Raw genomic sequence first — 144,179 nt, 5'->3', positions numbered from 1 at the left:
TGTGATCAATGGCAAAACTCATAAAGTTAAAGTTTAGGTTCACTTACTGCAAAGCTTTTCTCCACACTAGAGATGTCTGTAGGCTGCAAACTGGAGCAAAAGATCTGATTGCTTCAGTCTAGGGAGCTGTATTTGTTCATCATCTTCAGTTCTGAGTCATTGAAACAACTTTGCAACCTTGTTGTGACAATAACCTTTACTTAGCAGCTGGTATTTATAGTTTTCAGACTTGTTATGAACCATGAAGTCAATTGAACAACCCTTCTCAAGCGTTTTGCAATAATACTTAAAATATGTTAATACACCATGATCATTTATTACTGGTCGGAGCAGTGATTGAACCGAACAACCTTGAATTCCTATGACAGAGCAAGATCATGATTTAATGCAGAGGAAACATGATCAACATGAGGATCTCAGGAAGGAATTGTTTAACTTCCTGAGGACTCTTCTGCTCCAGAGCAGCAGAGGACTATTCTGCAACGTATCAAATCCTTTTCATGGTGATGCGTAAAGCTACATTTTAAATATATATTCAGCTTTGTTGGAAACAGTATACCTTTCACCCCCCCCTGTCTTTGCCCCTCCTTTCTCATAGCCATTATTTTTGAAAAGTATCTCTTAGCTGTTTGTCACACAGTCAATTATGGTAATTCAGATTCCATTCTCTTTTCTCCAGAGTTCTGCAGGAGAAAAGGAGGCATGAGACACAGAATTGAACTTTCCCAGGCTTTCTCCCCACTTTTTTATCTGCACACATATGGCAACTTTTTTAAAGCTGCTGTTAAGTTGCCCTTGATGTGTCTTATATGTGTACAGAATTCTTTGTCCTGTGGTGCTCCCCCCCCCGCCCGCCACCTTTTCCTTTCTCTGGGAGCTGATTTATTGGCCCCCGGGTAGAAACTACTCCCTTCCTCCACAGCTCTCCACATCTTTCCTCTTTATTATTTTTTTAAACAAGGGAAGAGTTGTAATGCTGTAGTGTCATTTTTCATACAATTGTATTGTGAAATTAAGATTGCAAATTCATAACCTTCCAAACTGTGCCCACAAATTACCTTGTTCCCATCTGACTGACTCTTTGGTGTTAGGAGAAGCCTTACAACAAACCACAAGCAACAAAGCATCCACCCCCCTAGGGGAGAGATGCACCGCTGTGATGTTCATGCATTCTACCCCATTAAGCAATGTCTATCCCATTCCCTGACGGCAAACCACATTCTCCACTGATCATTTCTTGGGTTTCCTTTCTTATTTTCTTTCTTTATAACTGAGGCTCATGATCACAGTCATTTGGAAAATGAGGGGGGCTTGTCTCAAGAATCAACCCTCCCCATCCCAGAATGTGGTCACGTGATGTGAGGAAGCCAATGAGAATGCTGGTTTTTTTGGGCAGCAATGGTTGAACACTTTGCTCTGGCAGAGAGGTAGCGTTTTGCACCAAGAAAACAATTCAAACCACACCAGAGCAATCACAAAGAACAGCAATGGCTGCCAGAAGAAGTAGAACAAGTGGAGAAAGCACTTTATAAGTTCCACCCAGTACTTGGCCACCAATTGCCACTCCAGAATTCTAAAAACAAATTGGTGGGCACTGGACTGTCCAATCAGTGAATACAGGGATAGGGAGAGAGGGAGGGGAATAGTGGACATGAAATTTTAAAAAAGTGATGTCAGCTAAAAAAGCAGATGCCAATTAGCTTCAGCGTCCTGCAGTACAGAATACCGGGACCCCAAGCTAATTCAGCACTGATCAGTGTGAATACACAGAAGCATCACTTTAAAGTGTGCCATGTGGAAAGGACATCAGTTGCAGGGATAGCCAAGGATTTTGGGAGCCCTAGGCAAATGACTTTGTGTCTCTTGTACCTCAGGAAAATTGCTGCCACCTTCCTCCCTGTTGTATTTTTACAGCTATTGTGTTGCTAAGAAAGTGGAAATATACTGACTGGGAGTTGGAAATATTGGCAAGGAAATTAAGGATGTTTCCTACCTTCAAAGTTAACGCAAAATACTATCAGACATGAAATTCCAAAATGAAGTTGCATATCCCCAGCAAATTAATTCTTTGCTTTAAAATGTGTATTTAAAATATTTCTATGCCCATCTTTTTTCTGGCCATAAGATATTTCATTTTCTCTGTCACCAAGGGTATGGATAGGGCTGCAACACAGACACAAAAGGAGGTAGAATTGTGAACTTCTGTGATATTGTTAAAATGGCAGCTGATTTTGTAGCTAATTGGGGTGTCTGAGGTTCTATGAGTATGAGTTCATGTTTTCCATAGTAAAGAACAGTATGTGCAATAAAATGCTTGATTAAAGAAAGATTTTTCCCTCAAATTATTAATTAGTTGGCTACAATAACGTGCTTTAGCACCCATCCATTTTGCTCACATTCTACTTGCCTGTCCTGAGCTGGTAGCTAATAATTTAGTAGGTAATTTGGAAACTTTGGATTACTTACAAGTACATCAATCCTGTTTTCTGGATTACTTTGCATATATATAGACAGCCATACACAGCACACATTAATGCTGCTACCAACGTTAAATGAGGAACATCAATCATGTACAGGTGGAGGACCCACAAAGATTGGAGGAGGGCTCTCGTTGCCCTTTCCCCACTAAGTCTTCTTTTTCTTCCCTGAAACCTCATATGGGGTCTTTCCTTTTCCTGCCCCATTCTCTCCTTTCCCCCTTCTCATTTTCTGTTTTCCTTCCTTTCTGACCCCTAGCACCCTCTGCCTGGGAAAACTATGGCCCTGTGGCGTGGTCATTGGGCCAAGCCCTGTTGCATAGTGTGGAACCTGCAAGGACTTGTGAGGGTGCCTCATTTCCCCCTGTATCACTTTCCCTAAACTCTTTCCTCTCTCCTTCCTTCCGGCAACCGCAATATCCTTACCCTTCTCTGCTTCCTTCTGTCTTTCCCACCCACTAATGAACCTACCTTTTATCTGCCACCCATCTTCAAACATTACTTCATTTATATCCCACCTTTGTTCACAACTGAGACGCAAAGCAGTTTACATCATTCTTTCCTCCACTTTATGCTCAAAACAACCCTATGATCAGGGGCAGACTGAAAAAGCCCCTCCTCCAGCCCACCCAGATCCAGCCCTCCAACAAAAGATGCACCGGAAAGAATAATTTGTGGAGACTGGGCAACAAGATTGGCAAGATTCCTGCTGGTACAGCATGTTACACCCTGCCAGCAACTGGGTCCAGCCCAACTGAATTGGTTATGGGATGTCGTTTCAGGGCATGCCTAGATCATGTTCTCTCTGACATTGCAGCCAAAGAAAGAACAGGAGCTGTTCTCTGCTTTGGCATCTAGGAATATGCACACCTTCTCTCCTTGGCTCGGAACTATGGAACCAGTTCACAGCAAGTTCCAGCTAAAATTGTGGAAGTCACAGGGCTTGTCTTGTACACAGAGCAGACTGCAGATGGACTGTTATGGAGACGTCTCATGGACCACCTGCATGACCACACTGTCACTCCTGTCTTCAGTTGAACTTCTAAAGAAATCAGCCCACAAACATCAGACTCAGAATTAATTGAAGGATGCCATCCTGATCCTGACCTTTTTCACACTACTTAACATCATGCAAAACTCATAGAACGAGGATGTCTTCGTGGTGCAATTTCTGATGTCATCACACCATAAAAACGGAATCATGACAAGGTGACATAAGAAATCGTGCCATGAAGACACCGGCCATCGTCACACGGGCTTCTATTTAGTGTGAAAATGGTGCAATTTCCCGGCAAACACCCACCTTATTCCAACGCTGATGCGATTTTCTCTCTTCTGCTTTGTGCTTGATTGTCGCAATATTTTGCGCCTCAGTGTGAATGCCTCACATCGATGTTTTTCGCCTCGCCACACCATAGGCCCACCCTTTTTTCCCCTCTCCTCAATCCTAGAATCCATTTCTCCCGTGACTCCCCCTTTTTTTTGGTAATAATGTCCTTATATCGCTATAACAACATCACACAATAAAAATTTTCTGCTGAAGAAAACAAGTAAAAATGACTGAATTGCCATTACAGAAATTTTTATTTTAACCCAAAACCACACCTCGCTAAAAATGGCCGTGTTCAGTCATTTTCCGGTTTTTTTTTAATTACGATGTTATAGCGATATAATGCCTTTATTTTTTTTTTGTGCGGGAAAATTTTAAACTCTGCAACCGTTCTATCCGACTTCCACTTTCAGTTTTGCGTTACCGAGAGGATCTTAGGCGCGGAAGACTGCAGCCTCATCCAGCTGACAACTACTTCAGTTGTGCACACGGATTTCAGATTATTCAGGAAACAGGAGTAGATTAGGAAGCTAATGTTATTCCGTTATAGCAGAATTAAACGCCAAATAAAATTTTTTAAAAAGGGGGGAGGAGCTGCTTCTGTGCCCATTAGAGAGAACGGAACAGAGCGCTTAGGTGTGGACAGCTGGGAGCACGAAGAAACGCGAGGTGACCCAAAGAAACGTTACTGTGCCGATATCAGCGATGAAGCTATATGTTGTAAATTTAACGGAACAGATGCCCGTGTGACGACGGCCACCCTCATTCCATGAATTTTGCACGATGTTAAGGAGTGTGAAAACGGCCACTTATGTGAGCACTGATGCCTTTTCATTGATTGGTTTTCATGGGTTTTATTGTGGTTCCAAATTTATATTTTAAATTTTGTATTTAATTGTCGTTGTGAGCTGCCCTGAGCCAGCGTGCGGGGAGGGTTGGATATAAATGTAATACATTCAACTCAACATTAAGGGCATCCATTTCTTAAAGCTGCAGAACTTCCTGACAGTTAGAGCAGTCCCTCAGTAGAACAGGCTTCCTTGGGAGGTGGTGGGCTCTCCTTCTTTGGAGGTTCTTATGCAGAGGCTAGATGGCCATCTGACAGCAATGCTTGTTCTGTGAACCTAGGGAGATCATGATAGGGAGGGCAGGAAGGGTTACATCAGTGGTCAGTTCTCGCGGCACACACGGTAGCCCTGTTCATAAATTTCAGGGAACACATGTACAATCCATGTACACTTGTTCTTTGTATGCACGTTCAGTAATTCTCATAGTACACTCAACATGTGTGATACAAACTGTACATTTATCCAGGTACTGGCCCTGGTTTCATTCATTAAGTGAATGTACATTGCCTCTTTCTCACATACAGATGTACGCATGTACAAACAGGATATACATGCGTTCACTGTAAGATATGAACAGGGCTATTGGCCCAGAGTCCCATGTGAGTTGTTGTTTTCCACCTCCCAGGCATCATTTAATTACCTGACCCAAGTGAGTCTGGAGTAGGGTTTCTAGAAAACTCTAGGTCTCACCTGGAGGATGGCAATTCTACTCTGGGAGAAAATGGATTTTATCTACTGTGTAGGTGCAAAAGCAGCCTCAAGGCAGAAGGAAATGAAACTTCACCATCAGAGTTATTGCACAGCTGCAAAGCAACTTTCAATTGCCTTTTAAAATAAACTTGTCACATAATATTCAATCCCAGTAAGGTTGCCTGCTTTAGCTTGGAAAATTCCTGGAGATTTGAGGATGGTGCCTGGGGAGAACAGAGTTTGGGGAGGAAAGGGAGCTCAGCAGGGGTGTGATGCCATAGAGCCTGCTTTTCAAAACTGCCATTTCCTACAGTCTGGAGATCAGTTGTAATTACAGAACTACATGAACCTCCTCTTCCCCCTTAAGGATAGTAACCCATTCATGCTTTCATAACCTCAGAGATCTACTGCTGGGATTTGCAGAATGTGGAGCTGCCCTCAAAACAGTTTGAAATCCTCAGATGATGAAGAAGACAAGGTGGGTCGACATAAAAACATCAGGGCTGAACGTAACATTCCATCACATGCTGTCGAATCAACAAAATAATTCTATCCATAGGTTCTTAGCATATCTTCAGCCCCGTTCCTGAGTTCCATGTATGTGGATATGACTGTGGATACCTAAACCCAGTTTACATACTACTATAGAGCCAAGGGGGTACTGTGGCGTCTTTCCACACTGTTCCTTTACAGATACCATGAGTATTGAATAATTAACACACTTTCTTATCATATGAACATTATCTAAAAGTCTCAGAGAAATAGGTCCCATGCTGTAGCAATGTGTGGACCTGGTTTAGAGAACCATAGCCTATACTCATAGATTTGGACTTAGAGGAAGCTGGTGTGAATTTTAGGCAACTCCTTTTAGAAGTAATCACTGAGCCTGTTGATGTATGGCAACTGTTTTACCATACATAAGACTCCTAAAATGTAAAATTCTACTTTGTACTTGGCAATATGATACTGCATCCGAGAAGAATTTGCATTGTGAGCCTAAGAACATTTTCCTAGGATTAAACCCCATTGAATAAACCTAAATAGGATCCTACCTGTTTAGGATTGTTCTCTTGGTTGTCAGCACAGGCTCACCTAACTTGGTTCATATCTTTTATCATAAGAATTGTGGAAAAATACTACAAATTGGCTATTTAGCATGAGCAGAGGTAACAAACTGCCCTTATCGCAAATTAAATTTTAAGATACCCTACTAAATGCTTTTCCAGTAAGTATCCTATTGAAACAAATGAGACTTGCACCAGAACAGTTCCAGTGGACTGCATTTTTTTCACAAGTTTAATAAAGATGCCTTTACTAGTTGGATATAAAATTCCACATAACTTATATTTGTCTCCTTTTTCATAATATAAAAGCATAAAACATATTGGTGTGTTGCCAGAGAAATAGTCATCTAATCACTACCATAAGTAGTTTTCAATGTGACGGGGGTATTTCTTAATTCTTTAGATTTGGGAATGTTAGGTATTTAGGAATGTTACACTGTAAGCTGTAACCTAAACTACTTGAACAAAATACAGTTTAATTCTTAACAAGCATTACTATAGATTCAAATTATGTTTTACTTGGTGGATTTCTTCTGAAAAGGGAAAAAATCCAAAATGTGTTCACAAGGAAAAAAAACCCGTTTTTATGTTTTCTGCTGTCATTTTGTTCTGCAAAACCCACATTAAGATGGTCACTTGACTGCTGATCAGTTCTTTATGAATACTTCAAACAAAATTGTAAATAAAATTGAGTTCATTAATGTTGTTTTCTTTTCTGAGTATTCTTTTAAAAATTAATGTGGTGAATGTTTTGAGGTAAAAAGAATTTAAAACTGGGTATTTAAGCACTGTGCAATCTAATTTCCCGTTACTAAGCATTTATACTTCTCATTGTTCAAATAAATTCAGAACAGAAATACCATGTGACAGTAGCCACATTTATAATAGTGAATACTTTAATATCAAATATTTGCTGTGAACATTTAAGTTTGCCCCTGAAGGAAGAGGCAACCACAACGAATAAAATTAGTTCAGTTTATTTTATTGGAATATGAATGAAAACTAATTTACTCAGGGCTCTTAAGTCTCTGATAAATAAATCATTTTAAATAATAACTTTCACTAATAGTTATCGGTATTAAAAAGCAGAGGCAAAGTACTCAACATCATTACTGATAAATATATAATTGTTGTGTGCATCTCCTTTCTCTTACCAGAACGGATAATATGCATATTCTGGATTAATTTTATAGGATTGAGGTTAGAGTTGCTGTTTGGAGAGAAATTCAATTGAAACTCTATTGGATATGTACAAATATTTTCCAAATACCTTAAGTGTTTAGACTGTAGCCACTACTTCTGATCTTACCTTTAGTCAATAGGAGGAACTGTTATTTTCCTTCTTGGTGGGATACATTTAAGCAACAGAAACTTGTATGTGTCCTTAACCTTTGCTTTCAGCTAAACTTGCACAGATTTTTCATCCCTGACCTCATACGATTTGCATCCGGTCTTTATACAGCCTATTTTAGATGTCTTCTGTTAACATAGTTTTTGTACTATGGTACGCAGAAAGAAAACTAATGATATAACTAAGTAAACAAACATTTAAGTTACAGAAAACTTACAGCTATAAAAATGGCAACTAAGTAATAAAGGTTCTGAAACAGTTCTGTAAAATTAAATGGTCTCCTTGACACAGCTGTGAGATGCATTATTGTTAAATGAAAAGTATTCTTGATTGGATGAGATCTTAGTCCAACACCCGTCTGCTTGTTACAGGATTATATCCATTTTCAGATAATTTATAGAAACCAGGGCATGATTCTGCAGGTTTGCTAAACATTTTTATGCAGGGCTTTTTTTCTGGGAAAAGAGGCGGTGGAACTCAGTGGTGGAACTTAGGACCACACAATGACATCACTTTGGGTCATCTGGAACAAGGAGGGAGTTTTTTAAAGTTTAAATTGCCCTCGGCGAAAATGGCCACATGGTCAGTGGCCCTGCCCCCTGATCTCCAGACAGAAGGCAATCTAAACTCCCCTCTGTCTGGCGATCAGGGGGCGGGGCCACCGGCCATGTGACCATTTTCAAGAGATGCCAGAACTCCGTTCCACCATTCCCGCTGAAAAAAAGCCCTGTTTTTATGTAATCTGGATTTTTTTGGTTTTGTAATGACCACAGCAGCATTTCTGTGACTTTATTCAAGTGCAGTGTCCATATTCCCAGACATTCATACTTCAGAAACTGCCAGGAAGTCTTGCTCTAACATATATTATAATAGCTTGTCAATTTTGAAAAATATTTCGGCAGTGTTATTCACATTAAGTGTTAACATCAAGATCAGTAGTTGCATCTTTGGATACGTTTTTCCATTGAATAAAGGAAAATTATGGCAGCAAGTATCTGGTCCAAAATCACTTTTAGATCTGTGCCATCATATACACCCCAAACTTTATCACAGTTTTTGAAATGCAACTTCTAGTAGCTGTTGTATTAATGGCTTTCCTCCAAAGGAGCTGATCAAACTGAGTATTTGTATAAATCCCTGATCAGTGGCGAGTGTTACAGTTGATAAAAGATGGTATTATTATTTGAGTTTATCATTATCTATCATCAGGGAAGAGGCATAGCTATGTGCAGATTTTCTCATGATTTATTGATAGTAATTTCCAATGACTTCTTAAGGAACATTTTGCATCAAAGCAGATTTCACAACTTTTAATTTGACTGAAATTCAGTCTGTGCGGTCTCAAGATGTGATCAAGCTGCCCAGAGGAGAACAGCCTACCCAATCAATGGCCTTCATGGGGGATTACACAGGCTGATCTAGGAAGCAGTGAATGCTCCCCTAAATAATGTGCTAGTGCCTTGAAGGACTTGATGAACCTAAATGATTTGAACTGTTGCCCAGTAGAAAATATCCCCTTTGGGTCAACATACTTCAGTGAGTTGCAGCTAAATAATCCCATGCTTTTTGGGATGATAGATTAACTGGACCCATTTCAATCCAGCTCCCAGCCTTTGTCAGCGTAACTGATGGTGTTTTCTAGAAGACACAGATAAGCGCAACCACGTTGATACTCCTGGACTGCTTAGCAGCTTTTGATATCATTGTTCATAATATCCTTCTGCAATATATCATGGACTACACTCTGATGGTTCCCATTCTTATTTTGCTAACCTATATCAGAAAGTGGTGGTGGGGCAGCTGCAAATTCCTGTGGCATTTGGTCCTGCAAGATGTACCCACACTATTTAACATCTTGTACCCATGGTATTTAACATCTACATGAAACCACTGGGAGAGATTACCCTAAGAGCTGAAATGAACTCTTTTCAGTATGTTGACAACACACAACTTTTCTTCTTCCATTCGGGTAAGCCAGACGAGACATTTTATGTCCTGAATAAGCATTTGGAGGTGGTAGTGGGCAGGATGACAGCTAATAAACTGAAACTCAGTCTAGAGAAGACTGGAATGTTGTTCAGAAATCTGCCTCTCTCCCACTGAAGGAGCAGATTCATATCTTGTTAGATGCTGTTGCATCTACTGTGAGAGGTTAAAATCTCATCAACAGTGCTTTTTTCTGGGGGGACACAGGGGTACGCGTACCACTAAACATTTTGTTATTCTAATGGGAGAAAGTAAAAATTTTAAAATATTGGAATTCCCGCTAAACCAACTCCAAACGTATTATGGATATTTATGTGATTTGTTAAGTTTTATGCAGCGTATGTTGGCAACAAAGATGTTTAGTTATATTTAAACTCACTAGGAGTGCTATTCGTCTTACAAAAAATGGAACGTCTGAGCATCGAACACGCCACCGAGATCGCTGGCATAATCGGTGATCGTTAGGGTGCAGACAAATACAAACAAGTCTTCTTTAAGCCACTTGGAGCTCTGGTAGTTGGAATCTAGCACGGTGATTGGTCAGTCTTGTTGCTACCCCCGATGGCGGTGACCAATTTGTGTATTTGTGTATGTTTTGCGCAATTTTTCCATTTTTCCAATTTGAACTATAAAATGGTGATATTCTTGAGTCAAACAGAGTACTCCTAAACATTTTTTAAAGAAAAAAAGCACTGCTCATCAGTAATATATAACAACTTCCACCAACTTTGGTATATTCATCGCCATGATCTTTCATGATCTGGCCACCATTATACATAGTTTTAACACATCTGGATTAGATTATCCCAATGTGCTCTACAATGTGCTCAATGGTTTACTTTTGAAGGCAGCTTGAAAGTTTCCGTTGATGCAAAATGTGTCTATAAGATGGCAAATATGATATAAGGCAGGGGTTTCCCAACCTTTTTCAGCCTGTAGACATCTTTGCACCGAGACATAGAGAAGTGGGTGCAACCACAAAAGAGACACAGAGACACAGAGAAGTGGGTGCTGCCACAAGAGGTGGAGCCAACCCAAAATGTCAGGGAGTGAGGTCATGTATAACTAGTAATACCTCTTCAACATATTAAAACAAATGTATTGTTTAAAAATACTTTCTTGAATACATCTTCAGTCATGGAATGAAGAGCCATGTGCTGTGGTGGCAGGAGCTGCTGAATCAGATTTTTAAAAATCTGCAAAGCCAATAGGATCTCCAGTGGCCAATCAGTGGGCAAAAGCCCCCTCCACTTTCTAAAAAGAGTTGATGGTACCCATGGGCATTATGCTGGGGACTCGCGCCATAAGAAATATATCATGCTAGTATTGAAAGACCTACACAGGCTGCCAATTTTTTTCCAGGCACAATTCTTTTTTTTTTTCACCTTGAAGACGTAACATAATTTATTCCTGCATGAGATTTCTTTTTTTTTTGTAATATTTTTTATTTTTCAATATCTAACATACAAAACTACTGCATACATACGTAACCTACAAAACAGTAACTACAAAAGACTACAATAGCACAAGGGATGGGAAGGAAGGGAGAAAAAAGAGAAAGGGAAGGGGGGGTGGGAAAAAAGGGGAAGGTAACCTACAAACACTAAACACTACATTTCAATGCTTTCCCTTCATACTGCCATAGTAAAAAATAGCTTAATAAAATAGTGACGGAGTGGTTGATCATACAAATTACAAATTACAGTTCAAATTAAATCTTTTTCCCTCCCCTGGGCCTCGGGCGCAATTCCCTCTGCGCAGCTACCGCCGGAGCGCTCATTGCCTCCCCCCTCCCTTCAGGCTTCGGATCCTCTTCTTTTTGCTTGGTGTCTGGTCCAAATTCTGAATTTTTATCCACAAAATCCCTTAGCTGATCTTCCGAATTAATCTTGTAAGCTTTATCTTTATAACTAAACCCGATTCCTTCCGGGAGTAGCCATTTGTACTTTATATCCCGTTCCCTCAAAAGAGCTGCCAACATCTTGTACTTAAATCTTTTCTTCCGCACTAAAAATGGAACGTCCTTCAATATCTTGACTTTATTTCCCAGAAAGTCCAATTCCGCATTGTATGAATTATATAGGATACTGTCCCGGACCCTCCTAGATGAAAACTCGATAACAATCTCGCGAGGCAGCTGCCGCTTTGTTGCATATTTTGAAGATGCCCGACGGACTCCCAAAATGGCGCTTTTCACTTCTTCTTTAGTTGTTTTCCAGGCACAATTCAAAGTGCTGGTAATTTTCTTTACAGCCATAATCTGTTAGCACTAGGTTATTTATAGGATTGCTTGTCCCATTTGATCTTGTCCAGCCATGAAGGCCTTCCTTATTATTTTTAAATTTTATTTATTGATTGGTTGGTTGGTTGATTGTCCACCTTTCTCACTGAGGCCCAAGGCAGATTACACATTGCAAGTGCAATACAATATAGTCAACAGCTAGGACATTCACTAAGCAAAATACAATTCAACAGTTAGGACATTCAACAAACAGATACAATTGGGTGTAATAGCAGAAAATTTGAAAAGAAGCTTAAAGCTGAGCACAGAGATGAAATCTTTCTGAAAACGAAAGCATAATTAACATGATAGAATAGGAGTGATGTGCATGCTCCATCTAGCTCCAGAAAGTAAACGAGCTACAGTACTCTGCACCAACTGGAGTCTCCAAGTGGACTTTGAGGGGAGACTTATGTAGAGTTGTCTAATCTTGATGTAAATGTGGCATGAATTCAGGTGCCTAGATTGGCCATGTCAGAATCGGGGGCCATCTTCCAGGTTAGTCTGAGTTAGGAGGGGGCCTTTTTTGCAACTGCATTTACTTGCTTCTCTAGCAGCAGTGCTGAGTCCAGAAAGGCAGGGTATAAATTTTGTAAAATAAATAAAATTTTAAAATTCCTCCCAGATGTCTCTCTGGGTGGGTAGCTCGCTACCAGAAACAGAGGGCCTTATCTGTTCCCGCTTCTGGAACTTCTATATAGCTGTCCACCCAGCAATGTCTGCTTGTTTTAGTCCCCAGATGAAAGCTTTTATTTTCTTTTTGGCTTTCTTTTGGTTATTTTCCCCCCTCTTCCATTCCTCAGCTAAAATGGCATTTTATTACTTTCTATTGGATTTGAAAAAATGTTTTAATGTTGTTTTTAAAATAACATTTTATTCTGTTTTTTGTCTTTATGATTGCTGATCGATTATTTTACCCGATTATTTTTTGTTTCGCATTTTTATTTTGTATTAATTCTATTATCAATTTGGAAGCTGCCTCAGGAACCTTTTTGTACTGGGAGATGAAGGGTATAAATGGCTGAAATAAGTAAACATTCAAGGATTTCTGTGAATGTGACAGTACAAAAATAATTTATACTGCATTTCCCCCCCAAGGTTAACTTTATAAACAGGTTCACTTACTGTACCTGGGGATTCTTAGATCTTTGTAAATGTTACTTCCTTATCTGAAATGGTATGTTTACTTGCTAGTGTTGAGCAGGCCATTACTTTTATTGCTAGTGTCTAAAACATCTAAGGACTTCTGTGCTCATCGCTCACATTAAAGGCTAGTGTTCATTCTGTTATTATCTATTATAACGCCTGAATCATTGTCCAAAGGGCTAGTACTTAGCTAGTTATATCTTTCATCTTATATTTGCACATTTGGTTACTTTTTCTGATATATAAAACTTCAGTCTTTAGTTGATAAGACTTCACAAATCTTCTGGTGTTTAATTTTGTTGCCATCTGCCTCAGATAACCATTTTATTGAATGTGTTAGCATAAGTGTTTGGAGTTGCTTCCTGTTGTGTGTAAATCTGTAAATTTGGTTAAGTTTTATTCATACTCTTCCTCAGTCTGTTAACACAAACTTTGAACAGCCCCAGGCCATGCTGCTGGAGTTTTCTGCCCAATCTCATTTTTTCAGCCATTAGTAGTTTTCTTGTGATGCTAGTGCATAGCGGGAGGGTCACATTTTGTCTTGAAGACAAGAGTCTTGAAATCACAAAACATGATTAAGATTATTTCAAAAGGTACATTGTCCTGATTGAAGAATAGTATGCTGGACTAGGGTCTCACTGAGCTTTTGTTCATACGATAGCTGCATCTATGGCTTGTTCAGCAGAGAAGTCAGAAGGTAATTCTGCTCTGCCTTCTGTCTCCATGGCTAATCCTATTGTAAAAGCAATTTAAGAAGAAGCTGCTATCCCAGGCAAACTATGTATTCATGTTTTACAAGGCTACAAATGGGTACTTGTTTATTTTAGTGCAAATCTTTCCTGAGAACTTTGCAACCAACAACAAATAACTATGGGGTGTGGGACATAGTTGCTTGTTTCAGATGGGTAGCCTTGTTGGTCTGTAGTAGAAGAACAAGAGTCAGGTCCAGCAGCACCTTAGAGGCCAAGCTGGTAATTTATTATTATTTCATATTTATATCCCGCCCTCCCCACAAGTGGGCTCAGGGCAGCTAACAACATTCAAAAACAATTTAAAACATGTAAGATGCTACTGGACCTTAAGCTTACTCTTATAGTAGCTTGTCCAGAATGCTACAGCTTGTTTACTCTCAGGAGCTAGACAAAGCATGCATATCACTCCCATTCTGCAGTTACTCCATTGGCTTCCCATCAGTTACTGGACTCAATTCAAGGTCATCATGATGACGATCACATTCAGAGCCTTTCATGGTCTGGACTCCTCATATCTGTGTGACCACCTCTCCCTCTATGCTCTGCCACTGCCGCTTCAGTCATCTGGACAGGGCCTTCTGCAGATACTACCCTGCAGATGGGTAAAATCGACAGCTGTCTCTGTGGTAGCTCTTGCCTTATGGAATGGTTTGCCTGAGGAGACCAGGAAAGCCCCCACTCTTTTGGCTTTCCACAAACTGTGCAAAACTGAATTATTCAGGAGAGCTTTCTACCCAGATTATAGGGCTATGTCATAAGAAGCAGCTCAGAGAGATGCATTGGTAGGGACAGGTACTATAGGCTATTCTGTTGGGTACTGTGTGCTCATGTAGACATGTGCCTACTAGGGAGTTTCCACATTGCTAAACAAGCTGTGTAAATTAGTTGTGCTTTAATTCAGAAAGATTTAATCTCTGTGCTTGGCTTCATGCTTGTTTTTTCAAGTTTTCTGCTACCTTACCCTATTGTAACTCTTTCACTGAATGTCCTGTTGTTTATTATTGGATTTTTCTCAGTGATTGTCCTAGCTATTGATTATATTGTGTTTTCATTTGCACTGTGTAATCTGCCTTGGATCTCAGTTGAGAAAGGAGGAACGCTGCTACTGCTGCTAATACTGTGGTCTTACTTTGTTCAGACAATTACTCTGTGGACAGCTTTTCAGGGAGACCCTAACAAATTCTGTAGACCAACTGCAAAGCTGATGAATTCTAGGAAGAGAGGTGGCATGTGCGTGAACAAGGGCCGGTGGCGAGAAAGATCAGGCAATGAGGAGCCAGAGGCTCAAGCTGCTCCCAAATGGCAGGGGCGGGGGTGGGGGAGATGCAGGCGCCCCTAGCTGCACGCGCGCGGACCCTGGGCCTTCGCCACCGGCTCCTGCGTCCCAGTCACGGAACAGCCTCCGAGTCACCGCTGAGCGATTCAAGTGCCACGTGATGCTCACTCCAGCCTCTGGTCGCCTTCCCGCGTCCCCAGCACCGCTGCAGCCGCACAGGTAGTCAGAGAGCAAGAGCTGCTGCATTTCCCGCCCGCTTTCCCTCGCCAGTCCGGCTCAAGGCTCTCTGCAGACAGCAGCGCCGCCGAGAAAGGCCGAAGAGTGCTGGGGGCGGGGGAGCCATGGTTGCACTGCCAGCCGGGTGACAACACGGGGATTTAAGGGAAAGGACGGGCCAGAGAGCAGCAGGAGGGGTCATTTCGCTCTCCCTCCCCTTTCCATCCCCACCACGAAAAGAGCAACCCGGATCCCAAGTGGCTACAACAGCAAAGGTACGTCTTCTCTTCTCCTCTGTTCCCTTCGGCCTGCAGGAGTGAGTTTCGACCGGTTGGCTCAGGTCTTTTTGGCAAAGGTTGGGCCGGGGAGCGGAAGCGTTCGGGGCTACCGGCCGACAGGCAGGAGCTTATGTTGGCTGGGGGGAGGGGGCGGCGGACTACTTTTAGCGAACTTTTTAGCTAACCGAAAGGATGATTCCGAGTGCGGGGAAAAAACAAACACCACCACCACAGCCCCCCGCTGAAGTTCTGCGCCTGCAGAGGCGCATGAATGGCGAAGAACTCGGGTTGGTCCGCGGTGGTTGATTGATAGGATGGTGTGTGAGAGAGGGAGTGTGAGCGTGCAGGAGCCAGCTAATTGCCTTCACCACAGAAAGAGAAAAACGTCCCTGTCCTCCTCATCAATCAAACGGAACGTGCTGCGGTTTAGGACACCCATCACGAAGAACTCGCTCCAAGGGCCGTTTGCGCTTGCAAGTAGAATCAAGGTAGCGCTTCCCTAAATTATGTTTTAAGTCTTTTCCGTGTGCATCTGCCAAGTTCCTTCTGTTGTTTTGAAGAGAGTGAAGACTTTTTCAGATTTTCACTAGCGCGGGCATCTGAAATCACTGTTTATATGGTGCCATCAAGTCGCAGCCGACGTATGGCAACCTCATGCTGGCTTTTCAAGGCAAGAGACATTCAGAGGTGGTTTGCCATTGCCTGCCTTTAAGTAGAGACTTTTTTTTGGTGGTCTTTCATCCAAGTACTAAGCAAGGTCGACCCAGCCTGGGCCATCTGAAGAGTCTACTTTTGTGAAAAGTTATGTTGGTAATGATTACAAAGTGGATGATGGATAAATAAATTGGAGAGTCTGTGGCAACCAACACTTGCAGGTGTCTTTCTTTTCCTAGTGTAGGGATATCATCAGGGGTGTAATCCATGGCCCTCATAAGGGTTATGATGAAATGTGGAATTTGTGGTATTTTTAACATATGAAGCTTGACTTCATTTATCATTTTTTGTATCTGTAATGCTGACAGAAGACCCCCCATAGGCTATTCACTTATCTGTTTGTCTGTTTCTGTCTTTCTAAATGCAACCACCCTTCATCTAAGGGGGACTATTAGGAAAGGTTTATACAGTTTAAAACGGTTTAAAAATTATGTCTGGGATGATGAAAGTGGATAGAGTTATTTTTATCCCGCTCCCATAATACTCGAACTCAGCACTCCCAGTGAAGTTGATGCACAGTAGATTCTGGACTGATGATAAATTAAATGGTGGAATTCATTGCCATAATGAATGGAGCATAGATGTCTTTAGACAGTTTTCTGGAACATAGGTCCATCATTAGCTACCTACTTAGTGGCAATTCTCTCTAGGAGATTGGTTGTTCAGTGTGTGAAACAGGATGCTGTACTAGATGGGTCACTGATCTGTTCCAGTAGGACTCTTCTTAAGATCCCTTGGTGCACCATAGGAGAAGCTGACCCAATTTTATCTTGAGGTCAATCTTGTTATAGTAGGTTGGTTGTAGAATGATTTGCCCAAGATTATCCTATGAGCTTCATGGCTGAATATGATTTGAACCCAAGATTTGTTCAACGAAGTCCACAACGTTCACTAAATACCACATTGTCTTTGATTAGCATACACAAAATCGCATGCAGACACAAAGTGCGAGTGAAAGATGTTGTATGTAACTTGTGTGTCAGTGCTCTTAAACCTCTTTCTCCTAATTGATCAAGTACTTAAACTCAAATGGTTTATGGCTTGTATGTTGAATTTTCTGTTTGCAGGTAAAATGTACCTCTGAATTTAAGGTTTCTCACAAGCTTCATTCATTGAATAGTTTTGAAAGAGAGATTTTATATGTCTTTATATATAACTCAAAACATTTCACTTGAGCTACTGTTTGGAAAGGGGTTTTGTTTGTCCTTTACTCCTATGCATTTTTCTAAACAACTCTCAGTCCCAGGTATAATAAATGGCCCTTCTTTTTTCCTCTGTGAGGTCTAAGAGGAACTAAAAGGTCTCCATTTCTGTGGGGAAAATGGTGTGTGAAGAAAGCTCCTCCCCCACACTTCTGCCTTGACCCAGATTAGGACCGTTGCTTCTTTTTAACCATAGCAAATACATTGTTAACATGCAGTTTGAACCTAACAGGCTTCTTGCTTATTTCTGCATGATTCACAAATCTATGTTTGTTTCCATCTCATTAGCTCTAACTGTGTTCAGATCATTTAATCAGTCCCGATGCAGAGATCAGCAGAATTAGCAGAAAGAATTAAACTTTGTATCTCTGTATCTAGTCACAGTTCTGGGATTACCTCCTTACAATGAAGAGACACAGCTAGATAAGTAAATCATGCAGAAATACAAGCGTATGGGCTCCCATGTGGTTGTGTAGTTCTTACTCATACATGCTCTACATTAGACTGATTGTAGGTAGCTATGTGGATTCATGGAGAAATTCCAAGAAACAATACCTGATCAATTAGGCTAAAGCGAATTAAGAGCAGATGACAAAGTTATGTAGTCTTTTTATTAGGACCAACTAAAGCAATCACAGAACTGTGACTAAGTGTTCAAGTTTACCAACAATCTTTAGAAGAAAACAATGTTTCAGGGCATGAGAAGGGAGGCTGTAGCCTGAAGTTGACAGAGTCTAAAAGCAAATCTTTCCATGTGTGAAAGTGAAGGCGCTTCTAGATTTACATCAGAAAAGGTGTGTGTGCCACTTATCATGAACAACTGTTGTATTTCTTAAAAGTACTGAATGTGTAGGACTTGTGTGACAAAGTTGTTATTAAGCATATTTTCTGTGCTGAATTAAAGTATTCAACAAAATTCATATTGACTTTCAAAGAAGTGTAGCAATTAGCTTTCCAGTTAGTTTTTCTCTAGTTCCTGATTGCCAGAATGAACAAGGATCAGTGTTTTACCTCAAAAATACTTTAATGTTTAAGAAATAATAAATTCAAAGTACTTTCATTTGCAGGAATAAGACATGCAAAAAGCTTCTTTGCTAAATGGGATCCGGGTCTATCTATTTCAGCCTCTAGGCAAAGGAATAGCAGTAGACCATTAGAGTGCTTGAGCTGGGTCTTACGGTGTGTGGAAGATATTTATCAATGAAATTATATATTTAAACCAATTGGAATTAGTCCCTGAAATAAGAGGAGAGGTAAAGGTGGGAGCCAGTTTGGTGTAGTGGTTAAGAGCGTGGGACTCTAATCTGGAGAACCAGGTTTGATTCCCCACTCCTCCACTTGAAGCTGGGTGACCTTGGGCTAGTCACAGCTCTCTGGAGCTCTCTCAGCCCCACCCACCTCACAGGGTGTTTTGTTGTGGGGATAATAATGACATACTTTGTAAACCTTTCTGAGTGGGCATTAAGTTGTCCTGAAGGGCAGTATATAAATCGAATGTAGTAGTAGTAGTAGTAGTAGTAGTAGTAGTAGTAATAAATAATAATAATAATTAATAATAAAGAAATATATATGAATTTGCATCCATGCCATGAGGATTCATGCAGAGGCATGCACACTGGCAATAGAGCTTCCACACATGAATTTTCTGGGCACTTTTTCCCTCTGTAAGCCCCTATTTCCCTATGTTTCCCCCTACTGTGTCACTTGAGGGCTTTAAAAACATTAGTAACTGCTATAGCTTCCCAAAATGAAGGAACCAAAACAGGTTTGGGGAATAGTTACTGAGGATAGCAGAAAAGACAGCTGGAACACCATTAGACCACAACATTGTATGGATGCTTTAAAAATAAGTGTTGGTGTTTTAGAAGCCAAAGCAGACAAAAACCTCTCTGTGGAAGCAGTCTAAGGCATTTATGTGAAGGATTTTCTTATCTATGTATTTTCCTACTTGTAATTTTGAAGATAGTTAACCCTGCTTCTGACATTAACTTTCCTTTTCTTGTAAAGATGCAACAACTTTTAATTTCAAAGTATTATAATTAAACAAAGATTTGGAAATGGAACTATTTAGGACAAGTGTTTTATTGGCATTTGCTTATTTCCAGAATAATAATGTTCAGCTTATTTTTAAACCATGTGGGATTTGCATACCATAGAACAGAGTTGGTTCTTTACATAGTAAACAAAATTTATTCTAAAGTGTTAGATGGTCTAAAAGTGACTGACAATATAATCCTAATCAGAAGGATGTAACACTGTTCAGGACTGTGCTGTGTGTCAAATAGTCTATGTAAATTGCACTTAAATTTGTGTATGTAATGTGAGGAAGAGTTTGTTTTTAAAGCCTGTCTATTTAAATATTACTTACAAAGCAATCCATGCTACATTTAAGTGGAAGAAAATTGAGAATATACTCTGAAAAATTACTCTAATTTTCATCTAAATATAGTTTACTTCATAGGTAAGCATTTGAATGTAAGACCTTTAAAAAGTAACAACCTGTATTGCTTCAGATTCAGAATGGCAGTGTAGCCAGATGAGGAAGTGTCTGTGGGGTGGTGGGGGAGGGGGGATGAGGTAGTGAAGGTCCTTTTGTTTAATCTCCATTCAGCCAAGGAAGATGCTTCTTAAAGAGTAAAAAAGCTTAATCAGGTTAAGCTTTTTCATACTTTGCATGCACCACAGACTTGTTCCCCTAAGATAACTGAAAAACTAAAATGTATGTGAGAATAGTCAGTGCTACCTTTTCAGTGTGGGGGATTTTATAAACCAATTTTTTCAAAGAATTTATCTTTCATAGACATTTCAGATTCTTCCAAGTATCTCTGAGTTCATGCGTGGCTTTCCCTATGTCACACTGAGGGTGGGATTTTTTTTTTTGGTATGCTGATTAACCACTCAGAAAATATTCTGTTTAAATGTGATACAGGATCAATTAGTCTGTTTTTATTGTCCTTGTTAAGGTGGTGTAATGATCAAAGAGATGTAAGTCATTCATTCCAAAATGATTTGAATAACCAAGGGGAAAAGGCCCATTAAAATAACTGATTTTAATCTGATTTCCCATTTTAAAATTCATATATTTTCTGAATATTAGTTGTGTGTTGCTGTAGAAATGGAAAGATATTGGTTTGAAACTAAACAGAACCTTTGTACAACCTACAACATAAATCCAAATCTTTAGTCATTGCAGATAAATGTATGCTTAAAGGCAATCCAATATCTGTTTCTTTATGTAAAAATACCCTAAATGAGGTTACTTACATGAAGTATTTAGAATTTGCTATAAACAAAGGATGTACATTTCTAGATGAAATAATGTTGTCAGTAACGGTTGTTTCATGTAGTCATGTTTTTCAGCCTGATTCCCTGTGGCCCCTGAGAGCAGCTTGCAAAGGCACAGGTGCCATTCTGGACAGAGAGAACTGGCGATCCAATTCACTGGACCACTTCATGATTTGCTGTTCAATAAAGTCTGGAGTGTTCTACAACTCTGTCCCTGTCTGTTTTATTCTGGATGACTCTAGTCAGGTCCAATTCTGAAATAGTCAGGCACTTAAGAAGCTCTGGATGTCTAGTTACCTTTCCTATATCAAAATCAAAAAGAGTCCAGTAGCACCTTTAAGACTAACCAATTTTATTATAGCATAAGCTTTCGAGAATCAAGTTCTCTTCGTCAGATGCCTGATCAAAACTGGGCAGATACAGAAGAGGAGGGGGAAAGAGAGAGAAAAAAGGGAGGGGGCATAAATCACAAGAAGGCAGAATGCAATTAGCATGGAGGCTATCAAAACATTCCTTTGCTTGGAAATGTAAACATTTCCTTTTGGTGTGCAGTCAGTTTGTAGCAGTGAAGGTATCCAATTCCTATGTAGTATAAGCCCTCGATGACCACAGCTCTCCCTGCCAGCTGCATCTGACAAAGAGAACTGTGGTCCCCGAAAGCCCACACCAGGCGTCACTGGGCTCCCCCAGATCACGCCTCTGTAAAGAGAATCTGTTACCTGTGGTAATGTGATAACCATTCATAGTCTCTATTCAGTCCCCGCTTGACAGAGTCAAATTTGCATATGAATTCCAATTCAGCAGCCTCCCGTTGGATTTTGTTTTTGAAAGGTTTCTGTTGAACCACAGCGACCTTTAAGTCTTTGGTGGAATGTCCTGGTAGATTGAAGTGTTCTCCCACTGGTTTCTGGACGTTTCCATTTCTAATGTCAGATTTGTGTCCATTTATTCTTTTGCGTAGAGGTTGGCTGGTTTGTCCAATGTACAGAGCAGAGGGACATTGTTGGCACATGAGGGCATATATCAGGTTGGAGGATGAGCAGCTGTAAGAGCCAGAGACAGTGTAGTTGATGCCATTGGGTCCTGTAATTGTATTCCCTGGGTAGATATAGGGGACTGAATAGAGACTATGAATGGTTATCACATTACCACAGGTAACAGATTCTCTTTACAGAGGCGTGATCTGGGGGAGCCCAGTGACGCCTGGTGTGGGCTTTCGGGGACCACAGTTCTCTTTGTCAGATGCAGCTGGCAGGGAGAGCTGTGGTCATCGAGGGCTTATACTACATAGGAATTGGATACCTTCACTGCTACAAACTGACTGCACACCAAAAGGAAATGTTTACATTTCCAAGCAAAGGAATGTTTTGATAGCCTCCATGCTAATTGCATTCTGCCTTCTTGTGATTTATGCCCCCTCCCTTTTTTCTCTCTCTTTCCCCCTCCTCTTCTGTATCTGCCCAGTTTTGATCAGGCATCTGACGAAGAGAACTTGATTCTCGAAAGCTTATGCTATAATAAAATTGGTTAGTCTTAAAGGTGCTACTGGACTCTTTTTGATTTTGCTACTACAGACTAACACGGCTAACTCCTCTGGATCTATTTCCTATATCAGATCATTTAACTCCTGGCAACGCTGTCTTAAGTTCATTGTGGGTATAATATCCAAGTGATACGGCTAGGGAATCTCTGCTTCCATTTTATTCTTTATTCTGCATATTTAACATTGACTGACTCATCAGAAAATTATACCATCAATTAATGCTACATAGATAATTAAAGGAAAGCAATTACATGGGCGCATAAAAGCATTTTACACAAATATAAGCAGGTCACAAGTAAGGTGCCACTTCTATGAAGAAGCCCCCAATCAATTCAGCTTCCCATATTTATACGTTTTAAAAATTATCTCTTAACAATAGCTAGCTGTCCCACTTGGTAAATGTTAACATTCTTGGCTATCTTCAACTTCAAACACCATACAAAGTTATCTGTTCTTTTGGTGTGGTTAAGAGTGGTAGGACTCTAATCTAGAAAACTGGGTTCAATTCCCCACACCTCCGCTTGAAACCAGCAGGGTGACCTTTCAGAACTCTCAGCCCCACTCACCTCACAGGGTGATTTTTCTGAGAATAATAACACACTTTGTGGGCTCTAAGTGGGTGTTAAGTTGTCCTGAAGGGTGGTATATAAATAAAATGTTCTTTTTCTTATTATTGTTATTATTAATATCATCTTAAAGTATATAAAAATGCTAGTTCATTCTTGTTATCTTTTATCTTAACAAAGACCATTTAAAAGTAGTGAATACAATTTTTCATACATATGAAAAGCTGTTGGTCATCAACCAGTACACCCCATCTTTGAACTATATCTTTGCTTTTGTGTATTTGGAAATACGTTCTTGCCATTCCTGTTTGGGGCCCAAATCAACCTGTTGTGAAGCACAGGAGCACTCTTGGGGCAGTGCAATGATGTCACTTCCCATTCCCCGCCTCCCCCCCTCACCAGCCAGGTAAGTGGTGGTGGGGTGAAAGGTGGGAGCAGTGGATCTCCTGCCCCTCACCAGGCCAATGGGATCTCTATGTTCCACACCCCTCCCTGTCCCACTTCCTCTTCCCCTATCTGTGACTTCCTCTTAGAACTGCCCCTTCACACAACTGGGGGGGGGGGCACTCTGGTTCAGTGGTGGTCATACTGGGATTGCTGCTGTTGGTCTTTCTGTGCCTTTGGACTTCTGATTTGTTCAGAACATAGCAGGGCTTCACTGGGAATTTTGAAGGCTCATTCCACATATTGCTTTTCACCCTCTTCCCACGTACACACACTGCTGGCTGCTGTGCGCTGCTTATATGGGAATGGACTGGTGGGTTGTTTGAGGTGTGTGTGGCCACTTTCACACAGGGTGTGGTCTCTGGGTCCCCCACTCCCCCACAGCACTGCTAGCATTTGCAGCTCAGTGGTGTGGGCACAGAGAACCTTGTTTGGATGTAAGAAGGCTGCTGCCATGGGTACAGCATTGGGGAGGGGGGATTATGGAGGGTCATCTGTGCCCAAACGATGGGTCTCCATGGAGGCCCATCAGCTAGACTGTCCTGTTCACCCTTTTGTGGGGCAAAACATCAGCTCTGAGGTTTTTGCCTGTCCCTTGCTTCTCCTCATGTAGAAATGAACCAGGAGCCCCTGCCATGCTACCCAGTGCTGTTCCACTGAGCCATGCCTTCAGTGATCTCTGCCTAGCTCTGTATTTATGGTGGTGAATATCAGGGCTGCATTGGAGTGTCTGCTGCCTGCTGGCATGCCTCCTTTGAACCTACTGTCTTGGCCCTCTAGTTAGGATGCTGGTCTTGAGTGTAGGGCTGTGGGTTCATGCCTGGCCTTTGTCCTTTCTTTTTTTACTTTTTCAGAGGAAGGTTGTGTGTGGAGAACACTTTGCTACCAGTAATCCCCTTTCTGGGAATGAAACGCGTGTCCTGTCTGCACATAGATAACCTTCCCCTATGGCTTAGGAGGTGCTTGAGCTATGTGCCATTGTTGGGGTTGGGCTGGTGCTGTGTACCTGCCCCCTGGCTTTCCAAAGGGGGAGTGGTGTCAAGGAGCTGTGATTGAACTGGTGGGCGGTGATTGGCTGTGCTGTGTGTAACACTCATAGGGGCATCATCAGCTGCCATTTACTGATTAGTTGGTCTTGCTGTGAATGCTATGGATTCTAGTGTGCTTGCTATGCTGTCTGTACCTTGATAAGGAGTGTTGTTTCCCCCTGCAGAATGTCTGTAGGGAACAGACCAGTGTTACTACTTTTGCATTGGCACCAGCTGCCTCCAGCTTGGTGACCCGCAGGATTGCACAGCTAGTGCCCAGACATTTTGCAGTTTACAGGCAATGGGTATGAATATGTGAACTCATCTTCCTATAAAATCCAAGTGATCCTTTTGCATATCCTAGTTATTTTTATTTGTTAAATGAAAACAATTGACTCTTTGTAAATGTGTGGTAATTATGCAATCTGATGCAAGTGAAACATCCAGGAAAATACGTGTGTCTACTCGTCTAAGTGGTGCATTCCCTTCATGTTTCAGTCATCTTTCAGAGATCAAAAAGCCGGGAATCCACCAGTTAACCAAATCTTACTATTAAATATAAGTGCAAAGTGCAGGTGCAAACAGTGTAAACAGTGTACAATAGCAATAAATGAATATAAATATGAATGCAATTTCAGTTCATCAAAGTCCGTATACAAAATCCATAAATAATCCACAATGGTGGTCCCGCCCTCTGATCTCCAGACAGAGGGGAATTTAGATTGCCCTCTGTGCAGCTGAGCAGCGCGGAGGGCAGTCTAAACTCGCCTCTGTCTGGAGATCAGGGGGTGGGGCCACCAGCCATGTGACCATTTTCTCCAAGGGCAACCCACTGAGTTCTACCACCTCTTTTCCCAGGAAAAAAGCCCTGACTAGAAGTGTGAGTTTGGATTGCTTTTTCACTCCCAGAAATAGTTTCTTAGTAGAAATCAATGTTACTTGTGATTATACTTGTCCTGTTTCATCCTAGTATTGAGAAAAGGAAACTGAAGTAATTAAAGATTTTACTTTTAAGTGGCTATGACAACAACCCTAGCCATGTTTACCTGTCAGCAAGCTCCATTGAACACCATGGGACTTGAAAATAAGTGCACACAGGTTTAAGTTGCATAACTGTTACGAGCAGAAGATTTGCTATTTTTGCAAGATCTTCCACTCATTCAGAACACTTCCTTGTAATATCGTGCTGCATATCAAAGGAAGGTTGAAAAACTGACAATGCTAACAGCATAATTCATGAAAGTTTGGAGTGACTCCCAGTTCCCAAAGAAATCAATGGGAGCTGCATGTAGTTACCACTTATGAAAATCAGGACACATATCTACTTTATCCATATGCATCACTGGCAGGATTTTATGCTTCAGAGCAATCTATTTAATATTCAAAAGCAGCTGTGGCATAATATTTATTTTTTAAAACAAAGTTTGTGTGCAAACGGAACTAAGTCCCCATTTCATTTTAACCAACAGCTGTTGATGTTTTTATTTCATAAGCTTTTAGTGGTGCTAAAAGACAAATAGAGGAGAACTAAGAGTTGATTCATTGAGAACTGGCTGTTGGAACAATTGTGGGATATGCTTCCCACTGCAGTCAGTTCTAGCATGGTGTTTAGAAAGCTATGCTAAGCATGTCTACTCAGAAGTAAACCCCAGTTTATTCAATGGACTTACTCCCAGGAAAGAGTTTTTAGGACTGTAGATTTAGGCTGCACTCCTAAAACTACTTTCTTGGGAGTAACCCTCATTGAATGAAATAGACATTTATTTATTTTGTACCCCACTTTCCCCCCCCACACACACATGGGTACCCCAAGTGACTTATATCATTCTCCTCTCCTCCATTTTATCCTCATGACAATGCTGTGAAGTAGGTTAGGCTGAGAGTAGGAGACTGGCCCAAAGTCACCCAGTGAGCCTCCATGGCAGAGTGGGGATTTGAACCTGAGTCTTCCAGACTCTAGTCCAACACTCTGACCATAACACCATACTTATTTAGGATTGCTCTTGTAGATTACTGCCTAAAGATCTACTTTAATACTTTTTTCTGAAGTAGTTCTGAAGTACAGTGTAACATTGCCACATCTCCTTGGTAGAAAGAGCTGAAAGGAGGGAGCTATGAATGGGGAGGTGGAAATAGGAGGTGAAACGCATAAGCACTTGACTTGCTCCTGTGTCCTCCAACTGTGGTTTAGCATTCTGAGTGAGTCAACCTACCTTCATACTTTCTTAAAATTACACACTTGATTTTATATTAAAGCAAACTTGAGACTGTTTTTAAGGCAATTCTGTTATCAGAATAAGCTGGAACTAAAAACTAATAAAAAAAGAAAGAAAAAGGGGTGGGAAGATCTTGATGATGATGAAAAATAGTATTTTTGAAATGCACAAAATGTTGCCTATATCATTTTCACCACCTGCAGCAGGTTTGGATAGGTGGCATACAGTTGTTTTAATCTAAATAAATGATCATCTTGCAGACCCTTCATTGTTTCACTGTAGCTGAAGAACCTGTTACCTGTTGCCTGGTTAGATCCACTGAGCTATAAAACAAGATCATTTTCAGTTTAGCTACAGGAGCAGTTTCATTACTTTTCTCTCTTTTCTTTCCTTTAATTTTTTCCCTTGTTGCTGTTAATACATTTAGGTCACACATAATATTCTATTCATCTTTCATAGAACCTGTATACGTATTATAGAAGATTCTGGGATGTGTTATAGGATGAACTGTCTGTCTTGTTATACTTTAATCCTGCCCTTCGTCCAAGGAGGCCAAGGACACCTTGCTTATACTGGGCTGTTGTAGTGTCTTTATTTGGATCCATATTGACAGAAATGCACATCTGGGATATACATGTTTATTGGCCACAAATGGCAACAGACTGGTTCTTCATATAGTAATTTTCTTTAACTTAAAAGTAGCTATGGGGTGAAAACAAGTATGTGGTTGGTTTGGAGAAGGCAGGAACAAGTACTTCGAGCTGCTGCTGAGCTGCCAGAGTGGTTTCTTGTCTGCTAATTTTCAGGTGCTCTGTCTTTGTTAAACGGCACAACAGTGTCTCAGACCATGGTATGATTATTTGGATGTGACAGCAAGACACAGTTTGATGGAACTGGCTTGTCAGCGTCTTTCAAACCAATAACGCTTGACCATATTGTGCTTTGAAAGCTATAGTCTTTACTTATGCCTGAACCGTGCCAACGTTGTCTACTTTTGTTACCCCAAATATTTTATTTCTGGCTAGAATTTTTGAAGGTGTCACAGGCAATGGAAACTTTTATGAAATCTCTTACTTTGTGTCCAGTCAGAATAAATATGTCATACAATATATGAAAAGACTTACAGCACTACTTTAGTATATTCTGGTGTTATGGCTGTTTCCCCAGGTCTTAAAAATAGTGCCCCACTCTGCACAATTTCTGATGTCATTGTTTCCAAAACAGATGCAGGCAGTTATGATTCCTTTTTTGTGGTGCCATGAAAACAGAATCATAACTGCCTGCATCCATTTTGGAAACGGAGATGTCAGAATTGAAATCACACAGAAAATCCACCAGCGTTCAGTGAGCATGGCGCTATTTTTAAGACATGGGGAAGTGGCCTGTCTTGTGCACCAAATCATATATGATGATTTAATATTGATGATTTAAGATTTTGTCAAAAATTTCAGTGTATAAGTGACAACTCTTAGTTTTAAGCAAATAAAGTAAAAAATGAAATTGCATGAAGGCTCTTGAACTATAATATCATTGACATAAAAAGTTCTCTTTTGTTTGTACAAAACTTAAGAGGAGGTCTCATCTACTGGATACAATAAATGTCTATTTTTGCTGCAACAGTAACCAGTTTCTTTTTCTTTGATTCTAGCATGAAATTATCCAAAATGGGGTATATCTGCTGTATCAATTTGAAGAGAGAGACTTTCCACTTGGTTGTATTACATTTATTGTTGTGCAGATTTTACAGTCTACTTTTTTCTTTCTTGCTGAATACCACAACATGAAGATATTCCTAATTTTGCACATGCCAGGTTTCCCGACAGCGTATTTGGGCATAGTTATGCATTGTGCCATCCAGAGTTCTAAGTGAAATTGTACACAATGTACTTGTTGATCAGTGTGATTAGGCCTATGCATATTTCACCTGCTTTCTTTTTCAAGTTGCCCAACATATCCTATAAAATGTGTTCAGTGAATCCATCCTCTTAAAGCAAAAAAGGAACTCTGACTGATTCAGTAATCAAATAGTGGTTTTTGTATTCAGGAAAAAAATTCAGAACACCCCCCACCCCCTTTGGCTTATGCCTTTGTTTCCTGTTGGATTCCTTGATGCTTTAAAATCTTTAGTAAGTCAGTGACAGCCATGATTGATGAAACTTCTGTGAAACTTCAGAGAACTAAGTCAAACTTGTTTTCTCTTTAAAAGTTTTATTATTTCAAGGAATCTTTCTGCAGTAGACAAGGCACATTATTATTATTTTTCAAGCATAACTGTAGCAAATATGCATATATATAAGGAATTTGAAGCTGGTTTTCCAAATTAAAATGTTGGACTTCATGATGCTGAGGCGGCATCATATTAACTCTAAATTTCTTTATAAATTAAGTTGTAGATTTCTAAGCCTGCTTACTTTAATTGGCTCAACCTGATTTTAAGACTGATCTCCTTCCCCCAGATTTGGAATCTGACCAGATCCATTTGCATTCACCATGGAAATGCTGCTGAGACTGGAATTAGAGTTGTGAATTCTAAACAAATATCATTTTAGCAATAGCTCTTATCATGTGGAAGGCTGCTGCCAACTGTGAATATCCCTGTTCTTACCCCCAACTGCCAGTGCCAGGGATAGGAAATAAGTATGAGGGTGCCTTCCACAAGATGAGGACACTAAATATTACAGTGGGATGAGTGGAGTGCTTTCGAAAATTACTGTTACTATCATTTTCCTGTGTAGAAACAGCATGACTTTAGAGTACCTTGATAAATAACAGAAACAAAAACCACAAAGTAAATAGGTGTCTGTTTGCCATATTAGATATGGGAGACCCATAATTTGATGGTTCATGCATCATTAAATAGCACAGGACAAGACTGAATTAGTCCCATAGCATAGTGGGAAGGTCTTTAATTCTTTTCATTTAAGTCCAAATCTCAATTGTGTTGCTTGCTAGTGCTATATGAATATCTCCTATGGTCTGGAATGCAGTTCAGAGGGGATCCCCTGCTCACCTTTCACCTCCCCCACTGCTTACCTGGCCAGCAGGTGAAAGGCAGTGAACAGGCTTCCCAGGTGCACTCCTGGGGCTGGCACAATGACATTGGTGATGTCATTTCACTGCCCTGATTGCGCTCCCACGCTTCAAAGTGAGCTGATTTGGGCTGAATTGGGCCTGTTTGGGGCCCAAATTGGCCTGCTGCGAAGCAAGTGTTCCTCAGCCTTGCACGATGATGTCATTTCCCGGAAGCAGGCTGATGTGCTGGATGATTCCCGCAGCACAGGGAAGGTAAGCGCTGGGTCACTGCCCTCCCATTGGGAGAGGAAGGGGGCTTAGCAATCCTAGATCAGTTACTGGGCTCAGTTCAAGGTTTTGGCTATCACCTACAAAGCCCTTTATGGCCTGAGTCCCTCATATCTGTGGGCTGACTGCCTGTTTCCCTATGCTCTGCCACATCAACTTCACTTATCTGAACAGGGCCTTCTGCAGGTGCCACCCTGCAAATGGATGAAATCAACAACTGCCCCTACACACACAAACTTATGGAATGTCTGATAAGGTTAGGATGGCTCCCACTCTCCCAGCTTTCCACAAACTGGGCAACACTTTTTTGCATAGGTAGGAGGGCTGTACTGTAATGGTTCAAAAGAGATGCATTGTTAAAGAGAGAGGAACTGTGGAGTATACTACTGTATAATGTCTGTTACTGAACAGCTTCCTTCCCTCTTCTAAGTGACAGCCTTTCAAATACTTAAAGAGAACAATCAGGTCTCCTCTCCATCCTCCTCCAAACTGAATATTCCCAAGTCCCTCAGTCTTTCCTTTTAGGGCTTGGTATCCAGGCCCCTGCTCGTCCTGGTTGCTGTCCTCTGCACCTGTTCCAATTTGTCCACATCCTTTTTAAAGTAAGGCCTCCAGAACTGCACACAATACTCCAGGTGAGGCTTGAACAATGCAGTATATAGAGGGAAAATGACATCCTGTGATTTGAATGTTAAATATTTGTTGATACACCCCAAGATTGCATTTGCCTTTTTTGATGCTGCTCAGATTTAGCTTCTCATCCACCTATATCCCAAGATGTTGTTCATACACACTGCTACCCAGAAGTGTATCCCTCATCCGGTATGTGTGCTTTGCATTTTTGTTACCCAGGTGGAGAACCTGGCACTTATTCATGTTAAATCACAACTTATTCAAATCTGCCCACTTTCTCAGTGTGTTCAGATCTTGTTGAATTCTATCCCTATCTTCAAGGGTCTTTGCTACTCCTCTCAGTTTGGTGTCATCTGCAGATTTAATGAGTAATACCGTCACACCCTGTCTAATACCATAGACTGGAAAGTATATTGAATTATGCATGTATACTTGAAAGACATTTAAATACATGATAGCCCATTAGGTGTACATAGTTTAAGCATTTGAGAGAGCAAACTAGATACTAAGGTACCATAAAAATTAATCCTATTGGGTCAGACCAAAGATTCATCTAGTATTGCATCCTGTTTTCAATAGCAGCCAGCCAGATGCTTCTGGGAAGTTCACAAATATGGCCTGAAGTTAATGGCCTTTCCTAGAATCCTCCTCCTCCCTGTAAAACTTCTGATATTTGGTGACATTCTGTCTCTCATCTGGAGATTTCATTTATCATGTCATATGCCTATTGAAATAGCACTCATTATAACTTGCCAGCTTCCCTCAAGTTTTGATGGGAAATGTAGGCAGCTTGGTGGAATGTTGAACAAGTGACAGTTGAAAAGTCCATTGGACAGAAGTCAGAGAGCCAAGCTGCGAGACCAGGATGCCTACATTTCCCATCAAAACTTGAGGGAAGCTGACTAGTGTCCAACCTGTGTCAGGCGTCACTTGTGGTCCCGCTCTAATATGCTTCTAAAGCTATCTAGCCAGTGGCCATCACCATATTTTATGAATCCTACAAAATTATACACTGTATATACAACACATAATTCATTGGTCCAGACTCTGGTGCCACTCGAGTTCTGGCATTATGGGAGAGGGAGAAGGAAATTCTCCCTATTTCCCTCACACTAATTATAATTGTACAGTTTTACGCTAAGTGTAATAAGCCAAACCACTGAATTACTTCTACAGGTCCAGGTGGCATGTTCTGCCAAAGAATTTCTGAAAGACTAAATTCATAATAAATTTTTCTTGTCAATCTAAGAAGCAAATGTTTACCATTTTATTATTATACAAAATCTGCCAAAATAGTAAAAATTTCAGAAATGTCAGTGTCCTATCCAGTTGTGAGATAATTTGCCAAGTAATACAGTTTTGTTTGCCAGACAAATAGATTTACCCATTGTTTGCTGCATGTTCAGTTAACATGAATCCTGCTTCATAAAAGGGAGCCACCATCTTTTGAAAGGGTATTAAACATATCCTATGAATCTTAGGGCAAATCCACACATCCCAGCATGTACCGGCGTTGCAGTAAACATTCGCTAAATTTCTGGAAGTATAGCGTCTTTCTAGCACGATTTCTGACTCATCGCACAACGCTGGAACGTGTGGATTCAGCCTTATGTTAGCCAAATTTACTAACTTCCTTGGAGGCATATTTTCTAGGACTGACGCATGTCATATTTTATTCTGTGATTATGACTTAGATTCTAAGCATCACCAGTGGAATTATGCTAGAGCAGGGGTGGACAGAAAGTCAGTTGGGAGTCACCTTTGTCTGGCTGGAGAAACAGGAGCACCAGCATCCTTTCCCATCTGCACCCTCCTCCTTCACACACCCTTGCTCTGGACAGGAGAGCGTTTTATTGACTGTTTCTCTGATGTCAAAACTGCTATCTGTCTCTTCCAAGAAAAACACAGAGGCAACTCTGCTCTCACCAATCTGGGGCTGTGGAGTAGAATGTGGACAGAAGGTACTTTTAAAGGTGATTTTTTAGTGACATGTCTGATGTGAGTCAGGGGTTTTTCCCAACCTGATTTGCATCTGATGTATTGTGTAATAATATCCTTAGTGAACCTTCAGGAACAGCATAGCAGGCAGGCTGCAGTGGGAAGTGGAAAAGCAGCAGCAATGAGCCTCCACTCCTCTATCAATGGAAATGCTTGTTTCGTTGGTGGAATAGCTGTTGGCAACTTAGGATCCAAGCTTGTGGTTTCCTAATCATGACAGTGAACAGAAGACAGTCCATAAGCTTCTGCTTGTGAGTGGGAAGCACAGCAACAGCTGCAAATACTACCTCTGAAATCCTTGTGGGTTTTTCTTATCTTAGTTTTTGAGCCTGTTGAAATGTTTGCATTTATTACACATTAATTAACGGTCCATACAACAGAAGAAAATGATACTGTGCATTTTATAATAGAGGCTGGAAGATATTCAGGTATAACAGGAACTGTATGTTACATTTAGTTCTCTCATATTTTTAAAATCAAAGTTGTTTTATTTTAAACCATGTAGTTACTGTGTATGAGATTTAAAAGAGAAGAATGGCATTGGGGAAATAGTTAATCCTCAGCCTTTTTATCTGTGGAAAGGTTTAAATAGCCCTTCGGCTACTCAGTATGCAACAGGCTTACCAACCCGTGAATCCTGACATAGAGTTCTTGCATACATTGTCACTTGCCTCAGTGGAAGGAGCAGATTTATGTTAGTGAAGTAACGTAGACACAGATCTATTCTATTAAAGTAAAGGAAGGGGGAATCCTAGTTTGGCACCAGAATTCTGAGTACATTTAAGCACCCATACCAATAAAAATTGCGGGCTATGTCAATTGGACATAAAATGTTAGCTGCACTTATATATGCTGTTCTATCATTATTGCTGGTCTTCTGAATTAACTTGTTAGAACTATTCCAGCAGTGCTGAGTAAAATATACACGTATCAAAAACACGGTCAAAATGCTTGTGAATACAAAATAGATTTGCTTATTTTTCAAGAGATGGGCGTGATTTTTAAGAGCTGTAATTTTTGTAAGGAAAATAATACATTCTGGAACTTTATTCATTTTCTGTACATGTCAATACTGTATCAGTTTTTGTCACTGTTTTTTGTTTCAGATCTGCTGTTCAGACCAAGATGAGCAGGCATAATATTTTGAATAGATTTCTACAGTTGAGTAAGTTATTTGTGATTCTTTAAAAATTGCAGATTAAATGTCAGGTAAATCTGAAAACTAAATAGGGTCCCCATTTTGGTGCAGTTTTTTGTTCTGTTTGATAGAATTTCACTGTACCTTTCAGAACTTAGCCTAAATTTTTAATGCCAGATTTAATTCATGTATTGATAGATTGGAGAACCGTGGCTGGAATCTAAGAATCTGAACCAAAGCTTAAGCCTATCTGGTAGAACTCAAGTTTTTTCCTTTGGGAAGCAGACCCTGATTCATATCACAAATGTTTTTTGAAATTCATCTTAGCTTCAAAATTTTTTTTTAATGCAGCACAGAGGTTAATAGCTGATAAACAAGTCTAAAACAGAACAAGTTGCATAATGCTTTGGATCCAGGCCTTGACATTCACAACATAATATGATTCGATTTAATTTGTTTTTTTACAGCTAACTTCTCTCACAAAATATGCATAACATAAACTACACAAGTTACCACACATGTTCAAGAACACACATGTTCAAGAACTACTTGCATAGGAAGGAGCAGGACCATGCTGCTGGCCCTAACCTGGATTTCTGGGGACTGAGATGAGCAAAGTGTTTTCCATGTGCTTTGGAACACTGCAAAAAACAGGGTGCTGATTGGACACAGAGACCATAGTAAAAGGACTGCTTAGCTGAATGTTCATACATGTACAAAGCAGTGCATGTCTACTGCATGAGTTTTTCAACATCTGCACAGCCTTCCTAAATTTGACATTTTTTAGTAAATGTCAATTGTCACTGTGTGTTTCTGACATTTACTATAACATAGATAATTCTCATAATGATAATATTCATTGGTTTAGGATATACATTCCTAGTTAAACAAAAATGTTGTAGGATGATGTTTGTCTTCAAGAACTGGACACTAAAGAAACCTCTATAAAAAGTAGCTGGTTTTTAGCACCAGAGTAGAAGATACCTTTATTGCATGGATTCTGAATACTCCATTTAACAAATACATGGATTCGCAGCTGCAATTGTTGTAAAATATTGCAAAACATTGTAAGAAGTTCAATACACAGAAAAATTGAATTATATATTCTACACATACTTATTAAAAATTCCAAAGTTTAAAATATTACTTCAAAAAAGCAAATGACGGTAATAGTTAAGATATAGCGGTGTGACCCACCCCCATAATTTTTGTATAACAATTGGTGAGATCCCATGATCTTGTCTCTGATATTTAAATGTATTGTTTTCAAATTAGACATTTGTGTGTGTATAAAACCAAGAGGAATTATCATTTAATACTATGAAATGGATACAGTGTGCTTGCATACATTTATACTGATTATTTATTTGCTGTGATTGGATGCTAACATTTTGTTCAGACAACAAGATCCACTGCATGGAATCACTTTCTGCTAATGAATCTTAAGCATAACTTGGCACTATTTCTGCCTTGTTAAAGATCAGTGAAATATTCAACCAGTAGATATTTTTAGGTGGAGACTGTAGACAAAGTTCTGTACATTTTTTCTTTCTCCTGAGTGGATATGAAATGAAATAGTTCCCTTTTGCATAAGAAGCTTAGGTTTACATTACTAGAGATTTATTATTCTGCATCTATTATACTTTTTTCCTTATGTAAGTCTTCACAAACTCTTGATGGCAAATTTTCTTACTACTATTTTAAAAGAACACCAGCTAAAAGCCCAATAAAACGCACCACAAGTTTTGTACTACAATTGTTCTTTTGAACCAGTGAATATCTTGGTACAGTCGTTGGTTGCTTCCTCACAGAGATTTTGTTCCAATTTGGCATCCAAATGGGTTTTCTTTTTTTGGAGAAGCCCCTACACAGTGCTGATGTGATCTTTTGGACTTAAAAAATGGAAACTGCTAGATCACTGCAGCATAACAACATTATAATGACCTATTGCACCAATCTACAAGCACCTCTAGCCATCAAAAAGAGCTAGAGACCTACACTATTTTTAAAAATGAAAACTTGGAATTCAGAGAAGCTAGTAGATGGTTATAACTTTATTGTACTACAGTAATGTAACAATTGCTGTTTTTTTTTTAAAAAAAGCCATCTGGTGGTGGTAGGATATGGAAGCTGGGGGCGGGGGGACTAAAGCAAGGAAAATGTGGGGGAAACTATCAAGTGGATGCTCTGTTGCCATTGCAAATGATTGCATCAACAGCAACAGCTACAGAGGTTTGGGTTTTGATTTTTCTAAAATCATTAATTTCATATAGGTATATTGATCTACCATTGTAATAATAGATATGCAGCAGGTTCTCTGAATCTCCAGCTTTTGTATGCCCTTCTGCTTATATCTCTGCAAAGGAAAGGGCTACAGGCTTACTTTTTTAAAAAATGAAAGCTGGATATTCAGCTTTTATTGATATGAAATTGATAATTTTTTTTAAAAATTGCAAAAGCCTGTGGCCCAGGGGAAGGGGGAGTGACCACTTCTGGCACCTGAAAAAGCCGTGCACTTTGAAAGTACATAGCTAGCAGCTCTGGGCTTCAACCCAACAGAGTTCAGTTTACCCTGTCAGTGCCAACTTCTGCCTCCTGGCTCCGGATCAGCCCAGGCAGGACTCTCTGGCCTGGCCCATGGTGGGGGGACATAGGTGCTGGTGACGGAGCTGCTCCCCTTTTAGGTTTCTCCATGCAAAGACTGGCAATGTGTTCATAATCTGTCATTTTAAAACATTGGCCCTTTTATTGATATAGCAATATAATATAACAATATAATATAACATTGATATAGCAATATTGATATAGAAATATAAGATGTGCAAAAAATAAAAAGGGAGGGTGCTGTGATGTCTCCAATAATGCCACTGATGATGATGGCACATTTGCTTGAAAATCCTGATTATTTAAGGCACATGAGGAGAAAATAAACCATTTACACAACTGTAAAAATACAAAGGAAAGGCAGATGTATGGAAGAACTGTTCCCAAGCTGATTCTAATGCTTGCAGATTGACCACTAAGACAATCAGAAATAAATCCAGCCTGTGGAAAAGCCCTAGGAGTGAGACACAAGATCCAAAGGCCTCAATAGAAGTATTTTAATGATTTTACATGTATACTTGGAAATGTTTGTTCAATAACCTTACCTGGAATTTGTTCTCTGGTAACAAATACTCTCTCCAAAATACTTTCCTTTTCTTTTTGTGCCTCCAGTTTTTCTTCAAGTGGTAATTTCCCATTGCATGGTATATCAGATTCCTCCACAAAACTTTCAATTACCTTGTGAGCCAACTGGGAAGAATTCTGGTTTTCCTTCGTCTGTTGGAACTGTAGAAAATGGCCTCAGCTCAAATGAGGAACATGGACCAATTACAGCAAATGCAACGTCACTGGCTGCTGAAGATCACTTCTTGTGCTGTGACTGGACTGATACATATGTTAACTGCTTTGTATACACTGCAGAGATGGAAACCAAGGCATTTCCTCAACTAATAGAAGGTATTGCAGAAGATATTTTCAAATAATCTCAGAATCATTCTGCAAAACATCTTAGCTAGAGAGATGGGGAGCATTGGAGCTAATTTGAGAAAGCTAGACACAACTGCTACTTGTTAGATGTTTGATATGAAGCCTGTGTAAAGTCAAGGTTGTCTCAATCAATAACAAAGAAATCTAGAAGTCTGAGTTTGGATACACAGTACTGTGAATGGAGCTCATTGAGAAGAACAGAATTTTCCAGTTTTCTCTTTTCCACTGCTGTCCTAGGGATGAGGGAATAATTCTGAAAATGATGTGGAGGATTACAAGGGGAATGGGAAATCAGTGAAAATAAACCCTCCTTCTCCATAGGTGAGAAGTAAGAACTCCCTTCTTCCAGCAGAAAAGGTTTGAATCCATCATAGCCTTATAATCCAGCTACGGTTGCCATCCACAGAAGTTAGAGCTGGAGTATAGTTTGGTTAAGTGAGTCATGGGAAACAAGAGGAGGACAGGAACAAAACTGTGTAAAGAGATTGTGTTTCAGTGATGGATGTAGTCCATTGATAAAAATTATGGGAAACATAGAGATTTAGAGAAGTGAACTGATCATAGCCAGTCAGGAGGTCAGAAAATATGAAATAGTTTGCCAAATAAGCTTTTGTTACAAGCCAGTCCATTCAAACAAAACTATTGATAAAAAAGGTTGAATGAGGGGGCAGAATGAGGGGTGTGGCAACAGAATACACAGCACAATGTTACCTGGAGTTAAAAGAGACCACAACTTTATTGGTTTACAGCTTGTGGAGCATTGGCAATGAATAGGGGTTGGATCCGAGCATTGGCTGACTCCCCTGCCAGCCAATGCCCCCTGCCAACCATGCCCCCTCATTGGCTGACTCCCCTGCCAACCATGTCCCCTCAGCCCACCTGTTGAGGGGGGAACCATGGGATGACAGTAAGAGGGATACCACTTGGATGTAAACCCCTGTTTGGATCCCCTGCTAACTGACAGTGAAGCCCCCCCAACTTGGCCCCCCTTATGAATCAGTCCAATTTGAATATTGCCCCCTCCTTCCCTTCCCTTTCTTCCCCCTTATGCACTATTAACAGGGGTGGATGCTAAGGGTGAGGACCACCATCTTGGGGATTGCAAGCTGTACATTTTATTGTGTGTTATGATTACCTGATTTTATTGTGAGCTTATATTGTATTTTATATCTAATGTAACTCGCCCTGAGTCTGTTCGTGGGGAGAGTGGGCTAAATATTGAATATAACAACAACAACAATAATAATAGATGGTGGCCGCCATGCCGCACTCCCCCACAGGCTGCAACCAAGCTGTCCAGGTAAGTCTGGGGGCCCGTGTTTGCAGGCCCAGTGCTGATGTATGTGGGAGTGAGGGGCGCGGTGACAGAATACAAAGCACAATGTTAACTGGAGTTAAAAGAGACTGCAACATTATTGGTTTAAAGTTTGGGGAGCATTGGCAATGCATAGGGGTTGGACTCAAGCATTGGCTCACCTGCCTGCCAACCGATGGCCCACCATGACATCCACAGCCACAATTTCTGACTGATGAAGTCCCACCTGGCTTTCTGGTTATTGGAGGCCCTCTTACGGAAGGCCTCATCATACTCCACAGCCACATTATCACCCACAAGGGCCTGTTCCTGCAGTACATTGCCCAGATGGTTGGTCAGGTGCCAGTACCTTTCTGGGCAGGTCACCTGTACCACCCCATGAAGATGGCATAAGCCTCCAGCCAGTTGCTAAAGGTGTGCTCCACCACTTCCTTTTTGGCCTCTTTCCTGTCCCTTTTAGAAGGGGGGGCACTCCCGTCTGCCTCCGGTTTTATTAGTGAGAAGACGTCCATGTAGTACCCATCTAAAATCCACTCCTGAGCTTTACGGGAGAGGTGGATCCCAGGTGGGTCCTCATCATCTGTGAAGGATCAAGCAGGCAAGGGGAGGTCCTCAGACTGTTCTGCTGCCTATGCATTCCAGGAGACTGTCCCCACTCCTCTGCCCCTGGCCATCCTCTGCAGCACCAGGCTGGAAGGTCAGGTACAAAGGCCACCAAGTCCCAATAATCGTCCCTGGGACCCGTGGCTTCATCAGTGTAAAAGGATTCACCTGTGGTTCCCTCACTGAGTCCTTGTCCTAACACCTGGATTGCTGCACCCTCCTGTGTGCATGGTGGGCCTTCTTGACACGATGTCTCCATTGCTATGGGCTGCTGGGGCTGCTGGAGCTGCTACTAGGTGAGCGTATGGGCAACCGTTCTCTAGCCAGCTTCCTGCCCCTGGCAGCCATACCAATCTCCTGGGAGTGGCCATCAACAGGCTCCAGAACAGCAGCAGCAGAACCAGACCTGGAGGTGCCAAGCTGCTCCACTCTTGTGAAAAGGAACTCCAAGGCTCAGGAAATTCCTTGAAGAGTGCACTTCCCTCTTGACTTCCTGGGTCCCATCAGGAGCTGGGAGACCCAGTGGAGCATCCACCTGGCTTTCCTGGCCCCTAGTCTGAGCAGGATGGAGTGCAGAGGTGGGGCCTGAGTTCACCCACAACTGGGGGGGGTGTCCCCTGCCCACTACCAGACCTAGTGGCCTTGCTGGGTGGTCTGGCTGCTGCCCTTGACTTGGAAGGCACAGCTTCAAATCCATCTTGAGTGGCATGGCTGCTCTGCCAACTCCCCTCCCCCCGCTTTAAATTATATTTTATGTTATTTTATTAATTAAAAAAATATTTTTCTGCTGTGGCGCATGCCTTAAAATGAGGCTCAGGGCTTTGTTGCCACACTGCCCTGCTCCTGGCTCTGTTACTGGGCTGCAGCCTAAGCTGCTGCTGAGCTGCTGCCACAGCGCTGCCAAACTGCTGCTTCACCGCTGCAACTGTTGCCAAGCTGCTGTCACGACTGCTACTGAGCTGCTGCTGAATTGCCACCACAGCTGAACTGCCACCAGATACTCATGCTGCTCCATGTTCTTTGCTGGCCATGAGCCAAATGAAGAGGGGCGTGTCTGGCCCCTTCTTAAATGGCGGCAGACCTGAGAGTGAACCATGCCTGTCAGGTCCATCGCATAACCCTCTCCCCAAGCAGCCTGGCCAGCAATCCCCGATTGCCCAGCTGGGCGTTTTGAATTGGGCAACACCAAGCACTCCTGCAGGGACTGCTGGAAGCATGAAGATGGTGGCCATCATGCAATGCACGCCCACCACCTCACAGGCTGCAACTGGGCCACCCAGGTAAGTCTGGGGGCCCATGTATCAACTTTTGATACCCATTTGCTATCGTAGAATTTGGGTAGTTGTGTTTTGGTACCAAAAATTGATCTGTGCTGAATTCACTGTGTGGCTTCACATGAATTGCTTTCCACAGGTTTGACTTATTTCTATCATTTGCTCATTAGATGACTTTGCTCATTGGATGACTTTTCTCCATCATTAGTTCAGTGCTTGTGTAATTTAGTTCTGAGATACCATGAGTGCTAATTCAAGACAGATGGTGTCACTATTGCCAACATTCTGTGATATAAAATGTGAGGCAGCTACATAAACTCATGTGTTCTGGTGGTTGGAAGCAGCCTGTGCCAGTTTTGTCAAACTTTAAAAGTACCAGGGTACTGAGAGACCAGAGGCAGGCAGAAGCCCCCATGAGCACAATCAAGGCAGGCAGGAATAACAAGCACTATTAGAGCTGTTGATCCCACAACAGCCAGAGCAGAACTGAGTTGATTTATAGGAGCTAGTGTCTGCAAATGTAACAGTGGCCCAAAATGTGCAAGTACTTACAGCAGGACCCTGCCCAGCATTCAGGAAGGCTCACAGTGGATCTGGTTCTTCTCATGCCTTGTGGGCAGAGTACAGGCCCAAGGTGGCCAGCCATGCACTCCACTATCTGAGATGAGCTTCTGCCTGTGCTTTCCAGCTTCTTTGTTCCTGGGGTATGGGGGCACTTGTGGCACCCCTGGCACTAGGTGGATCTCATGAGTGGGTTCCATAGCAGCTTCAGTCTCTGACTTTGGCTTCTGCTCATGGGCCATCTGAGCTTCTAGCTGGGCAGCCACCGTTGGCTGCTTGTCTTCTGATGGATCCTGGAAGTCAGAGGACCCTGGAACCACAGGGTGTGCCAGAGTTTCAGCTTTCATGGGGTTTGTCACCATGACAGCCTCATCCTCCAAGAAGGACTCATCAGACCCAATCCTGACAATTTCAGCCTAAAAATGTAAGTGGATTCTTTATTGATTTTATACTGCTGCTGAAATTAAATGATACATGGTGTAAGAGGTTAACTATTTATTTGGATATAAAATGTCTATTAGTTTATTTGAAATGCATTTTACTGTATTATTATTATTATCAGTAGTAGTAATTGTAGTAGTATTTCAGTGTTCTTGGTTTATGATCAGATTTTGAACAATATTTAACTTTCCTATTTAGATTCAGTATGGAATCTGCAATTTTGGACCACAGTAAGTTCAGAGGAATTGTTTTGTATTGTGGGATTATCTAGTAAGATATCTTCTCTGACCGAGGATTTTACAGTTAATCTCTTCTATACATTGTAAGTAAAATGTATATCAAATCTGAAACTTCCTGAAACAAATTGCTTCTGTTCTGTAACCTTTTGTCCTTCATGAAGCTGCACATTTCATTTTAGGGAGGTTGGAGATCTCTTCTGTCGTCATACTGTTTGTGCAACTCTTTAGTTATTTATTCATTATACAAAATTTATATCCTGCCTTTCTGCCTTCATAGGGCAGCTAGTAAATAAAAACAACATACATAATGAAATCACATTTTAAGATCATTAAAATAAACCAAAAGAGAAAAAAATCACCTCTAAATGTCAGCTTAGCCTGCCTCATCATATTGAGATCTGGCACTTAACATTCCTTCAGTTATTATTGGCATGTTTGAATTGGTACCCTTCATGCAGCTCCATTGGAGACATTTTAAATTTTTATTGCAGCTCCACGTCTTCTGAAGAGTACAATGTTTGTCTTTGTTAAATGCAAAATTCTGCAATAAAAGTTTGTTTGGTTAATTTTGATGACATCTTTGATTTCTGCACAATGCTTTTTGCTTGAATGGTACTCATCCCTTATGCACTTCTGAGGTATTTTGTTTTGCCACTTGAAAATGCTGAACTATTAACACATAAAAAACATGTACTTTCCATCTAGAACGTCTTCTGTTTCTTAGTCTAGCATCCTCTAGGATATAGTCATGCTGCAATAGTTGCCTTGCCATACTAGTGTAGGTTCTTAGCCCCAATTCATTTAAGGGAGAGAGTAAAAGTTGACCTTGTGCATGAATCTGTTATGTTGAAAGCATGACAAAGCAATAGAAGATGATTAGACATATTTCCCTCCCACCTCCCATAACCACACTAGTTGATCTGGGATGATTTCCTGCTTTGGAATAACACTGCCCATATAATAGATAACTTGTACAGCCTTGTGCTTTCAGTTTGAAAGAATGGATGATGATTTAGTAATTTCTTATCATCAAGGGCTACAGTCCCACATACACCTACATAAAAGTAAAATCCGTTAAACTCACTGGTACTTTACATCTGACAAATATGTAGTAGTCCTGATGTAGCACTTGTGGTCATTACAAATGAGTTTTATTTAAAAATATTTGAGGCTTTGGTTAGGTGTAGACATGCTTAGAACAAGGGAGAAAATATTCATTTGTTTATTTAAACATAACACTCTAATTCAGTGTTAAGCCAAAGGAACACAAAGAATTTTGATTGGGATTTGGGGATGGTATGAAGCTGCAGACCAGTTAAAGAGCTCTAGAGCCATTTAGTACTGACCACAACCTGCCAATAGTTGCATTGTTTGAATGTGACTCCAATCAGGCAAAGGTTTACATTCACTGTATTCCAGGAGCTCAGCAACTGTTTCCAATTTCTCCTATCTTCCCTCAAGCTGTCCAGAAGAAGCTGTAAATACCTAAGATGTGACGAAAGGTATTCCCAGCAACCAAATATGTGTCATCTTTTTTCTTAATCATTTATATTTTCCACATGGAACTAATTTTAAATATATATATATTACAAAATTCCTAAACAAAAAATTAAATAATAGTAACATGTTATAATTTTTTTTAAAAAATGGCCAACGAATACTACATCTGGTTTTTCTTATGAGGACAGAGGGGAAAGTGGCAATTGGAACAAAGTACTCTTTCTACTTGCCAGTAGAAGAGAGTTAGTTGAAGCCAAACTGCTGAATTAGATTTTTTAAAAATTCTGTTTATCCAAAATCTGATCCAAGGAAACATGGATTTTACAACTTTATTAAAGTTCAACAGTTTCATGCCTGATCCAGGATATAACCTTTGTCCTTGCAAAACAAAGTAAAGTGTATTTAACTGCTGTGGTAATGCCATTACCTGGACTTAGTTCTTCATATTATATATTACAAGTTGGGGACCTTCAAGGAATTGTGGGGTGCGTCCCATTTTCTTCTCCTCTCCTCTACTATTTCCTCTTTCCCTTCCCTGAAAGACCTATAGCCTCTTCCCTTTTTCTGCTCTCCTTCCCAGTCACCAGCCAAGCCATCTTTATCTGGCCCCTTGTATTCAGCTCTCTCTCCTTCCCTCCCCCTGGCACCCTCTACATGAGAAAACTATGGCCCAGTTGTGTGGTGCTGGCCAGGCTGGGCTCAGTTTGCATGATGGGAAATGCAAATATTTGAACAGCACCTCACTTTCCCCTACCTATTTCCTCTTTCTCTTCTCTAGGCATTCTCTCCCATTTTCCTACTTCCTTTTCTGCTTCTCACTGACCACCCATCCACCTGCCTTTTATCTGCTCCCATCGTCAGCTATATTTATTATTTATTTACTTCATTCATACCCCACTTTTCTCTGCCATGGGAACCCAAAGAAGCTTACATCATTCTTCTTTCCTCCTTTTTATTCTCATAACAACCTTGACCCAAGATCACCCAGTAGTAGGGTTGCCAGGTCCACGCTGGGAAATTCCTGGAGATTTTTGGGGGGGGGAGGGGAGCCTGGAGAGGGTAGGTTTGGGGAGGAGAGGGGCCAAAGCAGGGTATAATGCATTTGAGTCCACCCTCCAAAGCAGCCATTTTCTCCAGGGGAACTCATCTCTTTCACATGGAGATCAGCTGTAATTCTAGGAGATCTCCAGCCACCATCTGGAGGCTGGCAACCCTACCCAGTAGTGAGCTTCCATGACAGAGTGGAGAGTAGAGCCGGGGTATCCTGGATACTAGTCTGAAATGCTAACTATTATACAACACTGTCTTCTGCGGGGTGGCTGCTGTTGAATAATAGCAAGCAGCCAGGCCTGAGTGAGTCAATCAGATTGCATTAGGGTTTCCAGATCTCCTGAACCTCCTGGTGGGGAGGGGGGAACCTGGCACTTACCTTATTGATTCCCTTTAACGTGCACTCCCGGTGGGGCATGACGACATCACTTCCAGGAGTGACATCATTGTATAGGTCCCAAGAGCACTCCTACACTTCACACTGAGCTGATGGGGCCAAAATCAGGCCAGTGCGAAGCACAGGAACGCTCCTAGGGCCTGCATGATGATGTAACTCCTGGAACAAGACATCATTGCGCTGTGCTGTGAGCACACCTGGGAGGCCTGTTCCCCTGCTTTCCCCCCTTGCCAACCGGGTGAATGCTGGTGGAGGGTGGGAGTGGGAGACATGGCAGTCCTGTTACATGGTAGCAAGTTATCCCATTGTTGCTGCTGGGCCTGGCCCCAGTGAGTCCTCCCTCAAAGGCCAAAAGAGCCCTACCACCTCCTCTTGCATTTTCCTGACAGAAACTAATGCTTGAAGACTGGCAATACTGTTGAAGCAGTAGCATTTTCTATAGTGGCCACTGGGAATCTTCTTTCTTAAAGGTATAGTCTACTTCAATTATTTTGGAGGGTTTTAGCCAGCCAATGTTCATTTTTAGATTTCAGATTTTTCTGCAGCCCTGGGGCTTTTCTCAGATTTGTAGAACGAGCTGTCTTGTCAGTTCATGGCTCCTGTCTATGGATTTAAGTATCCACAGGTTTGGTCACATTATGTATATTGCTTTTGCATGGCAATTAAAATTTCAGTAATTACCGCAGAGTGAGTTTATGTTCATTTTCTCCAAATCACTCTTTGCTTTTATGGAACAAACACTCCTTTTGTGCTACAGAATATATAACAAAATTTCAGAAGTAATATTTAGCTTACAGCTCTGTTCAAGAACAGTTTGCAGTTTCAATAGAGCTGGAAAGAGGAGTCAGGGCTGTGACGCATGTTAAACTGGGAACAGGGTGGAGTGGGCAAGCCCGGGGCTGCTAATAGTTCTGGCACTTTGTGACTGCATCAGTGGTCAAGACAATCTGTAGTCGTTATATAGAAGAATTTTGGAAACAAATTTTAAACCAATTTTTTTTGTTAACTGGTTATAAAATACCAATGAAGCCTGAGCTGATATTTTTGGATCAATGGGATGATATAGATATCCCTCCAATTAGGAGAGACCTCATTAATATCTTTTTAATGGCAGCAAAAAATGTAATAGCACTAAAATGGAAAACACACACTGCACCAACTATTACTAGTTGGTATTCTAAAATCTGGGACCATTTCTTATTTGAAAAGGTCAATGGCAGAATTTACCAAGCTGAAAACTTCCCCCAAACAACAAATTTTATAGAAAAATTGTTTCTTTTTTTTAGTTTATTTTTATACCCATCAAACAAAATTTATCAAACAATTTTGAATATTTGAACTAAAGTATATCAGCTTAACTAACTTGAGGTTTTTTTCTTTGTTTCTTTTCTTTTTTTGTTCTCTTGACAATTTATAAGGCTCAGTAATGCAATCTATCTACTTACATTAATGTTTAAATAAGATTGTATCAATAGCATATCTTATATTGTAAATATATTTTGTTATCTATTTATAATTAAAATAAATATGAAAACTTAAAAGACAATCTGTAGCATAGGCCTTGCTAGTTCAGTTGTACATAGTACATACAATGTATGACTGAACACAGTACAACTGTTGGATGTGACTGGCACTCATCTCACTATCAGACTGCTACCACATGAAATCCTTATCCTTAGAGACTTGTTTATTCAAGAAAAGGCAGCTTGTTTCAATGATAAATCCAGCATTTAAGCCAAAAGAGAATGGAGAGAAGCCTGTCTTTTAAACTTTGCCTTTATAGATTTTTTTTCAGACAAGAAAAACTACATGCAGAAGCAAGTTTTGGGTTTCTCAAACTGAGGCATTGCTAGCTCTACAAGTAAAAAATGACCTTGAGAACACTCACGTATCAAACCAAATGGCTTGCATATGATCCTCTATTGCTGAAATACTTCAGCAATAACAAAGGTGTTTTGATTGATTCAACCACCCACATGTTTTTTTTTCTGTTCAGGGCTGCAGCACCATAGAACAACCAGCTTGAAAGTGGCTCATGCTGTGCTGTACAGAGCAGATATGAAAAGGAAGGGCCCTTAACCAGGACTTTGAATGTGTATGTAGGACAGGAATCCAACACTGATAAGAAGGAAACATGCCAAGATTTCTTAAAACAATTATGTGTCTCCCCCACCCCATTGAAGATTTTTCTTAGAATGGGTTTTTTAGAAATAGTTTTGCTAAATATAAAAATCTAACAATATTAAATACAAGCCTGTGGTCAGCATCCTATATTTGTTTAAAACTAATGAGATCCTTTGAATTATGGAAATGTATTAAAAGACAGAACAGTATTGAATTTTACTTCTGTTTCAATAACTTTATGCCTTATTACTTAACAAGGATTGTGCAAGTTCTTATCATACATTGGAAGGATGCAAGGTGCCCGTGGTGCAGAGTGGAAAGCTGCAGTACTGCAGCCCAAGCTCTGCTCACGACCTGAGTTCAATCTTGGCAGAAGCCAGGTTCAGGTAGCCAGCTAAAGGTTGACTCAGCCTTCCATCCTTCCGAGGTCAGTAAAATGAGTACCCAGTTTCCTGGGGGTAAAGTGTAGAGGACAATGGCAAACCACCCCATAAAAAGTCTGCGAAGAAAACGTCGTGATGTGATGTCCCACCATGGGTCAGTAATGACTCGGTACTTGCACAGGGGACTACTTTTACCAGATTGATATACCCTTATATTATTGTTTCTTTTTTGGTAGAAGATTTTAGTACACATTGGAACCTGCAAAGTAGTACAGTTTGTGCTTTCCATTTTGGATGGCAGAACATATTTCACAGAAATTTGTGTTTTGTTTCAAGGAGTAGTCAAGTATATGTAAAAGGCATAGACACATTTTTTTTTTAGAGCGCTCAGCCAAAGAAGGCCTTTTGGGTTTATTTCAGTTTGTAGAGGGAACAAATCAGAATACTAAATAACTAAAACCTGAATACTTTCCAGAGGGCAGTCTGATCATGCCATTGCTGCCTAGAATACAATTCTGCATTTTTCCTGCCCTGTTGGATGATCTGTTTTATGGAATTTGTACACAGTTCCTCCAGTTGTGAAATGAGAGAGAAGTTGCCATGAGTATGACTGCTGTAGGTGTCCATTGGCCAAGTCTACTGACATTATTGGCTGTGCTGCTCCCAATTTTCTAAGTAGTTTTGCAACTGTTTTTAAAAGCTTTTGACATTTTTATAGAATGAAAGATTAATGTTCCTCTTAAAAATTATAATTATGCAAGTGCCCCTTTGACCCTAGTACATTAAAAATGTTTTCAGTTTTTATGTCCATTTTCACTAAACATTGACATTATTTAAAAATGTTTCAAAGAAACAGATGGAACAAACCTTTTTATAAGGACTTTTTCTTTGCAGGAGGACCCCCCCCCCCTCAAAGCAAGGCTCCAATTTTATTAAATTTGTCTGATTATTCAGTTATCGGCTGCATCCGGCTGTAGCTGTATCAAAGGTGTGGAGCTGTGTGTTATAATGACATGGTTTCCAAGAGTAGCAGGAGCTGTATAGGTTTCGTATTACAGAGGAAATGTTGTGATGAGGTGTGTGTGTGTTCCCATGTAAGTGTCTGTCTATCCAATCCTCAACATAGCCGATCTACAGACACTTAAATTTGTAGATTGGAGCCATGTACAGACTACAAACATTTTTCTGCATTCCTCCCCCCCCCATTTGCAGAAAAATTGGAAACTGAGGAAAAAATAGAGGGGTGGTGGTGAAATTACTTGAAACAGAGGCATGCTTGCAGTTGCTTGCACAGTACACCTCTATTGGAGCCACTGTCACTGCTGCCTCCATCTCTCCCTTTCTCTGAGAGGGGAAATGCCATGCACCATGAGACCAATAGCCAAGCATTATTTGGCTCAAGCTCCCTCCTCTGCTTGTCCTGGCAGGACTGTCTCTGAGTGGTTTGTGGGTCAAGCTGAAGCTCTGCCATAATTGGCATGGGCAGTGATGGGGAGTGGGCAAGCAGGGATACCTGCTAGCATGGGGTCAGATTCAGCAGCAAGGAGAGGAGTGGGTAGGGAGGCAGGCAGAGTGGTGATGAGAAGAGTGGACCGAATGGTGAGAGGGCAGGGTGGACAGGTTGAGCAGAGAAGGGGGGGTGGGCAGGCGGAACAACAAGGAGGGAGTGGGTGGGCATACAGATGTGAAATTGATGGAAAATTTTGATGGAAATTGTCAAGCAACGGAAAAACATCCCTCACCATTTTTGTGACACCCCCCCCCCCAAATATTGGGGGAAATTGAAGTATATAGAATACCTACTGTCCTATGAAACCTAGACTACTTTTACTGCTTTGACAAAATGCATCATGTTTGTATAAACTGACTTAGCATATAAAATCAAAGTATTTGACATACTTAGGGAATTTGGAGTACCTTAGATTTCTACAAGCAAAGCTGCAAATATGCCCAGTATCTGAGAGAAAACTGCAAGTGGATGAACCCTATGCTACCTTAACCCATGTACTTAAATATTTGTTACTGAAAACTAGAAAAAATAGCAGTTAAACAGAAAAAACAAGTTTTGTGGTAAATAATGTAAAGTATATTATTTAGTCAGGCAAAAAGTCACATACAGAGCAATTCTTAGCAGATTTACTCCATTGACATCAATGGGCTTGGATTGGAGTAACTCTGTTTAGGATTGCACTGATACAATAAAACTAGTATCATATTTTGATATGTAGCTAAACTTTATAACATTAAAACATTGAACTATTCAGTAGTATATCATCTTGTTATCCAATCTATGGGTATATGTGTCACAGGGGTTTGAGGGAGAGGTAAAAAGGGAAGAGTCAGGTCAAAATTACAACTGAAGGCATACAACAGTTGAGAAGCAATGTAAGCCCTGCATGCTCTCCTCATGATCATAATCTTCTGACCCACTGCCTTGCTGATGTGGGGATTCATGGGACACCCCTGCAGTGGCTGAACTCCTTCCTTCACAATCTGGGACAGAGGGTGGCACTCGGGGAACAGATGCCCACTCACCATTCTTTGGTATGCAGCGTCCCTCAGAGGGCGATTCTTTCCCTGATGCTATTTTACATCTATATGCGCCCCCTCGCCCAGCTAGTTTGCAGCTTTGGGCTGGGTTGTCACCAGTATGTGGATGACACCCAGCTCTATCTGCTGATGGACGGCCAGTCTGATCTCACTCCGGATTCCTTGGCCAAGGGTCTTGAGGCTGTGATGGCATGGTTACATCAGAGTTGTCTGAAATTGAATCCCCTGAAGATGGAGTTTCGGTATTTGGGTCATGGGGCAATCGAACTGGGGACCTGGCTCCCAACCCTCGATGGGGTACAACTGAAACCTTTGTCGACGGTGAGGAGCCTGGGTGTGACCTTGGATGCCACACTTTCAATGGAGGCCCAGGTCGTGACCATTGTCAGGTCTGACTTTTTTCATCTTCGACAGGCCAGGTAAATGATGCCCTATCTTTCACCCCAGGAACTGGCTACAGTAATCCATGCAACGGTTACCACCAGGCTAGATCACTGCAACTCACTCTACACTGTGGTTGCCCTTGGGCCTGACCCGGAAGTTACAGCTGGTCCAGAACGCAGCAGCATGAGTCCTTACTGGAATGCCAATCCGAGCGCACATTCATCTTGTGCTGCGCTGGCTCCCAGTGGAGTTCCGGATCCAGTTCAAGGTGTTAACTTTGATGTTTAAAGCCCTTCACGGATTGGAACCTGCATACCTGCGGGACTGCCTCTTCCATTATGTCCCCTGCAGGGCATTGTGCTCTGCAGACAAGCAACTTCTGGTGGTCCCTGGCCCAAGGGACATCCGTCTGGCCAGGACAGCATGCTCCCCCCCCCACCAGCCAGGTGAGTAGTGGTGCGGGATGGAGGCTGGGAGTGAAAGATCCTCCACCCCCACTAGGGACTAGAAGCCCTAGTCTGAGGAAAAGGGGCAGTGAGAGGGCAAGGAGGAAATGGGAACCAGAGTTAGTGAGAGGGAGGAAGGATAAGTATGGTGTGAAAGGTAAAAGATGGGAAGAGGAATTGGCAGTGGGAGGAATGGGTAGAGATAGGTGGCTGGGAGGTGTCAGAAGCAAGAGGACAATGGAGGAATGAATGATGGAATTTCCCGGTGAGTTTATCATGGGTCCCCCCCCTTGTCATCAAAATATATAATTCTCATCCTGGCCCCGTCTGTGGATACCGAAACATAGAGATTGGAAGCATAAACAGATAAGATCTTTCTACAATCTTGAGAAAAGCCCTCAAGGATAAACATACAGATCTTTCTACAATCTTGAGAAAAGCCCTCAATTTGCTGAAAAATCTGAAATAATGAAAAAAAACTTGGGGAGGGGTTTAAAAAGTATTCTCAAAGCTCACTGCAAGGGCGGTGAGCTTATTTATGCTCGCCTGCGGATACTTATGGATCCAATTGGTTTCCAGAATGCTCTGCAGGATCCGATGCTCCCTGGCGGATCATTGGATGAGCTGGTGGAAGATTGGCAAGTCCGTCTTTCTGAAGCCATTGATGAAATCGCGCCCCCCCCCCATCGCCCTATCCGCCCCCTTACCAAACTAGCTTCCTGGTATACAGAGGAGCTACGTTGGAAGAAGCAGGAGCTGAGATGGCTAGAGCGAGTGTGGCGGTGAACTCGTGATGAAGAGGCAAGAGCATCTTATAGGACGTTTATGAAGGCCTATGAGATGGCAGTGAAGGCTACAAAGAAAGAGTTTTATGCAACCTCCATTGCATCAGGGAGGGCGGTCTAGAAATGTGATTAAATAAATAAAATAAATTTACAGGCTTTTTTTTTTTGCCTTTGAGGGAGGACTTATTGGGTCAGGCAGCCAGGCCTGTTGCTACACACAATTGCATCACATACCCCAGTCTGGCTCCTTACTACTGTTCAACAGCAGCCACCCCACCAAAGCCAGTGTGGTGTGGTTGTTACAGTTTCAGACAAGGATTCTGGAGACATTAGAATCACTACTCTCAGTCTAACCTACCTCTTAAGGTTGTTGTGGGGGGAAAATGGGGGAGAGGAGCATAATATAAGCTGCTTTGGATCCACGTTGTAGAGAAAAGCAGGGAAGATAAAAGATAGGCTGGTTGATGGGTGGAAAGGAGAAAAGAAAGCAGGGAAATGTGAGAATATGGGGCTGCCAGGAGGAAGGAAAGAGGAAATAGTGTGGGGAGGGGGATACAGGGAAAGTGAAGTGCTCTCTGCAAGACCTTGCCAGTTTCCCGCTGCACAGTTGGGCCTGGGCCTAGTGACCAGCTCCGCACAGCTGGCTGCCTCCATACAACTTGGTCAGATTTTTCCTGGGGAGGGGTTTCCATGAGTAGGGAAGGAGAAAAAGCTGAAGATAGGGGGGCTGATAAAGGTAGGTTGGCAGGTAAGTGGGAAGGAGAGAAAGAAGAAGGAAAAGGGAGAGTATATGAGTGCTTTCAGGGAAAAGAAAAAGGAAATAGTCCAAGAGTGGGAAAAGAGATGCCTTCTGCAATTCCTTCGGGATTACCCACTTATATTCATAAATCTAAGGGCAAAAGGCATGAAAGAAAATCCATGTACACAGTAGCAACATATCTACACGCACGCGTGCGCACACACAATTTCATGTACATTGTTAATGTGTAGGCCTATTGTTCTAACATGGCTTTTGCCCTTAGAATTATGAATTTTGCATGAATAAAAGCTGCTCACCAAAGCCACATTGATACTGATTCCAGGACTCTTTCCTATGTAATAATCTAACTACTCTTTGATTGCTGTGCTCAAAAATGCTCATAAGCTACCTATCTTCTTTGTACATTTTCTCTCTTATATTTTGTACAAGTAAAGAGAAGTGCTGGCATTTTCAGCACACTTACTCTCCCCCCTTTTAGAAGGTTTTTATCTGAAAGAATGAATGTATTCTAAAAGAACATCTAGTAAAGTACTCTGGACATGATACTTTAAAAAAAAGCTGATGGATTTCATTTTCCCCCCCAATTTAGAACAGATGTATCATTGGAAGGCAACTCTACAAATTCACTAAAGAACAATTTCACAGTTACTCATTGTATTGCCATAAAACACCCAAAATATGCATGCCAGATTCCTTCAATGAAACTCAACCATACTTATGTTATGTGGCTCAAGATCTCACAGGGGATGGCATTGCTCCGGTCTCCATTAATGTCGGTTGTGCCATTAGATATTGGTAAGTTTCATTCCACTGGATACAGCAGAGAGTCACCCATCTTTATTAGTCTGGTTCTTTGTAATGTAGCAGCACTAAACTTTAGGCAAAAGAAACGAGATATTCTGGTGTGTATCATACAGTGGCTGAATCCACACACCCTCAGAGCGTCCCGGTGTTGCGCTAAATGTTTGCTAAACATCCGGAAGTATAGTGTCTTTCTAGCGTGATTCAGAAATCGCGCTAGAAAGACACTATACTTCCGGATGTTTAGCAAACATTTAGCGCAACGGCGGGACACTCCGAGGGTGTGTGGATTCAGCCTGTGTTTCAACTTGCAAGTTCTCTGCAATGCTGTGGTAATCCAGCAGAGATAGACTGTTTTCAGTTTAAGATAGTTTGCTACAGTCTTTTGCAGTACTTAAGAATGTGCTAGGTGTCAAATTAATCTGGGCATGTATTTGTTTTTCTTTATGCATTCTATGTTTTTAATAGATGTATTTTATATATATTTATATAGTTTCAATTATATATATATATAATGTAAGCACAGAAGTGTCCTTAGTTGTGATGTTCTAACAATATGTAGTAGTGTAGGTTCTTGGTATATTCAGATATTAGACTGGAACGTAGGGCCAAACTAGATGTTCTCTTTTTTAGTGCATTTCCTAACCTAAAACAACCCTGGGGTGTATATTTGCCACATTAGGGCTCTAACAGGGAAAATATCTCTCCCTGGGGGCTGGTTTGGCTCATAGTGCAGGTGTAAAGCTGATATCCCTTCTCTACAGTCCCAGTCTGAATCAGGTTCTGCATGCTTGGAAATTAGGTGCCATGAGACTGAATGGAATAAGAATTGGTTTGGGAGAATTTGACTCAACTCAACTCATAAAACACCTGCCTTGTCCCTTATACTAAAAAAAACCCTTATGAATAGGGCATATCTATGTTAGGGGTTTGCTTTACAAAATTCCAGAGCTGGAGATATATATTGAAATGGCAGTTTCTGGTTATTACCTTGATTTTCCAGAATGGTAACATAAATCCAAGATGCTTGGGAATTACGAACCCCCTTCCTCTAAATAATCCATGTTTTTTAACGTTTGGGAGCTTAACAGCAATGGACCATATCTTTATGTTTTCTTTGATTCTACTGATTTCCTATGCAATGGCATTTCTTCATTCCAGTCTGACCCTTGCTGGGGAGGAGTAGAGAGCATTCCCAGCCAATAACCTTTGGAGGTAAACTGCAGAGAGCTACAGTTCTCCTTCACTCCCTCATTTGTGAGGGCAGATCACCTTATTCAGGGGCTCAAGGGGTCCAATTTGCTTGAAGCCTGAGTGGTTTTAGAAGACAGGCAGCACTAGATTCTGTGGAGTTTTGGTGTTATTTGGTTGAAAAGCAGCCATTTCATCCTCCCTTGTCCCTGGAAAAAGTAATCCATTATGGAAAAGTGTAATTATCTGCAATTACAATGGTTTGGAGGCACCTTGTTCATAGGCTTGTAATATTAGACATCTTGGTCCAATTTGCTTGAAATTGGGAGGTTCTTTAGTGGATGTGTATCACTAGCTCCATTGCTATTTTGATGTCATTTGGTTGAAAAACAGTTACTCCACCCCCCCTGAAAAAGTCCCCCATAGGAAATAATGGCAAACTAGCAGGATGGGTTTTCCCCCCCAAAGGAAGCCTTTGGGAAAGGATACAAACAGCAGACTACAACAAGGAAGGATGGCAAATGCAGAGTTATCAGTAGAAAGGTAAAAAAAAAATTAATTGCCAGTCAGTCACTTTAAGAGTAGGAAAATGGAATTGAATGCAGAGAGTTTTTTTTTTTTAAACTACCTGTGTCTGGCTGAAACTCTTCTGATAGGCTGCCACTTGACCACCATTTTAGGAAACAGTAGAGAGAAGTGCGGCTGCACAGAGAGTCACCTACTTTGGGGTGGGGAAGGTGTTTGTAAAATTGAACCTCTTTGTTCAATCTGCTTGAAACTTAGATTAGCAAGCAGACTGTGTTCTGTGCAAATTTGGTGCCATTATCTTTATATGAAGGGGGGAAAGTCAGTAGAAAATCCCCCTTTTCTACTGCCATTATCTTTATAAAAAGATGCCGCAAACCCTCAAATATATTCCCCATTGAAAATAATGGTCCCAGTCCCTGGCACCTGAAAAACCATATGAATTTGAATCCCAAACTGGTAATGTCTTACCTGGAATTAAGCAATCATGGTACATATCCTCACTCCTCCCCAAGCCCAGATCTAAAATTATAATGAAAAATTTCTCTATGTGCATTCCTAATCTTTATTCCATAGCCTCCTTTAGGGATGATTCACATAACCATTTCTGAGATGAAAGTTATTTTTATTCTTCTCACCCTGGGCCATTCTTACGTTATACTGATTGTTACTGGTAGCAAGAATAGCATAGTTCTCTTAATACAGAGAAAGTATTTTGTATAAAGAAGCTTCTCTTATATATTTCAGGTGTTCAGTAAAATAATCCTTTTGCATATAGCTTTTGTTGGTATAGGGCTGTGTCATCCACTGTTGAGCTCATTCATTAAAACCAGTGGCTGACTGGTGTTGGAGGGGAACATGTTAATTCTCACCCTTTCCTAAAAATACTAAGAGGTACCAGAAGATGTAGGTGATGCCACAATAAGTATTGGATGACCACTCTTGCTGATATCGATTTCCTGTACCCAAGCTGGGAGCAGCTACCTAGTCTGCAATCATTTGCCAGCCCCTCTTAAGATAAGAATAAGAAATCCTGTCCTTAATAACCTGGCAGTGTAGCTGATTGTTCTAATTAGCAAACCACCTTACCTGCTCATCTGACATAAAAAATGGCACATTTTAAAATGTGAAAAATGTCAGTCTTATTTTAAAAAAAGGGTTGGTAGTCCAGCTCTTAAACCAAAATTAGGTTACAGATAGGGAGCATGGACTGTGGCCTGGGTGGCCCAGGCTAGCTCAATCTCATCAGCTCTTGGAAGCTAAATTGGATTAGTACTTGGATGAGAGGCCACTAGGGCTGCTAGGCAAAGGCAGACAATTTCAAAACATTTCTATTCATTTCTTGCCTTGAAAATCCTATGAGGTTGCCATAATACAGCTAGTATCAAACATATACAACTAAGTCCTACTGGTCAAGTTCGAAAGTTCGTGAGTCGATGAGGAAAATATTGTGCAATATACTTGAAGAAATATTTTCCTCCAAATATTTCCTCATACTAGCTGTATTATTGTTCTATATGGGTCTGCTTTTGTCATACACTATGTTGAGCACCTTGTACTTTAAAGGTTTTTAAACACAAAAATTTATTTAGAAGCTGATAGAACCTTGTAGTTCTTATACACTGGTATTTTCCTTGTTGTGTTGGCAGACCCCAGGGTCTGGCAAAATTGTCTCATCAGGGTGGCCTGTGGGGGATTGCCTGGTCAGTGAGGATCTTGGTGAGAAATCCTACCATGGAGAAGAAGCATAGGAGCACCTTGGCTACCCCTGCCGTTTGCATGGTGTGGAGGGGTATGTCTTCCATGTTGCATAGCTGACCACCACCAAGATGATTCAGAACACCATGGGCATGTGGGGTAGGGGTCCAATGAAGTCCATGGTGATTCATTGGAAGGGGGTCACCACCAGTAGGAGAGGGGGAAGGGGGCACGTGGTGTCCATTGGCCTGAGGCTCTTTGGCAAAGAGGGAAGGCAATGCACTGTGATGTCAGCCACCACCGAGGGCCAGAAGAAGCACTCCAAGACCTTGGCCAGGGTCTTGGCATTCCCCTGGTGGCCTGCCCATGTGTGCTCATGTGCGAAGCATAGAACTTCATCCTGGTATGCCAGAGGATCCAAGAGTTGTTGGACCTCCCCACCCCTCACAGGGCCTTCGCTGTCAGAACCACAATCCCCCAGTCTGCTCTACCCTTGGGAGCTGGTTGGCCTGCCGGGCATCTAGGGTTTGCCCTTCATTCACCGTGGCTGAATTGCACAGGGGTTGTAGCTAGCTGTTGATTTCTTGTGCCTGGCAGAACGTGTGGTTGACTGCCCATGCTTCCTCTGGTTGGTCTCTTGCTGGTCCTGGTTGAGCTCTCTCTGCATTCTCTGAATTCTCTGCAACCCCTGCAGAGTTCTGGGAAGCCGGGGATGTCTCTCCCTAGCAGGACTAGGCAAGACAGCTCAGGGACACTTGCCACCTCCAGAGCGTGAGAGGTTCCCCCATAGTCCAACATGGTTTGCTCCACGAATGAATGAACGAACAAACAAACACACAAGATCCAGCAGAGTTAAGTACTTTTAAGACTCACTGAGTTAAAGGGATATGTAAATGCACTTTCAAAGAGAATAATAGGGATAATCCCTTAACTTTAGTCATTACAAACTGTAACTATACTCATTTTGCATATTGATTTTTGTCAGTTGTGCATAAATATGGGGAAACAGGTAGGGGATAATCTGGCCAAAATTAAGCATTTTTTTAAAAAGTTCCACTTAAGTAAATGGGTCTTCAAATATTTAACTGTGCTCGATAATACTCACGATGTGTTAAACATATAGTATTATAGTATTTCAGCTGTTATATCCAGACATCTTTGTGTGTGGCTGAAATGCCAAAAATACAAAGTCAATATAGTAAACTTTCCAGATTTACAGAAAAATCCCCATCAAAAGATACTTCCCACTCCGTACTCTAGCACCAGCTTTATTCTAGTCTCCAATGCTCAACATAAACAGAAATATTAGGCTATGTCTCCAAAGATACTGAGTTCTTGGACAGCTTTAAAAATTACTTCTCAACTGTTTTGTTAGCATGACACTAATAAATTAGAATTTTAACATTTTAAAGGTGAGACTGCTTTACCCGTGCTATTTAATTTATCGGATGAAAAATTCATTTACTGTTATTTTCATACTTCCAAGCTGCATAAGTAATTGCTTATAAATATTTAACCATTTTATGAACTACTTACTATAATAAAAGAACATTTCAGTAGAACATTTTTCGTAATTTATATTATTTATAAATAAATTGAAACTGTTTATAATGAGTCCTTCATATAGTTGTAGATTAATGCTTTTGAAAGATGATGGAGTTACAGGAATACTGAAATCCTGATTCTCTTAAATTACATCTTCAGTATTGGATGGGATTCAAATAGTGTCATGCACAGACATTGAGTACATCGAGTCACATGGGAGGAGCTGCTAACTGTCCTTTCTGACTGTAACCCTTTGCATCATTTTGAATCATTCTTAGGATGGTCCTTAACTTTTCAGGAGTGTGTAGTGAAGAGCCAAAGGGGGAAGAGGAGTTTAGGAAAGCCGTAGTGAACATGTAGAATATAAGGTTGTCAGGTTCCCTTACCCTCCCATCGGCGGGGGAGGGGAGGACACCAGCACTTACTTTTTAGGAAGTTGCGTGTGTGCTCCTGGCCCAATGACGTTACTTCTGGGAGTGCCACCATTGCACCAGCTGCAAGAGTGCTCCCACACTTTGCACCTGGCTGATTCTTAAAGAATCAGCCTGTTTGGCACCCAGAAACCCCTGTGAAGGGCACGAGCACGCCCACCCAAATCAGCTCAGCATGAAGCACTGGAGCACTCCTGCAGGTGGCACGATGACATCACTTCTGGAAGTGATGTTGTTGCACTGTGCTGGGAGTGCATCCTGGGAGGTTCATTCCCACGCCTCCCCCCACTGGCCAGGTGAGTGGTGGCAGGGGAGGTGGAGGCTGGGAGTGGGGGATCCCCCAACCCCACTGAGGGATCAGCAACCCTAGTAGAACATCTCATGCAACTCTTTGAATCTTGTCAGAGGTTTAAATTATGTGCTCTTTAATTAGTGTCTTATATAAAAAGAACAGTTTGGTGCTGAGTGTTATGTAAAAGATTAGTGTTAACTGGAGCTGAGTTGTATTTGAACTTTCAAATCATAGCAACGGTACACATGGCAACAGAAGAAGACATTTATCAGACCCTGTAGGCCACAATTAAAACTAAGGTGTTCTCCCTTGCTTTTTTAAAACAGCAAGCAGAACTATAATAAGCCGAACTTCTGTGCTAACACAAGAATTGTATCTAAAACCAATGCCATATCATGAAGGCTCCAGGTCAATATCTAACTTTCTTGTCTTGGTCTTTAATTTAGTTGTTATTGACCTTCCTCACTGTTCTTTGTGTTGTGTGCTTGTGTGGCCGTATTCATTGAATTATTTCAATATTATTTTAAATGTTTTAAATTTAAATTGTTTTAAAATGTTGTTTTAAATTGTTTGTTAGTGTTTTAATGTTTGCTGCTTTGGGGACCCTGTTTTGGGTGGAAAGACAGCATACAAATGTTTTAAATAAATAAATAAATAAAATAAAAATAAATGTAAGAACCCATGTGACAAAACCATTGCTTGTGCTAGTCTCTTGCACATACAGTTTTGTAGCATGAATAGAGATCTCAGGTCCCCCAGTGGGGGCAGGGGATTCCTTGCTCCCACCCTTTTCCTTCTGCCACCATTCACCTGGCCAATGGAGGGGAAAGGCGGGGGAATAGGCCCTCTGGGCGTACTCCTGGGGTGGCATGATGACATTACTCCTGGGAGTGACATCATTGCATCTCCCTGGAAGACAACAAGGAAGGTGAGTGCCACCCTCTCTGCTGGGAGGGTAAGGGGAGCTATCAACCTTAAGCATAAGGTAGTGTATATTTGAATATTAGAAATGTGAAAGACTGTATGAAATTGTCCTTGAATGCTGTAGATTTTTGCACAGTTTCCTTGTTTTACCTTGTTCTCCTGACGAAGATATCTGATCTGCCTGCAGGTTTCTCAGAATCATGACCATTAACTATATCAATTAAGTTTATCAGAGATGAAATAGGATAGAACTTTAGGTCCTCATATTACCTTAGGAAACCCTGTTATTTCTTATCAAGGCTCTTGGGGAATTTTTCTTTTTTGGTAGGACTGATAAGAGCTTCAAGATATAGATGAGCTTTTCACTAAACAGAAAATAGTAAGTTCTAAATAGAACTGGCAAGTAATTATTGCCTGTAATTGTGGCCAAAACAATTATTTTAATCTACATTTTATGTGTTGTCTTTTGGGAGGGGAATGGAGAATGACATTGTGTGTTGAATTTAGAATGTCGGTGTCTCATAGAGTTGCCAGTCCCCTGGTGGGGGTAGGGGAATCCCTCTCTCCCAGCCTCTGTCCACCACCACCACTCACCTGGCTAGTGGAGGAAAAATGCCCTGGGGAATGAGCTCATGAGGCAAGAAACCTCCTGAGCCAGTGCACAGTGGTCATGCTCCCCACAGGTGTGATGACATCACTTCCAGGAATGACATCGTGCTCCCACCCTTCACAGGGGCTGCTGAGTGTGATGATGCCACTCCTGGAAGTGATGTTATTTCACCGCACTAGGAGCACTCGTGCACTTTGTGTGGTTGTGAGAGGTCTAAGAAGTTGACTGCCAGGTCTCCTACTCTCCCGCTGGGAGGGTGAGGGGACCTGGCAACCTAGTACCTCATAATAATTGAAATTGCAAAAAGACACACACTCCAACAGTGAGTGTATCCATACCAACACTCTGATGAGCTGACATGCTTGGATATGAAGGGAGGGCACAAAATAGGGCGGCAGCAAGTGCACAAACCAGTCCTCAGATGAATCGGATAAGGTACATTACTTCTGTGGCTTGGTCTACCCTTGATCCCAAATTAGAAACAAAGAATATACTTATAACTAGTAAATCAGATGGTAGCTCCATGTAGCTTTAACATATTGGCTCAAAAATTTGTAAACTATCTGAATCTTAAGCTTTATTAGTCTACCAGTGTGTAATCTGTTTCTTTCAGGTGAGTCAATTATCATTCTCCTTCACCCCACATTGTTGATAATATCGAGTTAGTTAAACATGGATCCAGAGGTCTGATTATAAATGCTTTATGTATAAAAATAGTATTGAATCATTTTAACCATGTATAAACTAAGATAATTTAGAAATGTTTGATGATAATTACAGCTCAGTGGATGGTATACTAAACAGGGATATTTGGATTCAGATTTTATAATTACTGACTGATTTTAGACATGCTGTGATCTCATACTATGATTTCCATTGTTAAGAGTTAGACATAATACAGAATTATATGGCAAGTAAGAACAAGAAAATGTTGTTATCATTCCCTGAGATTTAAAGATACATGATATTACACATACATTCTATTTAGTCACCCATTTTCTCTGTAATTTTAATCTCTAAAAACTCTGTTTTCACTGCCTTAATACTACAACCCTGACGTGAGGCCCCATTTCATGGCTACAGTCCGACATATTCTCATCCAAGCTTTCAACTGTTGAATGATGGTCTTTTTGCTGCCTTTGGAAACAGAACAAGCTGCCTTTACATCTTTTCCAGACCACAGCCACACTTCAGTAAAGCATTTAAGAATATATTGAAATTCTTCTCCTATATTGGGACATGAGGCAGTAGGGAAACACTTTGTAGTTTAAAGCCAAATAGGTTAAAAAGTGTGACCTAGTTACTATGTCATTTTAAGTGTTGTTTTTTGTACCTTTGTGTGGATGTGTATAAAATAAACAATGCAGAAAACCAAGATAATATAAATATATTAATCACAATAACTGCCATGTTTAAAATACAATGTTGGTTATAATTTTTTTATAGTAAAGCCTGAACCTCCATTACATATGACAATAGAAATTACAGATAAAGGACAATTAAAGATCTCTTGGTCTAACCCGACATCAAAATTGTATCCACTTCAATATGAAGTAAAATATTCTGCAAATGCAACTAAAAATGTCTATCAGGTGAATGTTTTCTTTCTCTTATGATATTTTTATTAAATGGAGTAATTTTAAGATGCATCTTAGGTTCTAATGGATAAATCCATATTTAACATCAAATGGTCTTCAACATTTAATTTATTCTGAAATTCTGAAAAAAAATCTGTAGTGCAATTTAATAGTTATGAACTTACTAGAATGTTTTTATTTTGTATTCTATAGTCTGTTTTTGACAACAAAGTGTACTTCCGTTAACTGAGGGGAGTGATTTTTTCTCAGTCCCCTTTGCCCCTATACTGTTCATGAGGGCCTCTTGGCCCCCAAGAACACAATTTCAGGCGGCTTAAATTGGCTGCAGTGATATGGGGGGAGATGGGGAATCCTGTTTTGCAAGCTGCACTTTGCCTGCAGATTTTTGATACAAGTCACTGTTATTATTTATTATTCTCACCATCCCATCCTTCTAAGGAGCTCAGAGCTGCATATAAGCACAATAAATAACTTTATGAAGTAGGTTAGATAAAGAGATAATAACTGCCCCAGGGTCATCAATGAGCTTCGTGGCTGGTCCAGGGCTGTTTCCACACTCCTTTAAAGGGATAGCCCACTCACTGAACACTGGTGGCTTCCCCCCAGAAATCCAGACATCTCCAATTGCAAAACGGTTGTGGACCGTTTGGTTTCTATTTTTTCAGTGCCTTTTCTGAGAATGTACTTTTCACGGACACAAAAAAGGCACCAAAAAAACAGAAGCGAAACGGCTTGCAAACGTTTTGCAAATAGAGATGTCACCAGCATCCCATAAGTAGGCCATCCCTTTAAGGGTGTATAGAAATGGCCCAGGTCCATTCACCCACTGCACAACATTGTCTTTTCATATTTTGACACAGCAATAATTCCATGGTACAATCTATTGAAAGTTGCATTGAAACCAATGGTATGGAACTGCCATTTCAGCATGAATTCATTGCTGTTCAAATGGCTCATACTGTAGTAGCTTTTAACCAAGAGATGATTTTTAAAGGTGAGATTCAGGAATAGAAAGTAGTAGCTTAGTTTATGTGTGACTGTATATCATTGGCATAAATCCCCTCCTGAAATCCATTCTCTAAATGCATTTTACAACCACACACAAATCAATTTGAATCCAAACAGTCTCTTGGGAGGGGGGGGAGTACTCATAGGGTTTCTTTTGTCCCTAATCAGCAATTTGGGGGAAGGTGCAATAACAACAACAACATTTGATTTATATACCTCCCTTCAGGACAACTTAATGCCCATTCAGAGCAGTTTACAAAGTATGCTATCATAATCCCCACAACAAAACACCCTGTGAGGTGGGTGGGGCTGAGAGAGCTCCAGAGAACTGTGACTAGCCCAAGGCCACCCAGCTGGCTTAAAGCAGACGAGTGGGGAATCAAACCCTGCTCTCCAGATTAGAGTCTCGCACTCTTAACCACTACACCAAACTGGCTTTCAAGAGGCTTCAGTTTGCAGGGGACCCAGAAAAGATTTATCTGTACATTTGGATCCAGGCGAAACTCTACTATTTCTAAATTAAGTGTTAAAAAAACAGAACAATGTTCTGACTAATGTTAATTTTAAATGTTTGTTAATTGTAAATTGGTCATTATTTATCTTTTTTTGTACTAAACAGTAAAATACAAGAATTAATATGTTGGTTTTTTAAATAATTTAAATAGGCAGTTGAAATCACCATGGAAACTTCATTGATCCTAAGCAATACCCTACTTGATTCTTCATATATAGTTCAAGTTCGGTGCAAGAGCCTTTATGGACCTGGTCTCTGGAGTGACTGGAGCTCACCTTTTAACATGAATCTACAAGGTATGTCCTGGTTCAACTCATGTCAGAGGTAATGTCTACTTAGGAATTCGTTATAATATCTGTGGCACTCATGAGGGTATCCACATTGTGCAGTGATCTCACTCACATAAATGTAGCTCCTTGAATGTGTAGTATTAAAGAAACCTCGACAATCATACAGCTTTCCTACATGGCATTTAATTTGGGTTTGCTTGGAATTTTAATTGGGATGTTTTCTGAGCCATTGTTAAGGGTAAATTGCAGCTGTATAGGCTATGTGTGAGGCAAGGAATACACAACACACAGAACTTGGATGAAAATAAGCCACAACTTTATTGTTACAGCCATTGGAGCATTGGTGTGGCATAGTGCATGGATCCATTATACCAACTGCCATTCAGTGGCATATCTTCCTTAGCCACCCAGTTGGGCACTGCAGGATGGCAGGAGGTATTCCCCATCCAGGCATGATGGGACCATCCCCTCCACGCAGGGTGAACCCTGCAATGGCCAGCCCCAGCATGTACTCTTCAGCTTCCCCCAGATCCCTTAAAGGGACCTCAAAAGGATGTGTGTGTGTGTGATCCACCCTGGTGGCACAGCTCACTCCAGTGGATCTGCCTTGATGCCCTGAAACCACCCAAACTGCCAAGTTGTAACAAGCATCCTCAGCAGCAGCTGGCACCTAGAGAGGGAGGGAGACTGCTTGCCAAAAATGGCTCCTAACCATGGCTGCAGACATGCAGACAGCCGTCCCCCAGCCTTGTAGCCCACAAGTAAGTCAGCAAGCCCCCTTGTGTTCAAGAAAATTGTGCACAAAATGAATAATTGCATCATTTCAGAATGGGGAGATTTTTCAGTTCACAAAACCCTATATATTTCCCACAGATGTAAGATAGCTTAAGAGCAAATGCCTAAAGTCACGTTACTGTTTATACATTATAGCAATTAGTTTTCCTCTTGTTGTCTTCTAGTCCACTTAAGGGCAAAGGATTGGCACAAGCTGGATATCAGGTGGGATTTCACCTGTATAGCATTCAGGGTCAGAAGGAGACAAAAATGCTTTTTGTTTAATCTGGGCTCACTAGAGAGTTCTGTGTCTAAGGCAACCATATCTAGATGGCTCAGAGACAGAATTATTTCAACAAGCAAAGTTTGCCTTCAGGATACATCCACTCACTCAGGGTAAGCAGCCAGAATGGGTCTTGTGGCAAGTCTTTCTTGAAAGAGAGTTATATGGCTTCAGTTCACATATGCACAAATCACCTGTTTTCAATAGATGTGGCACTGGATACAGAATATCATGCTGGCTGCTAACTCCCTTATGTGTGGCTATATTATATTCTCACTTGAAATTAAAGTAGAGATTACACTCTGTACGCCTTGGAGCAGGAAAGATTTTTTAAACTATAAATTACCATTCTTCCATGAGTTTGGAGGCAGTTTACCTGCCTAATATGTTTGGGACTTAGCCGTTCTTTTAAGGACAGTTAGAAATGACTGTGGGAGATCAGTGCTCAGCTCACCTTCTTCTCTGTAACTAGTAGGGGCAACATGGATACTGCATGTAGGGAGAGGGGCTCAACCTTTTCATGTTGTTTTTCTGAAGTCAGTCCCCCCCCCCTCTCCCCAAGCTTCCATTTGCTCCATTGGGGAAAACAAAGGTATCCTTATGATAAGTATATGTTCCTTTCCATGAGCAGGGATCCAGAGCCAACTCTGTTTAGCTTCTGAGAGCCAAACGACACATGACGAATTACACGCATACACACGTGAAAGCACTTACATGTGTTTCCCTTTTGCTTTCCTATTCACACGCACACTGTGGCCATACTGCACTCAATCTGCACTTGATCCCATGTTTGGACTGGCACATGTTTCCTCCCCATTCTCCCAGATGAGAGATAGTATTACATGATGCACCTTCTCTTCGTGCATGCTCAAACCTTCCTCTGCAGCTTTTCTGAAAGGGATACTTGTTTACTCAACTGGACGTATCGGGGGGGGGGAAACTGCCGGGTTTCCTGGGTGTGTGTGCTAAAAATGGGGGTTCCACACTTCTGCAGAGATCTTGCAGCTCAGCTTGCCAGGAAGGGGGCCCACAGGAGCACACCACACTGCCTGGTGTGGTGGAAACTGATCCAAAGGAAATTAAAAATTACCGGCCTATATCCTTATTTAATTGTGATTGTAAAATATTTGCTTCTATTTTAGCTATGAGATTGAAAAAAGTATTATCAGATATAATACATCAAGATCAAGCAGGATTTCTTCCTAAAAGAAAATTGAGGAATAATATTAGAACTGTTTTAAACTTAGTAGAATATTATGAAGCACACCCTGAAAAACCTATGGCCATGGTGTTCTTGGATGCTGAAAAAGCCTTTGATAATGTTAGCTGGCAATTTTTTATGGAACATATGAAAGAAATGGAATTTGGGATGGACTTCATAAGCTATATATAATAAGCAGAAAGCAAAGATGGTTGTTAATAACAATATAACAATTTGACAAACACCATTTTGATAGAAAAAGGGACAAGATAGGGCTGCCCCCTTTCGCCATTGTTATTTATTTTAACTTTGGAAGTGTTACACCCAATTGGTGTTGCTCGTTGCCTATAGTCAATCTATATGATAGCACAAACACACAGAGTCCAGTGAGAGAAGGAAATCTATATCATTTAATTAAATGGGAGGAGCACCGGTGACACGGAAGATCAAGCTCCCACATACACCATGCTCATCAAAGTTACAAAGGCTTGTGCAAGACATTTTATACCCTTTGGTTTATTACAATATTGGGGTTCTAATTGGCTTAAGTTCCCTAAGGACCTCCATTGGTGTTAACAGGTTGCCTCCTTCAATGACCCAAAGCATCTTTATTGGAAGAATAATCCTGGTCATCATCTTAATTACAATATTTCCCATTTTCCTTTGCTTATCAGTTTAGCACAGTGTCTTATCTTTTTCTAGGAACATCTCTTCCGACCTATACTTCCCATCCATAGACTAAATTGGGTTTCTGTCTTCTTTTGCTGACTTGACACTTGCATCATATTCCAAGGCCACCTTGTATCATGTAAACTGGTGCTGCTTTCTCCTAGCCTTTGCGGAGGCAACATACTTTCCCCCTCTTGAAATGTGCAAAAGGTTACTTTCGCTGCCTGGGGTCCTCATAGCCTTGGGTTGCTCTGCATATGTAAAGCTGCTGTTTCTATGGGCTTTTGTTCTCTCCCTCTGTTCTGCTATGTATAGGCAGGTGTCTTCGACTCTCCCTTTGGCAGCTGCTCCTTCCTCCTTTACCTTTTGGTTAGTCTTCTAACTCCATCTATTATGTGCATATGTTTTCTCCCTTAAGGGGAGTATTTTCTTTGGTTACAAGCATAGCATCCATGTCTATGTATGTATTGCAAATGCAAATGCATTTTCTTAATGGCAAGCTTTCATAATAGGCATATCTCTTCTTCTTTAAGGCTGCTCTCTCTTTTGCAAGTTGCAGGTGCACTTTAAGACTACCAGTGTCAAGCAATAGTGCTCTATGGAATATTGTGCTTATATTGGTGCTTCTACCTTGCTTTTTTTTTGGATTTTTTAAAATTTTTTAAATATCTAACATGGAAAACTACAAAAAACTACAAAAATACAAGGGAAAGAAAGAGGGGGAAAAAGGGGAGGGGGCTGGGAAAAGGGGAAGAGCAACATACAAACAATAAACACTACACTACATCTCTTGCATTCCCTTCATGCTGCAATTTTTCTTAAAAGTTAACTTTCTAACATGCGATCAGATTAGTAGATCTTATACAGTACAAGCCATATTCAGGATCAGATCTTCTCCCCCCCCTTGCGTCTCGGTCTCAATTCTCTCTGCACAGCTGGAGCAGCTGTGCCCGCTCTCTCCTCCCCCCCACCTTCCCCTTCAGACTTTGGACGTTTGTCTTGATGGAACTCCTGATGATTGAACAAAAAGTCTGTCAGCTGGGCTTCCGATGTAATCTTATAAGTTTGATCCTTATAACTAAACAAAACGCCTTCTGGAAACAACCATTTATATTTCACATCACATTTCCTCAAGAAAGCCGCAAGTCCTTTATACTTGAATCTTCTTTTACGAGCCAAAAATGGAACATCCTTCAAAATTTTAACCTTGTTGCCCAAATAATCCAAGTCCACATTGTACGAATTATATAAAATGGTGTCCCGAGTCTTCCTAGATGAAAAGTCAATAATAATCTCGCGAGGCAGCTGCCGCTTCATTACATACTTTGAAGACGTCCGCCGGACCTCCAAGATGTCGCTTTTTAACTCTTCTTTAGTTGCCTCTGCAAATGTCGCCAAAAGTCCAGACACCACATCTTTTAAATTTTCATTTTCCTCCTCTTTTACGTTCTGAAGACGCAGTACCGTTTGGGCACAGTCCACTTGCAATCCTATTAATTGATTCTCCAAAAGCTTCACTTCCTTACTTGTTGCTTTCATGAGTACTGCGTTCTCGTGCGCAGACTGCTCTGCTCCGGTCGCTGTTTCTTTAATGGCTTTCACCTCGCTCTCCACTGAATCAACCTTTTGCCCCATTTCATTCAGTTTCACTACAAAGGGCTGCACAGCATCGAAAACTGCTTGTCTCACCAACTCTTCCAAAGTTTCCCCCTTCCCCTGTAGCGTCGCCATCCCCGATTTACTCATTGCTGGGCTCTGCTTTTTCATCACCATCTTGGGGGGGGGGACGCCAACTGAGTTCCAAAACTCGGTAAAGGGGGAAGAAATCCGCGCCTCTTAGCTTCAGCTCCCACCAATCCTTCGCATACGCTTAAGAATCAGAAGGGATTCGCTTACTTACAGGCTTTCACCTTAAATCTGCTTATTGCCGTTCTCCATGGCCCGGCAGCACATGTGGTGCTGCGCAAGTCTGCCGGCCTCTGTTGGAGCAAGTGGACAATTTACCCCCTGCATTACTTCCAGAGGGTTCTTCCCGCGGCGCCCCGGATCCAGGCTCCCTCCTGGAGGTTAACCTTTGCGGGTCAACCACCCAGTCAGGCTGCTCAGACAGTTCCCCCCGGACCTGCGGAGAGGAACATCCGACATGGCCAGGAAAACGAAACCGAATCGGTGCTTCTACCTTGCTTTAACTGCATATTACTAATAAAATTGCATAGTGTTAATAAAAGGCACTTAAAATATTCTGCTCAATTAAATTCATCCACATCAGAAGTACTGACAAGAGCCATTAGAAAAGATCCCATAATCAAAGGTGCCTCGATTAAGGGTCATAAGTATAAGCTACAAGCGTTTGCTGATGATGTACTATTTATTTTAGAAGATCCTGTAGATTCAATAGAGCAACAAATGTATTGCATTAAAGAATACGGATCTATGGCTGGGATGAAAGTAAATTATCAGAAGACAAAAGTTATTGCCAAGAATTTGACAGCAACCCAAAAAATGGAATTGATCAACTTAACAATTTGAGAACAGAGTAAAATATTTGGGAGTATATCTAACCCCAAAGTGTAGTTCTTTAATGAAAGATAACTACTTGCATTAATCAATCCTTTTTTGATGAGTTAAATAAAGCAATATCTAAATTTATCTGGCAAGGGAAAAAGCCAAGAATTAAGTTGAAAGCACTGCAAGATTTTAAAGAAAACGCTGGATTTGCTCTGCCATACTGGGAAACATATTATAGAGCATGCTGTTTGGTTCGGATGAGGGAGTGGATCTAATTTGAAAACCAAAGACCTTGGTCCCTTGAAGGACATGATTTAAAGTTAGGTTGGCATGCCTTTGTATGGTACGGGAAAGTGACTGGACATAAATATTTTAAAAATCATTTGATAAGAAAGTCTTTCTTAACAGTATGGGAAAGAATTTTACCATTAATATATTTGAAAACACCACAATGGGTCTCACCGCTTGAAACCTTTTCACAACCAAACCTATTCTCAGTAGATAAAATTTATAGATATAAAGATCTTTTAGATGATAAAGGATCTTTAAAAATGAAGGAGGAACTGTTGAGACAAAGTATTAATCTAGACTGGTGGTCAAGAGCTCAAATTGAATCTAGATATCTTAAAGATAGAAAATCTAGTAATACACTGTTCTGTTTCTAAAAATGTTTCCTGAGAAGTTTGTCCTCTGGTCCAGCCTACCTTTACTGCCTAAAGTAGTTTCCACTTTCCACCTTAACCAGGACATTATACTGCCAGTGTTTTTCCCATCTCCACAGGACTGTAAGGAAGGACTGCTCCACATACCAGATGCTAAGTGTGCTTCATCTTTTTATTTAGATAGAATAGCTATCTTCCACAGAGATCCAAATCTCTTTATAGTCTGCAGAAGAGCTAAAAAAGGTCAGAAACGCTTTCCTCAAACCATTTCAAAGTGGATTGTGTGGCTCATCAAGACTTGTTATGCCCAGTAGCCAGCCTTGCCTACTACGCCTCCGGGCACAGTCCACTCAAACCTTTAGCCTTCAAGCAAGGTATTCCCCTAGTCGACATCTTTAAAGCAGCCGCCTGGTCGACTCCTACAACAGTCATCAAACATGCCATCGATAATGACTCCAGACAAGATGCAGCAGTGGGTAGAGATGACCTGAAGAGTCTTTTCAGTTGAAGAGTACCATGCCCTCCTCCAGGGTAAGCCAGTTTGCTAATCTCCCATGTGAGACTGCACATACGCCATGATGATGAAAACAAGGTTGCATTTACCTGTAACTGTTGTTTGTTTAGTTGTCTTCTATGCAGGTACATATCCTTCCCTCTGAATCCGCAGTTAGCTCTTGTTCCTTTGCTCCAGCAGCAGTCATTAGAACTGAGGGAGGGAGCCGCTCGCCTACCCTTTTATAGGCATGCCAGTGGCGGGGGGGGGGGGGGAGCATGAAAAGGACAGGTGAGAATCTTGCACTTCTTGGACCTTTGGAATGTCCGTGGCTGGCCTTGTTATCCATGCACCCTCATCTGGCATGCTCAGTGAGTCTATGGGGTTCCCCAACCTTTTTGAGCCTCTAGGCACCATTGCAATTCTAACACAGGATGGTGGGCGCAACCACAAAATTGCTGCCATAGGAGGCAGAGCTGACCACAAAATGTCACATGATAAGGTTATACATAACTAATAGTGACTCTCCAACATTTCAGGCAGAATCTCTGTTTAACAGGATGCTTTTTAAAATGAACATACTGTATTATTTAAAATATATTCTTGCATGCACAACTTACCTTCAGTAACATAGTGAAGATACTTGTGCTGTGGGGGCAGTTGCTACTGAAACAACTTTTAAAAAATCTGTACAGCCAATCAGAGGCCGTAGTGGGCAAAAGCCCCATTTGACCTCAGCCACCTTCTAAAAACACTTGGTAGGTGCCAGGAAAGGGGTAGATGCCATGGTGCCCATGGACACTATTTTGGGACCCTTGGTCTAGTATATAGTATAATAACAATTTCTGGCTTCACATGTAGGGTCGGATCCTGTAATCTCTTAGCAAGGTGGTAATAGTCACAGATCCAGCCTATATTTCCTCCCTCCAGTCCTTTCTGACGCCAGGAAAGCTGATTTGGGGGGTTGTGGGATCATTATGAAGTGATAGTCGTGTTGACAGCTACATTGAGGCGAGGAAAGAACCACTCTTCTGCCTTTTGATATCATTAGAGCTAAAATTTTGAAAGAGGGAGGAAGGAGTATTATGCTCACTTGCCCTCTTCTCAGTGAAGCCCACTGACTTACGTGGCTATTAGGAAACAGCTGTCCTGTGATCAGAAGGGTCTGCTTGGAGAAAGGAATGTAAGAAGGATCCTTGTACTCACAAACCATGGAGTCCAGTACAGACAATCCATTGGGAAGCATGTATACTGTTCCTGATGCCTGTTTCTCTGATGGATGATATGAAATATTAATAGTCATTAAGCATATACTTTACTGATCAAATATCATGTTGTGATGAGCATGACAACAACCTTAGGGAAGACAATTTTCTCCCTGCAGGAGATGAAATGGACTTATTCTTTCAATAGTTCATGTTAGTGTTACACCAACAGGACAGTAGAGCCATTAGTGCAGTTGGTTACAACAAAGAGCCTGTTTTGCATTCACCTAAGTACATTATCACCAGAAGTACAAACAAAATGCTTAAACCAGACTATTATATTTTATGTATTTCATTAGTATTATGTTCAGACCAGTGTTTAACCAGGAAATCCATAACTAGAGAAAATGAGTAAATCTGTATTCTCTTTTAAAAGACAGCATGTTTTGTGGGAAATCCCTCTTAGCTATACAGGAAATCTGTTTTATTTGTTCAAGAGTTGCTTGCCATACACTATTCAGCATATTAACTCTTTATGGTAAAGTTCTTCATTGCAGGTTTAAGGCCTTTAATGTGTTCAATTAGTGATCAAACTAATAATGGAATTACTGGGATTTCACAGCCCTCTGAAAATTTCAAGTAAACAAGATCTGTGTAGCATTATAATTATTTAGTACTTTCTCAGTATGACATAGACACATCTCCTTCCTACTGTGATCTCTTATAGGGGCTTGTACATCTGTAACATTTGTTTGCTTTTCAAAAAAACACTTCCAATTTGTGGAGAAGTAGGTGCAATTTTCAGAATGTTTTTCAGAGTCTATCTGATGTATTATCTGTAGTTTTTGTAGCAACATTGCCATTTTACCAGTTTATCCCAAAGAATGCATTGTGTCACTTGAATATTCTGTCATGGTTCTGATTCATGCTCCTTCCTTCTATCTCTCTGTATGATAAGATAAGGAATAGACCTTGAGTTTGTGTGTTTATGCCAATCACTAACAACAGACAGTCCAGGTGAGCCTTCTTTTTTTTTTCTAGGGTTCATGTAGTGGGAAGGGTTAGAGTAGCTGGAGTTGGGAAGCAACAGGAATTAATACTGAAATCCTAAACAGAGTTGCGCTCTTCTAAGACTTCAGTGGACAAAAGGATGGTAACTCTACTTAGGATTGCACTGCTTCCCATCTCACCATACATAGGGTGGGGACAGGGCCGGCACCACCATTGTGGTGGTGAGGCGGGCGGCGCGGATGCTGCATGGCAGGAGGGGGCGCCGGAGGGGGTGCCGGAGGTGGAGGCGCGCACCACGGAACTGGCCCGCAGCTGCTGCAGCCGGCCACCCCTGCACTGCTGCCACCGCCGCCGCCACCACCACACACCCCTGGCCAGGCATGGCAGGTGGCCAGGGCGGCGTGTGGAGCGCGGGCAGCCTCCGCGTGCTGCCCCAGCCACCTGCCGGCCACTGGGCTCGGCTTTGCTACGTGATGACATCATCACGTGGTGATGTCATCACGCAGTACGGGGGACGCACGCGTGCACTGCGTGCGCGTGTACAGGGCAGTGACCACGGGCGGCAGAAACCCTGACGCCAGCGGTGGGTGGGGATAAGATCTAAACTTTGAGCAGTGGTTCTTCTGCTGCATGAAGGGCTACTTAAGTTGGAAGAAGGCTTCAAACTTTGCTAAACAACATACATATCAATCCTTTTATTATGCTTTAGTATGATGTGAATGTGTCGGCTGAAAGAAGCTTCAAATCATGAATTTCTGCTCTTCTAAATTATGGGTTTGGTTTATGGTTCAGAACATTTTTAGCACCTTTTAAAGATGGCTTTGAAACTATTGTCTTTATTTCTATGGTCAGGGGATATGCTTTAATTTCTTGATATTAAGAAGATATAGCTTGCAAGTCTAAAAAGTTGCTGAGTTGACAAAGCAAACATTGGCCACACACAGCCTGGAGAATCATGTCTAGAACTATTTCCTTAAAGAAACAGTTTCTACTGGTTCAACTCACTACAAATTCAGATTAAAAAGCTGTCTACATTGCTTCATTTTGGCAACTTTATGACATATAGTTTAACCAACAGACAGTTCTCTCTCAGATGGTTGTTGTGGATTTTCCGGGCTGTATAGCCGTGGTCTTGGCATTGTAGTTCCTGACATTTCGCCAGCAGCTGTGACTGGCATCTTCAGAGGTGTAGCACCAAAAGACAGAGATCTCTCAGTGTCACAGTGACACTGAGAGATCTCTGTCTTTTGGTGGTACACCTCTGAAGATGCCAGTCACAGCTGCTGGTGAAACGTCAGGAACTACAATGCCAAGACCACGGCTATACAGCCTGGAAAATCCACAACAACCATCGTTCTCCAGCCGTGAAAGCCTTCGACAATACATCAGTTCTCTCTCTCTCTGAGTCCAGGTAATACTGAACAATTCTGTTTGAAACTTCAGATTTATAAATCTAAGAATGATAATGGTCCTTACCTAGTTTTCATGGATCTGAATGGGCTATTTAATTCAAGAGATCTACAAAAGCTAGAAAGATCCTGTACAGCTTCACGAGGTAATTTAGATCTGCCATAAATAAAAAAGCGAGTGTTCAGTCTTCTCCTGCTGTGTTTAACTCTTGTTCCAGTAGAAGTACAATTATTACAACATGACTGTCATTGTTCATTTGCTATTCTCTGTATTTTTTCTCATTATACAATTTGTGCTTTGGTTTACATATTTTAATCGATTGTACCACAATGGAATCAATTTATACTGTAATAATTTTATTTATCAATTTTAAAAAGTAATTTGGGTAACCTAAACAACACAACTCTCTCCTATGCTTTAGAGATTTATTCACTCTCTTTATTATGTGTAAATATTGCTTTTCTGAAGTATCATGTTTATCCCTGCCTTTTTATTCACTGAACCTATGCACAGAATAGACACCTGTTGATGCATTTTTTTTTTGTGTTCCTGATACAGTTGCACAATGAGAATTCATATTATACTCATACTTATCAAATCCAGATAACATTGAGTTGGATCTAGTTATCAGTGAGTAGAAGGCACTGATGGATCCAGATCTTTCTCTTGTTCTTTTGCCCTCAGCTGTTCTTTCCAATGAGGAAAATTGATTCTCAGGCTGCAAGACCCATTTGGAGTTATTGTTTGGGGGATGTAGTGTGGAGAAGGAAGGGGATGAAATTGTCCAGCAGAGCTGCACTGATAGAAGAGGGTGATTATACTTCCTTCCTTATCCGTAGCACAGCTTGCACAGTCCCGCAACTATAGGAATCAACTTTCCCTGGGTCAGAAGGGGACTAGAACAAGTAGTTTTATACATTATTATCATTTATTTATTTATTTACTTGATTTGATTTATACCTCGTCCTCCCCACAGATGAGCTCAGGGTGGCTAACAACATTCAAAAAATACATTAAAAGTCAAAAAACCATAAATTCAATAATATAATCATCATATAAAAGAAGTGTATATGTTAAAAGTTTATTGCATTGCATACATTTTCTTGAAATTTATAATTGTTTCTGTTGTCTGCTTTGTGACAGATGTCATGTACTTTCCTCCGAAGATTCTAGCAAGCGTTGGAACTAATGTTTCCTTTTATTGTATTTACAAAAACAAGAACAAAATAATTTCATCCAAGAAGATAGTTTGGTGGTTAAATTTAGCCAAAGAGGTCCCGAGAAGTCAGTATACACTTGTGAATGACTTTGTTGGAAAAGTTACACTTGTTAATTTAGATGCAATGAAACCTGGTGGGAATTTCCTCTTTAATGCTTTGTACTGTTGTAATGAAAACAAAGAATGCAACCACCGTTATGCAGAATTGTATATAATAGGTAAGATATCCATTCTTTTAAAATAATTATCTGCAATTGTTAAATGCTTTAATATTAGTTTTTCAATTAATCAATGAAATATGTTTCAAATAGATGTTAATATCAACATTACATGTGAAACGTATGGGAACTTACAAAAAATGACATGCAGATGGTCCACCAACACAGACCTGCTGCTTTCTGAAAGTACTTTGCTATTAAGATACTACAGGTATGTATTTTGATATTTTATTAAATGCTGCTACAGTGATTTCAAAGAAAAAAATGATAATTTACAGAGTAATCCTAAACAGAGTTGTATGCTTCAAACCTCATTGACTTCAATTGACTTAGAACAAGGTAATTGTGCTTAGGATTGCACTGCTGATAAAGGAATCATTACATTTGGATTTGAACCAGCATGGAACTGGATTCTGTACCAGGACATGGCCGTGGTGAGATGAGATTAGAAATAGGAAATTTCCAATTATTTTGAAGCCATGAAAAATTGCTTTATATAAAAATCTTCATTCTACACATTCTGAGTGAGTAAAACTTGTTGAAAAAATAGGGGAAGGGGGATCCTCTGGAAAATATAGAAAAAGGTTCTCCCCATTTTTTTCATTTCTCTACATGAGCTGAGTCCCTTTGTTGTTTGAATCAATGACTGAAGTTTGAGCTGAGGGTTACATTGGGTTGTTTTTGGAGACATTGCTGACTTCCTTGATATTCTCTTTCTGGTTAGAGATTACTGGTGGTGTTCAGGCTGTATGCCTTCCTGATATCCCCAAATCCTAGATTTGGATCAAAATGTGGACTTCACAAACCAGAGTGGAATTGGCAATATCCTCTCTGACATGGCTGATCACCTACTGCATGTGGGTAGGGGTGGTGGTGGACAGAATTGAGGCACCCCATATGACCTTTCCTCAACAAGTAATTGGCTCATTGATAGAACAGTGTGGATCAAACTTTCATTAAACGGAAACCTCTCACATAGAAGGGCCCTAGTCCAACTGAACTTATTCATTATTAAGACCTGCTGAAAGAAACAGAGGTTAAGCTAATTATTTTATTGATTCAGTATATTTATACGCCACCTTTCAACAGCTAGTGAACAAATTAAAACATTAAAAACAGTAACATCTAACAATAATATACTGTAATTAATATGCTCTATTGGGCCATTTCCACACACGTTGAATAATGCACTTTCAATGCACTTTAGCAATCCTTTGGAAGTGGATTTTTTGTTCCACACATGGAAAAGCAGTTCCAAATGTTCACTAAAGAGTATTGAAAGTTGATTATCCAACATGTGTGGAAGCAGCCCTGGTTTCAGTAGGTATTAGGGATTTGACCACTACCTAGGTACTCCTGTTGGTCCAAAATGCGATGGCTAGATTCCTGAAGGAAGGTTACCTTAAGTTCTCATATAATAACTGTTTTTAACTTTTTTAATGGAGCTGCAGTGCTTACTATGTGTTTCTAGGTTCCATTTCAATTGAGGGTATCAGTCTTTAAAGCCTAAACTTTCGGGGCCTGTAGTTGGAATGCCTTCATACAGTCTCTGTCATGTCTTGAAATTGTCAGAGGAGTCCTGACAATTGGAGGAATCATTGTGGGTGACAAGGTTGGATTTTCCCTGTAGTGCATTCATGGCAGCATTTACATTCAAGTAAATTTTCAAACCTGTTTTATTTATTAAAGCTGTAAACTGTTGGCAAATCTTTATCCTCCTTTGTTATAAGTGCTGTAGTAGCCATAATTTGGGTTAAAATGATTTCTATATTCAGTGTAGATGTGTAAAAACAGGCTAAAATATGTAATGATTCTGTGGCAGCTATAAAGCTTCTGCCCTCGTCCTTTTTGCGATTTTCAATGCAATCCTAAGAAGAATTATTCCAGTCTAAGCCTATTGACTTCTATGGACATAGACTGATGTAACTCTGTTTAGGACTGCACTGTTTGTGTTTGAATCAAATGTACCTAAAAACATCTTAAAATAAAAGAATGAATCCTGATGTCCATAATCTTATACCTGTAACACTATTAAATAAAAAATCAATAATAATGCAGATCATATGTTCTTAACACTTTGCATTATTAGCTAAAAATTTGCAGCGAGAATTCCATAAAGCATATTCAACATGAAATATTTCTTTCTTGGCTAGACACTGTTTATTCCCCTGGGGCTGGAAGTGGAAATGTTTTTTAAAAGACCATCTTCTAAACACACAGTATACTGTCTTAGGTCTTTAGAGAAAATTGCACTGATTTAATCTGCATTTGTTTTTCTGATGTTAGCTGGTGAAATGCAGCTAAATGTGCCCCTCAGGAAGCAATTAATTATCTTTCTGGCTGCCTGCTTGAAAATTTTGTGCTCCAGAGGTACAGATGGTCATTCTTCTTTTTAATTGATACTTCCAATGCATACCTTTTGTAAAACCATAAAAAGCCAATAAGACTCATTGACACAGGGTTTTTCTGTATTGCTCTGCATGATCAAGCTACCACAGTGGCAGATTTTATTGAACTTGTATAGCTATAGATTGATTAATGGACTATGTGCTCAGAGAAAAAAACCCAAGATTGAGTAATTCCATTGGTTCTTTTCATAGAACCTGAATAATATTATTTGATAGTTGTGGCAGACTAGCTGCTGATGTTTAAAATGCTATTTCAAGCCCTAAGAGTATGAATAATGAACAATAGTTTTATAGTAGCAAGAAGTAATATAAAGCTTATTGTTGGAGAAGCTTTACCTGATTGTAGACTGTCTGTGCGCTTGTGTGCAAGCAATTCTGTACACATCAGAGTGGGTGGGCAATCATGTACCTCACTGGGTGCTATTCTAATTAGGGTCCAGCCTTTGGGATGCATTTGCTGGGGCAGCAGAGGGTTATTGCTGAAAGAAAGGAGTCGGAAATTCTTTAATACTGTGTGTGATGTTTTGAATCCTGACACCTTCAGGATTTTAGAAATGAAGTTGCTGGGTCAGAATTTGCTTGATGACCCATTGAGTAGGGAAAACAATGGATAGCCTTGGCAATTAGAGTTCAAACATCTTTGGCAGAATATAAATCAGAACTGAGAGCTGTCAGATGTATGTTTATCTCCAGCAGTTCTCAACGATGTATTCCAACAGCATATGTTGAAAAAGTAGGGTGAGAAAGTTGCATTTCATTGGCTTTTTTTTTGTAATTTAGGGAAGTTTACTATTTCACAGTCTGAGAATCTTTCACAAAGTTCCATTGTTGTAGCAGTATTTGCTACAACCTGAGGATTTCACCAATGAGCAAAAGTTGTACAGTAGATATAGTGCATGTGTGTGAGAAATCCAGGCTCAGATCCCTGCTTAATTATATTTTAACTGAATATTTACTGTATTTCATTGGCTTTTAATTGTTTTATTGTGTTTTATTATGTTTTAACATAAACCACTCTTATGTTAAGCACTCTGTAGCTGAAAAGTAGTCTATAAGTAAACTTAAATATGAAGTTATGCACACTTCTGTTGATGAGCGCATCTTGCACACATACAAAAGGATACAGTGACCTATAAGAGCCATAGTATGAGTTAAGCAAGTTTTTCTGACGGCTGCAAAAATGAGGGGGTCACAATAACACGGCTGGTTCTTTTTTGAAATGTTTAGAAGCAGGGATTCAGTCAGAGGCCTTTTCCACATGAGACTTTTTCGTGGGTCCTGCCTCCTCCAGCTTTGATGAATCCTCTGAGTTTTGCACATATGGTCAGTTCAGTCTTCAAGTTGCCCCCCATAGTCTTTCAAGTTCTGCACAGTGAAAGGCTGCATCTGCTGCAAAAGTGGTCTTTCCCTGGGTTTTCTGTGGCTTTCCCCCCTATGTACATACCCTGATATATTTTTACAGCCAAGTTAAAAGACAACTTTTTTTAAGTGCAGCATGATTTCTTCCTTGTAAGCCCTCTTCTGCCTTGTGAACCTTCCCTTTATTCCCCTGCATCCTGATCGGTAGAACAGCAATGTGTAATCACACACCCCTTTCTTCCCCGATCACTCTCAGCCCTCTTTCTTAAAAAAACAGTTGTTTGTTTTTTTGTGTGTGTGCATGCTAACCTTGGCAATTAATTTCTGCAGTAAATTTTCTTCTTACCAACACAAGCCATCAGGACGACATTCTGTTCAGGAGTCTCTGTGCTCCCCTTATATTTTTTTTAGACCAGCTTTCCCCCATTTTTTATTTTTTTTTAATTAAAAAAGCCTTCTGACATTGGGAAACTCTTGTTTAATGTTTTAAATTTTCCCTCCGGAACACCTTAGCTAATCAACACACTGACAAAACCACCGATGTCAGAAAGACCACAGCAGAAATGGGGCATTTTTTCTAACTGCAGAAATAAAAACCAGACACCGCTTCAGTTCGAGTCCCTCAAATGCAGAATTACAGAAGCCCAATGCGGATCTGATTCATGTGGGCTGAATAGGCAGAAAACCTGCTGTAAGAGAGCATGCAGAAGAGGCTAGAGCCTTACCTAGTCTCAAAACTGGCTCAAGAGAGGATTTTTTCTCCTGTTAACTGAACCCAAACCTAAAATCTCCATTTCAGGTTCAAGGCTTAGGTTTAGGCTTAGTTCTGGCTCACGGAAAAACTTCTTTGGAATGGTTTTTGACAGAATTTTTGACAGGTGACAGAATTCAGGCAGAAACCCTAGCAGTATGCCAGAGGTCTCCCACACTGCTTTTCTGCCTCCCTCTTAGCCCAAACCTCATCTTAAAAAGATTACATGGTGTTGATTGCAAAACAGGTTTCAGGATATAACAAAGGGTCTTAGATCCAGAGGAGTTAGCCGTGTTAGTCTGTAGTAGCAAAATCAAAAAGAGTCCAGTAGCACCTTTAAGACTAACCAACTTTATTGTAGCATAAGCTTTCGAGAATCACAGTTCTCTTCGTCAGATGCAACCTGCATCTGATGAAGAGAACTGTGATTCTCAAAAGCTTATGCTACAATAAAGTTGGTTAGTCTTAAAGGTGCTACTGGACTCTTCTTGAACAAAGGGTCTATGACCACGAGGCCAAGAAAAAACAACAACAAAAAAACAAAAGAGCATACTAGCTATCAGATGCCACCCTTGCCATTAATTGAAACACATACATCCTTCATAAGGCAGTGAGCAGGATTTTTAAAAAGTAATTCTGATATTGAGCAAGCTGCACATTAATTTTAGGTGATGTTTTAGGCAAAAAGTCAATAGAAGCCAAATTGCGTATGTTATTTGGTGGTAATATAATAATTTATTACTATATGCATTTGTGTATTAAATGACAGATTCTGAAACATATAGGTAAGTTCAGTTAAAACTCTTAAAAAGTAAAACATGATCTGAAAGTATTTTTCATCTTTGTGTGTGTGTGTGTGTGTGTGTGTGTGTGTGTGTGCCGTCAAGTCACCTCCGACTTATGGCGACCCTATGAATGAAAGTATACATCATTGATAGTGATGTATTACATCATTGATAGTGATGTATTACATCATTGATGTGATGTATTATGGTGACAACATCTGGGTGCAGATACTCTAATTGCTAAACAGAAAATATTTTCATGTCTTTAAAGGAGTGATGTGTATTGTTCAGAGTCTTCTAGCATGTCTTCAGATTCAGAGGTAAAAGAATGCCATTCTCAGAGGAATAATTCTTATGAGTGCATCTTTCAGCCTTTTTACCTTTTGTCTGGATACACAATGTGGATAGAAATAAAGCACCCATTGGGAACACTTACATCTCAGCCAGTGTGTATCCTTCCAAAAGAAGTAGGTAAGTAGAAAATCTTCTGTAGCAATGTTTCACTGTCTGATTCAAGAATTTTATACAGGTGTTTCAATGACCCCAGAGTATACACTAACTTAACGGTATAGATATTTAGAAACAAGGCAATGGAGAAGTATTTTTGTCTTCCCCATGAGTTAGCAGTGCACTTTAGCACCTGCATACTTTCTGGTTTATAGTAGCTTGTGGAAAATCATGTTGGCCGGAATGCATGATTTGAAAACAGCTTTTTCAAACTTGTTCTATGTACAAAAGTATAATTTAAAAGGCAAATGAATTTTTTACTCTCCTCACATTTTGAAGATGCATGTAATGCAATTAAGCCTACCTCCTTCATGATATTTTTTCTAGATTGCTTCTGTAATTCAGATAATTTTAATTATAATTTGAAGTTTTCAAATTACACAAATATCATTCGCTACTCTCTAATAGAGCCCCATGGCGCAGAGTGGTAAGCTGCAGTACTGCAGCCCAAGCTCTGCTCACGACCTGAGTTCAATCCTGGTGGAAGCCGGATTCAGGTAGCCGGCTCAAGCCTTCCATCTTTCCAAGGTTGGTAAAATGAGTACTCAGTTTCCTGGGGGTAAAGTGTAGATGACTGGGGAAGGCAATGTAGCAAAAAGTCTGCCAAGAAAACATCGTGATGCGATGTCCCACATGGGTCATTAATGACTCGGTGCTTGCACAGAGGACTACCTTTACCTTTACCTCTCTAACATAACTGTTTCTGTTCCTTCTCTGCAGTTTTTAAAATCTTGTATGTTTTGTATTCCCTCCTCCACGCATAAATTTCCTTTGGTACTTAAATTATTCAGTCATTGATGGTGAGCTTGTGTAGCAAAGAGTGACAGTTAATGTTAATAAAATTAAATGTACATTAGGAATCACTGGGGCATGCAATAACCAGACATTTAAAATAGGGTCGTCAATTTTTGTTACTCCTAATCTTTCTATTTCCATTTCCACTATTTCTGTGTTGCTTTTACTTGTGACTAGACATGGGCACGAATAGAAAAAAAGAACATGGTGTTTGTTGTTCATTGCCAACAACGAACAATGAACATTGACAAACATGATCCTGTTCACGAACATGTTCGTTGTTTGTTGTTCGTGGGGGTCAGCAGGCTCTCCTCCAGCCATCAAGATCCCTACTGCACCACTCCCAGAAACCCTACTTGAGCAGGCAGCAGGAAATGTACCAATAATAAATAATAGCCTGGCCCCAGAGCCTGGCAGCATCCCTGGATCTTGAAGGGGTAGATCCCTACTGCACAATTCCCAGAAACCCTACCTGAGCAGGCAGCAGGAAAGGTACCAATAATAAATAATAGCTTGGCTCCAGAGCCTGGCAGCTGCCATGGAACCTGAAGGGGTAGATCCCTATCCCATCACACACAAAGAAAATTCAAGCTCCAATGCACTCACCCCGTCTCTCTAACAGCAGCTGTCTCTCCCTGAAAGCCAGAGTTGGGAGCCCCCCTCCTCACTGGTCTTTTCCTCTTGTAACAATTTTGGAGCTCCAGTCCACACTTGGAAGGAAGACCTGCCTATCAAGCGAAATTGGGCTTAGATTGGGGTTTCCAGGGCAACAGCAGGAGTTCAGACAGAGTTCAGACAATCCCTGCCTAAGTTGCCAATGGAATTGATTGCAGGTGCCAGACTGGCTTGACGAACAGCAACGGACAGCAATGAATGAGGCTTGCAACAACCACCTGTTTGTTTAGAATGGGGCCTCATGAACAGCTTGTTCATGAACAGCAGATTGGGCTGTTTGTGGGTTTTTAAAGTTCGTATTGCTGTTCATGCCCATCTCTACTTGTGACATCTTTTCTAAATTTTTATATTTACATAGTCTGTAATTTTATAGAGTCACCTCAAAAGTGGGCACTGCATTCATATGATTATTGATGTTTAGTGTATTATAACAGTAGAGTAGAACTAAAGTAGAATGGCAGAATTACAACATTTGCAAAACAGAGGCTGTTGTTAACTCTGCAACTCTTGTGAATTTTGACTATAGAATCGTCTGCCCAGCTATGCACCTTTCTTAACATTCACTGAATTATTCTGCTGACTCGAAAGATATATACTGGCTGTTTGAAGAACATCTTCATAGAACCTTGTTTGTTTGTTTGTTTGTTTGTTTGTTTGTTTGTTTGTTTGTTTGTTTGTTTAAGCAGTTTAAGCAGTTTAAGACTGTTTTCCCCTGGAGGGGCCAAAAATGACTTATAAAAAAGATGAAAAAAATCCAAATTGCAATTAACAAATAGACAAAGAAAACAAATAGTTCTGAGCTGATCTAGATTCACAACGCTGACTGGTGACTGGGACTGCTATGGTTCCCATACTGCTAATTATGCAAGACCTCAGCTAAAACAGCTTTTGGCTGGAAGAACAGGATATAGATGTAACAAATAAAATAGTATACTCTTGTTATTGTAGGTTAATTGAGAAGAATGGAAACAGTTCTAGAAGATTTAACTGGAGTTTCATAGTCAGAAGGCCAATCAAATGCAGTGTTCCTGCTAATGTGAGCACGTGAGCAATCACTCACAGATTCTGACTCCTCTGCTCACAGCTTCTCAGATGTAGCTCACAGATACTAACCCTCAGGTGGCCCCGCCCTCCCACTCAGCCAGCATCTGCAGGTGGGCCCTATATGGATGGAGCCTCATCCCACTTCTCCCTTCCTGGCTGTGGCTGGTTTGGCCCCCAGGGTGGTGCCAGAGAGCGCCTCCAGCCACTGCTGGCTCTCTAGCTGGGGAACAGAGCAGAGCGAGTGATCGGGTCTGGCCTGACCCATGCAGCCTGAAATCGCTAGGATCCCCTCAGCCCCAGAGAGCGGAGGAGAGGAGGTAGCGCCTCAGCCGCCACCATGGTGAAGGTGTCATTTAACTTGGCCTTGGCGCAGAAGGAGGCTGAAGAAGTAAGCACTGACTCACAAAAGCTCATCTTGAAATAAACATGCTAGTCGGTGCCATTGCGTGTCTGCTTTATTTTGCAGCAACAGACTAATACAACTACCACTTTGTAATCAGCATGGATATATCCATTTTTATACAGAAGTATACTCTGTTTTTTGTGGCCCTTTTACCTAATGGCTTTTATTGGTAAATTGTTTTGATTGTAATCAAAACAATTTGATTTTAATTTTTTTTTTAAAGGAGGTGCTCTCAAAACTTTAATGAAAGTTGTTGTTTCGGCTCACAAAGTAGATTTTTAGCTCACAACACTGCAAAGCTTAGAGGGAACATTGATCAAATGCCTTTTGTTTAAATTTCTAGTGAAGCCATTTCCTCCTTTCAATGTTAAAGCCGAAATCACAAGGGAAGTGGGAATGCTGAATGTGAGCTGGAATAATCCAGAACTTCCCAAGAGTGATCTTCAGTTTCAGATCCGATATGCTATCAATGGAACAGAAATAATCTGGGAGGTATGGACAGATTTAATCCAAAGTAGCCTATGCATCACTAGGCTACTTGCAATGATATTCTGTGACCAGTTAATTACAACTTGTGATTTAATGGTGTATAAGAAATTGCATTAATTTTTTAATGATCAGGTTTGTCTTGCAAAAGAAACATCTGTGTTAGCCCTTTTTCCTACATTTATTTAGTAAGGGCAGATAGTCTATTCAAGATTTAAAATCTTAATTTTTCACTCAAAATTGATGACATTTATCATTTATCATTGCACTAGGCCTTGTTGCTTTTTAAACTTACAGATGCATGAAGTTTCTACTGTATCAGGAAGCTGTGCCTGTATAGAAGTACAGGATCCCTGTGCAGTTTACATTGTTCAGGTGCGCTGCAGTGTTCTTGAAGGAATTGGCTACTGGAGTGATTGGAGTAGACCTGCATTTACAGTTGTTAAGGATATCAAAGGTAGGTTTATACTGTATGCTTTTGGTTAATTTTTTTTAATTTAATGCAATGCATGCAAACAAATAAGGAGTTGTTCTACTTCTTAAATATAATTTTTTTCAGCTCCTTTGAGAGGACCTGAATTCTGGAGAATTATTAATGAAGATCCAGTAAGGAAGCAGAAAAATGTTACTCTATTTTGGAAGGTAAATGATGTCAAAGTTGATGGGGTGAGAGAATGAAATATTAGAAGCACAATTTGCTTTGTGTGATGATCATCCTGTTGTGCCCCCTAATTTGACTAGTGGATGTGACTGGATGGAATTATACAGGGCTTTTTTTCTGGGAAAAGAGGTGGTGGAACTCAGTGGGTTGCCCTCAGAGAAAATGGTCACATGGCTGGTGGCCCTGCCCCCTGATCTCCAGACAGAGGGGAGTTGAGATTGCCCTCCGCGCCGCCGAGCGGCGCGGAGGTCAATCTCAACTCCCCTCTGTTTGGAGATCAGGGGGTGGGGCCACCAGCCATGTGACCATTTTCAAGAGGTTCCGGAACTCCGTTCCCCCGCGTTCCCCCTGAAAAAAAGCCCTGGAATTATACATGATCCAAAACAATAGGAAGGAAATTATTGTTGGCAAAACCAATAAAACTAAGATTTGCAGTCACCAAATAGTTTTGAATGTCTTTGGGAAATACCAGTTTAAAGTCAATCCTTGCAGCCCCACCCCTTCAGGTGGCAATGGTGTCCTGATGCTCCCATGCCTGTGGGAGAGACACATAGCTGTTTTTTCCAGCCATCCATCACTCTTAAGAGAGTGATTGGAAGATACCCATTTGTGAGTTCGATGGAAAGATTTACTGCTTGAATGCCGAAGAATTGAGAACTGGGAATGGAACATCGCTGAAGCTGCACTGGAGTGACGGATGACCCCTCTCAAACCTTTCTGCTAAACTTTTTCTTTGATCTTCTAACTACAGTTTGGAACCTGTGACACAGAATGAAGTTTATACAGCTTGAGTGAGAAACAGTCTCTTGTCTAACTTTTGTCTAACTTGGAAGTGCTTTTTATGTTGAAAAGTAAGAATTAAAGGAAATGTATATATGCAGGAGCTTGGTTTATTCATTTTAGAAAAAGAAAGTTTTAAAATGGACATAGGGTGACTCTTTGCTATGTTTGAGGAAGCCTATGTTTTTGTTTTGGCAAGTGTAACAGTTTGGCCTGGGAAGCTGAAAAGTAATGTGAAGCAGAACAGCCTTGAACAGCCTCGAAAGAACATAAGCTGGGTAAACAACATGAATTGTGCTGGGAAGTCTCTGCCTCTCTTTTTTTTCTTCCTGAAATTATTTTATATTCCTGACTTTAAAACTCTGGGTTAATAACATTACCTCCTGGTTTTATGAGAAATAATGCTATGAAATTGGACTTTTATGTATCAAAATAATTGGATTTTACTGGAGCTGAAGAGAGAAGGAATTTAGTGGAACCAAAAAGGAAAAGATGAAGGTACTAGTCAAAGAACGGCTGAGGTATTTGCTGGCTTCTTATGGATATATACCCAAAGAGTGGAAATGGACTGGACTGTTCAAAGTTTCTCTCAGATATCCAACCCAAATGTGCAATTGGAAAGCAGAAAGTTTATATCAAATTTGCAGCCTAAATATGGAAATGGAATGCATAAAGTTTATACCAGATTTGTAACAAAAAATAAACTAACAAGAAATAATTTAGGTTGTAAAGATTTGAAAGAGTTGGAAGAAAGAGGATTATTCCAGATCAGGAAGAGGAACAAGAACAGAACAGGCACGAGGACTTGAACGAAGAACTTTGGGCATACATAAATAAGGGATGAATGGTAAATGTGGGGCCCCAAAATTTAATTTGTAAAATTTTTAAAGAGAACTTCCTATAAAACTATTGATGATATATGTTTTTATAGAATAGTAAAAAGGATTAAAGCTTTGTAAATTAAAGATGGGAAAGGGGACTAGAAAGAAGGATCGTTTTATTATTTTGGGTGGAGTGGTTAAAAAATGAAAAATTGGCTATAATTATATATGTTAATGTGAATTTGAAAGATTAATTTATAGTCTAGACTGGAATTTTATGTGTTGAAAAATATGAATAGGGGAAAAAAGAGTATGTTTTTTTTCCTAATGTCATATGGAGAAATGTTGAAATGGTTTATTTACTGACAGTAGAGAGATTGGATTGGAAAGATGTGGGTTTTAGTTGAGATTGCCAAATTTATAATTACAAAGAGAGATAAAAGTATTGCTTATATACATGGCAAATTGGAAGCCCTTGATGACTCTCTGCGAGTGGAGAAAATGAATTAATGATTAGTCTAAGTAAGAATATGGAGCTAGGATGTTAAGGAGACGAGATAAGTATGCATATATATATATATATATATATATATATATATATATATATATATATATATATATATATATATATATATATATATAGATATAGATATAGATATAGATATAGATATAGATATAGATATAGATATAGATATAGATAGATAGATAGATAGATAGATAGATAGATAGATAGATAGATAGATAGATAGATAGATAGATAGATAGATAGATATGCGCATTACGGTTGCCAGGCCCCCTCAATCTCCTGGTGGTGGACAGGGGCCTGGCACTTACCTTTGGGGAGAGGGGGGTACGTGTGCCCCAACAGGTGCGATGACGTCACTTCAGGGTGATGTCATCGCTTGGCCGGGCACTGCAGAACGCGCCCGAAATGGGCCGTTCTGCTGCGCATCGGGGCCAGTTTTGTGGCGCTGTGGAGCACAGGAGCATTCTGAAAACGGGCCCGGTTTGCCATGGATCAGGCCCATTTTGAGCACTGCGGAGCGCAGGAGCACTCCTGCGCTCCGCATAGGGCTGCCAGACCCCTGGTGGCGCAGATTGGGTCCGTTTTGGCATGGATCAGGCCCGTTTTGGTGTGGATTGGGCCCATTGTGGGCCCCTGCGGAGCGCAGGAACGCTCTTGCGTTCCACAGGGGCCTAAAACGGGCCCGATCCGTGCCCAAACAGTCTGCGTGGTGACATCAGTGACATCATCACGCTTGTAGGAGCGCATGCGCACGCTCTGCGCGCATGCACCCCCCCTCTCCAGGTAAGAGCCAGACCCCAATCTCCCACTGGGAGATCGAAGGGGCCTGGCAACCCTAGCTCTGCAGCAGCTCCGATCCGTGGGAGAGTGCAAGGAAGGTGCACGCCCCCCCGCTGCTCAGGCAAGTGGGGTGGGGGTGGGGAGTAGGGGCGGAAGAGCCCCTGCCCCCACCGGGGGTCTAGGATCCCTAATATGCATATATATATATATATATATATATATATATATATATATATATATATATATATATATATATATATATATATATATATATATATATATATATATATAAAGAAACAAAAGAAATTAATTAGACCACAAGCTGATTGCAGAGAAAAGGATGAAGTGTCGTAGGAGAAAAACTGTAATGATTAATAATATGAGTTAGTTTTCTTTTTAGGTCTGTCTGTGTAGGCCACTGTAGGCCTTTATTAGTTACATGTTTCTTTTTCCTTTCTGTTCTTTTTTTTCAATTTTTCCATAATAAAATAAAAATTATACCAAAAAAGTCACTCCTTGCACAGCAAACTGATGTTTAAAATATTTTTAACTTGATATATTTATTAGGAGATAGAAATAGTAGAATTATGAGTCTGTGGAGGTTTTATGATGTTATCGGAAACATGTTTGTTATCAAATATAGTTTGCATTCTTATTGATAAAATGAGAAACTTTTAAAAGTTTAAGTCTGTTCAACCAGCCCCCAGCCCAAAAGAAATGGCCTAATATACACTGATTCTTTTTTTGCAGCCATTGGTGAAGAATCTTGCCTTGTGCAGTGTACTTGAATATGTGATCGAACATACTACTTCAGAATACATTACTTGGTCTGATTATGTAGAAAATGACACTACCTATTCATTTCCATGGACAGAGGACATTCACACCCTTAAAGTTATTGCTGTCAACTCAATTGGAGCTTCTTCTGTGAATTTTATTATAACCCTCTCGCAACAAATGAATGCAGGTAAGAGCAACAAATAAATATGTTCCACAGGTTTAGCTTTATTGCTATAAGGACCACCATGTCTTTATTTTGCTGTCTGCCTTGCATGAAACCAGTATTGTCTTGTTTATGGGGTGGAGAGTAGTTTGACGAACTGCTATCTTTAATATTCACAAAGTAAATATTTCCTTTGTCACACCAATGTGGTGAAACCTGAAAACCCATTTTGCACCCAGCACCATCTAATCTAATCCAATTAGTTTGAAGCAAAACCCTGGTTTCTGGAAGAATATTGGCTTCTCTATACTGCTTGTTTTTTCATTGCTGATTGTTTTAAATTATGTATTCATTATATGCTGCTGCTAACTGCTTCATAATGGTAAGGATCTTCATGGTTTTGTTGTTGATTATTATATATGTTTTATGTTTTTATTTAGTTTAGTATTTTATAAATTGTATCATTTTCAGTAGATCCAGTAATTTTTAATATTTAGTAAACTCAGTTTTTGATCGATAATAATTTCCTTCATTTATGCCAATGTCTATATAACTAGTGAGCTACAAATGGTGCATGTATTTTGTAACATCTTAGACCCTGATTCAGTCAGAACAAAATTCCATTAATTTCAATGTAACAGATTGCAAAATACTTCCTTTGTGATGTTAGGCAGTTTAGCATTGCCACCCAGCTTCAGGAGCACATCTGTTCTGCTTGATCTCAATAAAGTTTGTGGAAGGTACTAAATACAATATAGTCAAAGGTACATAAGCAATCTCAGATTAATGAAAGATTTAGGAAGAAGCTTTGCCTAATGGTAAAAACTAATCAAGTTCTTTTTAAAAACTCACATGAAAGAAAAAGATAATATGAAATAGAATAAACCTTACATTAGACAGTATAGGGTCCTTAACAGAAACAAATGTGAAAAGCTCTACAGGAATGGATTGTTACTTTGATGCATACCAAATAATTTTCTATCTTGCTATTTTGATGTACTTAATTCTTTAGGAACTAAATAATAATATTGAACTATGGCTGACATAGTTTTGCAGCAATCTGATTAGTTCTCTTCTAGTCTGTAGCAGTTGATGTGTCCGATACCAACTTAATGATTTCTTTTTGATTTTGTCAGTAAATATCATGAAATCTCTCAGTGTCTATCCAGTAAACAGCAGTTGTGTAATTGTGTCCTGGATGCTTTCACCTGCAATATATGTTGTTACATCTTTTGTAATTGAATGGACCAACCTAAATGAAGAAGAACAAATGAAATGGATAATGGTTCCTTCACATATTAGAAAATGTCATATTTATGGTGAGTTTGTATATGGCTATTTTCTTTGTTCTGGTGTGTTACAGCAGTACTTAATACTGTAGTTATCAAACATCCCTCAAAAGTAGCTGGACCAGGCTCACTAATGTTCTGCCCATGGGCACCATAGTGTCCACTGACACTTTGCCTGCCAAATGTTTTTAGAAAGTGGGAGATGCCCAATGGGTCTCTTGTCCAGCAGAGCATTTGATTGGCCATTGGAGAGCTGATTGCCTGTGCGCATTTTAAAAATGTGAGACATTTCTCCCCCCCCCCCACTAAACTAAACTTTTGCCTGAAATGTTGACATGCTACTATCAAAGTTAAGCATAACCTTACTCTCTAACATTGTGTTACTGACTTCATCTCATGCAGCAGCTGTTTTGTGGTTGGCTCTGCCACCCTGTGTCAGAACTCCAGAAGTGCCCAGAGGCTCAAAAATATTGGGGTCCCCTGCAGGGCTGGACCGAGGGGGGGTAGGGGGGTAGTCTTCCCCCGGGACCACCAAAGAGGGTGTGCCGGGCACAGCTGACAGCCACCAGGAGTGTGCTGGCGGCAGCGCAGGTAGCTGAGTGGCTGCCCGCACCACTCGCTTGCCCAGCAGGACAGGGAGTGCGCGGCAAGCTGGCTGCCCTCTCAGCCAGGCAGGCAAATGACATGGAGGGCTGGAAGGCTGCCCGTGCCACTCGCCTGCCCCACTGAGGGGGTGGACGGCTTGCTGCGCTCTCCCTGTCCTGCGGGGCAGGCAAATGGTACAGGCAGCCTACCAGCCCTCTGTGTCATTCACCTGCCCAGCTGAGAGGGCAGCCATCTTGCCATGCGCTCCCTATCCTGCTGGGCAAGCGAGTGGCATGGAGGGCTGGGTGGCTGCCCGCGCCATTCGCCTGCCCTGCAGGACAGGGACTGTGCAGCAAGCCGGCCGCCCCCTCAGCGGGGCAGAAGAGTGGCGCGGGCGGCCTCTCAGCTGCCCACGCTGCTGCCGCTCCGCTGGTGGCACACCCCGTCCTGCATGATGACGTCACTTCCGTGACGTCATCATGCAGAGCCGGGAGGGCGCACGTGCTACTCGCGAGGGCGGCCATCCTTGGGTTGTCCCGGGTGCCAGCAACCCTAGATCCGGCCCTGGTCCCCTGTGCTAGACCATTGGCAAAACTGAAATAATAGCTTCTGAAGAAGGCTGAGAAAGGCAAATGCAACAGAGATTTTTGAGTATATACAAAGATTTACTACAAAATTGTGAAAAATAGGGAACAGTCATACCTTTTATGGAAAATTGTTATTCCCCAGGTTTCCAAAACAAGGCTCAAAATGGGAACAGTGGGTTGTAATCGTTGTTTAAAAAACACAGGTTTCCTATTTGAACCCCAAGTGACAGATTCTGGGATCCTTTCCAATTCTCTATTCATCTTCTTTGTTTTATGTACAGTCTCTTCTATATGAAACTGAAAATATGCTCTTTTTCTGTTTCAGATGATTTCATTCTTATTGAAAAATACCGCTTTAGTGTGTACCCAATAATTCCTGAAGGAGTTGGCAAGCCCACAGTGACAGAGGGTTTTTCCAAAGGTAGCCCATTCTAGGCATTTTTAATATATTCCTCATTAATCAAATTTTTTGCTCTGACTTTATCCACCGTATATAACTGGCAGTATGTATTTCATATATTAACTGTGCAGCACATACTTTAAAAATGTGTATCCCATACATTATCCTACCAGGATGATCCAAGTTTTTCCATTGCTTAATGTATTTATGCTTATATATTCCCCTTTTATCCCATGTCCCCAGTTGAAATGAAAGGCAGACAAAAAACTTGGGAATAAAATTGGGCCACTTTATTGAATACAACATAACTTGTCACTATGGCAAGAGATCTAATTAACTGGTGGTACAGGTCAAGCCCTGGGATTGCTCTGGACCTCCGCCTTGACCTGTCTGGTGAGCCCCCACTGCCCCAGGGGTGAGCCATACAAATGCATGGCTGTACCTGGTGGTCAGGCAAATGGTTCCTCCTCCAAGCCTGCAGCACCTCGCCGTACAGCAGGAGGGCCTTACTTGTACAGGGGAGCCACGTGGCAGTCTGCCCTCGCAGCTGGCTACCATACAGCCCAACAGCCGCTCCTGACAGACCCCAATTCCTCACCAATGTGGATGTGCCAAGGGTGTCACCAGCCTGCTCATTTTCCATCCTAACCTGCCAGTGGCCAAACTATTTACAGCTCCACCAAACCAGTTAACTAAACACATCCTGCAGTGCAAGATAGGTGAGACCTCCCCCCCCTCCCTGAAAGCCAATTGAGAGAAGAGAATTTTTTTTTACCTGCCCCTGATAAACAGTGACCAGCTAATCCGGCACTGTAATAGGGAGGGTGGGTGGGCTAAGCAAAATGCAGCAACTGCCTGCAGAAGGAAGGGCGGAACAGGCTTATATGCCGTAAGCTCCGCCCACCCCAGCAAACCCCAGATGCCCAGGAAAGGCACAGTCAGCCTTTCCTTCTAACAGGGCTGCAAATGCGGCCCGTGACCAAGCCACTCTGGGCTGTCTTGTATTTAGTCATTCAAGAAAATGTTATTATTTTTGCTACATTCAAAATTTTGAAAAATCCAAGGTATTATAGAGTAATATCCAAGGTATTATTATGTTTAGTTTCCATTATTTATTAATTGATAATTTTATTAGCAGCTAGCAAACAAAAAAATACAGAATGTTCCAGAATACAGATGTTCCAGAACATATCAAGCTTTGCTCTGTTCTTGATATAGTCTTATTCCTTGCCTTAAATAGAATATTATTTAAAAGATTCTCAGATCCCATCCTTTTCATCCTTTGGATGGGATAGGATCATGACTTCTAGCAGTAGGAAGCTATAGTCAGTAGAACCTTTATATGCTTATTAGTCTTGGTGTAGCATCTGTCCAGGTTAGTAAGACCAAAAGATAACTATGACCATCATTTTTGATATGATACATCATCCCGTATGAACTGTTACCCCAATTAAGGCTGGAAATATGTTTATGCTTATTAATGAATACATCCTATTGAACTTGCAGGTACTTGCTTCTAAGTAAATGCAGGCTCGGACTACATGGTTAATTTCACAAATGACTTAAACTTGTATACGTGCTATATGTACCCTTGTTTAATGTTGGGGGATAACAACTCAGGGCCTGTTGCAAACAGGTGAAAATGATATCCCAGGCTACATTCCTAAACTTGTTTACTTGAGGGTAAAACCCATTGAAAACTTAGTTTCAGATAAATCTTCCTAAGATTACACAACATATATTTAATTTTTTCAGATATTATGTGTTAGGATTTTTGCTGGGCTGGTTAGAACTGTTTTAAACAGCTGACTCTTATTTTCAGGTGGGATTGAGAAACAGAGTTACATGAACTTCTATGTGATTCTTCCCCTAGTAATTTTGTGTTTAGTTTTCCTGCTTGGAGCTCTTCTGATCTTGCATCAAAGGTAAAGCATTCTTATATGTGTTCCCAAATGGATGAAGCTTTTCAACTTAAACGTAAACATATATAGGATTATTCTTATTCATGACCCTATGGTTGAATTTGAAAGGACAGGTCTGCCATTGAATTTGGACTCAGCAAGCTCTTCAAGTGACTATTCTTAGAGTAGGTCTCTGAAGAGTCAGCATAGAAATTATCTAAATAAATAAAAATTCAGATTTTAGTAGAGACATGAGTCAGCAATTGCCTAGCCATTGCAAAAGTATTTTTGCACTTTTTCCTCTGAATGCCAAATTGTAGAACAATGTATTTATTTACTGCATACTAGGAGATTCATATTTGAGTCTTCCCAGCCTTTTATAAAGTGCATGGGGGTGTGTGTCTCAGTAATTCTGGGGCTCTGAGCAAAAGCCAAAGATACCCCCTGCCCCTTTACCATATTGGTATTTGGGGGGCATATTCAGGAATCCTGATAAAATTTGGGATTCTTGGATATACTAATATTGACTTCTATATATATTCAGTTAAATCCAAATATATTAATAATTAACTGGTTCCATTATGGAATATCTTTCTGTAGAGGTGGAGGGTCTGTTTTTCAGGCAAACCACACCAAAATTGCAGTGTCCTTTAAAGACCCCCCCCCCCCAATTTCAACTGAATCAGACCAAGGGGGTCTAAATGTATGGGCCTCTAAACAAGGGCCATTTTCACACTGCTTACTGGCCACAGAACATCGAGCTGAGCTCCTGGGACGACAGTGTCTTCCTGGCGCAATTTTGCGCGAGAACTGCCATTTAGCGCGAGAACTGTGAAATTGTGCCAGGAAGACGCTGCCGTCCTGGGAGCTTGGCGTGATGTTCTGTGGCCGATAAGCAGTGTGAAAACAGCCAAGGTCTCCCAAGCCGTTCTCCATTGTAGCCTATGGAGAGGGGGAATCACATGCTTTCTCCAGGACAAAGAAGGCATACCAAAACACAGAAGAGCAACCCCTGATCTGAAACCTCCCCAAAAGAACTTTAAAAAAGCCCAACAGAACAGAATCCCAGCAGAACCCACCTGACAGAACTCCTTGCCCTGAAAGTGCAGCTTGGGTTCCCCCCCCCTTTACATTGCATTGAGCCACCCGAGATTGAGCAATAACAGGTCATTGCTTTCCTGCCCAAGGAGATGGGGGAGGGAGGAGGGAGGACACTGTCAAAGATGAGTGGCATTGCATGTTAAGGAGAGTTGCTGTACTGTCTGTCCAACCATGATGATTCTCTTAGATTTCTGATACCTGAATCTAAAAAAAACCCAGTTTTTTTAGTGCACACCCCAGTGGGCACTTGCACACCCATGTGCTGTAGTAAGGGCAGGAAAACAGGACCCCTTCCTGTTATGAAGGCAGTTAAGAAGGTAGTGCTGAGTCCAGCTGTTTCTCTCTGCTCTGTTACAACTTTATACAACATAGCATAAGACAACAAAAATAGCATGGTGATTTAAATGTTATGAAAGAAATTCTGGAGAGAATTAATTATCTATGAAGGATTTTCACAATATTTGTGGTCCACACAGCAGAAGTTTATTATGTTGTAGTATAAAGGTTTCAATAGCAATCTGATACTGTAGAAGTCAGAAAGAAGCTGTGGCAAACTGTTACACAGCATACTCAAATTCAGCATTATGGTGAGAGATTTTAAAATGCAGCTGTGGATGCAATTGATCTTAGAACTGCTGAAGGTGGCCTTAAAAAATGAAGTTTATCTCTAATATCAGAGGGGTCAAATAAAAGCTAATTTCTATTAATTGAATGTGTCTTCACAGGAAGAGTAATAATGTGCAGTGGTGTGACAAATAAAAACACTTTATCTAACATTTCAGAATGAAAACACTCTTCTGGGATGATGTCCCAAATCCCAAGAACTGTTCCTGGGCACAGTCGGTAAATTTCCAAAAGGTATGGACTCCCATCTCAATGTATTCTTTTTATGATTTCAATGCTTTATGTCTAAATTCAATTTTAAAACAATTACTTTACTAATTAGAAAAACACTATAACAAACAGTTATTAATAACTATAAACCACTGACATTTTGTCATAGGCCTGAGACTTTTTGCAAGCTCTTATAAATAAAGGGGTAAGTGAGAATTTAGGATGTACTATAAAACCAGTAGGTTGGATCCAGTGATGCACAAATGGAAAAGGAAACCTTATTAGCAGAAGGGATTGCACAATATCTTGTGAAGTATCTCTCACTCCCATCCTAGTTTGCTTGTATATACAATGACATACACATGAGACATCTTGTGCAATCATCTACATCTCCCCTTTTGTACCTCAGGGAGACATTTTGAAAATGAAGAAGCTGCTAGGTTCACTTCCTAAAACCTTAGAATTGGTTGCACAATATCTTGAACAAACAGAAATGCAAGTGTGTATATAATAAGCTTCATGATACAAGTGACTACTGAGGACTTTTTCTTGCATATCCACTTGTGCAAGAACTCTAGCTAGGGTTGCCAGCCTCCAGGTGGTGGCTGGAGATCTCCTGGAATTATAACTGATCTCCAGGCAACAGAGATCAGTTCACCTGTAGAAAATGGCTGCTTTGGAGGGTGGACTCTATAGAATTATACTAGCCTGAGGTCCTTTCCCTCCCCAAACCCTGCCTTCTCCAGGCTTCACCCCCCCCAAATCTCCAGGAATTTCTCAACTTGGAGCTGGCAACCCTAACTCTAGCACAAGTGGAAATGTTGCACTGGATCCAACCCAATATCTGTCACAGCATTGGTGGGATTATGCCATATCTTCTATGGATTCACATACGGGATAAAAGCCCCAGTCCCAGGACATTTGTGGGAAGTTTCAGTAAACCATGAATTTTTCTTCTTCAAGGCCCTCTCTGCTTTATTGGAGTAGTAGACTTCACAAGCTCAAAGTTATGTATGCACGAGCCTTCCCCTTATTCTGAATTTAATAGGGGATGTAATAAGGGTGCCCTAGAATGCCCTCAGGACTATGGATCTTGGTGAGTGCATTTGATCCACCAGACCTCATTTTATTTCAATAAGACTTTAGTGCAGTTCCTGATTAATTGCACTTTGATTTTCGGAGAGCACAAACGAATATTGTTCCTGAAGCTTAAATTAAGCTTTGTGAATGTTACAATGTGGACAATTACATAATTTGGCCTTAGCCAAATATTAAGTTAAATATTCAACTATTTGCACAGTAAATATTAGAAAAATGCTTGCTTGATATATGTATTTTAAAAATATTTAAACTCTTTTCTTAGTTTACATTCCCAGTGAATTTTTATTTTCTCATCTTTTTAATTTTATTTCATTTCATTTAAACAGAGAGTGGACATTCTTTGAAGTCTGATCATGGTCACTGCCTGCTGAACCATTGTGACAGCACCCAGACTTCCTATGCAGAGTTGTTAGAAGAATTATGTATTTGCATTCAGAAGAGAGGAATTATTTACATATCAATTATCTGTTAACTTTGTTCATACACGATAGTACTGGAAATAATTTTGTCCAAAAATTACACTAAAGGTATACAATTTTAAGAAGCTTGTCCTGAGCTGAAATGCCTTGCAGAAATAGGACTGAGCAGGCCCCAAGAAGTGCAGGGATGGAGCCACTGAAAATGAGGGTCATGGTATAGCTGGGAAATGGCCTGAATTTGCACAAGAGCCAACCCTGGTTATAACATCTGGAAGTGCCCATAACTTCCAGTGCCATCTTAAGCTGGTTTACTTTAATCTAAGCCCACTGACTTCAATAGACTTACAAGGGTGTAGCTTTCCTTAAGGTTGCACTGGAAATGCCCAAAAGGAGTAACATCTTTTAATATCTAGCCATTTTAAGTTCTACAATGTTTCCATGTGTTTATAATTCCATGTGTTTATAATTTTTTACTATTTGTTTTGCCGATTGAACAGTTACCTTGCAGTTCTATCAGTGGAGAGTGTTTATCATTTACAACATAATGGATGAACTTCTCCAAGCAATCACTTCAACAAGACTGCACTTGTGGGCCTGAATAACATATACTCAGTAGAAGGGCAGATTTTTACCATTCCAAGTAGCAGCTACATCTCAAGGAGAGAATTAAGTTTGTTTCACAGACACAGACACAGACATACACACACGCACACACACACAAGCTCTATTCAGCTCCTTGACATCAGGGTCTTGAAATGTCTGTCTCTGGGACTGACACTACAAGTTAGAAAATATGAAGTTTATTAGAACAACAGTGCTGTCCTTAAAAGAGTTATACCATTCTAAATCAGTGCGCTTAGAAGGATGTAAGTCTGCTTTGGATGGCAATGTAATGCTTCCAGGTCAAAATTTCAGTGAAATTGTAACTATTATGTTCTATGTACCTGTGATTTTTTTAAAGAGTAAAGAGGCATTCTTTAAAAATAAAAGCTATCTGATATCCCTATTAAGGCAATGCAGGCATTTCCTTGTGAGACAAATGGAACCTATTCATGTACCCCTGAATGCTGAATTTCATACAAAAAGATATACAGACCTGACCACATAACTGTTTCACTGCTCAATGTTTTCATTTGATTCGTAGATGTATAAATATTCTAATTACTAGTACAAATTCATACAGGTCCAAACGTCCAACTTGCTCTGAAATGATTAAACCCTTATTTCCCTGATTATCTAGTAGCAATGTAGGGAAATGTCTGTTTAGCTTCTAACTAGTCCATTTCTAATTATTATAATTTTTCCCTCACCTTTTAACTTGTTCTGTTAACAGCAGGTATGCATATGTTTCTATACAGGATAGAGGATGAATGCTAAAGTTAGCAGGGTTTGTGTCCATTTTTATTCTTAGAATGAGAAAAGACTTAAAGACTTGTGAATTTAGAAGAAAAGGAACTTTTAAAAGTATTGATCATGTCTCTGCATTGGAACTGTTAAGGGGACAATACTTCCTAGTGCAAGTGCAACAGTGCAAGTGCAACAGTTCCCTGTGCACAGATTATCCCTACAGGACTCAAGAAACTCTGTTTCTCCCTACGGTGTGCATATACAAGTGTATGCACAGGCAGCGATCCATTATGTGTACAATGCAAGTTACCTTTACTTCAGAGGCTGGAAAGAAGAAGAGTCCTATAGAAACCCATTGGCCTTAGGTACTTTTCACACTAGGATTTTAAAGCATGTCTGTACCTGTTCCGCATCCCATGTTTGCAAGGGTTTCACACTTGCAAGCTAGTCATGGAATGTGGTGCTGCTCTTTCCCCCCATTACCCTGATTTTTCTCCCTGTTGACATATCGCAATGTTAATTTTTAATCAGCTGCCCAGTCGGGGCTGACCTGATTAATGCTAATGTGAACATTTTGTAGCACTTCCCCCCCCCCCTTTCCCTGGGAGCTGATTCCACTGAGTTCCACTGAACTCAGCTCTCTGAACTCCTTTTCCGCCATTTTTTTGGGCTGCTCTGCAGCCCTCCTGACAACCACCCACTCCCACCTCACTTTTCCCAGTGGTAAGGCAGAACTTCAATTTGCACGGCACCCTTTTTTAAAAAAAAGTTCCTGCATTACTACATCTCCTGACAGACATGCCCCCATGCCACCCCCTTCAACCACCCACCCGCACCCCACTCTTCCCGAGGTAAGGCAGATGTAGTAATGCAGTAACGTTACTACATATGCTCAGAGTAAAAAAAAAATGCCCTGCAAATTGAAGTTCTGCCTTACCCCTTTGGAAGAGTGAGGTGGGTGTGTGTGGTTGAAGGGTGGGCATGGTGGGGCCTTGTCAGTCAGAAGATGTAGAATGCATGCTCAAAGTTTTAAAAAACCCAGGTGACGTGCACTGCAGTGCCCCGAAAGCCTGAAACTGAACAGAGGCTTCTGGAGGCAGGTCAGAAAGGAATCACAAGAGGCCAAATGGAAACTGCTGGGAAGTGTGAAAGGATTGGTGCCAAGCCAAAGCCACTGCGACTGCTCAAAAATGGCGCTTTAAACTGTGAGTGTGAAAGGGGCCTGGTCACAGATGCTCTGTGGCAGTAGGAAGAATTATCCAATAATATTGCACTGAAGTTAATGTTAAGTTAAACATTCAGCATTACTAATCATGTAATGATAATCATCTATAGAAAAACACTTAAGAATGCAGAAGGTATGTTTAAAGGCTTGAGTTTGTTATCTATCTTTTTCCAGTGTGATTTTAAACACTTCGGGGTATTTGGCTGCACTTACTGTTCCTGTTTTCAATCATATCTACAGAATGTTGCAGTTGGCATTTTTATGGCATCTGTAATATGCTCCTGCAAACACTAACATGCTTCTTATTTCCCTGTAAGACCAATGAAATTTTAAGAATATTTTTCAAACTCCATTACCTGGGTGCAAATTACATTTTACATAATAGCAGCTGAAGTTATAAATGTTCTCTTTGTACTCTTTTCATAGATTTAGTAAATTGCTGTAAAATATTTTTGTGGCAATTATTTAATATTGATTTGACAGCAAATGTTTTACAGCAATATTTACTCATTTTACTCTGTACACTTATCTATTTTAAAATCACAGCATTATGTTTTCTTAGAAAACTGTATGTTCAATGTATCCAATTAAACATCTAATTCATGTGAATTCATATTCTAATTCATAGTCATTTATTCATTTTAATATGTGCTTTATTTTGATTTGAGCGGGTTGCATTCCTGATTTAACTCTGAACAGTTAAAAAGAGTTCATTCACCACAGCTGTAGCTATTAACATACTGTTATGGTGTGGACAAACCTCTTGCCTTGACACTGGTTTCCTATACTTTCTTTGAACAAAATAGTATGCAGGCAGAATATGTCACTGCACAGATACATATCATTCTCTCTCCCTTATAGTATCTTTTATTTACAACATACCTTTTTTTGCAGCATACAGGCTCTCTTTTGTCTTTTTCTCATGCTGATTCATCATCATAATTTGTATTAAAATGATTTTTCTGAGTTTCTTCTCTTCATCATGCTTTAGCAGCATCCACTCTAGCATGTCTGAGAACCAGTAATTATGGACATTACTTTTGGAATGCTGATAGGGAGGCCAAACACTGGATATCCATAATGTCACCACCTGCCCGGGAATTAGAATAGGTAGCAAGTAAGGAAGTAAAATACCACCAAATTTTACCCAACATTTGATCAGTGTGCAGAGGATTAGAACCATTGAATATTAGTAGGTTTTGCTTTTCCAAAAACTGGAGGTATTTCCCCATCTATATTTTTAAACATTAAGAGAGCCTTCTTTTTGAAGTAGAGAGAAACTTGAATAGATATCTTCCATAGAGTTGTCTGGTGAGAGGCATTTGAAATTGACAGGCTGCTCCTGATAAACCCATTTACAAGAGAGAAGTGAACCAGTAAATAGTGTTTTGGTTAGAAGTTATAACCTTGTGCATATGTGGTAAAACCAGCCTGGGATCCAGATTAAGATGTCCACGGGAATGTTTGCTGCCACAGATTGTAATCGTCCCATCTCCCTCTCGCCTGAAATACTACCCAAAGTCTTGTTCTTAGAGGAAAGAGGACCACCAGGAGCAGAATTTGGGAGGCATTGTGGGTTGTCACAGGAGAGGAAGACTGGAAAATAGCATTCTGTGGATGGAGATCCTTTCCAAGCCAGCGTATCTTCCTGGTGCACCATAGGTCTTATGGCACGGGACAAGATGGTGTACTATAGATCTTATGGAATGATAACTTACAGTGCAGTCATAAGCAGAATTACTCCAGTCTAAGCCCACTGATTTCAAAGGGCTTAGATTGGAGTAACTGTGTTTAGGATTGCACTGTTAGTTCCTCCAGGCTAGATGGTTTGAATGGTCTTTGAGTCTTAGGAGTTTGTAATTGCAGCCAATTTTACTTGTTAACTTGCTAATTTCAAATGCTAGAGTAATTGCTATTTTCTATTCTCATTTCAATCAAAGGGAAGAGGCCATCCATGTATATTGCCTCCTTATTGAAAATAATGAAAGCCCTATATGTGAAACACTCTCATTCAAAGTAAATTTTTTAACCAGTTGTTCTCTTTTCCCCTTTACATAAGGCAATCAAAGACTGGACTTAAAGTGAATAGGATTTAGAGTGTTATAAAAACTGCAATTATTACCCTATCCATTGAAATGTGTGGGAAAAAATGCTGGAAATAACCGTTAATCTTAATTTCTGTGCCTCTTCATCATGTGTATTCATATTAATTAAAATAAAGCAAACAAGTTCATGATATGTGAACGAAATATAGTAATTTGGCTTTTCTCCCCCAACATGAGTTAATTTTGGAGTACAAAATTAAGTGTAATAAAATGGAAGCTAAGTGTCCAGCTGTTTTCCTTTTTCATATCCTTATATTCTATTTGATACTAGCCATAAATTGATAAACAAGCATTAAAATGTGTCTTGTCTTTTAGCCTGAAACCTTTGAGCATCTCTTTCTCAAGCACCCCGAAGCACTTTCATTTGGTCCTCTACTTCTGGAGCCAGAAATAGTGTTGGAAGATATCAGTGTTCATAAAGCAATGAAAAATGAAGACAAACAAGACTTGCTAGCTGTTGACTCCCTGTTTGCAACAATTCAAGACTTGGAGCGTGACTCAGCTTGCTCTAGTGGCCATTTCAATAGTGATAGTCTCCTTGATGCTGAAATCAGTGAAGGGGCTGCTGGACAATCTAATGTAAAATATGCAACTATTATAAGTAACTCCTTGTCAAGTGGGCTTTATGAGCCACCAAGAGATCTAAATAGCTCTTTCGAAACATGTTTACTAGGTCATGATACTTCAATTCCAACTTCTTTATCTAACAGTTCTTGGGCAATGGGAAATCCGGCATTTCTGATATTTCCTGATGGCCGCCCAGACTCACCGAAAAAAATGCCATCTGTCTCTGCTGTTTCATCTGAGGGCTTCTCAGAACCTTCAGACCAGGATAGAAGTTTCACTGAGGAACATACTCTACGGAGGAGCATGTTCTACTTAGGGATGAATTCCATCAAGAGAAGTGAAAATGACATCTTTTTAACAGAAAATTCAAATATGATATGCCACTTCCACACCAGTGCTCTTTTCCATGGCATGAGGTTTCCTCGAAATATGTGCAGTGATCTAAATCCTTTCATTAGCAAATGTGAAACCTCTGTTCAGACCTTTATACCATACATGCCACAGTTTCAGACATTGACAATAAAACTACATGAGACAGCTAATAGCAAAACCTAAACTTTCAGAATGCCTAAGCTACCTTTAATCATGATGTTAAAATCCAGTGGGCTGGATCTAAAAGCACCCTTCCACCTGTGCTAGGTGATTTCTGCTCACTGAATGACTGTTTAGTGCGAGGTATACATCACTCTAAAATTTTGAGAAAGCAAAGTGGAAACTAAACCCCAATATGTATTTGCACAAGAGGTGAATTCTTGTACAAACTGTTGGGCAAGTGTTAACAGAATGACACGAGTGACTATTTTCCTTCCTCTCATGCTTTTGATGCATCTCAATGTGTTTTCTAGCTGAGGCCCTAAGAAGGCACATTTTCTCAAGTGCAACAAATAAATAGTACCTGAGAAAATGTGATTCTTTCACCAAATAATGCTACAGTGACCTTTGTATGAAATGCTGCTAAATGTAAGCCAAAGAAAGTCATTGGCTATCATCTATGGTGTCACTAATTTTGACAAACAAAATCCTCCCCCAACACTGTTACTGCTTCATTCTATGAACTTTGATTTCTTTTTTCAGAAATAAATTGTTTACATTTCTGCAGTGACTGTGCTCTCCCTGATGTGCAAAGAAAGTGCAGAAGAGTGCATTCAGACATATTTAAATGAATAAAGATTATCCCACCATTTCATTAATTTATTTTTTTTGCTTTTGAGTGCCAAAATGTAAGTGCTTAGATCAATAATAACCCTGCACTCATGTAAACCTATATAAAGCTGTCTTCTACCAAGGGAAGGTCCATCTAGCTGAGTGCTGCCTGTTTTACATGACCATGGCTCTCCAGGATCTAGGTCAGAGAAAGGTCTTTTCCTAATAATAGGGAATTTTGGCATGCAAAGTATGTGCTCTAACTCTTGAGACATCGCCCCTCCCAGTTAAAGGTTCATAAATATTCATATGTCTTCTTATGAATAACATGTGGCTCTCCTGCCATATAGTAATACTAGTATTTGAAATCTTACCTGCAAATTACCATTGTTTTCAGACGAATTGTCACAGGATCATAGCTTTAAGAAACGATGCAAACAAAATGCTGGGGAACAAATTGCTACATCAAATTTCTACCACCTATTTCAGTCTCTTGTGACGTCTAAACCTTGAAATAGCTAGAGTTGGCACTACGTAGGTTTTTTGTCCAATCTCTTCAACCCCATGCACCAGCATAAATGTTTCTGCTGTGTAAGGCATGAGACCAGTCTGTTAATATGGATATGCTTGGCAACAGCTTCAATAATGATTTTTGTGTAGTATATACCCTGCCACACATGGCTCTTACATTGGCATAGCCATTTATTATGTTATACATAGATGCAAAATTAATCTATCCAGTGACATCATATCCTGACATTTTTTAAAAAATTTGTGCAACAGGGCATGCGCATGGGTTTTTTCAGCACTAATAAAAAGCATGCCTGCTATTATAGTTTGAGTAGAAAATTAAATGTATTGAAACCTTTTTCAGTAAATAACTGACCTTTAGGTTTTGTTCCTCATATAATGTAGAAACAGAGAAGTGACAACCTCAAGAAAAGGGGACATTATAATATATGAAATATTACAAGGCGTCTATAAGATATTGATTGGAGAAATATACAAGGAAACTAACCTAGCCTTACAGTCAATTGAAAGCATTAGAGTTCTCCCATTTTCTCCAAGTATAGGGCTAAACCAAGGCTGGTCATGCACTATGTTGAAAATAGAAGAAGCTGGAATAGAAGGAATTGTGGAATGAGGTAACAATTTGAGAATCTCTTATCCCAGTGTCCCCCGCCATGATTCTTTACACTCTCAGGTGCTTAAGCAGGCCAATTCCACCTCTTCCCCTTTCCCCCTGTAACTGACTCTCAATATTCCTTTTTCTAGGGTATATTCAGTTTTTTCCAGACTTGGGGGGGGGGGGGCTTGTCCACAAAGTTATTTTTCTGCATACCAGTGGAGGTCCCTGAGTAAGTAGACACCCCTATCTTTTCTGTGGATGGCCTGCTGATTTCATTGTCCACAGAAGGACTGCTAAGTTATTACTATACACAAGTCCTGTTCACCAGTTACAATGAACTCATGTACAATTGGTGCAGTAGACACTTGATTTTTCTTTATATGTGCATCGAGTAATTCTCACATTGTATTCAATGCATGTATAGCTAAACATAAGATTTAAATCCCACATTTACCCAGGTACTGTGGTCCTCAGTTTAATTTGTAAAATGAACATACATGGGATTTTTCTTACAAACAATTATACTGTAACATGACTCCAATGTGGACTTTTTGGTAGGGTCGCCACCAGTACTGAAGAAAGATATCCTGAGCCTTTAATGTGTAGAATGGGCAGCATGGCATGGAGGCACAAAACATCACCTGGTTAATAATACCCCATTAAGTCTCTACTAAAGGGGCAGGATACTTTCCCTCCAAGCAGCTGGCAATTTTATAACTTGGTGAATTGATTTGGTCTTATTAATGGGAACTTCATGACCTACCATGCAATCCTAAGCAGAGTTAAACCTTTCTAAATCTGTTGAAGTCAATGAACTTAGAAGGGTGTAACTCTGTTTAGTACTGCACTGATAATGTCAGTGCAGGTTTTCAATTTTTTATCACTATGTGGCAATTTTGCCATATGCATCCAGCTGAAAAAGTCAACCTATGTAATTGATACAATCATGAAAATAGGAAGCGGAATGAATTTCACCATTATTGCTCTGACCCACCTACTAGCCCAGTTTATTTTATGTGTTTTTTATTTCAGGCTACTTATCACATTACAAAGCTTCTAGAAAAGAACCAACCAAGACATATAAATGCCCATAAAAAGAGAGTTCTGACTTGCAAGATCATACCCTGGAAATCTAGTTGGTCTTTAAAGTTCTACTGGACCTGAATCTAGCTTTAAATTTATCTTTTTCTTATTTCCAGCTTAGTCTTATGTATCAACAGTCAGCTCAAACACAGATGGTTGCCTGTTTAAATAATACATGTGACATAACCCTCCTCCCGGGGATTGTTGTAAGTCAGGCCAGTTGAGTTGTATAAGCAAGAGAAATATCACTATAACAAAATGAACAGTGTGGGAAAATGCTAGAAAAGATCCAGTTTAGATTTCCATCTGTTTGTACTATTTTGACATTTTAGCACCTTGATTTTTAGCATTGCTGTGCCTTTGAATTCTGAAAGTTGTGCCTTACTGTGTTTTTCTTTTAATGTTGATTACCTAGCTGTCCAGGTTAGGAGAATATTGGGCCCAAAGAATACACATATAAATCAGGAGACAATCAAGATTTTGGTGGTCTTGAAAAGAATGGTCTTTGAATATTTTTGATACCTTAGCCATGCTTTGTCTTTATGTAACCAATAAGACCAAAGTATCCCTTCAAAACAAACCATCAGGTTACTCTCCACACCCCACTAGGGCTATTCCCCTACTGTTAAGCTCTTCACAGCAGTAATCAGGTGACCTAAAGATCCTCACATTACTTAATAACTAACATTTTTTGTATTCCTACAGTGCGATCATAAGTGTTTGAAGCCCACTTCTAAGCCCATTGACTTCAATACTTAACATTGCACTGTCAGTCCTGTTTTAAGTGCAACTCCCAAAGACAGAGTTCCTGCATTCTCAGTAGCTCACTGCTTTACCTGCAGATCACTGTGGCATAGGCAGGTGAAGTAAATATACACTACACCTCCTACAATGGCTAAAGCTCATCTATACCCAACTGACATTTCAGCCCTGCACTCATCTCCATATTCAACATCTGTAAAAGTGGCAACACCTGCATATCTCAGCTACACCACCTGCTACATTCTATGTCCCAATCTGACCTTTAGTAATTATTGTAGCTAAAGTTAATGACAATGATGATCAGCATCTCTATTGTATAAGGCTTCATTTAAAACTGCTCTTGGGTTTTTCAATCCTTAGCGTGTTCATTATGAACAAAAACAAAATAATACATTTGCAGTGTCCAGTGTCTTTTCAGAGAATGGTGTAGACACTTATTTTTTTCATTTCTTTTTGGCTACATCCTGCTATTCAAATTGTCTGTGTGAGTGAGCAAAATAAAACAAGCACAGTTACAAGTTCACTGACCAGATGAGGGCAACTAGATGAGGGCAATGAGAGGGACTGGCAAACAAACAGTTTGGATTAATGTGAATGCTTTTTACATTTGAGGAAATGGTGTGTACTGTAAGGTCTCTTCTGATTTACAGCAACCCAATGAATTAATGACCTCTAAAATGTCCTATCATTGACAGCCTTGCTCAGGTCTTGCAAACTGAAGTTCAACACTTCCTTTATTGAATCAATCCATTTTATGAGGAAATGGGGCTACATGAAAATATGGAGAATTCATGACAATTTCAGTCATTATCCAAGTTCACTTATCAGATAATCTGCAGTGAGAATCAGAATTTATGTGATTGACCAATAAACTCTTTCCTAAATCCTGTGGATGTTTTAAGTCAATAGGTAGAGTAAGAGTCGCTTTGTCTGAAGCTCTGTTAAGAAGAGCACTGTGCAGTAATGCCTATGGTAAATCTCAGCCATGTTATTTTTAATGATGCACATAATCTGTAGTCTCTGAACGTTTCTTTGATGTGCTTTTGAATAGTCCTTAGTATCTTTATTCAGAAAGATTTTACTGTAGTAGGGAGGAGTTAAGAGACTGCAATATATTAATCAGAGCAGAGCTCTGCTCACAAAATGTCATAGGTAAAGGAAATGAAATGCCAAAGCTCTACAGTTGAGCCAATTGCTTTTGATTTAAAGAACATTGGCAGTGAGATATATTTGTCCACATAAGAAAAGAAGGCAGTGGAAGTGGGAGAAGGGCATGAGTCAAATGATGCATCATGCAGAGAGATTTTCTACCTCACACTATCCAGAAAGACAGGCACACCTGACACATGAATAGGCCATTAATCAATGTAGGCTAGCCCAGTTGTATATTCTGTGACTGGCAGAGCCTTTGGAGGTATTCATTAGAGACCTTTCCTGGTTCTGCTGTATGAAATACTTTTAGCCAGATATGCTGGAGATTGAATGTGAGATTATACTGAGCCATGCCCCTCCTATTAAACATTGTGTCACAGGTATGTTCTCCACACTACCCTTTTTTATTTTGTTCATGAACTGTGGGAAATCAATGGTTACATAAAGGAGAAGTAGGCAAGCATGATGCTGCACTCAAAGAGTACAGGAAATCCTGCACATCAGACTTCTTCTGACCTGAATAAAGTCATCTGCATTTTTGTTCAATAATTTGATAGCAATGCTCTTAAAATGAATTTCTGTGTCTCACCTTAAGAGGCATAAAATTTCATGGACTAGAGACCACTCCAAAAGAGACATGAAGTGCGCCTTCATTAGATGACAGATTATTGATCAATATATGTATTGATCCTACTGCTTACATCTCTCATGGTATGAGTCATGAATCAGTTGAGGATACACACCACACATCTGATGAAATGGGGTCCTATCAATACAATCTTTTTTATTTTATTTAAAACACATATATGCTGCCTTTCCACTCATATAGGGCCCCCAAGCTGTATGTGTGAGGGGACCTTATGCCACAATAAATTTCTTACTCTTTATGGTGCCAAAAGATTCCTTTTCAATTTTTTTCTTGGTTCTATGCTTTCTGGGAGGAGCCTGAACATGGGTTTAGCCAATCACCATATATGGGAGTGAGAAGGATTCCTCCCCCAGGTCACATAGACTAGTGACTCTGGTGTCTTGGGAAGGGTTGCTTCCTCCCATTGCAAATTGTTTGTCTGGCTTGTTTGATTCAGTGAAAACTGTTATGTCACAGGCATCTCCCCCCTCCGTAAACTTACCTCCTGTTTGCGGCACACTGTGAATGGAGAGCTGGTAGGCTGGCATTTTAAGGGTGGATGAGATGCCTGCAAAATAATCATTTCCAACTCCAGTTCTATAGCTTCCCAAATGCCTCACTGTACTATGTTCACTAAGCATGTCTATTGTGTTGGGGGGTGGTGGTGGTGGTGGTCAGGAAAATAGGAATTACTGTGATCACCCTGGATTGCTTTGCTTGTTTAAAATAGTGTAGCATTGGACTCAGAATATATGTGGATAGCTTTCAATAGTTTTCAGTACTTTCAGCATCAAATAGATCTCTGCTACAACTGTAAATTGTATCCTGCCCATTCCCATATAGACACTCTGGCATAGAAATATGTTAGAAGGAGATTTAAATGGTTTAAATGTCAACTTGATCATGGATTAGACTTCCAACACCTGTTCAGATGGATGTGCAAAATACACTTGAATGTTCAAAACTGAAATTCCAGTTATGGTTATTCTGTTGCAGAAAACAAAACAGATTTCCATGTGACATTTTGAAGACTGACAAATTTAGTGTGGCACAAGCTTTTATGAACATGACCCTGGTATATCTGTTAGTTTTTAAGATGCCACAAAAGACGATGTTAGTGTTAATGAAACTATGGTGCCTTGCTACAAGCTGTATTAGCTGTCATTGACATAATAATAATAATAATAATAATAATAACATTCGATTTATATACCGCCCTTCAGGACAACTTAATGCCCACTCAGAGCGGTTTACAAAGTGTTATTATTACCCCACAACAATCACCCTGTGAGGTGGGTGGGGCTAAGAGAGCTCAAGAGAACTGTGACTCGCCCAAGGTCACCCAGCTGGCTTTGTGGAGGAGTGGGGAATCAAACCCGGCTCTCCAGATTAGAGTCCCGTGCTCTTAACCACTACACCAACGGCCGAATCCACATGTCTCAAGTTTTCCGCTTTCCCCCTGCCCATTATTCACTTCTCAGAGAGCTGTTCACATACTCTTACCTCAATCCCGCCATTCTCTCGCGTCTTTCGCGTTGCGCCTCAGACGAATTTGTCATGCATTCAAACACTTCTCTTGCGCAGTTCTCACCGTGGATGTGGACAAATAGAAGTGTTTCACAAGGAGATTGCCCCCTTCAAAACACCCCACTTCCGTGTTTGCAGCCTTTCCGGAACACCATCCCTCTTTGCCATGCAATTATCAAGCTTTTCCACTCTCTCCGCAGCATGCCTGCCTGTCCGCCCTTTCCCTTTTTTTTTAAAGGGGACTTTCCCAGCATTGTTGCACAATCCTGGCCATAAATCTTAATCGGGGTGCTCCAAAAGCTTTTCCACTCTCTCCGCAGCATGCCTGCCTGTCCGCCCTTTCCCCCTTTTTTTAAAGGGGACTTTCCCAGCATTGTTGCACAATCCTGGCCATAAATCTTAATCGGGGTGCTCCAAAATCCCTGCGGAGACATCAAGGGATGGCGTCATTTCCATTTCCATGTCATTTTTAGGATGCCGGACAGTCGGAAATATCAGTGGCTGTTAAAATTAAATTTTTTTAACTGTTGAAATTACTGTTATAGTGGAAATCTGTCATTCTAACATTACATTCAAGCGTCAAATAATTAGTCTGCCCGTTTGGAGAGTTTGGATCACCCCCACCTTAAATATCAGTTCAAATTAGCCCGCCAGAATAATGGTCCAATGGATTTCAAAGAAGAAGGCATAGAATAACATTAACCAATCATAGGCATCATAGGGGGTGTGGCCTCGCCATAGCAATTTAGCAAAAAAACGCTATAGCAGAAATCTGATGAAATTTTTTTTTAAAAAATGAACATGATGTTGTCATCGGCGACGTCAGATCTAAACCCGCCCCATATTGCGTGATTCTACCAGGGATGTGGACGAAGTATAGCGCGAGGCAGTGGTAGTAAGAGAAGGGATGTGAACACAGACTGGGACATTGCGGGATAGAATCCAGCGCAATTAATGCACATGAAAAGCAGAAGGTAGGGAAGTGTGGATTTGCCCAACATCTAGAACTTGGAATATCAATTACAGTGAAACAGTTGGCCACCATACAGTGGTGTAGAGGAGTATGAAGACATGTTTGTGATAGAAAGGAACATATGAACTGTGATTGGCAAAGAGAACCCCATTGGGATTAGAGGTTTAGGACAGTACAGCATGCTGGCATGTAGAGATGTCTGAACTGCACATATATCTGGGCATATGATTTTCTTCAGGAAATCTTCAAGGCAGGTGCTAATGATAATTTTTAGCCCACCCTTTCTTACTAAGGTGCCTCAACTATTACTAAGTGCAAAACAGGGTTGATTCTTAGAATTTTGGCTGCCAATACAATTGTTTTGCTGACAGGTTATTTGTCCAGATTACACTTGAATCTTCAACCAGGTGGGGCATACGTACTTTTATTTTTTTATTTAAAATATTTCTGTACAGCCTTTCTAATAATATATTTCATGCAAGTTACATCCATGATATATTTCTGATTACTTTCAAGAATATAATTCAGACTGAATCCACATGTGCTATTTACTATTACAGGTCATTATATATTTATTTAATATGTTTTATTTTTAAACTTCTGGTTGGCATAAGTGCACACTTGCTTTTTAATGTATTTTGTGTATCTATAGAACTAGGGTGTGTTAATTGCTCACACTCTTTGCTTGGTCTATTCTCAGTATTTGAATGTAAATTCATTTGGAGCTTTATTCCTGCCAAAACTGTGGTTTGAATTGGGCTTTGAATCATAGTTGTTGGAGTATAAATTTAGGTCATGCTCTATCATACTTGCCAGAGTACTTTTGTATTTATTTTTGTGAATAAAATGTTTACTGTTGAGGTTATATTTTAGTCAGTTTTTGTACTCTGCTCTGGTGTGGAATCTTTGTTTAACTTTTGGAACAAAAAACACTCAGACAATTATAACAAATAACTTGCTGCTTCCTCTTGCTGATACTAAAAAGAGAACTCGAGAAGCAATTCAATGAGTAGAATATAAGATATAAAAAAATGTCCTGCAACAGAGCAAGTGAATGGTAATGAACTACTAGGTATTGTGAACCCATAAATATTTTGGAATGTTCATCTTATTTGAGTGTGTTTCTGTCACAGCCTTTCTGCCTAGTAAAGGCACCTGAGGTGCTTAACAAAAGACAAAATAACATAAAATACAATAAGAAATACCAAGCTATATAAATCATATAAAAACTGCAATAAGTGTATTATTACAAAAATTCAGCTAGTCATCAGATTAGAATAAATTCAGTAAAAATTATTATATCCTCAAAGTCTAACAGAATAAAACGATGGTACGTTATCTCCCCAGAGAGGGAGTTCCATTACTGGTAGGTACATCATTCTTATGGATCCCTGCCAACCTAAGTGCAGATAGGAAGGCCCCACCCATCTCTTTCACATTCTCTCTTTCACTTTTATAGTTATCAATTGACCTATCAAACCACATGATGTTAAGGGCTAAATCTCAGTGGTTATTATCTGCAAATGGTAGGATTGTTATAGCATGACAAACTGCACACTGTCTAACATCCTGCTCCTTCAGTAGAATTAAACTAATATAATCAATTTGTTTATGATATCTGGCAGTTGTCCACCTATTTGCAGCAACATTGATTTAATAGAACATGGAACTAGAAGATGGGATTTAATAGAACTGGGAAAAAATAGCCCATGCTACTTGTAGTTAGTGTGGAAATAGTAAAAAAATAATGGCTATGTCAAAATGACCTTGGGAATATGGGTGCAAATAATGAAAAAAACAGATGAAAATACACACAGAAACCACCAGTTCAGCTCATTAAAGCAACTTCCAGAACACTGAACCAAATATGGGAAACAAGTCTGTCATGACTCCCTCCATCAAAAAGTTTGTGTGTTTTGTTTCAGCTCTTACTAAAAAGAGGCCTCACAGGCAGACCAGGCAATGGGATAGGCAGTCTGGCAGCATCTTGTTTTCCTTAATGGCAAGTGTGTCTACATTAATCATGCAACCAACTGGCTCCAGTGGAGAGAGACTGAGCCCTTAGTGTTAACTCCATTGGTGGGAAGTAGATATGCATGCATGGTGCTCATGAGGAGTGCATTTTTTTTCTTCAGCATTTCCTGGGCAATGGCATTGGCATTGAGTGGCTTGTAGGGATCAAAGATTGGCTTTGTACCAGGAAGAGGAGCAGCAGACAGCATGGTGCCATCAGCACCAGCATTGCCATTGCCATCCCTTTCTGTGCGTTTTTAAGTACAATGCAAGGATAGGCTGGCCTGGCAACATCCACATGAGTGTGTACACATGAGTTTCAGGAGGGAGGGACTCCTTCAACCACTGAGGTTGCAGCAAAGGCTCATGTTATGAAGATTAGGGTGAAAACTGGAAAGAAAATGCAATTATTAAGAGACAGCCACACTGAGGAGGTTCCTGGCATGTGTCCATCAGTGGTCTTCTTCTCCTACTGTCTTTTGCTTAGGTGCCGTGATGCCAGGACCACCACTGTGACTAACAAAGTCCTCCAAAGAGAGTGGGTTGAAGAGACCAGAAGGAATTTTATCTTGCCTTGAAAGTCTTCTGGCAGGCTTTTTGGGCGTCTCTGATTAAAACTGTTAACCAAGCATTAAAAGACGGGGAGATAACAGACATGTGCACTGCACACTCATGCATGCATGCACAAAAACTTTCCATCAGTATTCCACATGGTCTTCCATGACCCATCTGGTCAGATTTTTTATTTTCTGGCACACCAGGGGGACTCTCTCATTCAGCAGTGCCCACCAATGTTTCCTCTTCGTTTTCATTCAACTCTGGGTTAATAGTTTTAGTTGGAAAGGGAGGCTGGGAGCCAGCAAGCTGTTCAGTCTCCCACTTTTACTAGTAAAAAATAAGAAAAAAGAAGGCCATCCTCCCTCTACTTCCCATCCTGAGAAAGAAAAAACAACATCTAGCCCTCCTTTTCTGTGAGCTTTTACACACAGTGTAAGGACAGGCCAGAGGCCCAGCGGGTTTAAACAGGGAGTTCTGGGCTGCTGCAAAGCAGATTAGGGTGAAGAGGATTCACCTGCTCCACATCAAGGAAACAAAAATACAAGGCACAGGGAAACATGGCATAACAGCACTTAAGGGTAATAATGCATTGGCTTTGTCACTAAGAAACCATTTTTTTTTGTATTTCACTGCACTGTGCTGGTTGGCAATGGTACGCTTTCCTGCTTGCACGCTTTTGGTGTGCTGTGCTAGCTCTGCTTTGCCAGTACTGTCCAAATGTTAATATTTCTTCCATTATATAAGTCAGAGTGTTGTTTGGGTTTGTCTCTGATATAACCAAATCATCTGCATAGCTTTTCATTTATATCTCTTTCCCCTCCTTTATTCCATCAATTCTGCTGTCTTGCCGGAATCTCACTGTCAAGATTTCCAAGGCAATAATGAACAATAATTGTGATATAGGGCATCCCTATCGTGTTCCTTTTGTTATTTCAATTTTCTCTGTAAATGAATCATTTACTTGGATTGCAGCTTGCTGATGGTGTAAATACTTTGTATCCAATTCAAGAACTCAGTCCTACAATTCATTCTTTACAGTGCTTTCATAAGAAATTTCCAAGACACATTATCAAACATGTAACCCCCAGAGTCAAGAGGACCAGGTTCAATGTTTACCAATTCAAAATATAAATGCAATTTATTTAAACGCAACTATGAAACCTTCCCAAAGTTATCAATACTGGATCAGTAACCAGTGACACCAGCTCCAAGTCCTACTCACAATCCCTTGGTAAAGTATTCAGACAGTTCTGTGGATTTGGCCAGAGGCTATGCCTGGAACAGAGTCTGAAAATCCAAAAGGCCTTGCCACAGCAGGACTCTGTGAAGATGCTGTCTGAATCCTGGAGCTTGCTTGTTGCCCTAGGAGCAGTTCCCTTTTTTTCCTAGCAAGATCATAGAATCATAGAATCATAGAGTTGGAAGGGGCCATACAGACCATCTAGTCCAACCCCTTGCCCAGTGCAGGATCAGCCTAAAGCATCTCTGACAAGTATTCATCCAGCCTCTTCTTGAAAACTGCCAGTGAAGGGGAGCTCACCATCTCCCTAGGCAGCTGATTCCACTTTTGAACTACTCTGGCCGTGAAAAAGTTTTTCCTAATATCCAGTTGGTACCTTTGTGCATGTAGTTTTAGCCCATTGCTTCGCGTCCTACCCTCTGCTGCCAACTGGAACAGCTTTTTGCCCGCCTCCAAATGACAGCCTTTCAAATATTTAAAGAGGGCAATCATGTCCCCCCTCAACCTCCTCTTCTCCAAACCAAACATTCCCAAGGCCCTCAGCCTTTCCTCGTAGGGCTCAGTCTCCAGACCCCTGATCATTCTTGTCGCTCTCCTCTGCACCCTCTCGATTTTGTCCACATCCTTTTTGCAGTGAGGCCTCCAGAACTGCACACAATACTCCAGGTGTGGCCTGATCAAGGCAGTATAAAGAGGGGCTATGACCTCCTGCGATTTCGATGCTATGGCCCCTTTGATACAACCCAAGATTGAATTAGCCTTTTTTGCCACCGCATCACACTGACTGCTCATATTCAGTTTACAGTCCACTCCACTACTGCCCAGAAGTGTATCTCCCATCCAGTATTTGTACTTCCCATTTTTGTGGCCCAGATGTAATACTGTGCACTTGTCTTTGTTGAATTGCATCCTATTCACAGCTGCCCACTTCTCAAGAGTATTCAGGTCTTGTTGAATTTTAATTCTATCTTCTTGGGTGTTTGCTACCGCTCCCAATTTGGTATCATCAGCAAATTTAATAAGCAGCCCTTCCACTCCTTCATCCAGATCATTGATAAAAATATTGAAAAGTACCGGGCCCAAAACCGAGCCCTGCAGCACCCCACTGGACACCTCCCTCCAATCTGATGAAATGCCGCTGACCACCACTCTTTGAGTGCGGTCCTCCAACCAGTTCCCTATCCATCGAACTTTCCTATAGTCTACTCCACAGTCTTCCAGTTTGCCCATCAGAATGTCATGGGGGACCTTATCAAAAGCTTTACTGAAATCCAGATAAATCACGTCAACAGAGTTCCCTCGATCCAGTAAGCTGGTCACTCGATCAAAGAAGGAAACCAGGTTGGTCTGGCAAGATCTGTTAGGAACAAAACCATGCTGACTTCCCCGGATCACTGAGTGGTCCTTCAGATGCTTACAGATTGATCCCTTTAAAAACTGTTCTAATATCTTCACAGCAACAGAAGTCAGACTGACCGGCCTGTAGTTTCCCGGGTCATCCTTCCTCCCTTTCTTAAAGATTGGGATAACATTCGCTCTTCTCCAATCTTGTGGCACATCCCCAGTCCTCCAGGAGGCCTTGAAGATGATGGACAGGGGTTCTGCAAATTCTCTGGAAAGTTCTTTCAGCACTCTTGGGTGCACCCCATCTGGCCCAGGGGATTTGTATTCATCCAGTGCAGCCAGATGCCTCTCCACAAACTCTCTGTCAATGTCAATTAGCCACTCAGGTGTCCTGCCACATTTTCTACTATCTATAGATGTGCCTGAGTTCTTCAGGGAGAAAACAGAGGCAAAAAAGTCATTAAGCCCATCTGCTTTTTCTCTGTCCTGCATCAGAGTTTCTCCATCTACTCCCAACAGCGGTCCAATTGCCTCTTTTACCTTGCGTTTGTTTCTCACATATCTGTAGTTTTTCTTATTGTAGCGAGCCCTCCTGGCCAGACCTAGCTCGTACTGAGCTTTGGCCTCTCTGATGGCTGATCTGCAGTACCTAGTAACTCTCATATACTCCTCTTTAGAGGTCTGTCCTTCTCTCCATTTCCTGAACATTTCCTTTTTCTCCCTTAGCTTATTCTGGAGCTCTCTGTGCATCCACATTGGTTTCTTGGAGCCCTTACCATGTTTCCGTCTTGCTGGGATAGTGAGGGCTAGAGCTTGCAAAAGCTCGTGTTTGAGAATGGCCCACCCTTCACTTGCTCCTTTCCCTTCCAGCACACTCCCCCACGGAATGACTCTCATCAAGCCTCTGAGTTCATCGAAGTTGGCCCTACGAAAATCTAACCTACGAGTCTGGCTATGAACTTCCTTGGCTCCCCACAGCAACTGGAATTCAAGAAGGACATGGTCACTTCCCCCTAAGGTCCCCACCACCTTCATCTCATCTACCAATTCTTCCCTGTTGGTTAATATCAAGTCTAGTATGGCCGAGCCCCTTGTAGCTTCCTCCACCTTTTGAAAAAGGAAGTTATTGGCCAGGCAGGTCAGGAAATTGCGTGATTCATGACGCTTTGCTGAGCCTGTCTCCCAGCACACATCGGGGAAGTTGAAGTCACCCATAATTACAAGGTTCTGATGTCTGGATACTCTGCCAATCTGTTCAAAGAGGGCAGCATCCATTTCTTCTCGCTGGTCAGGTGGTCTGTAGCAGACTCCAACAATAATACCCTTTGTCCTTCCTCCCCTTATTTCTACCCATATACTTTCCACTGGGCTGTCCACCCCATTCTCCATAACTTCTTGACAATCAAGCCCTCTCCTCACATACAACGCCACTCCACCTCCTCTTCTACGCTTCCGGTTTTTCTTGAACAACTCATGCCCATCCACTAGTACATTCCAGTAATGGGAATCATCCCACCAAGTCTCAGTAATTCCTACTATATCATAGCCCTCTGTTTGCAATAGAAGCTCAAGCTCTTCTTTCTTATTGCCCATACTTTGGGCATTGGTATATAGACACTTGTAGCCTTGTACCTTTGTTTGACCTTTCCTACCCAGGTGGTCCCCACTGTGTTCACTTCATCATTGAAGATGCCATGTTGATCGTCCCCTGCCCCTTGCGGCATCAGTTTAAAGCTCTCCTGATGAAGTTCTCCAGGTTCGTTCCAAACGTTTTCTTCCCTGCCCTTGAGAGGTGAAGCCCATCGTGTGCTAGAAGGCCTTCTCTAAGAAAACCTATCCCATGGTCCCGGAACCCAAAGCGCTCCTGCCGGCACCACCATCTCAGCCAGCGATTCACCTCAAGCATGGTCCGCTCCCTGCGTGCTCCTCTTCCTGTGACTGGAAGGATGGAAGAGAATACCACCTGAGCCCCCAATGTCTTCAACTGCCTTTCAAGGGCTTCATAATCCTCTTTAATTCTTGCAACAGTATTTGAAGCCGTGTCATTCGTTCCCACATGAATCAGCACAAACAGGTACTTATCAGCAGGCTTGATGAGTTTTGGCAGCTGGTCGGTAATATCCTGAATTCTGGCTCCCGGCAAGCAACACATCTCTCAGAATAGGGGATTTGGCCCAGAGACATGGTGTTCCATACCCCTGAGCAAGGAGTCCCCGATGACTACCACCTTCCGTTTTTTTCCACTTCCATGTGGCCCCATGTCTTCTGCACACCCTCTTCCAGATCTTTGCGGTTCTCCTTCCACTGTCACCTCTGTCACCATCTCTAGCACTTCAAAGTGATTCTTGAGCTCAAGTGGACCAGAGCATCTTCTTCATTGACGCCTTCGGGTTTTGTAATGTAGATCTGAGAGGAGGCTCAGAAGGGAGATCGACTCTTTCTCCTCCTCCTTGACTTTCCTCTTCTTGGCTGTGCGGAGCCCCCAAGCTGTTGTCAATAAAATCCTCTCCCTCCTTGATCTCCTGAAGGGTGGTGATCCTCTCCTCCAGGCTCTGAACTCTGAACCTTTTCTTCCAAAAGAAGAAGTGGGGCAGCTCTGTACTAGGATGCTCGTCTTAAAGAGTCAACAAGTTCAGCTGCCAGCAATTCCTGTTCTTTGCTCTTCCTTGCTTCTTCAGCTCTTGTCAGTTACTGCAGTTCTCCCAAGGACAAGTGTTCAGCTCTTCCAGCTAGCAGATTCAGCTCTATGATCTTCTTAGCTCCAAAGCTTGGAAACAAGCATTGCCTTCCCAAAAGCGGCAGCTTCAGCTCTCTTCTCCCTCCCTCCAGTTTTTCCAGCTAGCCTAGTCCTGTATTATACCACCCCTCCTAGTCATGGTGACCTCTTTTTATATACATGCCCCATGGGCCTTTGCTAAACATGCAAATTAAACAACCCTAGGTACAGCTCAGTTATCTGCTAGTCTGGTATATCTACGTGTCTGCAGTCTATTAATCAGGCCTAGGTAGGGTTGCCAGCTTCAAGTTGGGAAATTCCTGGAGATCTGGGGGGTGAAACCTGGAGAAATCTGGAGAAATTGGGATTTGGGGAGGGAAAGGACCTTGGCATGGCATAATTCCATAAAGCCTACCCCCAAAAGTAGCCATTTTCTCCAGGTGAACTGATCTCTGTGGCCTGGAGACCAGTTGTAATTCTAGGAGATCTCCAGCCACTACCTGGAGGCTGGCAACCCTAGGCCTAGGTCCTAGGCTCCAAACCCTTTTTTCAAGTATAGGCTTACAAATGCTTTTTCAGCATCTAGAAACATAAATGCAATTTTTTCACCCTTCCTTCTTGAATATACAATTGCATTGAGATAACTGATATTGTCTTTAATGTATCTCTTTGGGACAAAGCCTGTTTGATCTTCATAAATTACTTCTGCAATGCATCTTCTTAGTCTTTCCACCATTATTGTTGTAAATATCTTATAATCCAAATTCAATAAGGCGATGGGTCTATATGATTATGGTATTAATGAGTCATTTCCCTCTTTTCAATGGTTTTTGAAGGCCTAACTTTGTAGCAAAGCTGTGAGAGCTTTGTTTTATACACCTCCTCACTCCTCATATGAAAAAATGTTTATTAGGATTAAATACCCCATTGTGTAACTTTGCCACTCTTCACTTTCCAGGGCATGTTGACACAAGTATGAGAAGAAGTAGTTGATGTCAGAACATAGCATGATATACTTTGAGATTGTGTTTTCAGCCTATTTAATAGTCCAAAATACCTACTGCTGAATGCAGAACTAGATGCATCAATGCTATTACATTCTGTTACTGGCTTAAAATGGGGTATTTTAACTTGTGAAGGAAATTTTCAGGTTTTTATTCCAGGGCTTTGTTTATAGCCTTCTAGAAATTACTGTAGGAAGAATACTCTGTTGGGAAAAAACACATTGTGCCAAAATATTTTTCTACAAGCTGTATTGAATGGCTATTACTACTATTTCTGCACAAGCCAGATTGACATATTTGGGGGTCAGATTCTGTAACTAAGCCCTTCTGTCTGTCTCATATTTTACCAACTTATCTTCAAAGAACTCAGGGCAGTGTATGCAATTTTATCCTCATAACAACCTGTGAAAAGGGTTAGGCTGAGAGACAGTGACTCACCCAAGGTCAACCAGTGAACTTGGCAGCTGAGTGGAGATTTGAACCCAGGGGGGCAGAGATGATGATGATGATGATGATGATGATGATGGGGAGAGAAGAGAGATGAGGGAGATTTCTGAGATAACCATCCTCTGACTTATGGCTGTCCAACTCCCACACTCTCTGGTTCCTCCTTTTATTTCCTCAAGCCCCCTCAGCTGTCCTCAATCAGTAAAAGGGAAAACATGAATTAACTGGTTGGTGCCATGTAAAGTTTTGTGTTCTCTACGAGATTCTTATTTGTGACCCTACAAGAACAATATGGTATTAATTGTGAGGTGAGTGTAATCTCTTTCACACAGCTATTTTGACTTGACAGACAAGATGCAGATGAAATTGAAGAACAAACATTTATTTACAGAAAATAAGGTGTATAACACAGTAAAGGTTTAGTGGGGAATAATAAGTATGGAATGTACAACTAGCTCTCAACTGCATTTCCTTTTCCCCCACAGCAAGTTAACTGAGTTTTAATTAAACACAAACACGAAGTCTCTCTACACAAGACATCTTACATGGTGATGTTCAAGTGTAGGGAGACACAATGTTAGCCAGGAAACGTAGTTAAAAAAGACAGAGCTGGTGGAGATTGCTCCTTAGAAGATTTGTTAATTTCATCTTTGCCTCCCCGAAGGGTCTGTCAATTTCACCACTCTACACAAGGGTAGTTTAAAAACAGGGAGCAGGCCTAGATCGCTCCTCAGCGGGTTTGTTAATTTGATCTTTGATTCCCTGAAAGCTCTATCAATTTCACCTCTCCTTCCCGAGGCAAAGATGAAATTAACAAACAGATAGTGAACATACACATTTACTCTTAAGGCCTTTTTTTCCAATTTATTATCCTGAGATGATAGATTGAACTCATTCCAACCTCCGATTTGTTCATGTTCTCCAGGATGAATGAGAGGATTAAGTAAGCTAAAAGGGACCTGTCATTCCCTGCTAAGATTAATGGTTCTTGACTCGTCCTCTGTTATCAATTCTTGGCATAAGTAATCTTGTAAACAAAAGTTGTTGGTTCTGGTGAATGAAATTTACAGTTCCTTGAAGAAAAATAATGACCCATGAATGACCCAAGATCTCATAAAAGAGTGTAGCTGAGACCAGCTTCAGACATTACAAAGAAGCACCTCCAGTTGGATTTTCAGTCACTCTTGAGTTGGCTGTTTATGTGAGCTTTCACAAGGACATGAGCTTCCTCTGGATGTAGATGAGGTCTACCTTGTGACATGTTAAAGACTGACTACCGGTTGAATGTACAAGTTACTGTGTATCCAGATGGAGGTGCTTCTTTGTAATGTCTGAATCCTCTCCAAAGTATTTCAGAATTCTTACTTTGGAAAGGTGGATATTGCTTTCTCAGATACTGAAACAACAAGTTTTGATTGTGTAAGGAAACCGACAAGACCTGGGTGCCTCAAAAAATATTGACACTGTTATATTTTGGATAAATGTTGTGATTTATTAAATGCATTTTGTGATGTATTTAAAGTTTGTGCAACAAGTTCCTTGAAGTATGTTTCTGGTTTGAGAACTTTCACCCCAATCCAACTGGGGAAAAAACTATCGCTTAAGTAGAAGGATGGGGGGGGGGGTTGTTTCTTGGGAAAATACTATTATGGGAAAACACCATGCATTTATATGTGCAGTAATGTCCATGCATCTTATATACTAATAGACAAGTGGTCCTCATCTGTGGATACTTAAATCCAGAGACTGGAGCCATGATCAGACAAGACATATCTTCCTACACAATAGAAAAAAATCCCCCAGGTTTGCAGAAAAAAAATCTCCAAAAGCCAGTGTTGTGTGGTGGTTAGAGTTTCAGAGTAAGATGTAGGAGATCCAGGTTTGAATTACCACTGTGCTGTGGAAGGTCACTGGGTGATTTTGATCCAGTCACACACTCTCTGAATGAGAGGATGTAAGGAAAGGTGAACATATAGAGGCTGCCAGGAGGAGGGAAAGATGAAATACAGGGATACAGGGAAAAGTGAAGCATCCCCCTCACAGTTTAGTCCTTGTAGGTTTCCACCATGCAATTGGGCCCAGCTCAGCTGGCACCACACACCAGGCCACACTTGCTGTTTTCTCTTCATTAACATGGCTACTTTGAGGAAATCAAAAGGTTGCATATGGATATCTGCTGTTCTGAACTCCTCAGGCTTCCAAAAGTACTAAATCAACGGTAGGTATTTTGTTTTCACTTTATGTGTCTGTGCTGTGCCTTTTGGCATTTCACTTTTTGTTCTAACATTCTCTGAGGCATGATGACATTTCTGTAATGAAATGACTTACTTTAATGAAAGATGCAAGACACATTACTAAGAAAAAATAAGGAATTATGTTTTTCTCTCAAATAAACAGAGACTTAACATTATTTATAAAGAGGCGTGCAAAAACAATAGAAGGTTTCTGATAGAGGAGTCACTTAAGCAAATTTTGGACCTGAGATAACATTTATTTTGAAAGCAAAAAAAAAAAAAGGGGGGGGGATCCTTTATTTGTTTTAAAACATCTCCTTTTGTTGCATGTGGCTGCCATCTAGTGGAATTTAAAATGAGTTTGCTGAGCTCTACATCAATGTGATAGAAGAACCATTGTACTGTGATAATAAATAATATCTTAAAATATACTGCACAGAAGTGCAGAAAACTAGTTTAAAAGAAGTAAAGTTCATCATCATGGAACGTGGGCAGTCCCAAATGGGTTATGCACATGTGGAGAACACCAGTAGAGATTTTAGAAGCTCTTCAGAATACTCCAGAAGCCTACAAGGTGTTCCACCTCCCCCCACATGCCAATTTCCCTTCCGTTTGTGGTGTGGAGAGATGGGGAGTGCCCACCCCTCAGTTTTCTCTCTGATGCCTCTGGCAAATGGACTGTGGGCATTGGAACAATCACCAGACAACTACCTTCCAGTTTTCCTCCAAGTATTTCTGCCTTTATGGGGAACAATTGCTACAAATGGATCAGTCATTAGAGACAAAGTCTTCTTGTACTCCACCACCAGCCACTGACCATGTTTTTAAGGCTATGTACACAGGGCCCAAGGAGCTTGTTGCTCTCCCTGTTATGGAAGGGCACTGAGACGTTACTACAGGTCCATGGCTCAGGCCAGTCTCTGTGCCACTTTCTGTTTAAAAAAAAACAACCAAAAATTTCTACAGAACTAGACATGAGGTTGCCCTTTCCTGTTTTCCCATCCCACAGCTAACTCCCTTCCAATTAAGGCCATTCAAAAATAAAGGCAGCCACCATTTACCCCATTGATAGGCATGAATGTAAGCTAAATGGTATGGGGAGTAAAAGCTATGATACTTCTTCTCTAGGCTTTAATTATCAGGCCATCATGGCCCAATACCAACTTGCCTTTTGGAAAAAATGCTGTGTGCCTGGAGCTCATTTCGAACGAGCCCTATAGGCTGGCTATCTCTGATGCCCTGTCTCTTATACTTCCAATGCCTAGTTAGTGACTTACTAAATGCCCGTTTCCATATTAGAATCAAACATGATTACAGAAAGTACATCTGCATTCAGCGCAGCATGCTGTTTCTGCATTACTCAGGACTCTTCAGGATGGCAGCCGCCTCACCCACGTGCGTACTGAAGTGGTGAACATGGATGTAGCTTTCCTTTGGAGACAAGTATGTGAAATTTACCTGTACCTTGACAACTGGCTTACAGTTGCCAACTCAAAGGATAAGCTACTGATTCACACTCGCTTAATATTAAACACCTTCAAAGATCAAAGATGAGTTAGTTGTAAAACACCAAGAACTTGATCAGGAAAACTCCTTGATATGTGCTTATTCAGAATGGATGACAAAGTCTTAGTCACATTGCTCTACTTGATTACAACTATGTATTTTATTAATATTGTATAGAGGAAAAGAAAGCTGTTACTATCAGAACCCATTCTGTTCTAGTGTCATATTTTGGGCAGCACTCATGGAAAAAACCATTTTGTTTCTTCATGACTGATTGGCAAATCCTATCCTTTGCCTTGATGTTACTCAGTGCCACATCATTTAGTAACAGAAGATGCAAACTAGACATGGTAGAACTGGGTATCAGAATCAAGTCACTGACAAATCACTATGAAATGATGTGTGGAAGAGAAAATTGAAAGTATATTAGGGACAGGAAGAAGAGAGATCTGAACTCCCATCTCCCCAGTTCTGAGAATAGAAGTAATACCAATCAGGTGAAAAAAGCTGGACAGAAGCTCTTTTGGAATAGCAGCAGGTATGGGAGGGGTGAAGGGTTCAGCACCATCATCCCACATTTCCCAGTATTCTTTTTATTACTCCACTATAGCTTTATAGAAATTAGACATAATTCAAATAGGCCAAGTTGCCATGATGTCTAATATCACTGAATAACTTGCAAGTGAATTTGTGAATTACTTCTATTTACAAGTTGTGTATTTCAGTTGATGCCAATGTAAAAGGAAGCAGAAATTCTATGTCTTTAGCAGGTTGTTGAAAAGGAACATCAGAATGTGCTAAATTCTGTGTTAAGCTGTCCCTAACAACCTTTCCTCTTTGCCAATCTTAAATACAAAATGTTGGCACTAAAATGATTTTAATCACCACAAGGAGAAAATTACCAGCTATTAATAGCGAAATATGTACGGTGTCACCAAAGCAAAGACAAAAAGTTAGCCTGAAGCGAATAAAGAAGGGGAAATGGAGAATGAAACAAGGTGGAGCAACAGAAAATATGATGACTTTTTAAGCATTCTTCACAATTTCTTCCTCAACTGACCAGGCTTGGTAATGTCTGCTTTCTACCATCCTTTCTCAAGAAGGACAGCACGTCTTCAGACTGTTCCCAGTTACTTCATTAAATTGGGTCTGGATCTACCCAATACTCATCTACACAGGTATGTCCCCTTTCATCTCATACTGTTACTTGGACCTCCTTATCTTCTTCAGCATAAACTTTTGTTTTGTTATTTCAGCCCTCTACTACTGCCAAACTCAGTTGGCTACCAGCTAATTACCTTAGTTGCTTAGGTTACCAGCTAGTTGCTGTCTGTCCCCATCTGTACATTACAAATTATGGCCGCTTCCTCACATCCTTAAAATAGTGTGACACTCACTGAATACTAGCTGCTTCCTTGTGCCATTTCTGATGTCACTTGGAGGCAGTCAGTAATGATTCTGTTTTCATGGCACCATGAAAATGGAATCATCACTGCCTGCCTCTGGCAGTGCTAGCTTTCGGTGAGTGTCACACTATTTAAGGATGTGGGGAAATGGCCTAAATCTCTTCTCTTCAACTATAAAAGGTACAGAAACTGTCTTCTCTATTACGTCTGATTACCCTAAACCCATAACGGCTGCTTAAAACATGTTTTAATCACTTTATATTAAAGTGATAGAGAACCTATAGATTTTTAATTTCTTGATCCAGTCTTCTCTATTCCTTATACCACTATTTGCCAGCCCATATGAATCTACCTATCAACTCTGGTAATCTTTGGAGCCTTGCTTTGAGTACTCCCACCATCTGAGGCTAGATGGATGACAACTCAAGAAAAGGACTTTTCAGTTTTGGTGCTAAAATTTTGGAAATCCCTCTCCTGTTGCCCTGTGTCATTGTCTTCTGCCACAAGGTAAAGATATTTTGTTCCATTTGACATACTCTCAGTAAACTCTCATTGGCCTCCTTCCTGGTTTGTGTATGTGTTTACAAGTCTATATGTTTTGTTTTTTGCATTTATATATTCACTGTATTAGGGTCTCTATTTTGTGTGAAAAGGCAGCATATAAATGTTTTAAATAAATATATAAACTGTCACTATTGCGAAATGATAAAATAAGAAAGAAAGAATGGTGACTCGAGATGTGTGTGCTGAAAAAACTTCCGTTTTAGTTTTGGATCCAGGGGTTCCAAACCAACTGTGTGCTGTTACTAGTTTTTTTTGTGTGTGTGGGGCATGGCCAGCTCAGATCTGATCCATTTGAGTTTTTTCATTATCATGTTTTGGCCCCTCTCTTTGCAATGAGGGCTTCTAGGCTCTTTGGGGCAGCTTTTTTTGCACTTAGAGCCAAAACACATGAGAAGAAATACCCAGGTTCAGCACGTGTTCTCTTACCTCAAGGTTTGCCGGGATCTGTAGGAGTCCTGAAAGCTTAAAGTTTAGCATTTACAGAGCAGCAGGAAGGGAAATACAGGCGCCTGTATTTCCCTTCCCCTTCCTGCTGCTCTGTAAATGCTAAACTTGTTCTCTTACCTCAAGGTTTGTTGGGAAGTGTAGGCATCCTGGAAGCTTAAAGTTTAGCATTTACAGAGCAGCAGGAAGGGAAATACAGGCGCCTGTATTTCCCTTCCCCTTCCTGCTGCTCTGTAAATGCTAAACTTGTTCTCTTACTTCAAGGTTTGTTGGGAAGTGTAGGCGTCCTGGAAGCTTAAAGTTTAGTATTTACAGAGCAGCAGGAAGGGGAAGGGAAATGCAGGCGCCTGTATTTCCCTTCCTGCTGCTCTGTAAATGCTAAACTTTAAGCTTCCAGGACGTCTACAGATCCCGGCAAACCTTGAGGTAAGAGAACACGTGCTGAACCTAGGTATTTCTTCTCGTGTGTTTTGGCTCTTAATGGCACCAAAACCACAGAGAACACCATCTATCCACTCAGGTTTTCCTCAGTTACACTACTCACACACACATACACAACTATGGACCCTGAAGAAGGCAAGTGTTGGTGGCTGGGTGCACGCTATGGTGAGAAACTGACTGGTAAAGGGGTAGCAGCCACAGTGCAGCTGCAACATTAAAAAAATCCTGCTATATGTTCACTTTTTTCTTTTTCTGTAAAGCCAATAAATTATTACCTTTGCACCCTGCTGTTGCCTATTGGTGCCATGTTTCCTTGTGTTTACTCCCAGGGAAGTGTCTTTAGAATTGCAGCCTATGATTGAAATCTTCCTGGGATTTTATCAAGTTTAATTGATTGAACAGATCATTTACACACACACACACAGCAGTACTTTTTCTTATAGCAAACATCCAAGTGCCCTGATGGAGGTGAGGGAGACAGACCAGTCCCTGGGTAGTGCTGCAAAACAAACCAACATGCACCCCAACAGGTCTACTCAGATGTACGCCACATGTTATTCAAGAGTGCTCACTCCCCAGGAAGTGTCTTTCAAATAGCAGCCTATAATTGAAGTCTGCACATTTCCCCTTTTGAAACATTTCCAAAGCTGATAAGCAGGGAAGGTCTCTCCTTGTGAAGACCCAAATGGCAGGGAGACAATGTCATTGACTGGGTAGCAATGGGAAAAAAGAGGATCTCATGTGCATTGCGCACATTTCCCTTTCCTACCAGCAAGGTTAATGAAAAACATGGACTCTCTCCCCACGAGAGGTGAATGCCATTAAAGAAAACAAAATGCTGCCCTGTGAGATGTGCCCTGTGCTCATCTGCTGTTGATGCTGGTGCTGCAGGCACAAAGCAGAACAAAACACACAAACCTTTTGGTGGGAGGGACTCATTACAATTTAGTTTCCTGGATTTGGTTCAGCATTCCAGAAGCTGCTTTAACAAAATGAAACAGCAGTTTCCGGGTGTGTTTCTGGTTCATTTGTTTAGTTTTGAACACTCCTAAGGGTGACCATATACAGAGTATCCAATCCAGTGTGTCTAAAATTACTTTCAAGGTATAAGCTTTTGAGAGTTAAAGCTCCCTTCTTCAGATACAAGTAGGAAGACAAGAGCTTGGACTCTCAAAAGCTTACACCCTGAACATCTTTTTTGTTTATAAGGTGCTACAGGACTTGAATCTTGATTTCAATGGGCTTAGCCTGGAATAACTCTTTTTAGGATTATATTGTTTGTCACCTATGCCTTATGAAGATCGACCAATTTTAATTAGGAGGGCAGGTTGGCCTAGAGAGTCTAGAAGATGAGCTCATTTAACAATTCATTTTCTCTTTAATGTCCTTAGTTTGCTTGTGTTCTGTTACTGGAATGTTTAAAAAGTTTTTACTTGTGCACTGTGGTCATCTTGTGAACCCATTGAGGGCCTCATGGAGCTCAAAAATATTCAATTTAAAAAAGAAGACAACCTCATTCTTCAAATTCTAAAATCAAACTACATCAAAATTATAGCTTCACATGCTTGTTAAAAAAATGATGGATGTAAAAGCAGCTCTAGGTTGCCCTCCCTCCAAAATAACAAGATTTCTTGAATAGCCAGCCTTGTGAAATCTCAGTGTAGATTAGTCATTTGCTTTGTAACCCACTCACACATGCCTAATAATGTAAAAGGCTCAGAATGAATCCCTACTCAGCCTCCCCTGCATCAATTGTGACAATGTTCTTCCTAGGGCAGAAAACAGCTCCTCAGGGAACATTGATTTGCCTGACTCATTAACCTGCTTTTAATTTTTCTAATGTTACAGTGTTCGGGCAACCAAACCAAGTTTAAACCTCTCAGTTTTTAAAAGGCAGAAAAATCAAGCTGATTTCAAATGTCTTCATAGTGATACTCGAAGGCAGGAAAGTGGTTCCACTTTGCTAAGCTTCAGTGGTTGATGCCAATCCAAGACCTAAAGGCAGAAGCCACAACATGCGACAGAAGCACCACTTTAGATACAGGAGTTAGAAAAGGGCTGGACATGGAGAAATTGAAATGCTTCTTATAAGGGTCATTGTGTCCTGATGTTATGATTTATTGCAAACTGTAAACCAAATGTTGTTTAATAATGAAAGGCAGAATTTTTTTTAAATGTGAATGGCACTGTAAGGCACATGACTTGGTTGCATGCTCTTTTTTGGGTATTTCTTATCTTTTAGCATGCCTACTGTGATGAACTTAGCTTCAGATGCTGAGATTTCCAGTCAGTGAGCTATGATTGACATGTCCCCCCCCCGCCCCCAATGTGGCTAGCCTGAAATGGCAGTTGGGTATGGCATGTTGAGGAAGCTGTCAGTTGGAGTAGGAGTGTAAACAAGAGAGTGAAAGGAGAGTTGGAGCCTGGCTTTAGATCAGAGAGGGTCAGCCAGAGAATCCTCTGTGAGAGGAAATAATGTTTGTGAAGCACTGTTAGTCCTCGGACTAAAGTGGGAAAACCCAGCACTAACTCCTCCTTAGATTTGAGAGAGATGGGAATTATAGTGGGCCAAGGAAGTGGGTAGAAAGGAGTCTCTCCCTCAGTGCCAGGAACCAAGTTATAGCTCATAATTATAACACCTGCCCAGTATCTAGTAAGGGTTTGTCTCAGTGGAGCACCCTGAAGTCTGGAGAGCAGGGTAAGTCATGCTGTACCTGTGCTTTAAAAGGGAAACATTTGTGAAGCAGTGTCAACCTCTGAAAGACACCTGCAATCTAGTGTTAAACCAAGTGTTTTGTGCCTCACACCAGTGAAGTTGCTGTATAAAAACCTTTCTGTTACATCAGTTCAAACATCTGCCTACCTGCATTTTGATTTTAGCCTTCTGTAAATAAACCTTCAGTTACATTTTGAACCTCCCCAAGCCTTGTGTGCCAGTTTCTGCTAAAGGGAAGCACAAAACCCTGATCTGTCCCCTACTAAGACTTTTTTTTTTTGAAAAATTTTTTATTGGGTTAGAACATTTTTATTTTTACATTACAATCAATTTTCCCCTAATTTTTCGTTTCTAACCCCCTCCCTTTCCCCCCCTTTTGTTGACTTCCAACAGCTTTCCCACCCTCTGTCCCTTTTCCCTTACTTCTATTAAATTCCTCTGTCTAAAACAGATATACATTCTCCATTATATTAAGCAGTGCATCATTAACTCCTTTAATTATTATACACCCAAACTATACGTCTTTAGATAAACAATTTATCCCATTTTCCAGTTTTGGATAATTCTATATAAACCTATATATCATAAACCATAAAAATTTCCCACATTTAAATCAAACAATTTGATTTGTTCTCTATATATTACTCATTTCAACTTTTTATGGTAATTCTATATAACTCCTCAGATACTCAATCAATTTAACTCTTCTATACATTCAGTTTGGTGCATATAAATCTTGTCAAAGAAAGAAAATATTGTTAGTTAGTCAATCCTCATGTTTAAACCTTATCATTAATTATTCTCTATCAGTTGACCTATACATATCTATATATATCTCAATCAATTAATCTAACTGCTTATAAATTCACATTTCTCTTCCTCCCCCGGTAAAGTCACCCCTCTCTTTTATACTTTTATTATATTTCAGTAGTTCTCAAACTGCCACAGTTTTCCTCCCACCTCCCATTTCTTCTCCAGGTATTGTTTCAGCTTCTCCCAGTCTGTGTTGAACTGCCCTGAGTCCAGATCTCTCAGTTTTCTTGTCATCTTATCCATTTCAGCCATATACAGCAATTTGTAGATCCAATCTTCAATAGTTGGTACTTCTTGTACTTTCCATTTCTGCGCATACAAAAGTCTAGCTGCTGCAGTCATATAAAAAATCAACGTCCTATGATGGGCTGGAATTCCCTCCATTCCCAAGTTTAGCAGCAGGAGTTCTGGGTTCTTATTTATTTGAAACTGTAAAATTTCACTCATTTCTCTTATTATTTCCCCCCAGAACTGCCTAGCTACCTCACACGACCACCACATATGATAGAGGGAGCCCTCATGTTTCTTACATTTCCAGCATTTATTAGAAGTATTCAAATTCCCTAGCGCAATCTTCTTTGGTGTCATGTACCAACGATAGATCATTTTGAAAATGTTCTCTTTAATATTAATACATGTCGTTGTCTTCATTGTAGTTTTCCACAAGTATTCCCATGCCTCCATTGTTATTTCTTTATTGAAATTTATAGCCCATTTCACCATCTGTGTTTTAACTATCTCATCCTCAGTATACCATTTCAGCAATACTTGGTATACCTTGGATATTCTTTTCTTGTCTTCTTTAAGAAGGGTCTGCTCTAGTTCCGAGTTCTCTGTTCGTATGCCCCCTTTTGCAAAGTCTGAGTTGTATAAGTCTCTAATCTGTCTATACTGAAACCAATCATAGTTAGGTGATAGTTCCTCTTGCGTCTTTATTCTAAGTTTAGATACTTCAATCTTAGTTATTTCTTTATACGTTAAACATTGTTGTTCATTATCCACAGCTCTCGGATCTATCACCTCATATGGAACCACCCACAAGGGGGTTCCTTCTTGTAAGTAAGTTCTATACTTCTTCCAGATTGTAAATAGACTTCTCCTTACAAAATGATGCAGGAACATCGAGTTGACCTTTACTTTGTCATGCCATAGGTATGCGTGCCATCCAAAAATTTTTTTATATCCCTCTAGGGCTAATAGTTTCTTATTCTTTAATGTCATCCACTCTTTTAGCCAAACTAGGCAGATTGCATCATGGTAAAGTCTCAGATTGGGCAGTTGCATTCCGCCTCTCTCCTTTGCATCTTGTAAAACTTTTACTTTCACTCGAGGCTTCTTGCCTGCCCAAACAAAATCTGATATTTTCCTCTGCCATTTTTCAAATTGTTTAGAGTCTCTGATGATTGGTATTGTCTGTAACAAAAACATTACTCTTGGTAACACATTCATCTTAACTGCTGCAATCCTGCCCAACCATGACAGGTTCAATCTATTCCATTTGATCAAGTCTCTCTCTATCTGAGTCCATAATTTTTCATAATTATTCTTGAACAAATCTATATTTTTTGCAGTCAGCTCAACTCCCAAATATTTCACCTTACTAGTTACTTCACAATCCGTTGTTTCCATTAACAATTGTTGTTTCTGCTTAGTCATGTTTTTGCATAATATCTTTGACTTCTTTTTGTTAATGAAGAAACCTGCCAAATCTCCAAACTCCTTGATCTTGCCTATCACTTTTGGCATGTTCTCCAGTGGGTCTTCTACAATTAACATTATGTCGTCTGCAAATGCTCTGACCTTATATGAGTAGTCCTTTATTTTTATTCCTCGTATTTCCTCATCTTGTCGAATTTGTATCATCAGAATCTCCAATACTAAAATGAACAACAATGGAGATAACGGGCAACCTTGTCTTGTTCCTTTACTAATCGTCAATTTTTTGGTCAATTCATCATTCACTACAATTGCTGCAGTCTGGTCTCTATAGATTTCCTTGATTGCTCTGACGAATCTTTCTCCCAGTTGTAGCTTTTCCATAGTGGCAAACATAAAATCCCAGTTTAAATTATCAAACGCTTTTTCAGCGTCTACAAAGAAGAAACCAACCTCTTTGTCACAACGCTTGTCGTAGTATTCAATAGCATTGATCACTGTCCTTAAGTTGTCTCTTATTTGTCTGTCTGGCAAAAAGCCTGCTTGTTCCTCCTCTATGACTTCCGAGAGCCACCCCTTCAATCTCTCCGCCAATATCTTCGCAAAAATTTTATAGTCGTTATTGAGTAGTGATATAGGCCTATAATTTTTCACGCTAGTCAGATCTTGGCCCTCTTTTGGGATCAATGATATATTCGCTTCGCTCCAAGTGTCTGGAATTCTTTGATCCCTAAAAACTCCGTTCATCACCTCTTTTAGGAATGGTGCCAGTTCATTGGCCATTGTCTTATAAAATTTAGCCGTAAGTCCATCTGGCCCTGGCGCCTTTCCTAGATTTGCGGATTGTATTGCCATATTTATTTCCTCATCAGTTACTTCACTGTTCAACTTATTTCTCCAAGCTTCCGAGATCTCTGGAAGTTTAGTTTTCTCCAAATATGATGCTATTGATTCTTTGTTTACTTCTTTTTTATTATACAGCTTAGCGTAAAATTTATAAAAGGCTCTGCTAATGGTAGTCTGCTCCAAATACGTTTTGTTTTCTTCACAAATTTTATTTATTATTTTCTTTTCCCTTTTCTTCTTTAATTGCCATGCCAAATATTTCCCAGGTTTATTAGCACCCTCAAAAACTTTTTGATTCAGTCTTTTAAGGTTCCACTCCAATTCTTTGTTACTCATTGCTGTTAACTGTTCTTGAAGAATTTTGATTTCCTGATGTATTTTCTTTTTCCCTGGTCTCTTTTTTAACTGTACTTCTTTGGCCTTTATTTTCTCCTCAATCTCTTGTCTTTTCTCCTCTTTCTTTTTCCTTGCTCTACCATTTAAGTCCATTAGTATGCCCCTTACAACCGCCTTGTACGCGTCCCAAACTTTACTGGTTGGTACTTCTTTATTCACGTTGTATTGTATAAAAAACTTAGTCTCTCTTCTCAGTGTTTCCATATTCTCACTTTCCTGTAACAGGTCCTCATTTATTCTCCAGGCTTTCCTTTTTCTCCTTTTTCCAAATTTCCACATAATTGGGTTGTGATCTGAGCCTACCATCGGCATTATTTCTACCTCCTTAGTCCATAGCGCTAAGTCCTTTGAGGCCCAGATCATATCAATTCTTGATAATGTAAGATGCCTTGCAGAATAAAAAGTAAACTGTTTGGTTTTAGGATATTCTCTCCTCCATACGTCTTCGAGAGTCTCTTGTTGAATCAACTCAAAAAAAAGCTTTGGCAATAGTCCTCTTTTCTTTTGTGCTTTTGTAGTCTTTTTGTCTAATTCCAAATCTGTCACTCCATTGAAATCTCCAGCAAGAATTATCTGGTCATATACAAGATCGTCTAGGTGCTTCCTTAAGTCCTCAAAGAAGCTTTCCTTTGCACCGTTAGGTGCATAAAGTCCGACTACCAACACTCTCTTTAAGTTCCAATTACATTCCACTGCTACAAATCTAGCTTCCACATCTCTCATAACAAATTTTGGCTGCAGCTCCTCTTTTATATACAACACCACTCCTCTTTTTTTCTTGTTGGAAGCCGCTACAAATTCTTTGCCCAATTTTCCAGATTTTAAATATTTTACATCCTGTTTTCTAATATGGGTCTCCTGCAAACAAACAATATCACATTTTTGTTTTAGTAGCCAATGAAAAATATTTTTTCTCTTATTCGGTGAGTTTAGTCCATTTATATTCCAAGATAATACTTTACACTCCATATTCATGGTTTTGTTGGTAAGTCTTTTTCATTGTCCTTAATAAATCTCTCCATCTCCCGCTCAGATCTGATACGTTTTTTTGCCCCTCCAAACTCAAAGGACACTCCTTCCGGTAACTCCCATCTGTATCTGATATTCATGTCCTTCAAAGTCTGAATTAGCACTCTATATTTTTTCCTGTCCAATAACACTGATCTGGGCAGTTCCTTCATTATAATAATCGTCTTGCCATCAATCTCCAATGGATCTTGAAATTGTTTGGTCACAATCCTCTCTTTCATATTTCTAGTTGTAAACTGCACAATCACATCCCTTGGTAGTTTCCTCTGGGTTGCAATTCTCGAGTTCACACGATACGCCACATCTAGGATAGCCACAATTTCCTCCTCCTCCTTCCCCAGGTAATCAGCCAACACCTCAGTCATCTGTTCTTGCGCTGACTTCCCTTCCACTTCTGGCAGACCACGAAAACGAAGCTGCTTCTCCATGTGTTTAGTTTCTGCAACTGACATCCTCCCCTTCACCAGCCTCATCTCTGTTTGTTGCGTGTCTATTAAATTCTCCATCGCGTCTTCTACTGTTTTAACTCTCTGCTGCGTTCCTTGTAATTCACTGCTAATCGTTTCCACACCTTTTTTCACTTCTGACAGCTCCGACTTTACTGTCTGTGTAACTTCCTTGACCTCTTTAATAAGCTCCAATTTCGTGTCCTTAAGTTCTTTCATCATGTCTATAAGTTTTTTGTCCAAGTTTTCTATTGCCGATTGCCACTCTTTTTTCGACATCGTGGGGCTTGCTTTAGCTCGCTCCCACGAATCTGCTCTCTTCCTCAGCTCCGTGGCGTATAATTAAACGTTTTCCTTTTTTTTTTTTTAAATGTCCCAATCTTTGCCAAAATTAATTTTTTATATCCAAAATGTCGGGCGTCTTTTCTCTATGGTTTCTCTATGTTATTATAATCCAAGATGGCCTACTTCCTCTTCCGCTGAAGCGTCCCCTACTAAGACTTGGCTGGGTAACCATTTTTAATATTTCTTAAGGGTGGGACAAGAAGAAAAGTTGAAGCTTAACATCAACCATGCTACCAGAGGCTTCCCAGCCTAGTATACAGCTTCATAGGCTTAAAGAGGAGAAGTTTTACCTCAGGGTAGGGGAAGGTCAGCCTAAGCCTGAGTTGGACATGGGTTTGTGGCACCTACCACTTGAAAATGCTTCATCTGGAAACACCTTCATTAAGAATTTCAAGTATCCTTACAGTTCCTGGGTGGTCACGAAGGCTCTACACTTATAATTTTGCAAAATGTGTAAAACAGAAATGTCCAGGAGTGCACTTTTAGAAAGGAATTAGAATGGTAATGTAATGGTGTTGTAATTAGAGATGGGCACGAACCGCATTACGAGCATCAAAAACCCACGAAAATGGTGATCACGCGATCGTGACCTGGCAGATTGTGATCATCCACGGCGAACGATCCAGCGGTTGGGAGAGGCCTGGATCGTGGCATTCTGACTCGGTTTGGGAATCCAGACACTCAGGCGCCAGCAATCTATTCCCCTGGCAACGGAGCCAGCGGAATGCCTGAGCTCTGTCTGCCCTCCTTCTGTCGCCATGGAAACCCGAATGGAAGCCCAGCTTTCCTTGATCAGCAGGGCTTCCTTCCAACCACGGAGCTGCAAAGCAGTTACAAGTTGGGAGAAGACACCCAGGGGAGGGAGGGGGAAGGGGGTGTTCTGTAGCCATGGGCACTCCAATCTCATCCCTGCAAACCCTGATAGGCAGCTCTGATGGCTAAACATAGACCTCCTGTGTTGCTGAATGGGACCCATGCTTATAAATAGCCATGGGTTCCCAGGCTGGGTTTCACTTTCTGCGAGCAGTGGAGTAGGACAGAGCTCTTGCTTGCCACTTGCTAGCCTTTGTGGGGAGAGACTGAGAGAGACCCCCTGCCTCCTCCTCATGCCCGCCAGATCCGGCGGCCACCGGCATTAGCCACCATTCCTGTATCGCTGGGAACAGCAGTGCGCCCCGCTGCGTTTTCCACGATCCATGATCTGGGTTTGGGGATGGGAGATGGTGGTTGCTGTTCAGGAATTTGGGATTGTGGTCCGCACCGAACCACGATCTGCTTGTTCGATAAATTTTTTTGGTTCGCGCCCATGTCTAGTTGTAATACAGGCAACTCAGCATGCTTGCATCCTTGGGAATGCATTTTTTCCTTCACTAGAACTGGACTGTGTATATGTGTGATGCCTCTCTTTGTCTGAGCCAGAAGATTCTCTCTGACTCATCCTTCCCCCTTTTTTTGCCTCTGTTCACTGTCTCCTTATGATCTTGCAAGAAACAAGATGCTTCTGCAGATCTTTCCTGTGCAAGCATGGCAGAGACACACCTATGCTCTGATACTCCCACTCACATGCAACTGGATTAGCTAGCCACTTGTAATAGGGGACAGAGTTATTTAGATTAGGCTTCTATTTTTCTTTTGCTACTACAAAAATGCAAATGAATGTAAATCACCTTCAATAAAAGTTTTATCTGTTGCAATGTACTAGCTTGAAGGGTGTTTCTCTACTTGTGATTCCACACTTTCCTGACTGTGCAAATTTGCTACATTAAGTAACAAATATCCCCAATAGGGTTATGGTGGCCCAGAGTTAATTTAAGAATGAAAACTGTAAACAGTTTGTTCTTACCTGAGCAATAAAAACTTAACAGCTCTGTCAGCAAGCTAAGAGACAATAGAGGCTGAGAATCTGCTTAACAGCTTTCTCCAGCCCTAGGTGCAGCAAGAAGCCTCAAATCGCAAAACATGGCTCAAAAGCAAATTATCATTCCAAAGTTGACTGGTATTCAAACTCACCCGGAAGGCAAGGAGGCAGAAACCCCTCTTGAAACTAACTGTCCAACAACAGAAGAGATTTTACAATTGAACAAACAAAACAATAAAGTGAAGAATTTTATTAACTGTTTATCTGATCATCGAACTGTGCATGTTAAGGGTCTAAAGACAGAAAAAGAAATGCTGATGGTTCTTCAGAATGTATACGGTTGGAATGATACACAAAAACAAGTGTTATTATTCAAGGAGCTTTTCTCTACTAATCTGAAAGAATGAGATGATATAGACAAACATATAGCAGTAATATTAGATATATTGGACAAGCTTTCTACCTCAACACAAATATTGGATGAAAAATGAAAAAGAGGTCTCTTTTTAAGTTCACTTTCCAACACTTATCATGCTTTTGTCTCAAGTTTTAATGCAAAAGACAGGAACCGAAAAGACTTGCTGAATTCTATAAGGACAGAGGCTATTACACAAAATTCCCATGAGGTTCATTGTAAGATTGATTCAAATTACACTGATCAGAAAGGCTAGGCCCAGAGCGATGAGCCTGAAGTCAATCAATGAGAGAAGGCCCAACACCAGAAGCCAAGGAAATGTCCCTTCAAATGCAAAAAGCAAGGTCATCTTCAGAGGAAGTGCTTAAAAAATAGGAATGCAAATAGTTGTGCAGGAGCAAGCAGGCAGTCTCACACACAGAAAAACTGAGATTTTTTTTCAACCAAAGCAATATAGTTATCATTATTATATGATTTAATGCTTCTTACATGGCACAAAGTAAAGATAACCCCAAACCTTGGCTGATAGTGGGGTTTTGATACACATGACACCAGGACTTCCGATTGGGGTAATGGCGAGACCGACATGATTCGGAACTCCGGATCAACTGAGGTGCTGTTTTTCGGGCTGGTGGGGCACCCAGATAGCCCACAGCCTCCAGATTTCAGTCAGATTTCAGTCCGGCAGGAACGCTTGTAGCCCTGAGAGTGAAGGGTCTCGGCGGGTGGGAGGCTCTGAATTAAGGGCTTTCCTCCCAAGCCTTGAGATCCTACTCGGAGAAGGGCGGCCAAAATCTCTGCAGCAGCTTTGGGAGTCATTAAATTGACATAGGCTTGTTGTTCCCCAAGCCTCGGGGACGGAATTGAACAGAATTGGACGTTTGAAGCAGTGAGTACATCCCAAGAAGTTTATGCTAAGTTAAGATTACTATCTCCCCCAACGGACTGTTTTACTGAATAAAGACCGAACTTTTAAAAGAACAAAAGACTGAGTTACCAAGCTGAAAAAGTATACTAAAAGACTGAGCAGTTTAATTTGAGTTGTGACAGTGAGAAAAAGTTAAAAAGAGCTAAGAAGAATATTGTTTTGCATACCTGTGGTTGGGGAGATAGCGACGCGGTGGGCGGATCGTGGGAATCGGAAGGCGGGATGCGAGACAGGAAGTAGAGGAGAGGAGATAGAGAGAGCGTGGCGAGGGAGGTCAGGAAGACCAGGAAGACCCGGAAGAAAAATAAAGTTGGAAGAGGAAGTGAAGTACCCACCATTGGAAGTAAGGGAAAGGAAACGGAAGCAAAGGATTCACCATTGAAAGTAAGAGAAGACCATCGATGTGAGAGTATTACCATAGAGAAAGATCGCCCGACATTTTATATCATAGAGAAACATCGCCCGACATTTTAAGGGTAAGGGAAGCCTCAATCGCCATTTTAACTGAGGGCAAACGTTTAAAAATTTTGATATATAAAAATAGAGACTTGAATTAAAAAGAAGACGGAGTTAAGAAAGAGAGCTGATTCGTGGGGACCCAAGGCAAGTCCGATGGCCTCCAAAAAAGAAAAGAACTGGCAGGTTGCCATTGAGAATTTGGATAAGAAAATAACAGAGGGAAATAAATAGATTCGGGAGATGATACAACAATTACAGCAAAACTTAATGATGGAAATGAAAGAAGCGATTAAGTTGGAGATTACGGAAGTTAAAAAAGAGATGGAGGCAATAAAAACAGATTTACAGAATACCCAACAAAAGGTGCAAGAAACGCAGCAGTTGGTGCAGGATGGGGAGAAAAAAACAGAGGCTATACAGAATGAGACTATGGGTATGGGCGAAAGAATGGTGATGATGGAATGCAAAGCAAGGGACAGACAAATTCATATGAGGGAGGTCCCAGAAAAAATGGATGGATCTGCTCTTAAACAAGTAGCTGAAATATTGGCAAAAATTTTGGGACAAACAGAGGAGGAAATGATGACCCATTTGAATATCGTGTATAGAGTCAATTCAAAATATGCAGAACAAAAGAACCTACCAAGAGATATTATTGTCCAATTGACCACAAGGAGAATGAAGGAGGAAATTATTAGAAGACACTTTGAAACTCCACTGGAAATAGCTGGGACTCGGATTCAAATTATGAAAGAAGTACCACGTAAAGTGCTCCAGGATCGGAAAAAGTATAGAGATTTGACACAGAAGCTGAGGGCAGCTGAAATTAGATATAGATGGGAGCTGCCAGAAGGAGTAACTTTTGAATTCCTATCAGGGAGACAAGTGATTAAATCGAAATATGCAATGGATGTATTTCTGATGGAGAATGGAAAAGACTTTCCTAGCTCATCCAGGTTATAATTATGGAGTACAAATTAATTTCATGGAATGTTAATGGACTCAATTCACCCTCTAAACGAAAAGCTATGTTACATTGTTTATCTAAACAAAGAAGCAATTTGATTTGTCTACAAGAGATTCATATTAGGGATCAAGATGTTAAATATTTGATTAACAAAAAGTTAGGAAAGCAATTTGTTTCGGCAACAAAGCAAAAAAAGAGGGGAATTGTTATATATATAAAAGAAGAATTGCAACCTAAATTAATAGTGTCTGATAAAAATGGAAGATACCTGGCTGTGGAATTTTCATGTAATGCAAAAAAAACTTTGGTACTTGGGCTACATGTGCCAAATGGCTCCAAGGATATATTCTTTAAAGATTTACGAGAACAAATGGAGCAATGGACTTATGATCAGGTAATTATAGCTGGAGATTTTAATGGAGTGCTAGATTTGCAATTGGATAAAAGTTCATCAAGTAAAGCACGGACGGGGAAATTACCAAAGTCTTTTTTTTGAAATTCAGGAACAAGAAAACTTAGAAGATGTTTGGAGAAAATATAATCCTAAAGTGAAGCAGTATACATTTTTTTCAACTAGTCACCAATCTTTTTCCAGAATAGATATGATCTGGGCGTCTAAAGAACTGGTAGTGTTTACAAAAGAGACTGATATATTACCGAAAGTTAGCTCAGATCATAATCCTGTGATGTGGAGATTTGGAATGAGACATAAGAAACGGAGATGGAGAATTAATGAGGATCTTTTGAGTGACCCAGAATGCGTTGAGGTGCTTAGAAAAGAAATGAAGTTTTTTATTCAGTGTAATGTGGATAAAGGGGTGTCAATGCACATGGTCTGGGACACTTATAAAGCTGTAATTAGAGGTGTGTTGATGGACTTAAATGGTAGAGAGAAGAGGAAAAAAGAAGCAAAATTAAAAGAGATTCAGGAAAAAATTATTCAAGTAGAACAACAACTGAAAAAGAGGCCAGGTAAAAAGAAATTGTTGTATGAAATAAAGTTACTGCAAGAACAAATTAGGGCTATGGAAAATAAAGAAGTGGAGTGGGAGTTGAAGAAAATGAAGCAAAAATCATTTGAAGGAGCTAATAAACCAGGGAGATATTTGGCGTGGCAATTAAAGAAAAAGAGAGAGAAAAGGACAATAAGCAGAATTATAGAAGAGGGGAAGGAATTATATGATCAAGGGTTGATTGAGAGAGCATTCTATAAATACTATGCCAAGCTATATCAGAAAAAATAGTGGATTATGAAAAGATAAGAGACTACTTTGATATGATTGATTTACCAAAGGTGCCGGAGAAGCTGAAAGAGAAGCTTAGTGCTTAGATAACAATAATGGAAGTGCTACAAGCAATACAAGCTACTACAGTTGGCAAAGCTCCGGGACCAGATGGAATTACAGCAAAATTTTATAAAGTGATGGCGGAGGATTTGAAACAACTGATGCAAAAAGTAATGAATGAGATATTGGAAGGGGTTGAGATGCCAGATACATGGAATGAGGCTAATATTACATTGATACCGAAGGAGACATTAGATTTAAGTAATGTTAAGAATTACAGACCAATATCTCTAACTAATAATGACTATAAAATATTTGCAAAGATATTAGCAGAAAGGCTTAAGGCTTGGTTAGTGGAATTCATAGATGAAGACCAAGCTGGCTTTTTACCGGAAAGGCAAATAAAAAATAACTTACGAGTGTTGTTGAATGCCATTGAGTATTATAATAAAAATCCAGGGAAGCAGGTTGGTTTTTTTTTTTGTGGATGCAGAGAAAGCGTTTGACAATTTGAACTGGGATTTTATGTTTGCAACAATGGAGAAGATGCAGATGGGAGAGAAGTTTATACAAGCAATAAAGGCAATATATAAAAACCAATCTGCAAATATAGTTGTCAACTCAGATGTGACGAAAAAGTTGGAAATAAGGAAAGGAACAAGACAAGGGTGTCCGCTTTCCCCACTTCTGTTTGTAATGGTATTGGAGATCTTACTTAGGCAAATAAGAGAAGATAATTCAATAAGAGGACTGAAGACAAAAGGAATGGAATATAAAGTGAGAGCTTTTGCTGATGATATAATGGTGATAGTGGAGGATCCAATAGAGTGCATGCCAAAATTGATGAAGAAAATGAAAGACTTTGGAGATTTAGTGGGATTTGTAATAAATAAGGTGAAGTCCAAAATACTGTGTAAAAATATGACTAAACAACAACAAAAGGAGTTGATGGATAAGGTGGAATGTGAAGTAGTGAACAAAGTCAAATACTTGGGAGTGGAAGTTACTGCGAAAAATATTGATTTATATAAGAATAATTATGACAAGTTATGGCAACAAATAGATAAAGATATGATCAGATGGAACAAAATGAACTTGTCATGGTTAGGTCGCATTGCTGTAATTAAGATGAATGTTCTTCCAAGAATGATGTTTTTATTACAGACAATACCTGTTGTTAAGGATAGTAAACAATTTGAAAAGTGGCAGAGAATGATTTTAAATTTTGTCTGGGCTGGGAAAAAACCAGAGTTAAAATGAAAGTACTTTATGATGCAAAAGAAAGAGGAGGTCTACAATTACCAAATTTCAAATTATATCATGATGCGGTATGTTTGGACTGGTTAAGGGAATGGTTGTTATTGAAGCATTTGAAGTTATTAGCACTGGAAGGATACAATAAACTATTTGGATGGCATGCATATCTATGGTATGACAAAGTAAAAGCAGACTATGTTTTTACATCATTACGTAAGAAGAAGTTTGTTTGCTGTATGGAACAAATACAAGAAATATATGGAATAGTCTATACCAATGTGGATTATCCCTGCGGAAGTAGTAAATCCAAGAACAGAATATGCAGGGGAAGACTGGTTGACATATAAAGAGATTCTTGAGATAAAGCAGAACAATTATTTGCTTAAAGGCAATGATGAATTGCCATTCCAATATGGATGGTTTCAATATATGCAGATAAAAGACTTATATGAGAAAGACAAAAGGAAAAATGGTTTTAGATTACAAAATTCTGAGATTGAGAACTGTTTGCTTCAGGGGGGGAAGAAAATAATTTCTAAAATATATAAGATATTACTGAAATGGTTTACGGAGGAGGAGGTTGTTAAAGTTCAGATGGTCAAATGGGCAATAAATTGTAATAGGGAAATTTCAATGGAAGCTTGGGAAAAGGTGTGGGAAAATGTAGTTAAAATTTCAGCATGTACCACTGTGCGTGAAAATGTATATAAAATGTTGTATAGATGGTATTTAACACCGAAGAAGTTGGCCAATGGTAATAGCCAGATGTCTGATAAATGTTGGAAATGTAAGCAGCATGAAGGTTCATTCTATCATATGTGGTGGACTTGTGATAAGGCTAAGCAGTTCTGGGGGGATATAGTAAAAGTTATGTCAGATATTTTACAAAGGAATATAAATAAAACCCCGGAATTGCTATTATTATGTATGAACCTAGAAGATTTTGATAAAATGGACAGAGTTATGGTGTTTTATATGATCACGGTGGCCAGAATGTGTTATGCACAGTTGTGGAAGACTCAGGAGATACCATCTATGGAAGATTGGATTTTGAAAGTTTTGAATATGGCAGAAATGGACAAATTAACAAGGAAATTGAAAGAACAAGAAGAATTGGATTATACATTAAGATGGGAAAAATTGAAGAAATATGTGGAGAAAAAGTGTGACATGAAGGGGAAACTGTGGTCTTTGGAGAATTAAAGGGGAGATAGAAATTTACTTAAGGTCAAAAAGGGGTATATTTTATTGTATTTTATTGGATTAGTATGGAGTTATAGTGTTATAGTAATAGGTATTTAAGGAATAGTATGTTACACATATATATGTATCTTTTTTTTAGTTAGTATATTTAGTAGTACTTATTATATACTTATATAATTTTTATATTTTTAATTAAGATAAGTAATATAGTAAGTGTAGATAGTTAAGATGAGAAAAGAGATTTGATTAGTATGCATAATATATACAGTATAGACTTTAAGAATCTATATGATATACTTTTTAGATTAAGTTGGGTATGGAAAACTGCTGGGAGTCACTAGAAAAGGGGGGGGGGAGGATGGGGAAATTGTTATGGGGTAGATAATGTTAATGATTTCTGTGTATGTTTGTGAACCCATCCAATAATTTTTTTTTAAAGATACACATGACACCAGATATTAATTTGTTTAATGAATTGGACACAAGAGCAATGAAAATAACACACCTAGCTGATAGAGCTCATATAAACATACAAGAGAAAGGAAGAATTATACTCCACTGCAATACTGGTGATACTGGGGCTCAGATTTACATTAGATGAAGAGCAGCATGGTGGACAAATCTTCTATACATTCCTGATTTAAAAGTACATTCGACAAGTGTGCCCATATGTGACCCCTGCCCTTACACACTGCCATACACCATAAACCTCCCTACTCAGGTTTGGGGTTTCACAGGCAGTTCAAGACAGTCACATTACACCACCTGTTTAGGCTCTATTTGACAGGCAGAGAGCTCAGACTAAAATACACACAAGTCCCCTCTCTTCTCTTCCCAGGGACTTTACCAGACAGGCAGCCCATTTGCTCAATTCA

At 40.5% G+C, this 144,179-nt stretch overlaps 1 protein-coding gene across 1 annotated transcript; it reads left to right on the top strand.

Annotated features, from left to right (window-relative positions):
• Positions 1–33,749: 33,749 nt before the first annotated feature.
• Positions 33,750–103,446, top strand: LEPR (leptin receptor). The gene is made up of 18 exons (XM_054980546.1): positions 33,750–33,789; positions 36,979–37,263; positions 41,686–41,809; positions 52,695–52,900; positions 61,569–61,714; positions 63,394–63,538; positions 74,892–75,185; positions 75,279–75,396; positions 80,760–80,959; positions 84,256–84,404; positions 84,696–84,855; positions 84,958–85,040; positions 88,717–88,933; positions 90,046–90,228; positions 91,696–91,791; positions 93,593–93,695; positions 95,555–95,630; positions 102,119–103,446. The coding sequence occupies exons 1-18, from the start codon at positions 33,750–33,752 to the stop codon at positions 102,923–102,925; spliced, it is 3,432 nt and encodes a 1,143-aa protein (XP_054836521.1). The 3' UTR covers positions 102,926–103,446.
• The last annotated feature ends 40,733 nt before the right edge of the window (positions 103,447–144,179 follow it).

This window comes from Eublepharis macularius, chromosome 5 (assembly GCF_028583425.1).
Source record: "Eublepharis macularius isolate TG4126 chromosome 5, MPM_Emac_v1.0, whole genome shotgun sequence".
In the NCBI taxonomy this organism is placed as follows: domain Eukaryota; kingdom Metazoa; phylum Chordata; class Lepidosauria; order Squamata; family Eublepharidae; genus Eublepharis; species Eublepharis macularius.
The sequence above is the reverse complement of the archived record's forward strand: the minus strand, read 5'-3'. Positions and strand labels throughout refer to the sequence as shown.

Excerpts from the sequence above, each read along its gene's own strand:
- LEPR (XM_054980546.1), top strand. The coding sequence starts at position 33,750 with ATGAGCAGGCATAATATTTTGAATAGATTTCTACAGTTGA. Across the intron at positions 37,264-41,685 it reads ATTTCCTCAACTAATAGAAG|ATTCAGTATGGAATCTGCAA; the intron begins GTATTGCAGAAG and ends TTTCCTATTTAG. Across the intron at positions 90,229-91,695 it reads TAGAAAATGTCATATTTATG|ATGATTTCATTCTTATTGAA; the intron begins GTGAGTTTGTAT and ends TTTCTGTTTCAG.